We start from the raw sequence: 127,099 nt of genomic DNA, 5'->3' as shown, positions 1-127,099 counted from the left end.
ACTCCCAAGTAGCTAGGAAAACAGCCTACAACACTTCAAGTCACTCTGCCAGCCCTTTTTTGTGATGGGTTTTTTCAAGATAGGGTCTCACGAACTATTTGCCCAGGCTGGTTTTGAACTGCCATTCTACTGATCTCTTGTCTTCTGAGTAGAAGGATTACAGGCGTGAGCCACCGGCATCCAGCATTGCCTCCCTATTTTAACCATACCAAACAACCAGGAAAACAGGCCCTCACCAGACTGATTTCCCTGCACCTTGATCTTGGGCTTCCAGCCTCTGGGACTGTGAGGAATAAATTCCTGCTGTTTGTGAGCTCACAATAACTGATATTTTGTTGCAGCAACCCAAATGGGCTAAGACAAACCCAATTCCACTTTCCCTTGGCCGGGTCCCAGGGGGTCACTGCCCCTCCCAGCGCAGCCAGGGGAATGTGACTGACCAGCCAGAGTGGAAAGTTCCTCTCCAATTCCTTGTCTGTTGTTAAAATGTTACTTCTGCAAACTTGACAACAGCATGACATCGTGAAGCATGCTGGCCCTGCCCCGCCCCCTTGTGCTCACCAGCGCCTTGACAATGTCAAGTGCAAGGTTACCTGAGAAGCCACCGCCCTTCCTCTTTAAGTTTATCTAAATCCAGCTCATGCGTGGTAGTAATGCAGGAGTGACATGGTGGATATGACAACAAGTAAGATAGTCCCGTATAAAAAGATGAGTATCCAATTTTCTCTTAGCACAAAAAAAAAAAAATGCATCCTGCTTTCTCAAGAGTGGGGGAAAAATTCATTACATCTAATATCTGTTTCCTTTACTTAAAGATATCACATTGATCTGTCGGAAGTAGATGCACCCCTGTTCTCTGTCTCCTTGAAATTATACAAAATATTTGACTGAGAGCCAGTTAGTGACAGCAGCCTCGTGTCAGAAATGCAGAGGATGCCCCAGGCTGTGTTCTCAGCAAGCCACATTGGGCATTGGGGTTTTGTGACAGAAAGGCAACTGAGGGTGGGCTACGTTTGCCAGGTTGCAGCCTGGATGAACCGAGACAGTGATCATTCAGCCCGTCTGATCCCTGCTGCAAGGTCTCAGTGCTCCCACTTTCTTCCTTAGTGGGAGGTGGAAGAGGTAGGGCTGTACTTAGCAGCATTCCACTCTCTCGTTCCCTGCAGCGTGCACACCTGAACACACAACACCCCAACACAGGCACAGGGCACCATGTGCGCTACCACGCTCTGGGCTCAGCAAAAGCTTACAGAGAAGACACGACCACATGACACCTGGGCTTGATGTTGGGAGGCTCACCCAACAGTTGGAATCATTTGCTTTGTGTCTGAGAGTATTATTATTTTTTGACAGTACCAGGGTTTGAACTTAGGACCTCAGTCCTGCTAACCATGTAAGCCATGCCTCCTGCCCTTTTTGCTTTAGTTATTTTTCTAATAGGCTCCCATGTTTTTCTCCCAGGCTGGCCTGGACTATGGTCCTCCCATTTGCTCCTCCCTGTAGCTGGGATGACTAGCACATACTACCATGCCCAGCTGATTGGTTGAGATGGAGATTCACTAATTCTTTTGCCCAGGCTAAAATCTCAAAATGTGATCCTCCCAATCTCCACCTCCCAAGTAGCTAGGATTACAGGCAGGAGCCACTGCATCTGGTCATATGCCCTAGAGGTTTTTATATCTTTGTATGATGCATCAAGTAAGCTTCCAAATTACTAGGACTAGGATGCTGGTGACAGAGAAGGTAGTGAGGACAGTTCTGACCATAGCTTTTCCAGAATACCAGTGTCCAGGAAGAGGGTTGGGAAGACGAGAACCTGCAAAAGTATTTCCTCAAACTACCTTCACTTAAATATTAGTGAGCAAACCAGCAAACTGGGAAGAGGGTGGCCAGAAGAGGGATGCTTCTTGGACCTTTCCTGATTAGTTGAGGTCTGACCTCCTGGACTCCCATGGCATGAGAGAATCCCAGAGTAGCCTATTGAGCTAGTGCTTTCTGTCGCTAGGGTGCCAGCCCCAACCAACGCTCTGAGGGATGGAGTCCCCCTTCTCCATGCTGGTACTTGCTCATCTTTCTCCTCCTCCTCCTCCTCCCCCTCCTCCTCCTCCTCCTCTTCTTTTCTTTCAAGCACTGGCTTTGAGAATTCTACCAGTGAACCATCTGTGCACCAGAGCACTGGCTTTGAAATCAGGAACTCCAAACAAATGGGAGCCCAGGTTAATGAGCAAGCTTATCTCAATGTTTTTAATTCAGTAGGGCGCTTGTCAAGATAGTTATTGTTATCATTAAATTTTTTGCAGTGCTGGGGATTGACCTAGAGCCTTGCATGTGCTAAGCAAGCACTGTACCACTGACCCAGCACACCCCCCCATACTTTTGTCTCAGCTCTGAGCCAGCCAGGGAAGGCAAAATAAAGCACTGTCTTCCCCAGAACCTGCAGAACAGAATGTTACTGCTGCTGCAGTCAGAGAATTTCTAGAAAGGACACTCCTTCCACAGGCAAAGCTTCATTCCATCAAAGGTATTTTCAGGGGCAGAGGGTGTGGCTCAGTAGTAGAGTGCATTCAATCCTGACACAAAAAGGAGAAGACAAAGGCTACTTTCAGGGGAGAATTTTAAAACTGTGTTCATGATGATAGGAAGGGACAGAAAGGGAAGGAGGGAGAAAAGGAGACAGGGGAGGGAAAAAGAAGAGAGGAAGGAAAGGAAGGAAGGAATTTGGGAGGGAGGGAGGGAAGGAAGGGAGAGAAGGAAGTGGAGAAAGTCTTCTGTAAGCTGGCCCAAGCCCTGGGGATCTGAACCCTGTGGGAGATACCTGCCCAGGGATGGGGAGGAGGGAGACTGCCAGTGAGGCCAGTGCTGCTCTCCTGCTGGTCGAGCTATGCCCTGGCACTTTTTTGGTTCCTCCCTTTTCATTGTGCCACTGGGTCCTTTAAAGGATCCTGATTGTCTTGCCAGATACACAGTTGCAAACTCAGGTCATCTGCATGCAGGAGGCATCTCCCAGAACTCTGAGCTTGAAATGTGTTGAAGGTTGCTTTTTCGGCACCTCATGACATTCTTTTTCTCTTTTAAATCTTTCCATTATTTAATCTAAAATGAACAATTCTCTTCCCATGCTTTTAGCATTCTGGGGTTTCCACGTCTCCTTGCTTTTGCAGCGGATGCTGTGTCTATTATTGTAGCAGTTGTGATTGTTAGAGATTTGACAATGGAGTGAGAAATTTTATGTGGTGTTACTAGATAGTTAAAGTTTTAGATTTTTGAATTTATTGTCGGAGCTCGTGTGTCACTAGAAAAAATGCAAGAAAGGAACCGCTGGCAGTATAACCAGAGCCACCAGGTTAATGCATAATGCATGAGTCCGTGTGACGGACAGGTTTTATTCATCATGAAGTTTTCAAATGACTCACAGATGTGTGGTCTTCGCAGCTGTTCCTCCCTGGCTAATGGCATTGGGCTCTGACTCAGAGCAGTTTTGTGCCAAAGAATTCTGGCAGTGCCTCCAATTCTTGTGATACTCCCAGTGAGAGTCACTCACTGTCAGCAGGGCTGATGATGACAAACCAATAAAGGCTGGAGGAGTGGAAGCTGGGGGGATGGAGCCTGGGTGCTGCCTTAGGAAGGCTCTGGGTTGCTCTCAAGGCAACTTATCAACCACAAAATGCTTATCCTGGACTTTCTATACAGAGGGTTTCTATTTACAGTTCTCTCTCTCTCTCTCTCTCTCTGTCTCTCTGTCTCTGTCTCTCTGTCTCTCCCTTTCTCTCTCTGTCTCTGTCTCTCTCTCTCTCTCATTCTCTCTCTCTCTTCCTTCTTTCCTTCCTTCTTCCTTCCTCCCTTCCTATTTCTTTCTGTTTCAGGGCAAATCAGTGGCTTATAAACAAAAGTTTGAGACAGAACTGTGATTTGGAGAACCAGTTCTCCAGTCCTTCCCCTGCTGTGTTAGGCAGCCTTTGGTCACTGACAAAATTCCTAAGAAAACAACTTAAAGGAGGAAGGATTTATCTTGGCTCATGGTTTCCTGGTTTCAGAGGGTTCAGCTCATGGTCGCCTGGCTCCATGTTTCTGGTGAGGCAGAGCACCGTGGTGGAGAGAGCACAGTAGAGTAGAGCTGCTCACTTCATGGCAGCAGGGAAGCAGAGGAAGACAGAGGCGGATGGGACAATATATGCACCCAAGGACATGCCCTCTGTGACCTACTTCCTCCATGGGGTGGAACCTCTTCGTTTCCACCACCTCCCAATAAAACCATCAAATTATAAATCCATCAGGGGTGGGGTTAGCGGTTCCATGATTCAACCACTTCTCACTGATCCAATTTACCCACTGGGGACCAGGCTTACTACAAGTGAGGCTTTTGGGACACTTCCTGTCTAAACAGTAATATATGTGTGAGGTTCAAGGGTTAGCGCTCCCGACATCCCCTGGTCACCCCAGCCTGCAGAACAGCACAAACCAACTGAGCACAGAGCCCAGAACCACCCACAGGCACTGCTGCAATGCCAAGTCCTGATTTAGAAGGCCTGAGGTGGAAGCTTTCCAGACGCTAGCCAAGGGCTGGGGGTGTATGCAGCTCAGTGGTGGAACCCATGCTTAGCCTGTGCAAGGCCCCGGCATTCCTAGCACCCCCACCCCCAGGAAGTAAAAAATTAAGGGCAGTGATTTTATTCAGCCCACTGCAATAGGCAGAAGCCCCCGTATCAAGATCAGAGGTGTGTCTGCCCGGTGGTTTGGTGTTAGCCAGTTGCTTCGTAGACCAGTTGAGTTGTAGGAAGGGCAGTTTACAGTGTGATTCGGTTGAGATCAAAGAGGTCTTGGTCTGTCAGCTGAACAGGAAACATTGTCTCTGGGTCTCACCGGTTTCAGGAGACAAATGATTCTCTTTTTTTTTTTTTCATGGTACTGAGGTTTGAACTGAGGCTGCTGTACCGTGTGAGCCACATCTCCAGTCTGAACAAACAATTCTTTTTCTGTTTTTTTTTTTGTTTTGAGACAGGGTCTCACCCAGGTTGACCTCAAACTCCTGGGCTCAAGTGATTCTTCTGCCTCAGCCTCCCGAGCCCCTGGGACCGTAAACATGCAGTTGAGCAACTCCCTCTCACTAAACATCTGCGAGATGAAGCACGAAAAGTTGGACGGTCCGGGTGTGGCCCTGTCACAGGTGTACACGGGTGAGATATATGGGGAACAGCAGGACACAGAGGACGGGGGTTCTTCAGGTGGCTGTTTTCTAGGGGTACAGGTACATTCCATCATTGGCAGTGTATTGTGAGTGAAGTATGTCAGAAACACAGAGGGCCATGCTTGTGTCTTTCCAAGTGTCAGAACTGATTGGATAACTATAAATCCACAGCTATGTCAATTTCATTGGCTTTAATTCACCAAGTGCTACTGATCTCACTTGCTAGCCAGGGCAACACAGTTTCTTTTGACACAAGGAAAAGTCTCTGTAGGGACCAGACCAGGGGTTCTGTGAACCACAGGCACAGAGCTGTCAGATGCAGGTCCAGGTGGCAGGCCAGTTCCAGGTCAGTTTGAAGTAGGCAGTGTGTCACAGGCAGGACAAACTGCACTGGAGCTGGAGCCTGGGACAGAGGCAGAGGTCTTTTGCTTTGGCAATTCTCCTGGACGAGGGTTGTGATGGCTGACCAGGTTAGTGAACCTGCCACACTCCATCTTCGGGTGCTCCCTCCTTTACAGTCCCAGGTGAGGGGGCTATATCTGGTGGATTGATAAGCTCATGTGTCTAGATTTCTGATATGATTTGATATAGTCACAGGTATAACTGTTTATTGATACAAATAAATTATCAGTTTGTGCCTCATGGTGTGCTGGCAGATGGTGTTGTTTACTTATATGAACAGGACATAGAGTCTGTCTACCTTGGCACTTATACTCAACATGGAGTAACTCAGGTCAAACTGTTGCTTCATAAAATGGAGTAAGTTGAGGCTAAGCCCAGCCTAAGCACCGCTGCTCTGTACAACATAGCACAGCGGAGAGATACGGGATGCCTGTATCAAGTGCCTGAGGCCATTCTGGCATTTCTTGTCTGATGCTGTGTGCTGTGGAGTAAACTCAGACACTGAGGTGTGGCTCAGGTAAGGCTGGGATGCTGAGAAGTCACCCAACTCCTCTCCAGTGTTTGTTGTTACGTCACTCAGAACATTGACCTTTAAACTGTGGACCTGGGGTTGATCCATGATGGATAAAGAGCCTCATGACTGATGACACACAGGGTGCCCATTGCATATATGGCTGTCTGCCTTGTAAGGGGACTTGGCCTTTTCCTTTGATGTCTTCGGTGGTCCCAGTCCCCTTTCACTTGGAGTTGGTCTGGCTGGAACCACCTGGGACACCTCCATGACTCTTCATGTGCTCCCAAAGTGCCCTGGTCCATCTCTCCCCAGGTTCAGGCTGCTATCCGAGGGCCCTCCCATCCCTGTGCACCACTCAGAGCAAATGGGATGCAGATTGTTCATGCAAACTAGGTAAGCTGAGGACACTTTCACAAGGCACTGTTTCCAGACTGTAGCTAAGGAACATGGCAGCGTCCTTGTGGTTAACAAGATCTGGGAGCCCCTCAACTCAAGGGCAAGGGAGGAGGCTATCTCCAGAATCCATGGCAACAGGTGAATGGAGGAAGCTGGCAGTGGGTAGGGGTCCGCTGTGCCCATGGGGAGCCTGAAGGAAATCCTGCATCTCACCTTCCTTGTACCCTCTGAGTTCTGACAGGTGCCTCCACTTGGCACTCAACCAGACCCAGACCCAACCAGAAGCCAGAAAAGGAGGGAGCCAGGTTTCAGCCTGTGCCAGTGGCCCCTCAGGGCACAGAACAGGAGGCAGCAGAGGTGGACATGGGGCACAAGCATCGTGGGCAGTCTCTTAGAAAGTATGGATGAGACACCTCTGCCAGGACAGTGGTTGCCTCTGGGGACACTGAGAGCATTTTAATTTATTGACTTCTCTGTTTTTATTTATTTGCCCTGAAGGTTTGCTGGAATGAGCTGACAATAGATTAAGGAGGAGAAAATCCTGCAGATTTACCAATGTTCAAAAGAGAAAAACCACTGCACAGGGAAATTCCAGGAGTGTGTCTACCCACTAGCCTGGCATGACTCAGAAAACTACATACCCATTTTTCCATAGGAGAGGGGATATGGGGGTATGGAGGAGCAAATGATTTGGGGGGTACTCAATGGGCTTGGAGAACATACAGTGCTCTGGGACAAAGTCTACTGGGTGCACAAAACAGACAATGGTTCGTAAATGATTCACCTTGGGACCAAAAGAGAGGACAATGGTGTGTGACAAGTGTGTTCAGGTGTGTTGACAGACATCAGCCTTTCTTCCTATGATGTCAGTCAATCTTTTTGCTGCTTAACAAAAGTTCTAAAAGGCCTGCCCCTCCCCCTTTTGGTGGATCCATCAGGAAGACAGTGAACTTGGGAGAAGGTCCTTCCCTACATGGGGAGGGGAAGCAGAGGTCAAGTGACCTGGACTCTGAGGGAGTTTCAAGACCTCTCTTTCCATGTTGTTTCCCGAGTCCCAACACCTCTACAGTTAAGTTTTCAACATTGTGTATTATTCAATAATAAAATCAAATATGATTGTTTTAAAATACAAATCAATCAAAGTGGTGATAAAGGGAGAAAGGCTAGAGCTGAGGGTTCTGGAAGAGCCCCTACAGTGCTCTGAGAAGGGTGGCCTAGGACTCTGCACTGTTGCTTTGTAGTCAAGAGATGAGTGTAGTCCTCCAGACGCTGGCTGCTCCTGGGGAGGTGGCAGGACTAAGAGCCATCAGGTACCCATGGAATGTGATCACCCACCAGGAAGCTCATCTGGGCTCCATTCCTAGCCTCAATGGGCCAGAACATTGTCCACTCGATTGAACTCAACCTACAGCCCTTCTTTCCTCCTGTACAACATGGGTATTATGGTTAGAGTAGGAAAGTCCCCCACAGGCTCATGTATTGGGGGTTTGGTTGCCAGCTAGTGGACTTTTGGGAAGTGATTGAATCCTGAAGGCTGTGACCTAATCAATGTATTAATCTCTTGATGGATTCATAGTATGAGTGCCTTATTGGAAGCTGGTGAAAAGGAGGAAGTAGGGCCTGGTTGAAGGAAGTAGGGTCACTTAGGGTCTGTCTTTGGGGCTATATCTTGCCCTGGTCCTTTCCTGTATTCATTTTCTCTGCTTCCTGTCTGCCATGAGATGAGCTGTCTCTGCCACAAACTCCAAGCCTGCTCTGCTTCACCACAGACCCAGAATCAACAGAGCCAGGGCTATGGACTGAAACACCTGAAACCATGAGCCAGAGTCAATCCTTCCTCTCCTACTGTTTTCTCCAGTATTTGTTCACAACCTTAAATAGCTGAGTAACACAATGGGGTCAGAGTGACATGGCTGGATTTGTCAGCATGGTGGACCGCTTTGTGAAAGTGGGGGTCTACCATGCGTGGTCTGAGAGCCATCATTCCATCACTCAGAAAATTACAGAGAATTAGAAGCTCCTCCCAGGAACCAGGGAAAGAGACCAGTCAAGTTCTTTGTCATACAGTAGCTTCCCAGTGGCAATGGAGGACCAAAGACAGCCCTATGTGAGACTTCCCTCCTCCAGGAGAGAGCCACAGCCCTGTGGGAGACCCACATGTGGAACTGTCTGGAAATATACCCAACACTCAAAGACCTGTCAGGAGAAAACCTCAGATAGCTAAGAGGTCTCCATGGGAGATTGTGCTCACTAAAAATGGTCCTCACAGGACTATCACGTCACCTTACACAACAGCAAAAACAACAACAGTGTTCTGAGAGTCTCAGTTGACCAACAAATCACATATTATTCTTTATAACTCCTTAGGTTTGCATTTTGAATAAGTAAATGAAACTTTGGGGGTTGAAACTCCCTATCTGTTTTTTTTAAAGGGACCCTGATTTTGAGTTTCAGGAAATAAACTCTGAATTTATTTAAAAACTTATGGGCTGAAACAAATTAATCTGTGTAATTAATGTTTGAATGCTATTGCCACAACTGAAGTTTCATAGTGGGTTTATATAGGTAATTAAGTAACTAAGTTTATATACATAACTAAGTAAGGTGTCTCATGGGGTCATTTTCTTTATTAGATGAAGGGAAATTCACTTTTTGCATCTAACTTTTCCATGGACTTGATCATTTGGGATGAGAAACTTAACTTTTCCCATAAAATTATTTTCCCATAAAATTGAGTTAATAATACTTGTCTCTGCTGCAGTGAAACACTACAATGTCTAGGATTTAAGTTAAAATACTTAGGGGAATGGGGCTGGGAGGTATAGCTCAGTGTTAGATCACTTGCCTAGCATGTACATAAAAGCCTTGGGTTCAACATCCAGCACTGTAAAACAAAACAATAATATAAGGGGAAAAAGAGGTGGGATAGGAGAAATAACGCTGATGCAATGCAATTTGTGTGTGTGAGAGAGGAAGAGAGAGATGGGGATGGACCCTAGGGCCTCACACAGGTCAAGTACATGCTGTACAACTGAGCTACACCCCCAACCCCTAGTTTTACAACTGAATGCTGGGCACAGAGTTTTTCATGCATGTGAAAGTTTCTAAAATAAAGAGTAAAAAATTACAATACCTGGCTCTGCCTAACCCACTAGAACTTTAAGCGCCTTTTGTTCCTTGGAGAGGGCTGCTTTGTAAGTATGACACCAAGTTATTACTCTGTGGCCCTAAAATTATTGCATCATACAATGAGGTATTGTTGACGAGGAGACAGAAAATAGAGTAGAGCCCTTGGGAAGAATGGCTATGAAAGGCAAAGATAAAAGTTTGAAACATGCGATGCTGTGCAGAGGATTTGCTCCTAACGTGAGAAACAGCCATCCCATCTGGGCTGATTGGGTTGTAGGGAACAAATGTGCAATATATCAAAAGCATATTGTCTAGTAGATAATGATTTATTTCTGAAGTTCCATATGTGTAACAGTTCCATCTCATAAATGATAAATAATACATTTTTATTTGTAAATCACTGGTTCCCAGAGGCTCTTGAAGAAGCTGGTTAATTTCCCACCAACCCAACTCACAGAGGCATATCATGGCTGCTGAGCTCAGGGTTAGCACACCAGTGAGAGAATCTGGTAGTGTACGAAGTTTGCCTATTAAAGCACAAACTCTGCATTGTGAAAATGAAAAGAGTGATACAGGCAGGATGAGAGCACGGTGACATGGGTTTTGTAATGGTGCATTAATTACTAAGAACCAGTGACAACAACCGTGCCCCTACATGAAAGGAAGTGCATTTGAGAAGATATTAAGGTAGGCTTCTTTGAAGCCCCTAAGCTTTCTGTAACAGTGTAAAGTAAATTATCTAAAGACCAGCATGAAATCTGTTGTAAAACTCTAGGAGAGGAAAAGACTGTCTCAGCCATCCTGTAAAAGCATTCCTTGCAGACTTGCATATCTGGTGATGTGTGCACAGAGGACCCACGAGAGAGGGAAGGCAAAACCTACAGACTGGCGGGAACCATAACTGTCCAAGAGACGGAGACCATGCAGAAAAGCACTGTGCATCTTGCTGAAATTGTAAAAGACAAATAAACCCCAAGTTATTCTGTAACTCTGTGACCCAACACCACGAGTTCACCTCCCAAGTGCAAAGCCGACCAGCACAACCAGGAATTAAAGGAGTGAGAGGAATTTACCACCTGAAGCAGCTGGGAGAGCACTGCACATAATTTGCTAAGCAGTGTCTCTCCAAAGAAAGAGACCCAGTGGCCTTTACTGGGGAAACTTAGTCATATTTGTGTCGGGAAGACTCAGCATCATATGTAGAAGCCACACATTCCAGAGCGTGTTCAGGTCAAGGTCATCATTGCATGGTCAAAAAGAAAATGGCAGGCACATTCCTAAGCATAGAATTTAGTCCTCATAAGCCTCTCCAAAGAGCCTTAGCTGAAACAAAAAGAAAAACACAGTTTTAAAGGCACATTAACAGACTTTTAAAGGGATAGCAGTTTTTCTCCACAAGCATAGAGGCACCTGCCTCACCTAGCGACTAACAGCTGGAGGCCACCCCAGTTTTTTAAAAAACATAAAACACCACATCACCACAAAAAAATAAGCAAGCAAGCAACCAAATAAATGGTGCATAAACCAAACATGAGCTCAGAAGTCTTTGACAGTTCAGGATCACTGATAACAGAAAGGAGACAGGAAGAGGAACTGTTTAGTGAACCCTTTGGTTGTGAGATATAAGATGGCATGGAGACCACTCATGGGTCTGGGGATATGTAAGAAATGCTTCTTAAATGACTTTGAAAACTTTCATGTGCACTTAGCAAACACTAAGCTGATTATACCTTATTTCCATCTAGTTAAATAAGGCTTTTTGATCTCTTAGGGAAGACTGTGCTCCTATTGAAAGTAGTCAAAGAAGACGCCCATTTGTAGGGAACAGAATACATCAGCGTAAATATGCTTCATGGGCATAAGTTGATTATTTGAGAAATAGCAGACACCAGAGGAGCTCTGAAAACAAGAGTAGAGGTTAATTTTTGTAAATAAAATCTCTGTCTCTCTGTCTCCGTCTGTCTTTCTCTCTCTCTCTATTGGAATTGGGGTTTGAACTCAGGGCTTTGCAGTTGCAAAGCAGACACTCTACCGCTTGAGCCACACCTCCAGACCATTTTACTTGAGTTATTTTGGAGATGGGATCTCACAAACCATTTGCCTGAGCTGGCCTTGAACTGTGGATCCTTCTGATCTCAGCTTCCCAAATAGCTAGGATTACAGGCATGAGCCACTGGTGCCTGGCTCTGAGCCTCTTTTTCCCCTTCTGTCAGAGAAGGAAGAGTAAATCACAGAGATTTCAATCTGTATAATAACCCCTACCTTGGCTTGCCTGCTTTGCCCATATGGGTCTTTCCCTGCTCTGCTTTGGCTAAAGATGGTACTGCGTTTAAGTCCCAATTCTAAGCCATCCCTCTGTAGTTGCTCATCCCTGAGTTTCTTCCACCACACAGCAGAGATTCGTGTTACTCGACTTCTGTTTGCTTTTCTATTAGTTTGCCGTTTAGAACAGGAGTCCCAGGAAGAACCTAGAAGGCAAGAAGGAAGAGACAGAGTTTTCCTTCTTACTCACTGAGTTAAGTGTGAAGAGCACTGGCCGGAATGAGGACCAGGATTGGGAGCTGGCCTTGAACTCGTCTGGATGGTTTCCTCCCTGTGACAGGACCTGGAGAGGTTCTTTTTACACCGTTTCTTGTTAACAATTCTGTTCGTTAATCTTTCCCCTGATACTGACTGATGCTTACACACACACACAGTGCCTTTGTGTGTAGATGTGTAATATGCCACCATGGAACGACAATCATGATAGAGTGCTTCCAACAGGCAGAGAGCGAGAGAGGAAGGCGGTTCACATGGCCACCGAGGAAGAACACGGTTGGGCCCAGCTCAGTGCCCACCCTCAGCCTGCTTCTTTCTTATTATTGGAAATACGTTTCAGAAGCAAAGAGTGTTCTCTGAGGTCTCAGGACATCAGAGGATAAACATTCATTTCAACACAATTCAGAGGACAACCAAGACAGAGGGAGGGAGCAGGGAGAAAAAGATCTGTTTCTGTGCCAGGGACAGGAGGGTGGTGTGCCCAATCCTGCCTCTCCCTCCCCTCCAGGAATTCATCTTCAGCCTACCCAGATATTTCATGACAGGGCAGGCGCTGGGAAGTCAGCACTAACAGCTGGGAGAGGGGCCCCCAGCCAGGCGGCCACTGTCCCTCTCATCCTGTCCTCTCTCCTCCACCCTCCTTGCACCCCAGCTGGGCTGAGAAGGGCCAAACCTCCTCCAGGTGACAGTGTCTGACCCCTGGGGTCTGTGTGGGCAGAAGGGCAGCTTCCTGGGTCCCTACAGTGGTGGGGAGGAGGGTAGGAAGCAGGAAAACATGGATTTGAAAGCAGCTCTTCTGTGCTGGCCATCACCTGCACCTGACCTCCAGGAAGAGCCAGGGTGACTGGCTATCCAGGACCATGAGCCTTCCAGAATTGTCCCTGACTGTCCACAGTAGGGGGGAAGAAGATGGTTGTGATATGTGAGTGGAGTATATAAGGTCCAAATGGAGACAGAAAGGGACAATGTTGGACACTGCTCTCTAGAGAACCAGGACTGACAGGATGGATATGTTCATCTATCTATCTATCTATCTATCTACCTAATCTATCCTCTACCTATCTATCCATCCATCCATCATCTATATATTACATATCTGTGTATCCATCCATCCATCCCTACCTTTCCATCTATCTACCCTTCCATGTATCTATGCATCTGTCTACCCATCTACTATCTATCTATCCATCATCTAGCTATCCATCTATCATCTATTCATCTATATAGAGAGTGACTTTAAGGAACTGGCATCTGGCAAGTCTGAAGGCTACAGGTGTGGGGAAGACCAAACTTTACCTCCACAGTTTTAGAAATTGAGTGTACTGAGAAAAACTGACAGCTGACAGAGCCACAAGGGAAAAATGTACAGATTTACTATTATGCACATGTGCACGGGAGCCATATAAAATATGAAACTCAGAGACAGGCCAGATGGTAGAGGCTTAAGTACCCTCATCGCAGGGGAGGGGGAGTGTGGGGCTCAATGGTTTTTAGAGAGATGAATGGGCCTGATCTGGAACAATAGCCTGGGACAAAGCTCTCTGGCCCCTGGGGGAGATGGTGACAGATAAGGGAAGGCAAGCAGCAGAACTGTGCTGGAACAGAGGTGGTCTTGTGCAGGTAAAGTCTACCGGTGACATCCTCAGATGAGCAGAGGTGTATTTAGTGTAAACAGGCAGAGGCTTTCTCCTCCTCCAGCACCACCTCCTCCACCTGGAAGTACTAGGGTTTGAACTACCACTTGTGTCACTCTGCCAGCCTCTGCTTTGTCTTCTTTGCTGAGTTCATCTTCCCTAGCTAGTAAGATTTCAGGGAGGGAGTCTAAGCTGATTTCGCTTCTTTTGGAAGAACTTTCTCCAGTCAGGGAGGGATCTTCAGAGAAAACCATGCCTGTGCTCAGAGATGGGGGAGAAACAGGGAGAGCCCATGACTCTGGGCAGCTCCTGAGACCTCCCAAGTCCTTTAGTTCCAATTGCTCAGCATGCCAAGCCTCATGGTTAGAGAATCATTTTCCAACCTGAACACAGGGCAAGCTGGCCGGCTGGAAGTTCTAGCAAGGGTTGATGCTGCAGGTGGAGACGGAAGGCTGTCTAGAGGCAGAGTTCCTTTCTTCTTGGACCTGTCTTTTCTCTCAAGGGCCTAAGCAGATAGAATGAGGGTCACCTGCTTTATTCAAGTCTACTTATTAAAGTGCCAGCCTCATCTCAGCACGACAACATCTGTCTCCTCTTTGACTTCTCAACTGTCCACAGTCATCTAGCCACTCTGACAAACACTGAACTATCACAGAGCAAAGCTCAGGAAACATCAGACCAGTGCAGCTGGGAGCAGCGCTGCTGTGTGCCCTGGAGATATTTCACAGTTCTTGCTCCCCGAGCTTGCTCTTGCCTGTCAGAGCTTCACGTTAGCATCTTTCCTACAGATCAGAAGCACACAGGCTCAGGCGTGTCAGTCTGGAAGCCCCAGCCTCAACTCGCTGTGTCCACCCACCCTCCCTTGGTGTTGGACTCCTTGACTGCTGATGTGCTCTGCTGGACCTCATTTAGAAATTGTATCTGGGAAGAATTGACTTTTATCAGGTCATAGAGTGGAGTAGTTTGGAGAATTACTGGAGTAAACACTAACATGTTATGTGAGCAAGTGCGTGAGAAGTGAGGCTTTGGAGGAATGTGTGAGACTCGAGCCCCACTGAAAATCCAAAGCAGGTGAACTGGTACTTCATGCTTGACAGTCACCCAACCTCATTCACTCTCCATTGCAAATTCGTAAGCCAGTGAACGCTGTCTTGTGCAGGCCAGACAAGCATTCTACCACCAAGCTACACCCTCAGGCCTGCTGGATTTTTTATGGGATGCTCTTTTGACTTGAGAGAACAACTGACTGGCATGCTTTTGGTTATTCAAGACTTGGGAGTTGGGTAGAGGGTTTTTTTAAAAAATGAGCAAAAAACCTGGCTTGGTGGTGCACACCTGTAGTCCCAGCTACTCAGGAGGCTAAGTCAGGAGGATTGCTTGAACCCAGGATTTTAAGGTCAGCCTGGGCAACAAAATGGGATTGTCAAAAAAGAAAAAGAAAAAGAACAAAGCAGGCTTGTGACTTCATCTATGGACGGTATTTGTCATCAATGATAAAATCTGAACTTTCAAGCAAAAGCTAGGATTCTGGAAAACCTGTATCTGTGAATGTGAACTTGACCACTTCCCAATATGTACTGATTTTTCTGATGAGGCAGGCAGTGATATTAACAGCTATGATCTTTTTATTTTGTTTGGTGAAAAAGGCCAACGTTTGGAAGATTTGCATGTCAGTGAATTAATACTTTCCAAATGGCCATGTTACAAAATCATGTGGATGACAGATTCATTAGATGTGCCTGGCAGAGCAGTGGCTGTTACTCCCATAGAACGCCAAGTTCATTGATGAGGTAGCAGCGTCGATGGGCAATGAACCTGTAAGAAACGTCTACGTGAAGTTTGGCACAGTATCAAATTATCCACAAAGGCTACATAAATACGCCTCCACTTCCCAGCTACAAACCTCTGCAAGGCCAAATTTTCTTCCCATACGTCAGCCAAAATAATAAATCCCAACTTGCCGAATGCAGACACAGATAGAGGCAAGCTGGCTGTCTTCACTTAAGCTAGACATTACAGAGGTGTGCAAAAACACAAAATAATTCTGCTCTTCTCACTAGTTATTCTTTTTTTTTGGGGGGGAAGTAGTTATTTTCCATAAATTATGTTATTTGGGTTTTCATAGAATAACAAAGAATAGGTTTCCTATTGTAATTTTAAGTGAATTAATAAAAGCCTTTTAAAGCTATGTTTTAATTTTTTCCTTTGGTGGGACTGGGGTTTGAACTCAGGGCTTTGTGCTTGCAAAGCAGATGCTTGAGTCAGTCCACCAATTCCTAACTCCTTATATTGAGAAACAGAGCTAAAGTCAACGAAACGAAGGGAGCTAAAAGATCACTGACACCACCTGACTGACAGAGGGTCTCCAAGGGACATTTGTACACTGTGTTCGCAGGTGCTCCACTCATGATGGTAAAATGGTGGAAGCAACAACCCCAGGACCTGTGACAAAGGAATCAAGGTATACAGTGGGATTCAGCCACACAACGGAACGTTATTCAGACCCATGAAACATAGATGAGCCTTGAGGATGTTATGCTAAGTGAAATAAGCCAAGGGATTTGAGAAAAGTTTCAGATGGATCAGTCTTCATATCAAACAACCAAAAGAAGAGTACTCTGTTTATTGGTTCTGCCAGTGAGCTGGGCATAGCCTGGATGGAAACCTCAGGCAGAAGGGGGCTTTATCTACCCACCTCCTGGCCCTGACACCGGGCAGCAGAATGTAAACAGAGTCTGCTCAGACTTGCGAAGGCTTTGTGGTTACTTTTGTGATTTCAGTGAGAAAAAGGTATTATAGGGTGCTGAGCACAGTGGATCATGCCTATAATCCCAGCACTCCAGAAACTGAGGCAGGAGGATCACAAGTTCAAGGCAGCTTGGGATACATAGTGGCCTTTATCTCAAAACAAGAACGAAAACAAAAATCTTTACAAAAATGATATCCCAGGTGTCATTTACAAACCGGAAAAAAACTGAAAAAGATATCTAACATACAAACTGGTGAAAGCCGAAAAGAGCTGAAGCTATAGCTGGTAGCCCCTGCATGACTCTGGGGAGACGCACTGTGTCTAGTCCCCACCGAGCAGTGCTGTGTCACAGTCCAGCTTTAGGGACCAGCTGTCTAGGTTTTTTGGCAGTATTCAGGCTTGACCTCAGGGCCACTTGAGCCACCCCCAAGGATCTGCCCTGTAACAAAGGGTGTGACCTCAGATGAAACCAGGAAGCCACAGGAGACGTAGGGAAGCTTTGTGCCACCAGTACAGCTGTGCCAGAGCAGGGGGTGGGCAAAGGCTTTGTCACCTGGAAAGTTGTCTAAAGCCTCGTGTTGTCAGGGTAAAGCCGGAGCCACATAGCACCTGTGTTGCTGGTTGTACTTTCAAGTAAACATGCCTTGCCAGGAGTGGAGGCCTAAGACTAGGGACTCCATGACACCCTCCCAGGATGGACCCTAAGTAGACATTTTGCTGCTGAGCAGGCTTTAAGTTTCTATGTTAGTCAGCGGTTACTGTAACAAAATTCTGGAGATTACCAATTTAAGAAGAGGAGAGGTGCCAGGTGCTGGTAGCTCATGTCTATAATCCCAGATATTTGGGAGGTTGAAATCAGGAGGATCTCGGTTTGAGGACAGCCTGGGCAAATAGTTCATGAGAACCTCTATGACCAAAATCACCAGAGCAAAATGGACTGAAAGTGTGACTCAAGCAGTAGATAGAGTGCCCGAGTTCAAACCCCAGTCCAACGAAAAATAAAAGAGGAAATGCTTATTTTGGCTCGTAGTTTTGGAGGTTTCAGTCCATCATGGTCAATTGGTCCTGCTGCTTTGGGCCCGTGGTAAGACAGCACATCATGGTGGGAGCTCGTGCTACAGGAAGCTCCTCATCTCATGGTGGCCAGGAAACAAGAGAAGCAGGGCTGGGGTTTCTACACCTCTTCGAGGGCACACCCCCAGTGACCTAGCTTCCTCCCACTAGGTCCTACGTCCTAAAGGTCTCACCATCTTCCATTAGTGCCACAGGCTAGGGGCTGTGCCTTCAACACGTGGCTTTTGGGGGGACACTTACTGTCTTTCTTTTTTTTGGCAGTATTGGGATTTGAACTCAGGGCCTCATGCTTGCTAGGCAGGCACTCTACCACTTGAGCCACTCTACCACTTGAGCCCTGGGGGACACTTATATAAACCATGGCAGTGGGCATATTCTAAGTAAGCTGTGCTACTCTGGTGCCAGGGTAGATCCCACTGTCTATACAGGAAGTCTTTGAGAGGGACAGGTGTGTCCAGGTGGGAGCCAGGCATGACATGGGCCCCCGAGCCTGCTGATCAATCAATGGGGAAAGGACAAATGAGAATCCTCACCCAGCAAGGACCTGGTGACATCTGATGCTGTGGCCACAACTCAGGCCCAATGCTCCCCTGACCATTCCACCGGGACAGCTGTTTCCAGGGTTCCTGGTGGTATGGGTTGAATTGTGGATAGCAGGAAGAAGAAAACAAAGCATCCCAACCCGTGTCTTCTACCACAAATAACACTCAACGCAGAGCCCTTCTGTGACCTCGGATGTGCGGATTTCTCCCCAGGTGGACAATTTAATAATATCCCACAAGTTAAAGCCTCAGCCTCACAAGACAGCCCTCACTTTAGACACCGGCCAAAAGTCCTTGTTGGGACCTGTGCTTCTGATGGGCTCACTATAAGTTGGAGGTTCCTATGCCACCACCCCCTTCCTCCCATTCCTCTGATCAGATTGATCATTTTCTAGAATAGCTCACAAAACCTAAGAAAACACTGTACTTAGGTTTAGTCATTTATTACAAAGGATACCACACAGGACCAGTCATAGGGAAGAGATGCATAGGGCAAGGTGTGGGGAGGGGGCAGGGAGCTACTGTGTGCTCTGGGGCCCCATCTTCCACAGTTTTTACCACCTGGAAGTTCTCTGACTCCCATAGTTCAGGGATGGGTATGGAGGTTTCGCCATATTGACGGTGATTGTTACCCCCTGCCCCTCTCTCTTGCCCAGAGGAAGTGGGGGAGCAGGAAAGGAGCTGAAAGTTCCAAACCTTTAATCATGACTTGTCTTGACAAGCCCCCATTTCAGAGCCCACCAAAAGTTGCCTCATTAAGACAAAGACAAGCTGGGCACTGGTGGCTGTGAGGTACTGGTGACTCACACCTGTAATCCAGCAACCTGGGAGGCTAAGATCAGGAAGATTGAAGTTGGAGGACACCCTGGGCAAATAGTTCATGAGACCCCATCTCCAAAATAACCAAAGCAAATGGACTGGAAGCATGACTCAAGTGGTAGAGTACCTGCTTTATAAGCACAAAGCCCTGAGTTCAAACCCCAGACCCACCAAAAAAAAAAAAAAAAAAGACGAAAGTCAACCCTCCTAAGGAATTAGGAGGTCTTTGTCAGGAGTCAGGGTCACAGACCAAATATTAGAGCAAAAGATGCTCCTAGCATCCTTATTGTTCAGGAAATTAGGAAGGTTTTAAGGAACTCTGTGGCAAGAATCAGGGAAGAAAACCAAAATACGTATTATTTTTATTATAAGTCAGTGTCATAAATTTTGTGCCCCTGCATTCATATGTTGAAATCCTAGTCCCCAGTATCTCAGAATGTGACCTTCTTTGGAGACAAGGTCATTACCTAGTTAAAACGAGGTCACTAGGATGGCTGCAATCCTGTCTGACTGGTGTCCTTACAAAGAGAGGGACTTGGACACAGATACCCCAAGGGAGAAGGCCGTGGGAAAATAACAAGACTGGGGTGTGCTTTACAAGCTGTGGAACACCTACCATTGCCAGAAATCCCTGGAAGTCAGAAGTTGCCTGGAACAGGCTGCTGGGGGACCAGCCAGCTAACGCCTTGAGATTTGACTCTGACCTCCTGAACTAAGAGAGAAAAATCTCTTTTGTTTAAGGCACTCAGTTGTGGTACCTTGTTATAGCAGACCTAGCTGACGAATGTGCCTAGTGTAAGGAGACATGAATAAGCAAACAAAACAAAACAAAATCTGACAGAGCTCTACGCCTTTTTTTTTTTTTTTCGTTTTCAGTACTGGGGCTTGAACTCAGGGCCTTCACCTTGAGCCACTCTGCCAGCCCTTTTTGTGATAGGTATTTGCGAGATAGGGTCTTGGAAACTATTTGCTTGGGCTGGCTTTGAACCTCGGTCCTCCTGATCTCTGCCTCCTAAGTAGCTGGGATTACAGGTGTGAGCCACTGGCACCTGGTCAAAATTATTTTTTAATATTGGAAAGCCTCAGCTCAGGCTATAACTGTATTCTTAGCAGACTGTCTTCCTTATTGGTTTCGATGACATAAGCTGGCATGTGTGAGCTGTGATGAGGTCCACACGGCGAAAAACAAAGTGATGGTCAGCTATCACCCAGCAAGGAGCAGAGGCCCTCAGCCCATCTGCCCACATAGAACTGAAGCCTGTAGACAACGGAAACAGACCTTTCCCCATCTGACCCTTCAAATGACACCTCAGCCCCAGGCTTGTGACAGGCTGACATGGAGGACACTTTGAGCCTCACCCAGACTGCTGACCCTCAGAAACTGAGGTCATGAATGGGTGCTGTTTTAAGCCATTAAGCTTGGGATGATTTTTAATAATTAAGCAGTAGGTAGCCAACACACCATGCTTTAGAAATACTCATCCACGTATTTCCGTGCCAGGAACTGTTCCAGGTGCTTGGTACACATCAGTGAGCAAAGCAGAGCAAAATTCCTTCTCTCATGGATTGTAAATTCTAGTGTTGGGTGTGTCTGTGTGTTGGCCAATAGGCCTAAGAAAGACGTTATATAGTGATGCATTAGCCAGGGTGCTCCAGAGAACCAGCCTGAGAGGGAATTCACTAGGGAACTGGTGTCAGGATCACAGCAGCTAAGTACATGACAGGCTCTCCTCCTACTGGGGACCCTGGGATGGCTCAGTACAGTATGCAGGCCTCAGAACCCACAAAGCTGATGGTGTGGTTCTCAGCTAAAGCCCAAACACCCGGGCACTGAATATTTACATCCTGGAACCCCAAGCCCAACACGCCCGTAGTTCTGATCTCTTAGCTGTATGGGGGAGGGTATTCTGTTTCATGGAGGGTGGATCTCTCTCCATCAGACTTACATGCCAACCTCCTCTGGACCCCTCCCAGACACACCCAAAATAACACTTTACCTGGTTTCTAGCTATTCCTTTGTCTGGCCACGTCTGACACCTAAAATTAACCATGGCAGGTGTCCTGGTCTGATCAGGTCATTATACCAGAACACCACGAGCTGGATGATTTATAATCCAGACATTTCCCTCACGCAGCTCTGGAGGCTGTAAGTCTGACATCAGGATTTCAGCATGACCAGGTTCTGATTCACATATGGCTACCTTTATGCTGGGTCTTCACACAGCAGGGAGAGAGTGCTCTGGTCCCTTGTCCCCTCACAAGGGCACCAATTCCATCACGGGATGACCTCATCGAAGCTCAATCACCTCCCAAAGGCTACACCTCCAAATAGCACCACATTGAGGATCAGGGCTTCATTCATACACTGTAAGAAAGTTTGTTAGATGGGCTTACATTAATACCACAGAGAAGGCAGGAGGAGTGAGCTGGGCACTTACTATTTTAAACCTGTCCTGAGAAAGTTATATTAAGCAAGGCTTCAGAGTCATGCTGAAATCTCTGCGGAGAGTACTTCAGGCAGGGGAAATAGTCAGTGCAAAGGCCCTGAGGCTGAATCACACCTGAAGAGACTCAGCCAAGAGACCAAGACTAGAGCAGAGGGCTGAGGACAGGGCTGTAGGAGAGAAGTCCAGAGGTACAGCTAGAGGGAGACAGGCTGCTGTGAGTTCTTTGCTTTTCTTTTCTGAGAAGTGGTGTGTTCTGACTATCCCCCCGTCCTCGCTGGTCACTACCCCTTCCTGTCCACCCTTACAAACTGGAGTGCCTTATACATCAGCCAAACTGACTGCCTTAATAAGCAAAGAGACCTGCCCTGTTTTGAAGTGGATTTCTGGCTCATTTTTCTCACAAGACTTTCCAGATCCCCAACATCCTTGAAGGACATCCCAAGCCCTGCCTGCCTTCTCCCACCACCTCTAGCCTCATTCTCAAATTCTCCCCCACATAGGACAGCTGGGCAGGCTGGGTCTATCTGGCTGCTGCTGGTTCTGGGCACTGGGCTGGGAGGTCTGCCAGGAAGGTCCACATTCTACTTTCCTGAGTGCAGGTGATCGGGCCCAGGGTGGAAGCTGGTGTCTTGGCAGAGTTCTGTACTCCTGTGCTTTTCATGGAGTCCTCCTCCTCTCACCTGTCCCCTACCACCCTGCACCCCCATCCCAACACGGGCACTGTCCACCCTCCATGCCATGACATCCAATCTCTCCCCTTCTCTGTCTCACTTGCAGGACTGTGTGCCCTGCTGTCATCAACACTCGAACAATTAAAATGCCCCTTTCTACGAACAAGGATAGTCAAGGCAAAATTCAAAAAAACAAGACAATCAGTTTCAAGGAGAGCAATAATAACGGTGTTTGTGCCTACGTGAAGTCAAGGCCACTTAGGTGTTCTGTAAGTGGGAAAACCAGGTTGCAAAGTTAAATCCCAAGGTCATTCGTTAAACACTGCAAATCGAAGGAATGCTACTCATGTATTTCTCTAAGCAATGACCATGGGTGTGGCTTTATTTCATATTCCTAGACGTGATCCTTGGGGAAATAATAACCCTGATTTTTTTCTTTAAATACTGAACAATGAACCCAGGACCTTGCTCTTGCTACCAGTGGACTAGCCACCCTAGCCTCTTGGCTTTTATTTTGTTTTTGAGATAGAGTCTCATTAACTTTGCCTGGGTTGGCCGGGTACTCACAACCCTGTCTCACTTCCCGAGCAGCTGGGATTGCAGTCCTGCACCATCATGCCCTGGAATAGTAACAAACCTTTAGAAAACATGATAGAAAGAGACTAGACAGGGTGGCTGGCAATTTGAGTTAAACTCTACAAGTGTTCTTTTCTTCCCTTCAAAAGTTATCTTCTAAAGGAAGGTTCCATAGGTGTGGGGGAGCAAATGAATTCACAAGGAAGCAGACAAAACCCTGCCTCCTCTAACATCCAAATGTACCCAGTTTGAAGTTTTCTTGAAGAAGACCCTCTGACGCATGAGTCTCAGGACCCATCCTTGAGGAGACTACAGATGGTGACTTCTCCTTTTTCTGGGGATGAAGAAGGAAGAAGAGTAAGGGAGAAAAGGCACTTGCCAGGCAGAGAAGAGTCAAGCTGATAATCCCTACTTTCTGAGGCCACATGGCGGTGGGCAGGGCCTGACCTCAGTCACCTGTGGGCTCTGGGGAAGCAGCTTGTACCCCACTCTGCTCATACCCAGGTCCTCCTTGTGGAAGCCTGTCTCACCAGCTGGTGGGAACCAGCTTCAGATTGAAGCAAGAATGAGGTGAGGCCAGGGACGCTGGGGCCCCTACACGGTGGCCCAACCAGTGCTGTCAGGAAGGGCCCTGCTTAGAAGGGTCTTTACCTGTGTCACCTTCTGCTGTCTTGACATTCGTTTTTGAGCAAGGCCCTGCAAACTGTGTAGTGGTTTTTCTGTTCCCTAGAATTTTCTGTCTGAGGCGAGTCCTCGTTGGCTTCCTGCACAGGCCACTTGGCCCCTGGCTTCCTGATTTCGTGGAGCCCTGAAGACCCAGGAGGGTGGCTTCCTGAGTTGTTCTTGTTGGACCCACTTGAGGCACTCTCCAGGCATCCGCCATCCTGATCTGTGTTTCCTCCTGGAGGAGCGTGGGGTCAGTAGAGTCGCCTTCTTCAAGCTGTGTGTGGACTCGATGCACTGACCGCACAGGTGACCACTGCATAAACGAATGTCTCCGCAACAACCAATGACCAGCCAGGCAACCGAGCACCTCCCTTCGCGCTGTGCATTTTCGAGGGAAGTCACCAGCGGGGCCTGTGGGTACACTGCGACAGACGATCTGCTTAAGATGGTCTTTCCAAGCACAGCCTGAAATAGAGGCCACACTGTCCACGGCCCCTAAAGAAGGCCGACTTTGCCTGGAGCTAGGGTCTGCTTGGGTCACCTGGGCAGGTGTACTCGAGATAGACAGGGCAGACCAGAGGTCAGCCCGCAGCCAATGCGTGTGGACATCACAGTCCCGGTGCTCGAGCCCGCACACGGGGTGAGGTAGGGTGTCGACATACAGCGCCCGGGGTCACATCCCTGGGCAGAGACCTCAGGCGTTCAGCGCACCCGCGGCCAAGGGTTGGCGTGCACGTGCACACCCACTGGGCCACCCCAGCCCGCGCCCACCCGGGCCCCAGAGCCGGGACTAGCAGGTGGTGGGGCGGCCATAGGCCGGCACTCACTGGCCGCGCCGTACAGCTTGGGGGGATTCGGCTCCTCGGATGGTACAGCCCGTCCTCCCCGCCATGGCGGCGGATGGTTCCACCCGAAACCTCTACCCCGCTACTGAGGAGCAAGCAGAGGGGGGCGTGGCCTCGCGCGGGCCACGCCCCCCACCGCTGCTGCATAGTCATGAACGGGAAGCTCTGCCTCCGGGGCGGGGCAGACCGCTCCTCGCGCCCGGGGTTGGCCGGCTGGGCGGTGCCTGGCTGAGGGCGCGAGGCGGGGCGGGGCCGGCCTCCACCCCGCCCCTGGCCTCGCCCCGCCCCTGGCCTCGCCCCCACTCCTCAGCCGCCCCGCCCCGCGCCCGCCGCCGCGCAGGGCGGGGGCGGAGCCCGGGCCCGGCAGGCCCCGCCCCCGCGGTGAATATTGATGCGGCGCGCGTCGGCGTCGCCCTCCTCCCATTGAGCGAGGCTGTGTCGCGTGGCCCGGCGTCGGCGTGACGGTTGGACGCGGGCGCGGCACTGCGGGTCCCGATTGCTGCAGCCGCTTGTCAGTGTGATGAAGATTGGCACCCAGGTAAGCTGTCACTCAACCGCTCCGCCGCCGCCGCCGCCGCTCTCGCCGCCGCCGTCCCTATCAATCACACCGGCCGCGGCCGCTGCTGCCGCTGCCGCCGGCGCGGGCCGAGCGGGCGGATGAGCGGGCGGCGCCCAGGGCCGCACTTGACCCGTGCCCGGGGCGGGGGCGGGGGCTGGGGGAGGGGAGCGGCGGGGGAGGGGGCGCCGGCCACCGCGGCGCGGGGGCGCGCCCGGCTTGTTTTCCTGTGTGGGTTCAGGGACGCGGAAATTTCTGGAAGGCGCCTGGGCCGCTGCGCTGGGCCCGCTTGAGGCGCGCGCTTTAACCGCCCCTTTTGGAGCGCGGCGCGCGGCCCTGCGCGGGCGGCGGGGGCGCGCGGGCCGCGGGCGGGGGCGCGCGGGCGGGGCGGGGCGGGCCGAGGGACCGGGCGCGCGGGCGGACCGAGGGGGCGGCGCGGGGCGCGAAGATGGCGGCGGGGTCCTGGAGCCTTGGAGCGCCCACCGCCGAGCGCCCAGCGTCCGTGTGGACCGGGCCTGTTTCGGGCTTGGCGCTGGAGGGTTGGGCTCCGTTTTCCTGGGATTGGCTACAATGCGCAACTTAATAGAAGCTGACTTGAAATAGCTACCGAGGAGGTGCTTGGCACGGTGTGCCCACTCCGGGGGTTTCCCCGTTCCTTTCCAGAGGAATGGCGTGCTTTATTTCACCCCAGTGCTCCGAGGCGGTGGCCTTACTTCGGCAGTGGCCGGGAGGCCCACCCGGCGGGGTCCTGTCTTCGTGCCGGTGCCCTGGACCGCGCCGAGCCGCCGCCCCGCCGCCGGCGTGCGTTGGCCAGGTTGGATCGCAGAGTTCAGAATAGACTTGGCATAGGTAACGGGTTCTAAGCTTATAAGGACGCTTATTATAAGCTTGCTATAAAAGTAACTGATTTCTTCGGAAGGCGGAGGCACTGTCCACTAAAGGGTGCAAGAACAGACACCCCCGCTCCGGTTTTAATTAGGCCTCATTTCATGATACTGAAATTTTTCTCTAGACTTGGTGTGGAAAGGTTTGAGTGAAACCCGAGTGTGTTGCTGGTACAGTTCTTGGTGATGCACTGGCGACCGGTTTCTTTGGAATGTGGCAAACTGGATCAGTCGTTCCTCAGTTTATGTAGTGTGGAGACTGGTGTGTGGACGGTCTAGTTGCAACACCTACAAGTCGTCGTTGTGTTATGTGCCACTATCAAGATTAACAGTCTCGTGATTTAAATGTCATCAGGTGACGTGGCTAGTGACAGAATTTCTGGACTCACTTTACATTTCGTTACATTTCTGTGTCAGTGTATCCTAACTTTAGGGAAGTTAGGATTGTGAGTTGTGGAAACAAAGTTACAGAAGTAGTAACGTACTGTTTACAACTTGCACGTTTGTTGTAAATTGTTAAAAGTCTTTGAAATGGCTTAGAAGAAAAGCTGGAAAAACTGCTTAAGTGATGCAGAATGTAGGCCCAGGGGCCTCCACTTCCCAGTGCCTGGCCAGAATAAAATAGGATCAAGAAGAGAACTAATGATACTGAAATACAATCATCAACATACCAAACCAAATTGGTGATGGAGTCCCATCTGAGCCTTGTGTTAACTATGTAAGCAGGCTGGGCAGTACTCTTATTCAGTCCTTTGGGAGTATTGAGGAGGTTTCTGTGACAACTCAAATGACATACCTGACAATGGTCCTGCTGAAACTCTAGGACTTATTTGTCTGTCTTTATCATAGAAGTGCTAAATTTCAGACAGAAGTTATTTCAGATAAAGATTTTTTTCCTCATTCAGGTTCAAATACCAGGTTAAGAATGTCTGAAGTCCATGTACTCTCAGCCATCTCTTGGTAGGAAAATGGATGAGGTGTCCTTCTCTTCCTGGCATGATTTTATTGGTCGCAGAGGTGACAAGGAATTCAAGTATCACAGCACAGCAGTGTGGGATCATCAGGGGTGAGGAAAGCAGCCACAGCCCTTGACCAGCTGTGCTGACTCTGAGAGGCTGAGTTACAATTAGATCTTGTATAAGTGATTTAAGAAGACGTATAAAGTGGAAATATGTGTAAAAATTTCTGTCTGGAAATTGATGGGATGAACATCTGAGGGCTGAGAGGCACAGTCATTTGGTGGGCCTGGCCACAAAGGCTGCCTAGTGTCCTGCTAATGGGACTGGATACTAACTTGCCTGGCAGCCCCACATTTTAGTTTATCAGCCTCTGCTGGTTTAGTTGTTGTTTCTGGAAAATTCACACGAAGGGCAGTGAGATGCTACAGCCAATGTGTTGTCCAACTGGGGGTTTTAAACTCCTGCTTTTCTGAAGCTCTGTTGTTCTGAAGGCATGTCGTAAGGACTTGATAAGGGGATGGAGCAGCCCTTAGTTCTATCCTTTTTTTTTTTTGGTGGGACTGGGCTTTGAACTCAAGGCCTAGTGCTTGCAAAGCCAGCATTCTGCTTGAGCCACACCCCAAGCCTTTAACATTTTCCTGGGATAAAGGGCTACAACTTTTTCAAAGTCTCAAAAACCACTGATCTGCCAGATTAAGAGACAGAGCGTCAGTGAGTTAATAAAAGTTTTGGATTCATTGGACTAGGGTGGTAGAGCTCGTGCTTAGTATGCACACGGCCACGGATTTGTTCTCCAGCAACCCCATCCAGCTGAACTCATTTTACTGTCCTGACCTTTCTCTAAAATGATGTGCCGTCATCCCGACAGGTGAAGCCACCACCTGCCTTCCTCATCAGGGTAAGCTGCTCAGCATGGATAGTTAGTGCCACTGTCTGGTGGAGAGCATTTCTGCTCAGGGTGATCCTGTCACTTAAAGGACTGCAGAGTAAAGGCATCTCCAGGTGAGGCTACAGAGGGATGGCTGCTGGGATCACCTAGGTTATTCCTGGGTGGACAGCAGTAATCTAGAGGGATCCCTGGCGCTCCCATATTATTGGCCCTCTGGGGAAATGGCACCATGGTTTGTTCTGGCAGGATTTGGTTGCAATGTGATGCTACAGCCAATGTGTTACTGCACAAGACCCTAACAGGGTCTTGGCTTTCTCCATGAAGTTAGGCTGTTCTTTCTGTCTATCCTTTCTGCACAGTGAGTCTCCCACAGCTTAGGCCCAACCCAGCTCTGCCTCTGAGCCACTCCCAGCCCCCAGCTCTACCAGCTTCATCGTCCCTCTTGGAGAGAGACTGAGCACTTTATCCACACACCGCCTCCCATGCACTGACACATGGGCTGGAAGCTGGCCTTGGAGCTGCAGAGCTACATCATTAAACAAACTAGCCCTTTTCACCCTCTCCCCAGCATCTGGCAACACTCTACTTTCTGTCTCTATGAACTTGCCTGTTTTAGGTATCCCACATAAATGGAATCATACAGTATTTGTCTTTTCGTGACCAGCTTGTTTTACTCAAAATGTCTGTATTTCAGCATGTGTCAGAATTTCTATATTTTTAAGGCTGAGTGATATTCCATTGTATGTATGTACCACATTTTGTTTATCCCTCCATCCCTTGATGACACGAGTTCCTCCACCTTTTGGCTGTTGTGAATAATGTAGCTTTGAACACCGTTGTGCAAAGATCTTTTGAGTTCTTCTTGGTGTAGAGTCAGAATGCTACACCATGTTAGTACTATGTTTAACTTTTTGAGAAATGACCATGCTGTTTTCCACAGGGGCACCATTTTACATCCCCACCAATGGTGCACAAGGGTTCTAGCTTGCTCACATCCTTGCCAACATTATTTTCTGTGTATTTTGTGGTGCTGGGAATCTAACCCAGGGCTTCATGGATGCTAGGCAAGCTCTATCATTGAGCTGCAATCACAGCCCCTCCCCTGGCACTCAGTACCTTGCAACAGTTAGACAGGTGCTCTACCACTTGAGGCCTCAAACCTTTCTGCTTTAGGTATTTTTTAAATAGGGTCTTGCGTTTATGCCCTGAGCAGCCTGAACTGCGATCCTCTTTCTTGTGCTTGTAGCCAGGATGACAGGTGCATGCCACCATGCCCAGCTTTTGATTGAAATGGAGTCTGGTGAGCTTTCTGCCCAGCTTAAGCATGAACCTCAGTCGTCCCAAATAGCTAGGATTACAGGCAGTCTCCCATACCTCTAGCTACCCATCTGTTTATGTTTATATATATTTTTGGTGGTACTAGCATTTGAACTCTGGATCATGCTTGTTAGAGTGCTACTCTACTGCTTGAACCAAGCCTCCAGTCCTTTTTTTTTTTTTTAAATAGTAGCCTTTCTAATGGGTTTGAGATGGCATATTATTATAGCTTTGATCTGCATTTCCCTAATGATCAGTGATGTTGGGCATCTTTTCATGTGCTTATTGGTAATTTGTGTATTTTCTTTGGATAGTGTCTATTAAGTCCTTTGCCCATCTTTGAGTCTGGTGGTTTCTGTGGATGTGAATGTATTTTACATATTGATTGGTTAAGCTCTTTTGTGTTATATATTTAGTGGTGGTATTATGTATTTTGTACATATTTACCTAAATGTTTTTCATAATTTTTTTAAAATTTCACAGTTTTGTGGTTCTGTTTTTTAAAAATATTTTATAGTCATGTCATGTGTTTGACCCTTCTAAGCGTTTAGGTTTGGATATTCTGTGTGTTTTGTCATCTGAAAGCTGGCTTTCCTTGGATGCCCCTCCTCCCATCCTGGTACTAGTGAGGTTGACAGGTTCTGTGGGTAGGAAGGGCAGCAGCTGCTGGAAGGAGACCTGCTTCTACACCACTCTGTCTCTGAGCACAGGCAGTGCTCCTGGGGAAGGACTGCCTTTGGGAAAGTGGCCTTTGCCTGGAAGGCTTAGGGTTCCTTTCCCTACCTTCCTTTTCCTCCCTCCTTCCCCCCTCATCTCCTAGGACCTGGCCAGTGCTAAGCACACCCTCTACCACTGTACTTCACCCAGCCCATATTTCTCATAAAACATGTTTGTTGATCCTTACCAACAAGGACCCGATGAAAGTTTTGTGTATCGGTTTATAATGATGCCAAAGATAGTCACGGTCTTAAAGCTTTGACATGAATTTAGATTTACCAGCTGTAGTAGACCATATAGCTCAGAGTCTATTAAAGCAAATTCTAAAACCATTGAAATGCCTTTGTTATTAGGATTTTACTTTGTCTGTTTTAGAATATTTATATTAGTTGTACAGGGCGTTTCATTGTGAGATTTCTGTGTATGCTTACAGTGTACCTTGCTTAGATTCACCCCTCCATTATTCTTTAGTGGCTATGTGGGCATTCGAGTTGGAAATACTCTTTGTACAGGCTTTTTGTTTTGTTTTTGCGACCTGTCTCACTAAGTAATAGAGGCTGGCCTTGTGGGGCTCAAACTCGTGATTCTCCTGCCTTGGCCTCCCATGTGTTGGGATTACAGGTGTGTACCACCATGCCTGGCACAGGTTTTATTTAATAGGATTTAATATCTGTGATTTAATTTGGGTATCAAATTTCATGTGGCATCTTCTCAAAGCTTATTTGAAAAATAAAGTACTTCTTGGCCAATATGTCCATCCAAATGAGTTACTTATTGGCTGAGTGTCTCTGTGGGATAGGCGAATGAGGGCTGTGGTTGGAGCCAGGTGGACATCTGGCTTGTGGTTCCTGAGCCCCAGTTGCTTAAAATCTCTCACACACAAGATGAAAACTCATTGAACTGTGATGGTCCGTATAGTTAGTGCCCTAAAATGTATCTTGGAGAAGGTACCTTGCTTGAATATAGAATTTTGACCTTTTTCTTGGCTGCCTTGACAGCTTCCATAGGCTTGTTAATAAACAGGTTTCATTTGGAAAAGGATCATCAGTTAAGTGTCTTTTGGAAAAATTAGTAAACAAAAGAGAAATCTTGAGATACAGATAAAGACTCTTGTTGTCTCTGGTCCCTTTCTGGCTTCATAACCACCTCTCCCAGAGCTGCCTTTGCACACTGGAATTGAGCTTACCTTAGAATTTTCAGCCCTTCATCTAGGAAGTGCCCCTGCTGGGGAGGTTGTCCTGTGCTAAGTGTGGCAGCTGGAGAGGAACACAGGGATGCTGGGACCTATCAGGTGCCAGCATTGACTTAATACGTTATAATGCGTGAGACTTGTTGCCAGCCTGAGTTAAGGAATACAATTTTGGTGGGTTAAAAGAAGTACAGATTTGTTTTTTTTTTTTAAGTATGTCATTGCTTTTGGCCTGTTGCCTAAGATTAGGCATAAAATGCCAGCGAGGTCTATTTTTGCATGGGCTTAGAACTATGGATAGTTCATACTTGTTTTGAGACAGGGTCTCCATATGTAACCCGCGCTGGCTTTGAGCTCTCTATCCTCCCGCCTCAGCACCCAGCATCACAGGTGTGGTTCATGCATTGATAAAGAGCTGTAAAGAAAGGAAAGGGGGATGTGGTAGAGGTAATATGGGACCCAGACCTACAATACTCACTGTCTAGCCTTTCCTAGAAACAGTTTGCTGGATATGTGTGTCCTGTCCTGTGTGTCATCATTGTTGTTGTCCCAGCCTCCCCCGAAGTCTCTAAAAGGAAACAAATCAAAGTTGGTATGGATTTAAATGGAATCCAGTAGCATAACTGATAATTGTTAGGGAAATACGAATAATAAATGGGGAATAGAGAAGATATACCTTTTCAGTGGACTCTTGCCTTGATGTGATGTGTATATAATATTTGTATAAAAACTAAGGCAAATGCCAGGTGTCAGTGTTTACAGTTCGAAGACAGCCCAAGCAAATAGTTCTGTAAGACCCTATCTTGAAAAACCCTTCACAAAAGTAGGGCTGGTGGAGTGGCTCAAAATGAAGGCCCTGAGTTCAAGCCCAGGAATTGCAAAATAAATAAATAATAAAAACTAAGTCTAAGGAAGTAGCTCTTAAGTTATCACTGGAATCAGAACACATGAATAAATGCTTACTTCTAGGACAAGCTACCCTTGAGCACTGGGGGTCCTGTTTTGCTCAAGAAGTCAGCATGGGGACTGGGATGTAGCTTGGTGGTAGAATACTTGCCTGTCTCTAGCATGAGGCTTAGGGTTTGATCCCCAGCACTGCTTAAAAAAGAGGTCAGCATGGAGGGCCATTCTTTCCAGAGGTTCCACTGTGGTACCCAGAGCAGCTGGGCTGAGGCCATTGTGAAAGCAAAGAGGGCTGCTTGGTGAGCATGTGGGTGTAGGCTGGATGCCGGTCATGCCTGGTCCCCGAGGACAGGAGGGCTGCCAGGGGTCTCAACTGTTGCTCTGGCTTTCTTTCTAGAATCCCCCACTGTTTGTTTGTTGTTTGTTCTTGGCCTCCACCTTTCTTTCAGGATTTCTTCTGTAAAAGGAATAGAAAAAGGAGACTCATTTTGGTGCTTCTGTGATAAGTTTTCTTATGGACCTTTGGTTAAGATGTTTAGAATTTGCTTATTTATTTGTTTCCATTCTTACATATGCCCCTGCATATCTGGGATTACAGATATGCACCACTATATCTGTCTTATTTTGTTGAGATGGGGGTCTTCACTGATATTTTCGAATGGGTTGGCTTTGAACCATGATTCTCCCAATCTCTGCCTCCCTGGTAGCTAGGATTACTGGTGTAAGCCACTGCACCATTTTATTTTAAACTTTGCAAGTCTCTGAACTTTTTAAAACTCAGGGCTTTGAAATTGTAGAGCAGTGCTCTTCCACTTGATCCATGTCTCCAGTCCATTTTGCTCTGGTTATTTTGAAGATGGGGTCTCACAAACTATTTTGCTCAGTCCTCGTGATGTCAGCTTCTTAAGTAACTAGGATTACAGGCATGAGCCACTGGTGCCTGGCCTCCATACTTTTATGTATGTTCCTTTTCTTCTCTTGGTTTTAAAAAAAGTATCCTATTTGATCATGTTCCAAGTAGAGAATTCAGTTGTTGAGTTTGTTTTCATGGAAATAATTGTGGATTCTTTCCAGTGTCTCTGTCTTCAAAGCATAAAACCATGTCTTTCTAATGTAATTTACTCTCTGATTCCTTACCCTCCAGCTCCATCCCCTGATTTCTCTGGTTCAGTTACCTACGGGCAGCCATGATCCAAAAAATATTAAATGCACAAATTCCAGAAATAAGCCATTTGTAAGTTTTAAGTAACTTTTTCTACAGTATATTGTTATAGTTGTTCTGTTATTAGCCTTGGTAGTCACTTAACTTATGAAATAAAATTTATCATAGGTATTTAGAGTAAAAAACATACTATATGTGGGGCTTGCTACTATAGTCAGTTTCAGGCATCTCCAGCGGGTCTTGGAACATATTTTCATGCAGATAACTAAAGATTCCTATAATAATAAATTATGTTGAAAGTGGCTAGTACAAACAGAATATTTTCATGGTTTCTCTTTTTAGCCATATTTCTGATGGGTGTCATTAAAAGTATCTGATGCTCAAAAGTGTGCTGTGTGAGATGCTTTGCTAAGATTGGTGGGTCTCCATACTACTGCACTGATGAGCATGTGCAGTGCAAGTGTGTGCGTGCACAGATACATGGTGGTACATGGGTTACGACATCACCTGGGAATGATACGTTAGAACTAAGTGAACCCCACAGATACTAACATTTGACCATTAAATACTCTGTAATTCATTTTGAGGACTTAAAAACTGCTTCTGAAATGACCCAGATGTGATTCCCTTCTACGTTGTTGCATACTTACCTCAGCCCTGAGCACATAAAGACCATTCAGTCATGGTCCTTGCTACTAAAGAGCACAAATTCAAGTCTGGAAGCTTAATAAACATATTTTATTTTGTGGTTGTTGTTTTCTTTTGCCTGATATGGGGTCTTACTATGTTGCCTAGGCTAGCCTGAAATGCTTGGGTTCAAATGATCTTCATGCCTCAGCTTCCCATGTAGCTGACGCTGCAGGTGCACAGACTGTACCTGGCTTGTAAGTGTAATTTTATGTTAATGGATGATACAGAATTGTTATGGAAACCATCTGGGATAGTGGTGTTAGTGCTGACTTTAGGTAGTGTGAAAATAATCACTAGATGACTGAGGATAGGATATGTAACTCCCAGAATACCAGAGAGGAAAAATTAAACAAAGAAAGACTTGTTTTGAAAAAACAACACAGCTGGGCCCTGGTAGCTCATGCCAATAACCCTAGATACTCAGGAGGCACAGCTCCGGAGGATCCTGGTTTGAGATCAGTCTGGGCAAAAAGTGAGACCCTATCTCAAAAATACCCAACACAAAAGAAATAACTAGCAGAATCACTCAAATGGTAGAGCACCTGCCCAGCAAGTATGAGGCCTTGAGTTCAAAATCCTGAATCACCCAAACAAACCCAAGATGATGTGAATAAGCCCAGATACATCAGGAATCAATCACAATTAATGTGCAAGGATAATTAAATCTCTCAGATGAAAAACTCCAGATCTAGCAGAAAAATGGTATCTACCTAATGCTCTGCATAAGTGAGACATCTCACACAAACACGTGTGAGTGGATGGGAAATTGTTTCAGTCTAACAAGAAGAAGCTGTCCAGCACTAGATAGAGGACTCCTCCTAAATAGAAAAGCAGTGGAGGGCTACTGATATGCTACTCAAAGGTACAGTTACCATCATAAACTTAGGTGCCTCACAACATGGTTTACAGAGATTGATGGGAGCAAGAGGACTTGACAGTTCTACACCCAGAGGGTGACTCTCAGCAACCTAGGGCCTAAGTAGATCAAAGAAGAGTGAGGGTGTCTGGCAGGAGTTCTCAGCCTGGCAGGGCGTGTGTGTGTGGAATCAGATCACCATTGTGATCTCTCCCTTATCTGATAACCAAAAATGTCTCCACACATTGTCAGATGCGCCCTGGGGGCCAAAATTGTTTCCAGTTGAGAGCTACTGATACAGAGGATTTAAGCTAACATGCCTAATGTGTTGGAGCTAATGGATGTGTCCAGAAATTTTACCCAGTAAACATAAAATATTTGCTTTAGTCACATAGAACACTTAGCAAAATTGGCTGAATATTAGGCTACAAAGAAAAATCTCCAGTTTAAAAAGTAAATCCTGTCAGGGGTATTGGTTCATGACTATAATTCCAGCACTTGGGAAGCTGAGGCAGGAGGATTGGGAGTTTAAAGCTGGCCAGCTATATAGTGAGACCCTGTCTCAAAAAGTAAATCCTATAAACACAAACTAGTTAGAACTTAAAAGTGAGAAGATAGCTGAAGATACCTACCTCGAAAGTTTAAGACCCCCTTCTATATCTCTTGTGTTAAAGAAGAGATCAAAAAACTATTTGCTGACTCTGCATAAATGAAAGACAGGGTTACACATGCTAACCCATGGGATAAGAACAAACAGTTCTCAGGAGAAAGAAACCATAGTTCCTTAGGTGCATTTGCTACAGAATAAGAAAATAAGTAAATTGAGTTTTCATCTTAAGATACTGGAAAAATAAAATTAACCTAAAGAAAAGAGGTGAATCTATTTTTGCTTTTGGCAAATCTGGTTAAAAAGAAATGAGAACATAATATTTCTTAAATACATTGTAAAGGAATATAATGCAGATTGAAGACTGTACAAATAGAACAAGTTTTTTTGGGTGTGTGCATTGGAGGGGGGAGTAGAGTTCAAGAGGCATGACTCAAGCAGTGGAGCACCAATATTGCAAGCCTGAAGCCGTTTTCAAACCCCAGTACTGCCGAAACATAATAACAAGTGACATAACTCAATAGCAGGGACTTTGAGAAGCTGTGGGTAGATAGTGAAGAAGACACAAATAACCAGAGTTCACCTTTGAGGTAGAACACCTGTACAGACCAGAAACTTGAGACAATTGAGTGCTTAAAAAGGCACCCAGCAGAGATGGTTGAGTTATATTGAATTTTCATGGAACAGGTAATTCCAATGTGGCTCAAATTGTAGCACCCATTCACTAAGCAAATAATTGAGCACCTGCTACATAACGTGCTCTGGTGGTGGCTGAGAGTATGGAGGTGAACAGAAACTGATGGGGTCCTGCCGTCCTGGAAGGAAGCAAACTCATCAGTAACCCATCAAGACAAATGCTTCATCACAACTGTGCTAAGGACCAGGAAAGGAGGCAGGCTTTTCTCTGAACTGCAGGTCAGAGGTCACGACTGGCTCTCCTATACTGGATGACTACTGTGTCCCCTAGTGGAGCAGGGAGTGGAGTGATTCTAGACAGAAGTGTGAGCTGTGTGTTGAGAAGCCCAAAGGAACCTGAACAGGCCAATGTGACCACAGTTCAAGGAGGGAAAAGTGCAAGGGTCCAGTCATGCCTACAATCTTTGGCTGTGCTGGGGATTATAGTCTTCATCTGGTAGCCAATAGGAGCTCCCTGAAGGGTTTTAAACAGGTGTGTCATGGCCATAGTGAAGCTTCCAGAAGCTGTCTTTAATCATTTGGAAACATGCCTGTGCCCACAGCTGGAGACTGACGGATGGTCAGTGTGTACTGAAGAGCATTAAATAGGAATGAAGATGATTTCTACCCTGCCAGGAAGCATCATAAAAAAAAGCGAGTCTCGGAACTGTGTGGAGCATGGCCCTTTTACCTAAGAAAAGCACCAGAATGTTTATTTTTGGTAAGAAGGAAGATGAGCCTCCAAAGTAGTAAAATTGGGATTCCCTGTGGAGGAGGTAAGGAGCAGGGTTATATGCTGGTTTCTGTACATACAGCCCATGGTCTTGATCATGGAGCTGTAAGGGAGGGAAAATATGTTCCTTCCGTTCATCTTAGGTTAATTGACTGGGGCCCCTGTAACAAAGAGATTAGCAAGAGGAAGAAAAGACCCACAATTTAAAAAATTTAAGTTTTGCCTGAAATGTGAACCTTCATAAAGAAATGAAGCTTCTGGGAAGTGGTTGAACCTGAGTGTTTTTGCTAGGTGTTACAGTTTAGATCTGGAATGGTCCCCAAAGCAGCAATTCAAAGGTAGGGCTTTGGGGAAGTAATTGGATCATGAGATATCTGACCTCACTAGTGGATTAACCACTAATAGGTTGATAGCGCAATGGGCTGGTGGGGGGCGGCTCAAGTAGTAGAGGCCTTGTGTTCAAACCCCAATACTGCCACACACACACACAAAAAGAAAGCCCTGAAACAAACAAACCTTAATGGAATATTGGGAGATAATAGAATCTTTAGGAGGTGGGGCCTGGTTGGAGGAAGAAAGTCACCGGGACATGCACTTGAAAGGTATGTCTTGTCCTTGGTCCTTCCCTATCTCCCCTTGCCTCCTGTCTGCCATGACCTGAGCTGTTTGTTCTATCGTATGACCCTACCATGATGCTCTGCCTCACCACAGGCCCAGAACCAACACAGGCAAGTGATCATGGGTGAGACCTCTGAAACTATGAGCCAAAATAAACTTTCCTCCTTTAAGTTGATTTCCTCAGGTATTTTGTCACAGCAACAGTAAACTGACCGACATAGTAGATTAGATTAAGAGTGGAAAGTCATGGAGAAACATCATAGGGCCAAACTGGGGAAACTGAGCAGGACCTATTTGATCAGATTCCTCTCTTTATCTCTTCTTTGGTGATAAGGGTGTTCTCTTCTTTTCACATTAGGGTCTTATGACCTGCGTCTAGGGAAAAGGGTGTGGGACTATCACGAGACTTTTCGTTACATGCGTGCTATTTCTCAAATTCGTTTAGCTTAAAATATTCAGTATGCCATGGTGCTGTATTTGAGATAGCATGTCCTGAACCATACCAAAACCATATGACTGTTTCTGTGTAGTTTTTTAAAAAATTAAAACGAGAGCAAAGTAGTCTATAAAAATTGAGAGCAGGGCTGGAGGAGTGGCTCAAGTGGTAGCTTGCCTAGCAACTATGAGGTCCTGAGTTCAAAACCTAGTACCACCAAAAGAAAAAAAGGAAGGAAAAACTGGGAGCAGAGTGCATCAAAAGAACCTAAGTGTGTGGGGCAGGGAAGGGGTTGAGGGGAAGAGCCAATGGCAGTGATGTAACTAATGTACAATGTAAGTCTAATTGAAAATTGTCACTATGAGTTCCCCCCTGTATAACGAATATAACCTAATAAAAAATTTATATATAAAATGGAGAACCTAAGTGTGAGTTGAATTGGTGTCTTAATTGTACAGAGAAGAGCTATTTCAGGTGACTTCAAACAAATTCTGCTGTCCATCCCAGCGGTAAATCCCAGTGACAAAGAGCTACAGTGAGATCCTAGACATTTTTAGTACTTGTTATAATAATATTTACATTGTTGTTTTGAAACTGTTACATAAAGTATATGATAAAAAAAGTCATTATGTTACTGTCATTAGGAAATAAGATTTCTGCAGTAAGAGAAAAGACATGCAGATATGAAATCAAAGCAGTTAAGTAAATACCCTGTCCCCACTGAAACTCATTGTATTAGTGATGCTTTTTGTCACCATGACAGAACACCTGTCATAACCAACTTAAGGGACGAAGGATTTATTTTGGCCCTTAGTTTCAGTCCATGGCCAGCTGTCTCTATTGCTTTTAGGCCAGTGGCAAGGCCGAAACATCATGGTAGAAGGACATGGTGGTGCCCTTTTGGCAGCCAGGAAGAGGAGTGACAGAATGAATAAGGGGTCAGGGATGAGATATGCCCTTTTAAGGTGGGTGCTCCCCACTTAGTTTAAAAAACAAACACCATGGTTATAGATTGAATTGATGAAGACACCAACATTGTACAGATTATTAAACCTATTCCTCATTTCCTTGTGTGGTATACATTTTATTTTTCTACATTATTTTAGAAGCAAAAATATTTTATTTTCAGACATATGTAGAAGAAATGGCAAAGCTTCAGAGCTGGACAGACTGACTCAGAAAGTTGCTTAACCTCTTCAAGTTTCATTGACAGTGAAACTTATCTATATTCCAAAGCATCTTCTAGATGATCTGGTCACTCCTAGTATAACCCAGTAACACCTAGTGTCATAAAGCCCCCATTTTGTCATGTGTGTGGTTCTGTGAGCCTGGAGTTTGGAAAGGGCAGAGAGGAAACAACCCATCTCTCCATGATATTTGGGTCCTCACCTGGGAAGACTTGGGGGCTGGGGTGGCTTGATGACTGAGGGATGGAGGTTTTTTAACAGGCCTTTTCTCAAATCTGGCAGTTGATGACTGTCAGCTGCACTTTGAACAGACGTTGATCGGAGCACTTACTCATGGATGCCCCATGTAACCTGGTCTTCCTCACAGTCTTGAGGGGGTAGAGTCTCATGGAATCAGGGGGCCTTTCAGCCTTAAAGGGGGAGGTTTTCTCACAGCATATGGGACGTCCCCCCCTGCGGGGGGGCTTCCTTATGCTGTAGGGGCTTTGGGTAGTCAGATCTCTTCAAAGGGGCTCTGAGCTCCAGAAGTGAGTGCCCTTGCCAACAAGGCAGGTGCTGTGTCGCCTTTAATGATCTAGCCCAGGAGTCTCACTGTCTTAGTCTGTTTTCTGTCGTTGTAACTGAGTATCACAGAGTGCACAATTCTCAAAGAGTGAAAATTTATTCAGCTGATGATTCTGGAAATTCAGGTGGAGGGGTCACTTCTGGTAAGGGTCTTCTTGCTCATGGAGACTGTCCTCAGAGACCCAAGGTGGTGCAGGGCATCACATTGAGAGGCATGTGTGTGAAAGAGGCAAAGTACCAGGGATAATCTTACTTTATAATAACCTGCTCCTGTAGTACCTAATCCAGTCCTGGAGACTCAACTCCCTCCTGTGAGACCTAGCCTCCATTCCTGAGGGAGAGCCCCAAGACCTAATTATCTTAAAGTCTCACTATCTTTCATTGGGAATCCAATGAAAATTTATTGAATTTAACATGAATTTCAGTGGGGATAAATCATATTTAAAACATAGTACATACCATCACTTCAATTGCATTACTGTGGTCCCAAGTGAGTAACTAAGGTTAGCCCAGGTTCCAAAGGACAGGCAGAGAGAGACCCCACATCCCAATGGGAGGAGTACCAGAGAAAGGCAGAAGTACTGGTTTTGGCACAGAGTAGACACTCAGACACTACATCTCTCTTCATGTCTCCTCCCCTCTCCTCCCTCCCTCTCCCCTTCCCTCACTAAGCCTCATTTTCCTGTTGATGTACACCAAGATTGGACTTCCTAGGAGAACTGGTCTGTTATCCCTGCATCAGCATGGACCACCTAGACAATACTGTGATAGGGAACTTTGAGACATGTTCCTTTCAAGTCTGCTCTGACCTCCTGGATGTCTGGCCTGTGCACAGTCCAGGCCATGGCACTTTTATGTGACCATGATTAAAAGCTAGAGGAAGCAGGCCTGACCCCCACATTAGTGCTGGTACAAAGCAGCACCTGACCCATTTCACCAGAGCCTCAGTGTGTGTCAGAGCGAAAAAAAATTCCAAAGGTGCATCTGCTTTTGGCACTTTTCAAAGACCTGCCAAGTCTGCTGCCTCTTTTCTTCTGTTCCATTGGCCTGGTAATCTGTTCTATGCCATGAACCACTTTTTTATATTACTGTGGCTGTGTGATTTTTGAAATTTGGTATCACTTAACTCTTTTTTTTTTTTTTTTGTGGTGCTAAGGTTTGAACTCAGAGCTTTCACCTTGAGCCACTCCACCAACCCTATTTTTGTGAAGGGTTTTTTGAAATAGGGTCTCATGGAACTATTTACTTGGGCTGGTTTCAAACCCTAATCTTCTTGATCTCTGCCTCCTGAATAGCTAGGATTACAGGTGTGAGCCACTGGTGCCCAGCTGCTTAACTCTCTTAAGGACAACTTAGCTACTTGTGGATCTTTATTCTTCCATTTACATTCGAGAGTAGTTGGAGTTTCTCAAAAACAACAGGAATTTTTATCAGGGTTTCATGTGCATGACTTACAGATAATGACATCTATCAAGAAAAACCAATAGACCTCATAAATCATTAGAATGAAAAGAGTCTACACAGTGACAGCTTCAAGGTCAGTCTGCACAAACCGGTGGCATTTCTTCTATCAGCAGCCCACTAAAAAGTATTTCAGTTACAGTGAGGCACTTAGGACTGCTGCCAGAAGGACCATAGAGTGAGGAAGATCTTCAGTAAATAGCTGGCGTGAATTATGAAATGTGTGCAGTGAAATGCATGTAGAGCTGCTTGTCCCGCCTTCTTACTCATAGGCTACTATGTATTCTTCCACACTGCTTTTGGGTTTAGCCCTTGTGTTTACTATCACATGGGGCATGGTTATAAGGTGATTTCACCATTCCCCTATGGATAGATATTTACAGGTTCTGTTTCCATTTTTTTTTTTTTGGTGGATAAAAAACATCTTTAGCATCTAGTTTTTCTATTTTTTCCTTTTTTTTTTTTTTTTTCAGTGCTGGGGACCGAACTCAGGGCCTTACACTTGCCAGGCAAGCGCTCTTCCACTGAGCTAAATCCCCAACCCCAGCATCTAGTTTTTCTAGTTTGTTTGTTTGTTTTATGGTGCTGGGGATTGAATTTAGGGCCTCACACAGGCTAAACATGTTTTACCACTGAACTACAGCCCCAATCCCTTTCCATGAGCTTGGAAGCCCCTTTGAAATGAGGCTTTTGAGCACAGAAAAGATTGAGGTTATTTCAAAATCTGTTTATTAAGGTTATTGTTAAAGGCCTGTTTACTTATTTTGTTTGGTGCCAGGGATGGAACCCAGTCCTCATGCATGGCTCTGTCACTGAGCCACACCTGCAGCCTTTTCTGTAGTATAGTTACTGGCTCCCCACTGCACATGTGCGGGAGTGAGTGGAATAGCACGGGTGGACCTACCCACTGGATACGCACCTAAGACCCGCTTCCTTCTTTCCAGAGGTCCATGTTCGTTGTCTTCCACAGCTGAGAAAGGAAAGTGATAAGCCAGAGCATTGCTTCATTGTCTGCCTATTGTATAGATGTTTACTGAGAAAAGGAGATGGTTTTTCCCTCCCTTTCCTTTTTCTTACATAGACTGGGGACCTGCAGATCAACCCTTAAAGCAAGCCTGTTCTGAGTTCTTTGTCAGAAAGTTTGTTGAATTGGTGCTGTGAGCCAGTGGTGTCCTCAGACTGAGAGCCCAGCCTCAGAGCCTTGCTCAGCAAGCACTTAATAACCGCAATAAAAATTGAAACCTGCCATGAGGAGAGGTAGGAGGTATGGGTATCAAGGCAGACAGAGCCATTGTACATAAATCATGTTTCCAAAACTATGTTATATCCTTGACTCGTTCAGGTTAGCATCATCATTCATTCTTGTTTAGTACCTCCTGCGCATCAAGACTGTGTTGGTTGTTGGGATGCCATGAGAGGGCCCTTGGCCCTTATTAAAGGACAGATCATCTAAATAAGTAGTTGAAATGCCACAGGGCTGAATAGACGGTGCTATTCAGAGGCTCCTGTGTGAGGAGTGGGGCTCACTGGGAAGACTTTGTGGAGGATGAGCTTTTTCCCAGCTTACCATGCTCACCTGAAGGGGAGGGAGTTTGGGCAGAACCCAGGTGGGAGAGAATGTGGGTGCAGTTGAAGGGAGCCATGATGGTTGGTTTGACAGTTTATCTACCTGGAATGGAGGAGGAACAGTTGGGGTGGGCTTTTGCCTGAGGGTGGCTTTTGTAAAGGCGATTTGAAGCAGGTGAGTCACATATACATTTGCATTTTAGAAAGCATAGAGAATGGATTGGAGCAGGGCCAGACCTGAGGCTCCTACAACTGCTGGGAGCCCCAAGTGATCAAGATCTGTCAGGACACTGCTGAGCTGAAAGGGGCAGTGGAAGAGAAACTGAAGAGAAGCTCAGAGGATTTAGAGAGCCAGATTTTGGTCAAGGCAAAAACCATTAGGAGGTGCCAGGGGATATACTTGCAGATGCATGGGGCCTCCGTCTTAAAAATGGGTCCTGGTGGAGTGCAACACACAAAGCATGAAGACTTTCCCTGTATTATCATTGCACTTACTCCATTTTATGGGTGATGTTCCCCATTATACCAGGATTCTGTTGAGAGTGGCCTTTGACCTTTCCTACTACAAACGGCTGTTCAAACATGCTGTGTTGGTAGGATGGCTCCTGGCAGTGAGGTTTGGGGCTGTTATTCTTGCCCCTGACCGGCTCCCCATGGACTTTCTCCTCACCTAGTCTTCCTCATCCTTGACCCTTAGTGGGTCTTAACATGGCTGGTACACCCCCTTTGGAGTTCCCTCTTTCTTTTGTCTTCAGTGGCCCACTTGGTTCAGCTCATGTCCCACCGGCCGCTGCTTCTCAAACTTTGTTGTACCCTCTCATCTTCTGACCTCCAGGCTACCTCCTTGCACGGCGGCTTCCTGTCTCTTGCTGGTGGTCTCCTCTAGTCTCCTGGCTGTACCTGCTGTATTCATTCACTATAGGGCTGCAATGCTAAATTACTACAAACTGAGTAGGTTAAACAATAGAGAGCTTGCCTAGCATGCTTGAGGCCTGGAATTGATCCCCAGCACCTCACAAAACAAAACAAAAACAGAAATTTATTCTGTCATGATTCTGAAGGCTCAGAATCCAAGCTCAAGGTGGTGACACTACTACACTTCCCATGAAGTCTCTCAGGGAGGGGCCTTCCTTGCCTCTTTCAGCTTCTCATGGCCCCAGCAATGCCTAACCCATCTCAGCTTATATTATATCACTATAGTCTCTGCCTTTGTCCTCATGTGGTGTTCCCCTATGTGTGTCTCAAATCTTCCTCTCTTCTCTTGTATGGACACCCAGTCACTGGATCCACAGTGATCTCATCTCAAGACCCTTGATGTAGCTCCATCTGTAGGATCCTAATTGCTAAACCAGGTCCTGGGTATTGAGAATGGGACGTGTCTGGGGGTTGAGGTTCAGGTTATCTTCGCATATGCTGACTGTACCCTGCTGCACAAGCATCTGAGAAACATCTCCAACCTGAAACATCCCATCTTGTTTCCCCTCCCAGGCCACAGAAGCTGTTCTTCATCTGTCTGCTAGGCTTGGGACTGCAGCTCTGCTCTTCCAGGTGTTCAGGTGGGAAGCTCAGACCCATCCCTGCAGGTCCTTTGACTCACCTTCATTCCTGACCCTCTAGCGTCCACAGCACCTTCCAGCTCCTGTGCTTCTCAAACCATGCAGTCAGCTCTGCACACGTGGTCAGAGCATGAGTCTTATCTCTTGCTGCTCATACCTCCTTAAGGTTTCTATCCTGCTTGGGACACTGACCGTAGAGTCACCTTTCACTCATCTGCCCACTTTTTCCTACACTTAACTCAGCCATCCTGTCTCCTGGCTTCCTCCTATCCCCAGAAGTGGTGGTGGCTCACTCCTTCACTTACTCAGGTCTCTTCTCCCAGGTACCTTCATTGCCCTCCAGTCATTCTGTGTCCCAACCTGGCTCCCTCATCTTAACTGCTTTTGACATTTATCTGCAGACTTATCAGTGCTTGTCAACAGTTTGTATCTGTGTCCTCAACTGGGTCCTTGTTAACTTGTTAGTGGTACATACAACAATGCCGACACATAGCAAGTCATTTGCCCCCATGACTTTCCATGAAGTACATATCAGCCCCCTCCCCACATGCTAGCTCCAGGCCTCTGACAGACTCTGGCTTCTGAGGACGGCCCCAGAGTGACACTACTAAGGTTGTGTCCAGTTCATCTTTGGCTAGTTCCATGCCTTGGCTACATTACTCAGTTCCTCAGATGTAAAGTGAGCATCATAGGAGAACCCCCACCCTACCCCCAGGGAGTATCATGTGCTCAGGAGGTGACCCAGGACCTGCTGCTTGTTGCTTGTGGGGTGGACACCTGTTCCTTTGAACTGTCTTGATCAAGATGTACTTATTCCTTCCCTGCTGTGTGCAAACACCCGCAGACTGTGTTTGCTTCCGTTTAGTACAGTCTCTGAAGTGTTACTGCACTTCCCTGGTGACCTTTTTTTTTGTTTTGTTAGTGTCAAACAAGTTGTAAGACTGCCCTTGACCTCCACATGACCGTCTCAGTAAGCTCCAGGCTGTGTGTGACTCCCACATGGACATTGCTGATCTGTGCCAGCTGGGGTTAAACCCGTACTCCCTGCACTGTGCTGTAGCTCCCCTCTCCAGCCACATGCCAAGTGTTTTTCATGGTCCCTGACTATCATTCAGCTCATCATTATTTTGAGGTTTTATCTTGTCATTTAACAAATGGCCCTTGCTTATAAGAGTGCAGTTTTGCTTCCTTGAGCACCTTGTGTTCATTCTGCATTAATTCCCTGTCTTTGGCACATCAGTCTCCCTAATCTCAGCATGTCATCACATCTCACTTAAATGGCCCTTCCCTGAGAGGTTTGCCCTGACCACACAGCTTGGGAGCCACGTACACCCGTCTCCTTCCTTCCCTGTGCTCAGGTCTGCATGCCACTTCCAGCTCTTTCTTCTCCCGCTGTCTCTCCTCTACACCTCGTCTGCTGTAGGGAGGCAGAGGCCTCTCCAGGCTGATTTGCCCACTGCTATCTCCCAGAGCCCCACATGCCATCTTGCACGTGGGTGCATGTACCAGATACTTGTTGAATGGTTAAGGAGTGTGGCTGACCATACAGTAGCCAGTCAGGCCCAGCACATTACAGAAGTGATCACTAAGCAAATGAAGTGATGCTGAAGAGAGTTTGGCTTATCATAGTGGGTTAGGGTAGATTTTTTTCTGTGTAAAAATATGTATTTTTTTAATTGCATGGATCTGTGAAATAAAGAGACAAGAAATTGCTGAATAAATGTTAACTGATGCTCTTCTACTTCTGTTTTCCCAGACACCATTTGCTTCTGACTCAAGATGATTTGATGTCTTAAATAGAACTCTCACCAACCATGATGGCTACACAGACGTTAAGTATAGACAGCTATCAAGATGGGCAGCAAGTGAGAGCTTGAGCTTTATTCTGTATCCTAATTACTGCCAGTTGACCTGGCACTAAAACATGGACAGTGCTTTGTGTGCTTATCATCCAATTTCTGTGAGGTTGCATGTTAATTTTAAATATACTATGCATTTATTGTGTTGGTATTCAGAAAGATAAGCTACAGAATTTTTCACATTATTTCCCTAAGTGATAACAACTCTGTCTAAATCACGAGTTTCTTGCGAATTTGACATTTGTAAGGTCAGTGTTAATTGCTACTGTGGCTTTTAAAGAAAAGCTGGGCTGGGTGCCTGTGGCTCTCGCCTGTAATCCTAGCTACTCAGGAGGCACACATCAGGAGGATCTCAGTTTGAAGCCAGCCTGGGCAAATAGTTTGTGAGACCATATCTTGAAAATACCCAACATAAAAAAGGGCTGTTAGAGTGGCTCAAGTGGGAGAGTGCCTGCCTAGCAAGCATGAAGCCCTGAGTTCAAACCCTAGAACTGCCAAAAAAAATAGAATAGCTAGGCACTTTGCCTAGCATGTATGAGGCCCTGAGTTTTTTGTTGTGTTATGTTGTTTTTGTGGAGGTGGAATTGAATCCAGGGCCTCACGCATTCTAGGTAAATACTCTGCCACTGAGCTACACCCTCAGTGCTACATGAGGTTTTTTTTTTTTTTGCTTATTTGTGTTACTGTTTTTCTTTTGGTTGTTTGAGCTGGGGCCTTGCTATGTAGCCCAGGCTAGCTTCGAGCTGGTGACCCTCCTTTGTCTGCCTCCTGAGGCATATGCACTGCCATGCTTGGCTCTGGGTGCTTTCCATCACAGAGTCCCATGTTGATGATCTCTACTCCCAGCATGCTTGCTAGGCAGACACTCTACCGCTAGAGTCACTCTGCCAGCCTCTGTGTGTCAGGCTTGATCACCTCTCTAATGGGAACCCTGTGGTTTCATCTCCCCAGTTGCAAGCATGGGAGAACCCTGCCCCAGGACTCCTGCTAGCAGTTTCAGAGTAGACCTTTGTACCTTGAGCATGTTGGACAGCTGTGTCATGGCATGGGGGGGCTCCTGGACTGTCCTCCCACTCTAAGCAAGGCTGTTCCCCGTGGAGCTGCAGTGTGCTATGTAAGTGCATCTGGCTGTTGTGAGTTCTGTGACCTGCAGCAGTTAAGGAGCCGAGGCACTGGCCACTGTGTTCTGAGTCTGCTGGGGTTTGGTTCCATCTCCATCGAAGAGGTCCGAGCCTACTGTTTGCATGTTTGTTCAGCAGGGTTTATGGCACAAGCTGGAGGGGCAATGGATGCCCCTCACACTCTTCTCTTCCCTCCTGAGGATTTGAGTGAGACCCAGAGGCTTGCACAGTGGGCACTGGGAGCTGAGGCAAGCTTGGTCCCTTCCCTTGTTGACCAGTTTTGCACCATTCCTTGTTTGGTTCATGTTGCAAAGGCTTTGTGTGGCATGTTTTTCTGCTTATAGACACTCAGGGAAGGAAATCCTGGTGTGTGGTTTCAGCTTGTCTTTTTAAGCTGGAAGTCCTTGGTATTTCCTGATTGTTTTTATTTTTTGGGGGGGAATGCAAATCTAATAATATGCCCCTCCCTGAGCACTACTGTGGCTCCTCATGGATGTCAGACAATGTCCCACATGGTCCCACATGGTCTGGCCCTTGTGGGGCCCCAGGCTACTGCAGCCTCTTGTGCTGCTCACCAATGTCTGGCACACTTTGGCACCTCTCTACCTGCTGTGGAGCTCTCCTTGCCCTTCCCTCCTGTCCTTTAGGTCTTGGGTCAGACTAGCCATGTATGTCCTTATGTTAGAAGGCGGGGTAGGGGAAGGTGGCCCAAATAATGTATACATATGTAAGTAAATGCAAAAACAATTTACAAAAAAAAAAAAAAGGAAGAAGAAGCAGTTGTGGTGATGGCCTCCTGATGTGGCCTGGGCCCCATGCTTGCCTCCTACACTGATGCCTTGGTGCTGTTTCAGCGGCTGAGCACCTCTCCAGGATCTGGAGGGCATGTTGTGAGTGTTATTTTAAATAAGCATTTCAGCCTCCAGCGTAGACATATCACACCATTCCTATGAGGTCAAACACTTAAGTTCTTTTTTCACAGTCATTAAAAAGAAAACCCTGAAATGTCTTTCAGTGCATATCACATCACTGTCCAGAGTGTTTGATTATGGCTTTAGTTACTTTCATTTTTAAGAAAAAGAGAAATAATTTCCCAAGTATGTTGTACCATCTAAACCAGCAGAATGGGTGTTTTCGAGCTCCTTCTGAACTGTTGGAGAGAATAGAGCCGAGGGCCAGGGTGGGCGGGCATGCTCGGCTGACTCGTTGGCAGCATCCATGGAACTGTGTCCTGGCATTGTAAGGTTTGGCAAGCTGACTATTGGCTCATGGACAATTACAGGTTTATAGCTTTGAATTTCTTTTTAATAAACTGAATTTTTTTGGTGGAACTAGGATTTGAACTCAAGACTTCACACTTGCTAGGCAAGCACTCTACCATTTTAGCCATGCCTCTAGTCCTTTTCACTCTGGTTACTTTGGAGATAGGGTCATGCTTTTTGCCCAGGCCAGACTGTACTACAGTCCTCCCATTTTACACTTCCACCATAGCTCAGATGGCAGGCGCATCCCACCATGCCCAGGTTTTTTTTCTATTGAGATAGGGTCTCATGAACTCTTCTTGCCCAGACTGGCCTGGAACCGTTATACAATCATGTAGCTCGGGGTGACAGGTGCAGGTCACCTTGCCCAGCTGTTGTTTGAGACGGGGTCTCATGAACCGGCCTTGAACCTCAATCCTCCTGATCTCTGCCTCCAAGTAGCTGGGATTACAGGTGTGAGCCACTGTGCCTGGCTGTAAACTGAATTCTTAAAAGTACCTAAATATATCTTACCTAAGTGACAGATACTTAGCTTATTTAAAGCAATTTAAGTGCTATTTCTTTAAGGCTTTAGTAAACACAGGTGGTCTTTACTTTCTGAATATAGCGATCTTTGTTAAAAACTGTATGTGTATGTGTGTATATGCTGGAGCTCAATCTCAGGCCTTGTGCATGCTAAGCATGTGTTCTTCCACTCGGCTACACACCTAGCCCATGTTAAAAATTTTATAGCCCATATATTCCTAAGGGATAGGATGGATGTGGGAGAATTTCAACCCTGTCACAAATATGTGGCATGTTAAGTGCAAATTGTTTTTGTAAGAAGACAAGAGAGCTTAGACTTTTTTGTTTACCTCTCTCTTACTACATTATTAACTGAGGATGTGTGACAAGAAGAGGTAAAGAGTAAGATTTCGTGTATACAGTTCCCTTCAGTGATAGTAGTAATTATTTAAAATCATAAGTTTAACCCAAGTCCCACAAAAATACAAAATCAAATCATAAGCTTTTCACAGATACTGATTATCTCTGCTGTTAACACAGTTTGGAAATTAGGCCTTTATCTTCTGTACTTTTAAAGCACATTAAATTCAAAGGAGCTTGGTTGATAGGATCCTTTGTTTTGTTCTCAGTTATATAACTGGCAATTTGCCATTCTGATTGCATTACTGTTTGCAAGTAGAATACTTAGCAGAGGTTTATTTTGTGTTTGGTAACAAAAATTCTCCTCTTCCTTTACAGATGCAGGTGGTCACAGAGTTAAAAACGGAACAGGATCCAAACTGCTCCGAGCCGGATGCGGAAGGAGTGAGCCCTCCTCCCGTGGAGTCTCAAACCCCCATGGATGCAGACAAGCAGGCCATTTATAGGTAGCGCCTGGGTGTGAAGCATGTGGGTTTTCAGAGGACCACTGAGGACACCAGTGTTAAGTGGAACACCACGTTAGGCAGAGTAAGGAGGGACTGGTGTGATGCAGTAACTGAAAATTGTCTCAGATTAAAAAGAGAAAGTTTATAATATTTTAGAACATATGTCTACATTTTGGGTAATCTTGCACTCCTGGCAGTGCACACCTGTAATCCCAACACTCAGGAGGCTGATACAGGAAGCTCATGCATTTGAGGCAATTTCCAACCAACATGAGTTACAGAGCAAGACTCTGTCTTGAGGGGGATAAGAAGAAGAAAAGGAAAAGAAAAAAGGAAACTTCAGACCCAGATGGTTTTTGTTTGTTTTTGCGGTGCTGGAGATGGAACCCAGGGCCTTGTGTATGATGGTCAGTGCTCCACAACTGAGCTTTACCGCCAGCCTACACCAGATGGTTTTGTGGAGGATCTCCGAAACATGAAGAAGAAAAGAACACCACCTCTTCCAAAAACCCGAAGAGGGAGGAATGCTTCCTACCTAGTCTCCCGGTAATGCCAAACCTGATAAAGACAGTACAAGCAAGAGAGGTACAGGCCAGTATCCCTCATGAACTTAGATTAATAACAGTCTGTTGATCATTGTTAATAATCAATACTCACAAAGCAAATCCATCCATATTTTAAAAGAGTAATGCACAGTGATCAGGTGGGGCTTATCTTGGAATGTAAGACTGGCTCAGTATGCAAAAAATGAACCAGTGAGGTCCACAAGGTGCTCATGTCCATTGTTGTAGAAAAGCACTGGACACAATCCAACACTCAATTAAGTTAAAAACTGTAAGCAGAAGGTAATAGTGGGGAACTTTCTTAACTGATGAAGGACATCCACAAAAAGACGTATAGCTCACATTGTATTTAATAGTGAAAGTTTCCCTGTAAGCTAGGAATAAAAGCAAGATATCCATTCTCACTACTCCTTGGCAGCAATTCTAGTCAGTGTTATATGACAAAAACAAATAAAAGGATACAAGATCAGAGGTACATTACAGAAAGAAAAAAGCTGTATGGATACAGGGCAACACACAAATACCATTCCTATATCTATATGAGTAATGCACAATGAAACTCAAACTTGTAAATAGAAACTCATTTACAACAGCTCCAGGGAAATTTTGATGTGAAACCTTTATGCTGAAACTTAAAATGTCCATGCAGATGACTAAAAACCGAGTAAGTAGGTGCCGTTTCTGCCCATGGGTTGGAAGCCTCATGTGAAGGTGCCCGTCTTCTGAATCCAATCCCAGTCCAGGTCTTAGCAGGACAGTTGTGTACATAGAGACAAGGTAATTCTAAATTTTAGACAGAAGACAAAACTGGAATAGCTAAAACAATTTTGCAAAAGAAGAACAAATTTGGAGGAATCCACCAACATGATTTTAACCACTTAGTCTAAAGTTACAGTGACTGAGATACCCTTGGTTTTGGTAAAATATATAGGCACAGATCAGTGACATGGAGTCCAGAAATAGATGTATATAAAAATGATTCTACCTGTCTATTTGAGACAGGGTCTCCCTAGATAGCCTAGGCTGACCTCGAACTCAAAATCCCCCCTCTGCCTCCTAAGTGCTGGATTTACAGGTGTGTACCACCACGCCCAGCTTGCATTTAATCTTTGATGTAGGTGTAAAAACAATTTAGTTCACTTTTCAAAAATGGTGTTGCAACAATTACACATCTATGTGCAGAAAACCCCCTAATCTAGCTTCACATCTTATATAAAAATATATTCAAAATGTGTTATTGGTGGAATGTAAAATTTAAAGCTGTAACACTTGTGGAAAGGAGCGTGGGAGAGTCTTTGAGACCCGACTAAGTTAGGAAAAAGGTTCTTAGAATACTAAAATCAAAGTTGATAAATTGGACCTAATCAAGATTCAGAGTCTCTGCTCTGTCAAAGATGCTGTTAAGAGAATGAAAAGCCGGGCGCTAGTGATTCACACCTGTAATCCTAGCTACTGGGGAGACTGAGATCAGGAAGATCACAGTTTCAGGCCAGCCTGAACAAAAACATTTGCAAGACCCTATCTCAATGGAAGAAAACCGGGCACAGTGATAAGTGCGTGTCATCCCAGCAATGACAGGAAGCTTAAAATAGGAAGATCCTGGTTCAGGTTGGCCTGGACAAAAAGGAAGACCCTATTTCCAGAATAACCAGAGCAAAAAAGGCTGGCTGTATGGCAAAGCAGTAGAGTGCCTGCATTGCAAGCATGAAGCCCTGAGTTCAAACCCCAGTACTGTTAAAAGCAAGGAGGAGAAGGGGTAGGGAATGAAAAGACAAATACTTACAAATCACACGTTCAGCCCAGGAATTCCATCTGGAATAGAGAACTTTCAAAACTGAACATCAGGAAAGCAAAGAGCTCAGTGAAAATCCTGGCAAAAGACTTGGACAGCTTACTACCCAGAATACACAGACGGCAGAAAGCACTCGGTGTCATTAGTCACCAAGGAAGTGCAAGTTAAAGCCTCGATGAAGTGCTACTGCACACTTGCCAAAATGACTGAGGTAGAGCTGGTGGAGTGGCTCGACCAGTAAGAGTGCCTGTCTAATGAGCGTGAGGCCCTGTGTTCAAACCCCAGCACCGCTAAAACAAAATGACTGAGGTAAAAAGGGGTGACAGTGCTAACACTGACAAATGGTGCCGAGCAGCTGGACTCTGCTCCCTTGCTGGTGGGAGTGCAAGTGGCCTGTCTTGGTTTCTTATAAACATACACCTCTGTGACCCCTCAGTGCCCAATACTCCTGGGTATTTACCTAGGGTAATGAAACATTCACACAGTTCATCATAAAATATGTAACATACAGCTTACCATCTTAATGGCTTCTAAGGTGTGCCGTGATACTAAGTTCACTCACGTTGTGTGCATTCCTCTTCACTGTTTCTCCAGAACCTTTCATCATCCCAAACCCAAACTGTACCCATTAAGCACTAACTCCCAACCCCTTCTCCCAGCTCCTAGCAACCATCATTTTTCCAGATAGCTATAAATTCAACTGTTTGAAGTATCTCATATGAGTGAATGTAGCACAGTATTTATCTTTTAGTGACTGGCTTATTCTTTAGTGTATTGTCTTCTTTCACATAGTATGTTTTCAAAGTTCATCTATGTTATAGAATGTTCCAGAATTTTCTTCCTTTTTAAGACTGAGTGGTATTCCATTGTATGTGTATACCACATTTTGTTTATCTCTGTCAACGAATACTTGGGTTGGTTCCACTTTTTGATTGTTGTTAATCCTGCTGCAAATGTGGGCTGTATAAATACCTTTCAAGTACACGCTATTTACAGAGCTTTATTTACAGTTGTCTCGACCTGTAAACAACCTAAGTGCTTCTCAGCTGGGGGATGTTGAGGTAAGCGGTGGTATTTCTGTACAATGGAATGTCTCTAGGCAGTTAAAAGGGATGAATATGGATTCATGCAAGAACTGGAATGAATTCCAGCAGCGTTAAGCTGCTCAAAGGTAGCTGCTCTCAGAAGGGGCGTTGTCAGGGCTGGTGGAGTGGCTCAGGTGTTGAGAGTACCAGCCTAGCAAGCGTGAGGCCCTGAGTTCAAACCCCAGTGCTGCCAAAACAACAGAAGGCTGCATTGTGTGGCTTCACTGCACGGCATTCTTGAAGACCTGGACTTTGGTGGTGGTGACCAGGTCAGTGGTTGCCAGGGCTAGGGATTGGGGCAGGATACCAAGGGAGAATACAAGGAGGCTTTGGGGTTCTGGAGCGGCTGTATATTCTGATTGTGGCAGTGTTTAACACACCAACACATGTGTAAATGCATGGGTCTGTATACCAAGAACAATCCCTTTTACTGTTGGATAATTTTACAAATAAAAAACTTTAAATGCAGTGGTTGGGGTTTTTTAAAAAATTTGTTTCACATACCTTAGAGCTAACCCAATTAAAACAGTTCCACTCAACAAAAAATAGGAAAAAGAAAAAATGGGGAAAAACCAGGTCCATTCAGATTAGCTACAAAATTATAAAATAACCAGGAATAAACCTAACCAAGTATGCAAGAGCTACATAGAAAAAACCGTTACAATTTTAATGAAAAAGTACAAACACACACCTGATTCAGTGGAGGGCTGTTTGTGTCCCTGCATAAGTGGTCTCTGCCTCCTGTACCAATTTACAAACTAAAAGCAATTCAGTCAGAGTCCAGTAGGATCCCCCTCCCCCAAAAAAACTGATTTAAAGTTCATCTGACAAAGGAATATGCAAAAATGCCTAATCTTAAGAAATACCTAAATCTTATAAGTAAAGTCATACTAAGAAATTGTTAAAAATCTACTCAGCTTGAAGGAAGGGGTAGGTCAAGGATGCTCTCACCCCTTCAGCATTGCTGGCTCTACCCTTCCTCATGGAGATGGAAACAGTTTGTTAGTCCCACTCCTTGGATTAGCAGCTACTGGTACAGGAGTCCTGGAGTGGTTGGTGGGGCAGAATGCAGGGCTTACAGAGCTCTGTGTGTGTGGATAGCGTGAATGACAAGGGAGGGCTTTCAGATCATTAGGCAGATGACTAATTGCTAAATTAGTAGAGGAACTATTGGCTAGTTGGAAAAAAACTTAACTTTGTTGACGATCCAAATGATTATAAGATTAAAAGGAGGAAAGAAAAAGGCCAAACATGAGAAAGCATTGGACAGTGGGATATGTTGTCTGGCCAAAATAAAAACGATGAGTAATAGTGATAGCCAGCTGTAGGGGAGATGATAACACTGTTAGTGGTGACTGAAGATGCTCCTTTTTGGAAGGCACTTTGGCCCTCAGATAACTTTTCTTTTTTTGATTGATTACTTTCTCTTTTTTGTTTTGAAACTAGTTTGGGAAAAAAAGATAACAAACACATGACATAAAACTTACAATTTTGAGCAGGGGGAGATGCTGGAACCAGGACCACATATGCTAAGTATTTGGTCTACAACTGAACTACACCCTGGCTCCTACAGTTTACCATCTTAACAGTTTTTAAAGTGTAGTAAAATATATTTGCTTGTTGTGAAACTTCTCCAGAATTTTTTCGTCTTGCAAATATGAAGCACTATACCCATTACAACAAATCACTTTTTCCTCGTTTGCCTTCGACCCTGGTAAACCCTCATTCTTTTTGTTTTTATGGATTTGCCTCTTTAGATGTCTTGCATAAATGGAATCATATGATAGTTGGCTTTTTGTGACAAATGATTTCACAGCATAAATCTAGGTTTATCAACAGGTTTATCCCTGCTTAAAGTGTGACCCTAATAATTTTTGCATGGTACATACAATTCCTTTATAGACAGCACTCTTAGAAAATGATCACTCTCCTAAACAAATTAATAGGCAAATGGTGACACTGTTGGGGTTTCATACTGTGGGCTACCATGCTGCACTTAAAGAGTGACAAGGTTACCAGGCACTGACATAAACAGTCTCTTGAGCAGTACTGGCTGCATAATTTGTGGGGATCAATGCAAAAACAAAACATGAGACCCCTTGTTCTAAACATAAGAGTTTTAAATGAGCCCTAGCAGAGCAACAAACAGCATGGAGCCCTGGGCAACGGCCCAAGCTGTACATCCATTCAGTCAGTCCTGTTTGTGTGATAGATTTGAAGAACAAACCAAGTTTCAGAACTATGTGAGTATACAGTAAATATCCTCTGGAGAAAGGTACACACTAAAACTTAAACATTGGTCACCTTTGTGGAGGGGGTGGGGATGAGGTCTGGATAGGGTGGTATCCTAGAGAGTTTGCTTGATCCATGTGGTCTGAACTTTTCTTGGAGGTTTAAGTTTACTTACTGTGTAATTAAAAATAAATACCAGAAAGCTGTAAGCCAAGGCAGGTTCCAGGCCAGTCTTGGCTACATAGCAGAACCCTGTCTGAAGACACAAACCCCCAAACCCACAAGGACAGAAATACACCACCATTCTCCCATTAGGATGCCTATAATTAAAAAGAAAAGCAACAGGTGTGGTGAGAATGTGGCGAATTAGAATCCTTGTACACTGTAGGGGGGGTGTAAAGTGGTGGAGCCACTTTGGGAAACTGGCAGTTTCTCACAAAGTTAAGCATAAGAGTTATACTCGACCAGAAATTCCACTCCTGTGCCTACACCCAAGAGAAAGGGCAGCATGTCTCCTCTAAACACCGGTACGTGCGTGTTCATAGCTGTACTATCCACAGTAGCCAAGAGGGAGCAGTGACCCAGATGTCCAGCTGATGAGTAGAAAAAGGAAACGTGGACCCTCCTTACAGTGGGAACAGAGAAATGCGCGTTACAACACGCTGATGAGTCTTGAAACCGTCCAAGTAACAGAAGCCAAACACCAAAGGCTGCATGTGATTCTCTTTATAGGAAATACCTAGAGTAGGCCTCAAACAAAATAAGATACGGATTCATGGTGTGCTGGGGCTTGGGGGATAATGAAGAGCAACTGCTATTGGATACAGGGTTTCTTTTGGGGACAATGACAGTGTTCTTATATTGACTGATGATGGTTGCACAATTCTAAAATACAGTAAAAATCACTGACTTGTGCACTTTAAATGGTGAGTTGTGTGACACATGAATTAATGCTCGACAAAGCTGCTGAATAAAATAATTCATGTGGGCTGGATGTGCTAGTGTACTTCTATAATCCCAGCACTTGGAAGCTGAGGCAGGAGGATCATGAGTTTGAGGTTTTCCTGGACTACATAGTGAGACCCTGTCTCAACAAAACAAAACAAACAAAAAGGTGGGTGTCAGTGGCTCAAACCTGTAATCCTAGCTACCTGGGAGGGCAAGAGCCGGAGGATTGTGATTTCAAAGCCAGCCTAGGGAAAAAGTTCTTGAGATTCTATCTCCAAAATAACCAGAGCGAAATGGACTGGAGATGTGGCTCAAGTGGTAGAGCCTGATTGCTTTGCAAGTGAAGCCCAGAGTTCAAACCCCAGTCCCACCCCACCCTACCCCCCAAAAAAATCATGCATGCACACATGCCAACATTTTCTTGGGGAGGCATAGAGCACACTTGTTCTTTGTTCTTTTCTTCCTCAGGCATCCACTATTTCCATTACTAGCTTTGTTGTTTGAAAAATGTGAACAGTCCACACAAGGCTCAGAAGGCACGACTTCTGCTAGTTTTGATGTGGACATTGAGAACTTCGTCAGGAAACAGGAGAAGGAAGGGAAACCTTTCTTTTGTGAAGACCCAGAAACTGACAACTTAGTAAGTAAAGTCAATGCTTTATTTTTATTTTTCAAAATCTCAAGTCCATTCATGAAATTTTGAACTTCTAATTAGAACTTCAGACTACTTGTAGTTCTGCTAGAGGAAAATTATATACTTATAAAATAATTTATTTCACAATGCATGTAACTTCAATGTCTCCAAGTCTTCAGTCTCTGGTTACCTTTTCCTTTAACAAGCAAACAAAACTGTGCTTCCATCCTAATTATCCTGAGGGGTTCAGTTCTCTCCAGGATGTATATAAAGGTTCCCTGGGGCTGGGGTCCTCTTGCAGCACTCTGTACCCACCTTCTATTCTTGGTGGTTGTTGATCTGGACTCCAGGACCACTCTTTCTTGATGCTGATGCTAACTTGGGGTACCTTCATCCCAAGTCAAGGATTCCAAATCCAGGCTTCTCTGCACTCTACCAAGGGGTTAGCATCACTGATGAACTCAAAGCAAGCCATGACTTTTGGCATGTGGACAGTGACAAGCCTTTGCTGGGGTGCCCATTCTATTCATCTGCCCTCATGCCTGAACCCACCCAGTGTTTGCCTCCCTCCCAGATTCAGATGGACTCGGAGACCTAGCATTAGTGTGCCTTCACTGGATTTCCTGAGTGCCTTCTAGGACCCATGTCAAAACCTTTATCAGGCTTTAGCAGAAAAGGGTCTTTGGAAAACTTTTTTCCTGAACATATTGCCTGGGTCTTAGCTTTTTTGTTTTTAATTTCTCATTGCCTGCTTAATCTTTAACATCTAATAGTTTGTATAGGCAGATTATCTGACTGAGTCTGTCTGCTTGTCTCTGAAACGTGTGCCCCTTCAGGGTGAGGGTTAGAAGTCCTCTCTGCCCCTGAGACTCTGCCATGAGTCTGTGCCTCCATTGGCCCACACCTGGCCTGGCTCAGTGAATGGGAGCAGGTGTCTGCTCCACCCTGCCACTGTACAGGTTCTCCTGCCTAGTATTTGGAAAGGACCTGGCAGAGCTTAATGCTCAAGTAATTCTTGTTACCAACTGATTGATTCTCTGATTCCATGTAGAGTAAGAAGTACTTCATATGTAAGCTTAGAGGCAGAGGGCTGAGCTTTGGAGCTGTTGATCTGTAGGCAAGTGGCCCTAACGATAATGGTGTCATTGTTGGTATCAGTGCTCTACTGCTGTGGGAAAATTATTTCAAACTTAATGACCTCAAAAGTATGAAACTTTTTAAAAAAATCATAAAATCTTTGGGATCTAGGACTTAGCAGAGAGTGCTTAGACTTGACACCAGAGATAGGACCAGAAGAAGCAGAGTTGATAACTGAACTTCAGTTATTGGGTAGATATGAATTTGTCCCTACTTGTGGTTGTATAGATGGAGTAGAATGGGGTAAGAGACTTGCTGAGCCACAGAGCAAGCTAGTGGCCAGCAAGCCAGTGGTGGGACTGAACTGCGGCCCAGTTGTGTGCAGGCACAGGGCCACACTCCCACCATGGCTGTGCTGAGGGTGGCACTAGTCTCCAGTGTTCCTGCACACCTGATGCAGCCAAGGTCAAGTCAGTGGCATTGGAACATTTTGCCTGTCTGCATGAAATCTGATGTTATTCCTCTTCTGTTGTTAATAACTAAGAACCAGTATGTTCAGTAATGACAACTTTCTATACTACTGCCTTTTTTTCATTTTAAAGTTCCTTTTCTCTGCTTCTAGATGGTGAAAGCAATCCAGGTCTTACGTATTCATCTTCTTGAGCTGGAAAAGGTTAATGAACTCTGCAAAGACTTCTGCAGTCGGTATATTGCTTGTCTGAAGACGAAAATGAACAGTGAGACCCTGCTGAGTGGGGAGCCTGGAAGCCCCTACTCTCCTGTGCAGTCCCAGGTACCTATGTTTGGAGCCTGCCTTTCTTCACTCACTACAACCAGTTGGGCTGGTCTTGATGACTGTCCTGTTTAAAGGATGACTGGGCTTCCTGAACCTGGCATGGCTTAGGAATGAACTCAGGCCAGAGAAACTGTCTTTCCTGGGCTTTAGGCAGGGTAGGAGTCAGTACGCAATCTGCATTCTGGGCCCTGCCAGCCCTGGCCATGTTTATGGGGAGTAAAATGCCATTTGTTCCTTTATTTCTTGACAAAAACAACAAAAAAAAATTTTCAATTTTTGAAAATATATGTTACCTAGAATTTACCGTCATAACCGTTTCTCCTCATAACTACTTTTAAGCATACAGTTCAATGGTGTTACATTCACTGACATTGTACAACCATCACTCTATCTGTCTCCAGAACTTTCTCATCTTCCAAATGGAAGCTCTGTCCCCATTAACACGAAGTCCCCAAACTCCCCCACAGCTCTGCTGTCCATCCTGCTTTTGGTGTATGAATTGGGCTACTCTCGGTCCCTCATCTTACACCTGTGCTCGCTCACCTCACTTCTTATCATGCCATCTCTGTCTGTCCATGACTGTTGTATTTTAGCCATTCTCATGATGTGTGTGATTCCTCCTTGTGGTTTTACCACTTACACTTTCCTACGACTAACATGGTGACATTTCCATCTGTGTATCGTTTTCAGTAGAAGAAATGTCTGCTCAACTCTTTTGCCCATTTTCTAATTTTCTTTCTTTCTTTTTTTTTTTTTTTTTGGCAGCACTGGGTTTTGAACTCAGGGCCTCATGCTTGCTAAGCAGGCACCCTACCACTTGAGCCATTGCACCAGGACCTTGGTTTTTTTTAAACTGCTGAGTTTTGAAAAGTTCCTTGCCTACTCTAGATCCTGGACATTTGTTGAATATGTTTTCCCCAAGTCTGGAGCTCAGTATCTTCTCAACCTCTTATAGGTCTTTTGCAGAGCACACATTTCTAATTTTGGTTAAGTCTAATTTATCAACTCTGCCTTTTCTGAATTGTGCTTTTACTGTCATGTCTAAGGACTGTTGGCCTAGCCCTAGATCCCAAAGATTTTGTCTTGTGTTGTTTTTTTTTTTTTAATCCCAAAAGTTTTATAGATTTTCATTTTGCTTTTAAATCCATGGTCCATTTTGAGTTAGCTTTTGTGGAAAGTGCTAGTTTTAAGTTGAGGTTCCTTTTTTGCCTATGGATGTCCATCTGCTCCAGAACCTTTTATTGAAAACCCATCCTTCTGCCATTGAGTTGCTTGTTTGCACCTTTGTCAGAACTCACTGGAGCCTGTTGGTAGGGACTCCCTGCACTTTCTGTTCTGTTGCATTGGCCTGCATGTCTGCACCAGGTCATCTTCATTGCTGTAGCTCTATGGTAAGTCTCAAGATTGGGGAGATGGTTTCTTCCTTCTTTGTTATTTCTTTTCAAAATTGCTTTAGCTATTCTAGTTCCTTTGCCTTTCTATATAAATTTTAGAATAATCTTGTCCAGGTACACAGAAAAAAGTCTTACTGGGATTTTGATAGGAATTACATTAAACCTGTATATCAATTTGGGAGCATTGAATCTTCCAATCCATAAATGTACTAAATCCCTATACTTACTGACATCTTTTTTCTTTTCTTTTTTTTTTTTTTGTGGTGGTTATTTTTTACATCTATGATTTCTTCATCGGTATTTGGTAGTTTTCAACATAAGGGTCTATGAGCTTTTAGAGTCATACCTAAGTATTTTTTAGAGTGACTGTAAATTAATTGTATTTTTAATTTTTGTGCCTGTGTGTTCCTTGCTGGTCTATAGAAAAACAATGGATTTTTTAAAAGACATATACATTTATTTAATATGTTTTGTGTGACATTGAAGCATTTATAAGGAGTTAAAAACATGAAGAAATGGTAAACTTCTGTATTTTTTACTACTGTGTATTAATTAATAAAATAATGGGTTTCATGATGACATCTCCATTACATGCATGTTACGGACTTCTGATCATGCTCACCCTCTGTATCCTCCCTTCTGCATCCCTAATACTCCCCTTTTTAATAGATGGTTTTTGTGTGATCTTGTATGCCATGACCTCGATGAATTCATTGTTTAGTTCTCAGGTTTTTTTAAATTACTTAGGACTTTCTCCTGTTTGGTCACGTTATATACAAATAGGGACAATTCTGTTTGCCTCCTTTCTGATCTGTCTGCCTTTTGTTTCCTTTCCTGCCTCATTGAATTGGCTGGAATGTCCAGTGGTGCTAATCTTGAAAGTGTGGCGAGCAGGCTTCTTAGACTAGGTTCCCAGTCCTTAGGAGCCTTTCGGCCTTCCACCTTCATTATGCTGACACTCTGCTGCATTCTAGGTTCTCTTATCAGGTGGAGGATGCTCCCTCTGCTGTTTTCTCAGTTTCCTCTGTGTCCAGGATTGCCAGATGCTTTCCTGCATCAGCTGATATGAGCATGTGATTTTCTTCCTCGGTCTGTTAATATGCAAGAGTACATGGATTGATTTTTCAAATGTTAAACAGGCCTTGCATTCCTGGAATAAACTCCACTTGCTCATGGCACATAATTATTTTATATGTATTCCTGAATTGTGTTTTGCTAGTATTTTGTAAAGCATTTTTTTGTTTTGGTGGTACTGGGATTTGAACTGAGGGCCTCATGCTTATTAGGCAGGTACTCTATCACTTGAACCGCACCCCAGCCCTTGTCAGACATTTTTTGTGTCTTTATTCACAAGAGGTACTGGCATGTAGCTTGAGTTCTCGTGCTGTCTTTGCCTGGCTTTGGTATCAGAATAATCACAGGGTGTTGGGGAGTGTCCCTGCTCCTATACTTTTCTAGAAGAGATTACAGAACAGGTGCTGATTCTTCTTTAGTATTCAGCAGATGGAATTCTATCCCAGTGAAACTGCATGGATCTATGGAGTTGTTTTTTTAGGAGTTTTTGAATTATGAGTTCAATTTCCTTAACAGAATAGGGCTGTCCAGAAGATCTCTTCCATACTGAATGTGCTTTGGGCTGTGGTCCATTCTCCTGAGATGCTGAGCCTAGGGGTGTGGAGCTGAGCATACTTCCTCCTGGCCTCTGGGGTCTGTAGGCATCACCACTTAATCCTAAGATTGGGAATCTGACTTTTCTCTCTGTGTTTCTTTTTTTTTGTCAGTCATTTTATTATCTATCTATCTATATCTATCCTATCTGTCTTTTATTTATCTATTCTGGCGGCACTGGGGTTTGAACTCAGGGTCTTGTGCTTGCTAGGCAGGTACTCTTACCACTTGAGCCCCTCCACCAGGTCTTCTTTTTAGTCAGTTTTACTATGTGTTTGTTTTACTCTTTTCAATGAACTAGCATTTTGCTTCATTTATTTTTCTGCTTTTCTATTTTCAGTGTTTTTTTTTTTTTTTTTTTTGGTGGTCCTGGGGGTTGAACTCAGGGCCTCACACTGCTAGGCAGCATACTTGAGTATGCCACCATCCTATGTTCAGTTTCATTGGTTTCTGCTTTGATCCTCCATCTGCTTGCCTTGGGTTTGTTTTGTTCCTCTTTTTGTGGGATCTTAATGTGATAGCTTGGATTAATGATTTGGATGGTTTGACTCTACTGTCACCAAATTAATGTGTTAGAGTTTAAGCATACCTCCCCATGCTTACGTGTTCAAATCAGTGCCTGTGGATGGCACCCACTGATGCACTGTACCTGCTCAGATGCCATGTTCTGTGGGCCCCATGCCCAGTACTCCTTTATGTCAGCCACCAACCTAGCCAGCCCAGCAAATGGATGAGGCAGCCCAGTTAGAGTGAAATTCAGGTGGACACTTTCCAATGTGCTGTTTACAAATGTTTCCAAGGAGCTCACTTAGGCCAGGCACTCCGCAAATACGAACATTGAGGGTGGCAGGTGTAGGGAGCGCCTATGTGCTCTGTACTGTAGCCAAAGTGGGATCCAGGGGTAATTCTCTAGCCCTGCTTGGGATACCCTTGGGCTAGTTACCCTCCATGCCTGTGATGTCATCTTTTGCATCTGCCTGTCCTGTCCAGGAGGGTATGGTGGAGAACTACTCCATTATCTGAGTCAGATCGAAGGAGAAAGGTGTGACTAGGTAGTAGGATCTTCCCACTTACTTTCTGGGCTTTAAGGCCAGAAATGGAACGTGGAATGTGACAGTGAGAGGAAAGAGTCTTTTGGAAGCTGCATTTCACACTGACATTTCAATGATGGCTATCATATTCAATTCTGGATTGCATCTCTCGGTTGCCTGTATCTGATGCTTACTTTCTGAAAACCTGTCACCACATGCCCTGTGCCTTTTCTTCATTGATAGTATTATGTCACTTCCTTTGAGGTTTTGAACATGGGTTTTCCAGGTCCTAATGATCCCCACAACTGTGCTCTAATGTTCAGCAGGTTCAAAGTGCTATCACAGGCACTCTCAGCCCCCAGGGAATTGTGGTGCCAGCTTCCGCTCTACAGCAGGGAAACGTAACCATGGCGACAGTGGCAGGTATGACCACAGAAAATGGACACTTTTTCCATGAGCTTTCACAGAAAGCAGATTGATTATATTAGAATGAGTGTATAAATATGAGTTTTTAATATTTAAATCTTTTCTGGATTTCACAGTGTCTGATTAATGCAGTTCCTGATGCAGTTCTCTGGAATTCAGAGCTCTCCAGATGCCTTTTCTTGTTAATTCTTTATTTTGTTTTTTAATTCTTTTATTATATTATTGCTGTACTGGGGGTTCACTGTGACATTTAGAAAAGTACTTAAATTCTTCCCTCCATCATTTCTTATTAATTATTAACAAATATATTATGCAAATTATGTTCTCTTACCAAAAGTAGATTGAAAAATAAGGTTTTTTTTTTTTTTTTTTTTTAGTAGAAGTTGAAAATATAGAGCTAAGAACAAATATGAGTAACATACTTTTTCATTGAGCTTTTAGTGGTACCTAGTAAACCCTAAATTGTAACATGAATTGATGATAATCTAGTAAAAATACAGCTTAAATCTTAGTATTACTTGTCTAGCAAAGACCATTGAAGTGGGACAGATTCTGTGTGTTCCCTGGTGTGTGAAGAAAATTGCAAATACCGAACATTATGAAAAAGGAGCGTGGAACAGAGGGAGTAGTAGAAATGTACGCTAAAGACCTCATGTAATAGCTTAAAGGGAAATCTTACGGGAAAAAGAAAACTGTTGATCAAAAACCAAACACCAAAAACGTTTATTATCTGGCACCTTTAGCCAGATCCTTAATATGTGGCAATTGTAGGAAAAAGAAGAAAGCAGAGACAAGGAGAAAGAAGGGACTCGCCAAGTCCCTTGTAGCTGAGCGGCAAATGGGGATGCCAAGTGTGCTGGAAGTTACTTGTTCATTTGTAGTGACAAGAGTCAATTTGAAAAGTATTGTTGATTATTTGAAATGATAATAAGGTTATCAAAGTAGATTTTTTATTCCTTCCATAAGTATATCAGGAAGAATGGTTTTAAATCATTTAAGTCGTAAAGTAGCCTTATTTTCAAATTTTCTTCTCCTTTTTGAGGTGGCACAGTGTACCAGCCTGTCACCGTCGTCACTCCACAAGGCCAGGTGGTCACACAGGCATTGTCACCTGGGACAATTAGGATCCAGAACTCCCAGGTGGGTGTGCTGTCTTCTGAAAGGCTTGTGGTGGGGGCAGGCCATGTGTGTGGGAACAGCAGGCAGGTCTGAGCCACCCCTTCTGCTTGAAGACTGTCTGTCTTCTGGAGCAATCTCTAGTCAATCTGAATGGCAGGGCTTGTTTCTTTTCATTCTTCAGCGCCCTCATTGTTTTTGCACAATCCAGATAAATCTGGAAAGTCACTCATGATGCCCAGCAGCAGCTACTGTCACCCAGCACTAAGACTGGCTTGTGTAGGTGACTTTTTCATGTCCATCCAAGATTTGAGGTCCTGTAGGTACAGGACAGCCAGGCAAGTTTCTCAAAACCATGAGGCCAGCCTGAACTCCCAATGTGAAACTGTCAGTGTAGGCCTCAAGCTCTGGAAACTTTCCTGGCCTCTGCTGTGTCCTTGGTGTGTCTAGGTCATTTCCCTGATGAGAGACTGACAGGAGTTTCCAGCAGCAGCTCCCAACCCCTGCCTTCAAGTTCCTGTCTTCCGAACACAAGAGGTTACTGCACAGCAATAGAAACAGAGCAGAGATGCCTGTGACACACAATGGCTGGGATCATCCTGCCTTTTCCCTGCTCCTTTGTGGTAAAATGAGGAGGTTGGAGCCGCTGAGTTGCAAGACCCCTTTAAATTCTGGAATCGCATACACATTTTTTTACTTTGAGCTAGGTTTAAATCAGAAAGACAAGGTTTAAGTTATAGTTCTTATTTTGAGGTCTTTGATTGACTTTGTTAGCTCTCTCTGACCTGCCTAGACGTTTCTTCATCCTTACTGAGAACTGTGCATGTCCAGCCCTTGGGGATACTAATGTAGTGAATGCAAAAGCAAACATGAGTGTGCCTGAGCAAGTCAGTGGTGCAGGCAGTCTGGGGCTGCCACTTCGGCCTCCCAGGTTTTTTGGGACAACACTAGAGTGAAAGGATATGGGAGCCATTGAGGTGAGTGGGGGGCTTCAGGGACCGTTTGGGCTATGGTGACTGCCCACGCTTTCATAGGGGAAGAGCTAGACCTCCCCAGTGCTGCCCCTTGATTCTCCAACCATTCTTCTTCCCCTGTGGTTTTCCGTTCAAAATATCTGTGACAATAGATCCAGCCCTGGTTGTAGAGTAGTTTCCTAGTGTTGTGTCATGTGCTTTTAGAGGAAAGTGTTTTTAAATTAAATAGCCTTATAAATATAGTAGATGTTCGTTTGTCTTATTGTTTAAGGAGGAAGTTTTTAATTAACTGAATTTTCTTAGAAGCAAAGGTTACTAATTTAAACTGCAAACTACAAAGTTCAGTTCAGTACCTTCTTACCAGGCCTGTGTGGTGGTCCCCCAGCTCCCTCAGCTGGGCTCCAGTGAATGACACTCCCTTCTCACTGTGTCCACAGAGCCCCCTCATCCTGTGTGGATTCTCCTGACCCCTTCATATCTGCCATTGTTCTGGGAAAACAGACAAACACATTAGGCTTTCTAGAATGATAAGTAAGTGTGTTTGCTGAGCATGGTGCACATGCTTATAATCCCAGCACTTGGGAGGCACTTGCAGGAGAATTGCAAGTTTGAGGTCAGCCTAAGTAAATAGCAAGACCCTGTCTCAAAAAAAGGGGAGGAGGGTAGGGCTGGTGGCATGGTTCAAGTGGTAAAGCGCCTGCTTACCAAGCTGAAGGCCCTGAGTTCAAACCCCAATACTGCCAAAAAAAAAAAAAAAAAAAAAGGACTTGACTTAGTATCTTGTGGGGAGGTGTTCATTGGATAAATATGCACAGCTACTTTGGCTGCCATGGCTCTTCTTTTTTGGCCAAAGTTTGAGTTCTTGCTGCAGCTCAAATAATTTAGATGTGTAACTTACAAAGGAAGAATTCTGTGTTTGTGTCAGAAACCATCAGGGTGGTTTTGTCAAGAATATTGGCGATTGTCTGCCACAGATCTCATTCACCCCAGTGACCAGCATTATCCTAGGAGAACTCCAGTGGTGACAATCCTTTGACCCTTGCTTCCACTGGTAAACAGTGTCCACTGTCACACAGGCTTCCTGCCTGGGAACAGCGTGTTACAGACCCAGGGTGCTGATGTCCTTAGCTTGTGTGAGGTGATGGTGGTGCACTCCACTGCTGCCCAAGAGAACGCCAGCCACCATGAGAGACACGCTGCCCTCATCACACGTGGGTGTCTTCACTGAGAATCTTTGAGAAGTGAGGGTGCATGGAGTCCCTCTCCCCACCCCTCACTTTGCCTAGCAGTCTGACTTGTACAACTGTGATTTGTGTGCCAGGTTTTGCCTCTTCATCCTCTCATGGTTACTTTGAATGTGTGTGTCACAGCTCAGCTATCACAGGATGCCATAGGCAGACAGCAGATCCAAGTGGTTCCCCACCCTGTAGTCCATGAAAGTCCCTTCCAAATCTTTTACCCATTTCTTCTGCTATTTTCCTCTGTGTTTCTAAATAAAATTCTGTCTTTTAGCTCATCCCTTAAAATTCCTTGTTTTGCCTTTTGTGATGGAAAGGGCTCCACTCTCCCACATTCCCCTCCCTTGCTCCATCCACCCAATTGCTTGCATCATGGTAGCTCAAGCCAGTATTCCCTGTTAATGTTACCAACACTGACTCCTGCTGGGCAGCCAGCTGTGATTACAGTATTGCTCTGCTTCTTGGTGGTGTTTTTTGTCCCATGTGCAGTTTTTGTTGCATAAGTTATCTGCAGTGGCCTCAGAGCCATTCTCCTGAGGTCACACTGTCAGGTGGAGCACTCTGTTCCCTGGTTCCCTCCAGACCTGGCCCCACCTGCTGCACCATCCCTCTGTTGCCTCCTTCACTGTTTGCACTGGTTCCCCCTCTACCTGACTGGCCTGTCCTGCTCTAGTGGTCCTGTGTAGTGCACCTGTCCGTTCCTGCTGGCTGTTCAAGATCTCTTTTAGGGGTGCTGGTAGAATGGCTCAAGTGGTAAGAGCACCTGCCTTGCAAACATGAGGCTCTGAGCTCAAACCCCAATACCACCAAAAAAAAAAAAAAAAAAAAAAAAAAAGCAACAATAAAAATAAGCAAAACCTCTTTTAGACGTCACCTCTCTTCACTGCAGGAGACACAGGCAAGAGTGGGTGGTGGGTGAGAGGACCTGGGCCACCCTGCCTGTAGACTCTGGCTTCAGGGCTCAAGAGACCGTCTTAGGTCCATCTGCCTTACCAGACCTGGGCCTCTGCAGAGATGTCACTATTATAGAGTGATGGTTCAGAGGGGACTGTGTTCTATAGGAGAAACAAACTGTGCTTCCTTTGCTCTTATACCACACATCATAGAAGACTTTGTGATCTTAGAAGCCTTGGGGCTTCTTCCCACCAGCAAGCACACAGTCAGCCCCTGATCCCCTCATCCCCTCATCCCCTGATCCAATTCAGTTCTGATACTGTCTTCATGGGCAAAGTGTCAGGTCCTGTGGGTTAAGGGTTCTGTCTCCAAGACAGTCTCCACTTGAGATGCCAATCACAAATCCTGGGTTGTGGCCTCTGCTTCTGAAGACTGGCCCCCTCCTTGAATTCAGTTTACTATTGCAGCCAACAGATCTGCTTACTGCAAAGGACATGGCAAAGAATGTAAATAAAAGCACATTGTAAGGTAGGAAGAGAGGTTGTGGAACTCTTAGGCCCTCCTTGGGATCTCCCTGGGTCTGTTTGTAGTTTCTAAGAAGGCTTCATTACATAAGTGTGATTGATTACCTCATCAGCCATTGGTGATGACCTTAATCTTCAGTCCCTCTGCCTCTGGGACTGTTGGGGAGTGCTAACCTTCTAATCCTACCTTGGTCTTTCTGGTGACCAGACCCCATCCAGAAGCCACTGGGAACTGCCATCCAGCAGTCAACTCACAGCATATAGAAGGATGTCACTTACACTTGATGAGTTTAAGGATTTTAGTAGCTGTGTGCCAGGAAGTGGGGAGGAAGACCAAAGATTTATTTGACAATATCACATGTATCCTCAAAGAGTTAGTGTGTACAGGGCTGCAGTGTGCACAGCTTTACAGTAATTAAGCCATTTACCAATGAGATCCTTGGTGTTTTTCTCCATGTGAAGCTACTTGGATGTGTCATGAGCTCCTCTCTAACATTATTTGTTAATTGTATAAAAGCTCCAGTTACAGTTGAACCAAGATCTTAGCATCCTACATCAAGACGATGGCTCGTCCAAGAATAAGAGGGGTGTCCTGCCGAAGCACGCTACCAACGTGATGCGGTCCTGGCTGTTTCAGCACATAGGGGTAAGGGTGCCTGGCTGCACTGAGAGCGGACCGAGGTGCCCTCCTTCTGCTCGTGTGTCATGAGGAAACAAACATGCTCATGTCTAGTAAGCATGGGTCCAGGTGTCAGTGTTCTGCAAATATTCACAGTGGGTTGAGCAGGGTCCCTAGTAAATGGCTACAAAAAACTTAAAATACAGCAAGGACCCCAGTGCAGTGGGTAATTAGAAAAGCGGGCAGAGAAGATGTGGTTGGGTAAAACCTTGGAAAGTAGTAGTGTGTCACGTAGTGGATTTGAAAGGAAGATGAGATAAGGTAGAAGAGGCGTGGAGTTGCGCATACTGAGGAGGGGTCAGCACGAGGCTTGTTTAACTTGAAGTGAGTCTGGCCCAGCAGGGAGCACCACCTTACCTGCCCAGTGTCATGTGAGTGCCGTGTGGCCTCCTTGGGGTGAGCAGGAGCTCCATCTTCTTGTGTGTAGGACATCTTAGGAAGCACAATGAAGGGGACACCCCTGCCCAGCTGATGGGAAGATGCTGGTCTTCTGGGAGGTATGGTTGTGGCCAGCCTGTTGTCCCAGGAGGCATCCTGAGCTATGCCAGTGTCCAGAGTGTCCAGGCTTGGCTCTCGGAAGGGGAATCTTCACACAGTGAGGAGCAGTGGGAAGCTGGGCACACTAGAGTGCATGATGAGGGCACATGCAGTAGGACGTGTTACGCAAATGAGAGGAGGTGAGAAAGGACATATGGCTGTTACAGTGTGTGTGGAGACCCCAGTGCAGTGGTCACAATTCAACATGAAAGTGCCAGGACTGGGTATGGGGTTCCCTCTAATGTTTTATTTTGCTTCATTTCCCCTGACACTATCCTTTAATGTTTTAATAATTGCTCAAACAATAAACCCTGCTCTGAAGGATCAGTTAGAATGACACTTTCTTCATGTATCACTTTTCCTGTTCCTTCTTGTCCTCATTTCTTTGCAACCCTTGGTTTTTCTGAAAACGTTAGGGCAGCATTGATTGCTGTTTGTTTTTCTGGTGTGTGCTTCTACCCCATTCCCACACTCTCCTTCCTTCCTCCCTCCCTTCTTCCCTTACTTCTTCCCTCCCTCCTTCCCTTCCTCCTTGTCTCCCTCCCCCCACCTTTCCTTCCACCTCTCCCTCCACTTCCCTCCCTTCCTTTCTTCGTTCCCTCCCTCCTTCTCTCCCTCTGTCCCTCCACCTCTCCCTCCTCCTCCCTCCCTCCCTTTCTTTCTTCCTTTTTTTTTTTTTTTTGCTGTGCTGGGGATGAAACTCAGATCAGAATGTTGCTCATGTAAGCAAGAGCTCTACCACTGGGTTACATTTTCTGTAACAAGTTCGAGGCTGATCTTGAACTTGTGATCCTCCTGCCTCTGCCTCCTGAGTGCTGGGATCTTAGGCGTGCATCATCACACCCTGCTTCATTTCTATTTTATAAGCTTTTAAAAGGGCATGAATAGTATTTGTTTCCACAGCCTCAAACTCAGGGCTACACAGTCGTCTGTCAGCTCACATTGAACTATCCTGTTGATGGGTTTGTGGAAACAAATGTGACTGCCAAGATAAATTGGATGCTGTTCCACTCCATGGTAATACGCTGTGACTTCCAGATCACACTGAGTGTTTGTTTAAAATCAAATCAAGACAAATACCTGCCTTCTTACTTAGTTGGTGTCATTCACACCTGAGGACCCAGTAGTCCAAACTAAGGGATTTGGAGCATGCAATTTTAGAGTAAATGTCTTCTTGACTTCCACATGTAGACGAACAGTCACTGGTTTGGGGAAATGGTTTCTTACTGTAGATAGAAATCATTTTCCTTGGGTACCTCTGGGAATGCCAGTAATCTACTTCTAGTTTAATTTTGTTTTTTCTTAAGTGAAATATTTCAGTCATACATAAAACAAGGACAATATAATGGACACTCACTTCCCAGGCCCAGGGTTTGTTTCTTTACTGACAGAATAGGTGTGGAAGTTGGCTTTCCACCAGTATAACAAATATGCAAGGAGAAAAGGTTTATTTTGGGTCCTGGTTTAGAGGTTCCAGTCAATAATAGGACAGATTCGTTGCTTTGGGCTGCTGGTGGAGCGCTGGATGTCAGTGGTAGGAGTAGGTAGCAGAGCAAAATGCTTACCTCATGGCCAGGAAACAAAAGAGGAGAAGGCAGGTTCCCGTTGACCCTACAAGTGCCTAAGGACCTCAGAAGGCCCCACCTCCTAAAGGTTCCACCACCTCCCAATAACACCAGCCTGGAGGTCAAGCCTTTGACACATGGACCTTTGTGGGGTAGTCGACATCCAAACTGTAGCACCGGGTTAAGACACTAGAAATTGATCCTGAGAAAGCTGTAGATGACATCAGCACATCCCAGTGTCAATTTATTGTCATGGTACCAATGACAGACACATGTCCCCTGCCATGTGACAGCCTGCCCCTTCCAACCAGCTGAGGTAATAACATTGCTTGGCTCAGGTGCTCTGAGAAATGAGGGGGTTACTGCAGAATGTGGAAGCCATAGAGGAGTGCTGCCTGTTGGGGCAGAGGTTTCCTGGCCCAAGCTCACCCCTTTATCTACTTGAAAGGATGGAGTTTGTTATTCGTAAATTAGACCTGTGTAAAGTTGACACAGATGTGTGGATTATATCAAGTGCTCAGACAGTGCCTGGCACAGAGCACTCTCCACAGCTGCTGCTTCTGCTGCCCTATTGTCACCTGTGCACCCCAGGACAGTGGGGCTGACTACATCTTCCCTGTGCACCAACACCTGTGCTAGTGCTGCATTCTTGGGTTGTGAGCAGAAATACTTCATTCTGTTCTGGGCACTTCCAAAAAAATGATTTGTAAGATTAAAGTGAAGTTTTGACTTAAAAGCATTATTGATATTTATAGGTTTTACTCTTGCTTATTTGTAAGCATCTATTTTGCTTAGATAATCTTGATTTCCTTTTTAAAAATCAAAGCTGATGGTAATGGTACTTTGTATTTTTAGCATCCCTACCCAACAGAGGATGAGAAAAAGCAGATTGCTGCTCAGACAAATTTGACACTACTCCAAGTCAACAACTGGTAAGAGTCACTGCTTTCTGACACCATGCCCATTACCACAGTGGAGCCTGGAGATCCTGATACTAGTAAGGAGGAAAATACTGTTGAAATATGAGTGCCTCCAACTGCAGTGCTGTGGCATTGGAGTGCTGCAGTCAGGACAGGATGCTTGGGAATACATCAGCACACGATTTGCCTGTCATTTAGATATCATTTAGCTATCCATACTCACTGTGCCTGGAAAGGTTTCTCCGTGGCATCACCACAGAGCATTCCTTTAGAACTGGGATGTTTAGAGGATGACTTCCATGGGCAGGGGCAGTGAGAGCCAGGTGTGCTGACCTCGGAGGACATTCTGCTCTCCTACTTCTGAAACCTACTGCTGTCACTTTGTGCCCGCAGCTCAGGGATGCAGTCTCTCTGTCATCATACCTGCAGCCATTCTGCAGCACAGAAGGGCCTGGAGCTGTTCTTGAGAGGGAACCCGGCAACATCTGCATTTATGAATGCGATATCTCCTTCTGGTTCTAGGGTCACTTATTATTGTGGGCACTTGGATCCTAGCCATGTGTTTCCCATCATGAGAGCTGACACTCATCGCTTGGGTGTTCACACATGGGGTGCAGTCTCATTTTTGTTGTTCAACTATGGGAGGCAGTGTAAGCTTAACAGAACAGGCTTTCGTGAAAGAAAACACAACCTCTACCACTTGTACACATTGGCACCTTTTTTTTTTTTTTTTTTTTGCGGTACTGGGACTTGAACTCAGGGCCTTCATCTTGAGACACTCCACCAGCCCTATTTTTGAGATAGGGTCTTACAAACTATTTGCCCGGGCTGGCTTCAAACCTCGACCCACCTGATCTCTGCCTCCTGAGTAGCTAGGATTATGGCATGTTTTTATTTAACTATGCCAAAATGTAAAATTGTTGAAGTTCGATATAAACAATAAAATCTTCCTATTTATGCAGCCATAGATACAGAGGGCAGGCTTTTGTGTTGCATTAAATACTTTATTATCTTGCATTCAGGCCATTACTTTTTATTTGGATAGCAGTAATAAAACATATTACTTGAGTCATTTTATGTGAAATCCTTTAGCTAGAATGCTAGCAAAAATTAAAAGGGTTCAAGTATGTCATTGCTGTGACATCTGTAACACTGTGGGTCATTCTTGATTATTTTCTCTTTCTTGGAGACAGGGTCACACTATACAACCCAAGCCAGCTTTGAGCTCATGACCCTCCCGTCTTAGCCCCTGAGTGCTGGGATTAGACACATGCGCCACGCCTGCTTTTGGTCTTGGTTATTTTCCTGTAGTTTTATGTGAAAGTGTCACATTTGGTTGATTTGTAAACTGCCATCAGTGATCCACTGGGGAAGAATGTTATATCAGAGGCACATGCCACTCTGGGCTTTTATTGCTGTTCCCCAACTTGGCATGCTGTCACATTCACAGAATTATCTTACCTAAAAGGCTTAATACCGCTTTTAGGCTTTAAACTTAGTAATGTGACTTAAAAATTCTAAATTCCTAAAATCCTTTAATATTTTAGCCACCTTTGCTTTCTGTGGCTTTCTTTCCTTTCATATTTACAAAAGTTACATCATTGATGGACAGAACACATCTCAATAGTGTGAGCCTCTACCTGGTGGCAGCTTAAAGGAGAAGGAAACAGAACCAAGAAATTCCACACAGCAGGGGCCGCCCCTCCAAGGCAGGCTGTAGTGCTGGGGTGGCTCTCTTGCCTGACTCCTGCCCACCTGCTTGTCGCACAGGAACCACCCATCCCCCCAGTGAAGCATTGTAGAGGCTGTCTACTTCATTGTTGGAATTTGTCCTCAGGTCATTTTAGGTAGTCATCTTCTTAGGATCTAAAGTGAAGTAGCCTTGAGCTGCTCCCGCTTAGGTTCTGATGATTTGCAGATGAGGGCATTCAAAGAGGGTCACGGTCAAAAGCAGTGCTTTGTCCCTCATACCACTGAGCCTTATGCTCAGTCGGTCTCATGTTCGCACTGTGGCTTAGAGATACCGTGAATCTGATTGGTTCTGATTTCACTGGAGCTTCTGTGGGGCTTTGCAGTTTTCCTCCTATCGCCTGTGGCTCTGTAGCAAAGCAGCCCCTAGAACCATGTGGAGCAGTGGTTGTGGGGAGAATGCCCGCCAGAATGTATCTGCTGTCACACCCCAGCGGCTACAGGAGGAAGAACCCATGTGGAGTCCGAACTCCTTGCACCCCACCAGCTGCATTCTCATGTCCAAAGGCAACAGCTTGGAGCACTGGGCAATAGAGATTGAAGCAAGCAGTCTCTTCACAGTGTGCACTTGATGTGCAGCCATGTCCAGCCTGTCTCGCCAAACTGTACATTTGCTGCTCTCTATTTGTGGGTCACAGCTAAGGTGTGAGCTCTTAGTCTCACAGAGCATTGGAGCCCATTGAGACTTTCATCACTGCGCACACTCACATGTTGTGCTAGCTGGGTGTCTAGGACGGGTGGATGAACTAGGACCTCAATCATTTGGAATGGTCTTTGGAAAAAGTGAAGCTCTTACCCCAGGCCTCTGCTCTGTGGTGAACATGATGTCTCCTTGATGGCTCAGCATGGGGACTGTGCCAGAGGCACAGGGCACAACCCGTGGGGCAAGGTTCCTACAGCACAACCCGTGGGGCAAGGTTCCTACAGGTTCAGGCTTCTTGGTAGCCTTAGGCATTAAAAGAGCAGAGGATTGCACGAAGTCTTGCTACTTTAACGTTTTTCTTTCTTTAAGAAAATAATGTCAAATTCACATTTATGACATTATAAATATGTAATTCACAGATGGGGAGCAAATCTGAGGAGGTAAAAAATTGCTTCTCAGCCTTTGGGCTAAGTTTAAATGCAGATGAAATTAAAAAAAAAAAACAGGCTGGGTGCAGTGGCTTTACAGCTAGAATCTCAGATACTCAGGAGAAGGAGATCAGGGAGGTTGTGGCTTGAGGCCAGCCTGGGCAGAAAGTTAGCGAGAGTCCATCTCAACACTTGAATGGTGGTACACACCTGTAATCCTAGCTATGCAGGCAATGTAGTTAGGAGGATCGTAGTCTGAGGCCAGCTCAAGCAAACACACAAGACCACACCTGAAAAATAACCAAAGCCAGAAAGGGCTGGTGGTGTGGCTCAAGTGGAAGAGCAACTGCCTGGCAAGTGTGCAGCTGCACGTTCAAGTACCAATCGTACCAAAAGAACAAAAAGGTGCCATGAAAGAGTTGGTTCTTATTTAAGTGAATTGCTTTTTAAGCAGCAGGCTGTTTTTCTGATGTAGATAATTCCTGTTTCTGTCATGCCTCAAGTAGTATTGTAGTGTTCTCCACTTTTTAGCATGGTTCCTAAAGTTGTATGTTCATTAAGAGTATTGACCCAGCACCAGGGCTTCACAAAGGTCCCTTTGTCCACACACAGGTTCATCAATGCCAGAAGACGAATTCTTCAGCCAATGTTGGATTCCAGTTGTTCAGAGACCCCAAAAACAAAGAAAAAAACTGCTCAGAACAGGCCAGTCCAGAGGTTTTGGCCGGACTCTATCGCATCGGGAGTAGCACAGCCCCCGCCTAGTGAGCTCACCATGTCAGAAGGTATGCAGCGCTGTAGACCACAGGTGAAGTGTGTGGGTGGAAGGCCCAGGTCAGCTGTTGTTAGCTGTGAGCTTAGAGCCACAGCTCTAAGTGTCGTGAGCCAGGTTCATTCTTTAACTGTAAAACACGAAGACGCTTTAGTGTGGATGCATGTTGAAGGGAGCACGTTAAGGCATAGTGGATGATTTAGGACATTTGCACTATGTGAGTGAAATATCATTGATTTTACCTGAAAGACATGGTGGTCATTGAGATGTCTGTCCTATGCTTCCATTTCTGCTTTCCTTTTCTTTCCAGCTTTGGGTGAAAACAGTGGAATCAATCCCATTCTTATCTCCTGATGTCTCACCATTTCTCAGTGCGTGTGCTTGTGTCTGGCTTTTGTTTATTCTCTGACCTGTCTTCCTTTCCCTGTCACAGGCTACCATTCTACTGTGTCTCAGAGCATCTTTCTGTTTGTATGAGCCCTTTACATTTTGAATTGTTTTGTTTCATTTTGAGACCTCCCACCTCAGCCTCTGAGTAGCTGTGACTATAGGTCACACCACCTCCCCCAACAGTGGGCTTATGGTTTGAATATATCTGTACATAGTGCCGTCCTCTCATTCTGTGTCTTTCTTTTTTCCCATGGCGACATACTGTTACCAAGTTAGAAAAGCTCAGGCCATGTTTAATCTTTCAACTTTTTGCAGCGCTGGGGATGGGACTCAGGGCCTTATTCAGGTAAGCAAGTGCTCTGCCACTGACTCCAGCCCCATTTTTCATTGAAATATATTTTCTGACCCTTTAACCCACCATGCTGTCTTCAAAGACTTCAATTGCTTCTGTACTAGATGGTTAGTTTCGTGATGTCAGGAATGCTCTTTTAGTCTCTTTGTTTCATTTCTGGGTTGTTTCTGGACTTCCCTCCTGCAGTGTTTAATTTTGGGTTAATCCCATGCAGTGTGCTTTTCATTTTAGATATTATACTTCTCATATTTCCAAATGTTCTGAGTTTTTGAAAATCCCCTGAGTCTAGTGAATGGTGAACCTATGAAGCAGTAAAAGTAGCTGTTTTAATACTCTTGTTTGCTGACTCCCATCTCTGTCAGTTCTGGGTCTGTTTCAGCTGCCCCTTGTGGCTTTTCTTGCCTCTTTGAATGCCTGGTAATCTTTGACATCGTGCACTTTTCCTTGTCGGGTGCTCAGTCTAGGGCTAATCATACCCATGACTGAGACGAGACTCTTCCGAGTTCTCTACCCAGTGTGTGGAGATGACTTTTCCAGGCTGGCAGTGTGAGCACTGGATGCTGACATCCTACTGCCTTTCACATCTTCTTCCCCAGCCCAGTTGCTTCCTCACACATGCTGGTGTTTCTCTGCTGGGTGCCAAGGCAGATTTTCCATGGCAGTGCTGGTCCTGAGATTATAATGGGCTTGTTTCTTTCTGCTCAACATTTCTTGAGTTGCGTTGTTTTTCTGTTTTTTATTAGCGTGTATTAACGATACAAAGGGGTTTTGTTGTGATGTTTCCATATTGTTATATTCACGTAAAGCCAAGTTTTTCTATGTTATGCTTTGACTTTCTCATTCAGGTTTTGATATTATAGTTGTCTTGTGCTCACAATTAAAAGAGTTTTTATTTTCAGTTTTGTTTTCTCTTTTAGTCTAATAATTAGTTAGAAAAATATTTCTGTGTTAGTCAGCTTTCTATTGCCATAATAAAACACCACAACTGACTTGTAAGGAGAAAGGTTTATTTTGGTTCATGGTTCTAGAGGCTCTAGTCCAAGCTCAGGTGACCCCATTGCTTTGGGCCTCTGGTGAGTGGCACACATCATGGTGAGAGCATGTGGTTTAGCAAACCCCTTATATTACAAATGAGGAAGCAAAGAGAGAGACAGGAATGGGAAGAGCCCAAGGTCCCATAATCCCCTTTGAGGGCATGCCTCAAATGACCTGTGTACCTCCCACAAGACCCCACCTCTCAAAGCTCCCAATAGCAGCACCCTGGGGACCAGCCCCTTAGCACATAAACCTTTAGGGGTCATGCATCCAAACCATAGAGATTGTTTTTCTGTCTCTCCCTCCCTCCAGCCCCTGCCTACCTCAAAAAAGACAATATCCATCTATTAGAGAAATAATTTCAAACAGAATATCCTGTGAAAAGTAAATCCTGGTTCTAATAGGAAAGACAGCCATTCCAAATCCTGTGTGTGCTCGAGTGCATATTCTATGTGCAGACATGGATGAATGAATGCATCTCCTAAAGTCTTACCAGATGCTAGCATACCATAAGGCTGTCTCTTCTTGCTTTCCTCACTGATACATCTTGGTGGGGGGGGGGGCGGGTTGTACAGTGTATTGTGTTACTCGCAGTCTCACATTCTGCTGTGCAGTGTCTCTCGCGGGCCTTGTTCGTGGGTTTTGAGTGGCTTCCATCCTCTGCTGTTAGGCTATATGACAGAGATTTACACGTTACAGGGTTTTCTTTTTTTTCCTTTCAAATTCTTACCTTATTCTTCTTTTTGTTTTCCCATTTCTGTTCCTCTTGTATATCTTCTCCTGTGATTTTGGTTTTTTTTGCTCTCTTCACAATGTGCTTTGCCCTGGGAATCTGTTCTTCATTGTGCTGGTCTGTGCTGACCGTGGAAATAGTTCCCCAAGTCCCTGTCAGCTTTCCATAATACACAGTTCAGCACTGTAGGCCAAACAAACCAGTGGCTCCCGCCTGAGTCATGACATGTTTTTCTCTGAGTACTAATGGAAGCAGTGACCCTCTTGTGCTCTGCTGCAGGCGCTGTTGTGACCATCACCACGCCCGTGAACATGAATGTGGACAGCCTCCAGTCCCTGTCCTCGGATGGGGCCACCCTGGCCGTGCAGCAGGTTATGATGGCGGGGCAGAGTGAAGACGAGTCTGTGGACAGCACAGAGGATGACGGGGGCACGCTGGCACCCACGCATATCAGCGGGCTGGTGTTGGAGAACAGCGACTCCCTGCAGTAGGGGAGCCCGCTCGGAGCCAGCGCACCTGACTTTCTCGTTTGCACAGCAAACGTTTTACACAGTTTTATCTCTAGTATGTTTTATATGTAGATATAGGAGAGTGCACTTTTGTATTTCATAGTAAGCTTAAAGGGCGTCCTTGACACGCAGCAACTTCTTCAAATGTGCGTGTGTGTGGGTTTTTAAAGAAGTTCTTTAAAGGTTTAAAGCTAGAAACTTGATGAATGACATCCCCTTTAGTCCCCAGTCAGTTAAGGAATAGTGCTGCCATTTCCTAAAAATTATGCAGTTGTAACTTAGCTCTGTGGTTTCAGCAGGTCTCGGTGGCTGCTCGGTTTGTGTGGCCCACGGATTTGAAGACGCTGTGCACGTGAAGCTGCCGGTGTGAGTGATGACAGCCCACTGTGGGCTGTTTGGCTTCTCGGTATGCATGGCGACTGCAGCACGCCTCAGTTCTCTTCTGGTCAGAGAGCCAGTTTCATTTGCTATGTAGAAAAAGAAACTCCTATTTTTACCTTGCTGGAATTATTGGATAAAAAGCTATTTTTATAAATTCGTTATGAATTGGATTATGATTATATTGAGGATAAAATTTGTAGAGAAGGAACACTACACACTTGTCTTTGGATTTGGAACATTTTTAATTATCCAAATTTAATGGCCTGCCTGCCGCTGGCTACCATCGTAGGGTCTCCGGCTCCCCAGGGAGGTTTACCTTACCTGTGTGAAGAAATGCCTATCCAATGAAATGTTGTTTCTGTGTAATGCTCAATTGCGTTCTACAGTTGTTCTGAACAGGTAGCTAAAGGTGTGTGGTAAGTAGGACTCAGGTGAGTGAGGTACAGATAGCCGGCCTTTAGTCACAGCTCTCACATACTCCAGACTAATTTCAATTCGACTTCAGTTACATGGTTGCTTTCTGTGTTAAACTGTGTGCTGTTTTAGAATTATTTTTAGCCAAAACATGTTATGTATGTATGTTTATTATAAACTAATATAAAGTGTGCTCTACCCCACTGGCTCAGAGCTGGGGTAAACAGAGACATCTGTAAAGTCACACAGTGAGTTGAACTGTGCCGCTGTCATGACAGCAGAGCCACTCCCATTCTCCCCTGCGCCCACCCCAACCCGCAGCAGCTGTGAGGTTCTCCTGGCGCCCCATGTTTTTGTGGTACCTCATGCTGCAGAGTTCCCAGAGCACTCCCCCGACCTAATCACCTGTTTCCTGGTGACATGTAAGACAAACTGAATGATAGATTGGGTTTGGTTCCCTTTGGTTCTGAGTTTTGTGGACTTCGGAGCAGGACTCTTTCTCTAAGAGAAGTCAGGCACTGTCTGTCCCCTCAGATGGGGGCCCAAGGCCCCTCTGCTGACAAAGGACAGCTGTGAGGTTGGCAAAGTCACAGGTCTTGCAATTCAGCAACAGTGAGTGGTTATGGACCAAGGTTACATTGAGGGGCATTTCTAGCTAGTGCAGGACTTTTCTGGATCTGACCCCCCACCGCAAAAACATGTATTAATTATTTATGGGGGAGGTCAGCAAGCAGCTCAGAGAGATTTCTGTAAGATTATTCACAAGCTTCAACTGAAAGAAAAACTTGGTTAGCAGCTTTTGGGGGGAGAAAATGATATTTTTAAGCGTCCTTGCATTCCTTATTTACACTTTTTGCTATTTTAGCCAGAGCTGTGCAGCCTAAGCAGCGTTTTACTTTACTTGATGCCAGCTTTGTTGGACTTCTCAAAACTGGGTCCATGGAAGCCGCCAGCTCCTCCTCCTCCCCCCCCCTTCCCTCCCCTCTCTCCCCTCCTTCTTTGGCAGAGCAGGCACACAGCCACAGATTGTAGACGCTTGTGGAAGCCCTCCTGTCTGCCCCCACCAAAAGATGGTCCCAGCCCGCAGGTTGCACTGAGAGGAACATGAGCAGTGTCTGTGTCAGGCTGCTCCAGCTGGGGCAGCTGTGTGTGCGTCACCCACACTGAGTGACGCAGTGTGCATTCTCCAGATGAAATCCAGTTCCCCAAGCCCTGAACTCTCAGAGGCGAAATTCAGAGGAATCACATAAAGAGCAAAAGAGAAGCCGGGTGTGGTTCGAGGCCAGCCTGGGCTACATAGCCAGACTCAGTCTCAAAAAAAAGATCCTACATGAGCTGGCACTGGGTCCTGGCCTGAGTTTCCTTCAACCTGCATGAATACCTGAGGTCTCTTCAGTAACTTCCAAATGGCAAGCTGTTCTGGCCAGTTTGTATCTTAAAAACACCTGTTTTGCAGTCCTCAGTTTGTGGAAAGAATCTGAAAGCATATCCCCTTCAAGCTTCCTCTTAAATGTCAGATTTGATCCCACTGAACTTCATTCTTGCTAAATTCCTCCTTTATGTTGGAGCCTTAAACTGTGTTCTGAGACTCCATTTGGCCCCTTGTCTTTCCTGCTGTTTGGCTGCCGAGCAGAAAGCTAGACTGGCTTGCCTGCTGCAGTCCAGCTGGTGGGCTCAGATAGTCCCATAGGTAGAAGCATTTCTACAGTGTGCAGAGTGATCCTTGCACCTAGGACTTCAGGGCTCACTCTGTGACCTGCTGAGTGGCTGTTGCCACGTGTGTGAGGAAGCAGGGGGGTGCTCTCCTCTCTGGACAGCTCCAGCATGCTAGCAGGTATGTCATCCATCCTGAAGGCCATCCCTGGCAATCTGTCTCTTTTGGTTACTTTCGGTCTTTGAAACTGACAATCTTTAAAATGTGAATACTGTAACAATATGTTTCTTGGATTGTTGTCTTTAAAAAGGATTTTTTTGTGAAGCAATTGATTTATTGAAGCAAAAAAATTAAAAATAGAAACATGCCTTATGGATGTTTTATTTTATAAGGCTCATGTCACCAAAAGCTGCTTTTCCATTTTCAGTGAGCCTTTCAGAGAGTGTGGTGTGTGATGGCCCCTGCACAGGTTACAGGCTGGCACTGCACTGGACTAATAAGATGCATTTGCATTTTCAAAAATCTTTTCTCATATTTCTTACTTCAGTTAGTCATTGTTTTCCAGGAAAAATTGGAAGCAGGCTTTTTGGTGTGGTTTTCCACCAGTCTAATTATTTTAACAGTAATAAGAAGAAAATGATTCGTCAGTAAGGTAACACATAACCTTCTGTGGTCCTTTTATAAAACTTTACAGTGAGACAATTCCTGGCCATATTCAGTTGGAACAATTGCTGAGGGATTTTGTCTGTTGTTCAGGTGTTATGAATGCCAATAGCCATTTATGGAAGTAAATCAGGGGACAGAAGGATTCTTTATTAAAAAGTGCATCTATCATTGTGAATCCTGGTGATCAGAGTGAGACCAAGAGGATATTGCCCAGGAAGTGTTTGATTGGCTGTCAGGAAGTGGGGGCACTGTGTTGTGGCTGCAGCTCCTTGAGGCCAGAGGGGACAGGTGGGCACCAAGCGTATGCACATGGCCTCAGGCCAGCTCCCAGTGCACCAGGCCCCCAGTGCGCCCTTGTGAGAGGGAAGCTTTGGTTCATAGCGGTCATTGCAGCTCTGTCCATGCCCATGGATGATTACCTCTCTGGTAAGATAGAGCTGATGAAGTGAATGGCGGTCTAGTAGACCCTGAGATGAGTAATGTGTTCAGTGTTTGTGTTTTGTCATGCAAGTATCATAGAGCACTTTGTGTTTACCCACAAGTCCTTCCATGTATATTTACTCTTAAGTTACTTTTGCCCTCTTACAATGATTATCTTTTTACCTTCACTAAGACTTAGGACCCCCATTCCATTTTATAACTAAAACATGGAAATACACAGAGCTGTGGCATCTGGGAGGCACTGTCTGCCCCACGAGGAGCCTACCATAGACATGCCTGCTTTCCTCTACACACACACGCACACTCATATACACTCACGTCCACATGCACACGCACGCACCCCCACAGGCATACACACACTCACACACACACTCTCACCCACAATCACACACACTCATACACACCAACCACCCCACCCACCCACACACACCGTTCTTCTCCTGGCCTGGGTTTCCTAGGCTCTGGAGGACCAGAGTAGCTATTCCATACAAGCAGTATTTAGACTTTGTCTATACAGATGACTTTATTTTTATCTTGTTACTTAAAAGAACACGAGTGTTCAGCCATGTAAAAACCAACACTGTTTTAGTATAAGTCAGGATTCTTTTATTCCGTATGTTTGCAAATGGTACGTTTACTGATAGTGATGTCTTTAGATATTCCCCTGCCGTGGCACATCAGGAGGATTGACACAGGAAGGTGAGGTAGAGCCAGCCTGGGGAATCCCCACCAGGTAATCGGGCTGGGTAATCCCAGATCGGTAGTCAGACCTGGATAGTCTCGTCTTGGTAGTGTACTTAGGTCTGCGTAATTTGAATGGATTGTAAGTAAACCCACAGACCCATGCTGCTGGGTCTCCACACGGAATTCCACGTGGATTCCTGTCCCAGAAGCCTGGACAACACCAGGTTCCTCACAGACCTGGCCCAGCTGTTCAGCCTCACACCTCATGGATGGCTTCGGTTTTGTTTAGTTTTGTTTTGGAAGTACTTGGGCTTGAACTCAGGGCCTCGTGCTTGCTAGGCAGGCACTCTACCACTTGAGCCACTCCGCCAGCCCTTTGTGACAGGTTTTTTTTGAGTTAGGGTTTGACAAACTCTTTGACTGGAGCTGGCTTTGAACTGCCATCCTTCTTATCTCTGCCTCCTGAGTAGCTAGGATTGTAGTTGTGTGCCACCATCCTACATTTCCTCTTTGGTTTCCAGTCCATGCCTATCACTGCTGTTTAGTCGCTGTCTTGGCTCTGTGTTCTCTCCTGCCACCTCCATGTGCCCCTGTTTTCTATTGTTCCCCGCCATTACATCTGCCATTCTATTTCCTCAGAGCTTACCCCTCTAAATCAGTAATAATGTTTAGTTGAGACCATATCAATTTTATTCACTAAATTATGTACACGTATTTGTTACCATTGCACATCACAGAAATTCTTAACTTAATTCTACAATTAAAAATTTAATTCAGAGAACTTATAGCAGTCATGAGGAACTAGCCAGCAGCAAGCCTGCCTGCCTACCTGCCTAGCAGTGTTGGTCTTTGGAAGTGAATGTACCCCTGAGATGCCAGATGAAGCATGTTCGTGCACCCTGCCCAGGGAGCCTGGGGTCACTGAGTGGTCCAGGCAAAACCTCTGATTTTTGACCCCAGAGTACAACTTTTTGCCCCCTACCAGTTCCCAGCCTCCCTCCCGCTGTCCTCAGGGCCTCAGCCCCCTGAAGACTGCTGAAGAGTTTCTGCCTATGAGATCTTCAGAAGGACTTAGTTCTCATGTTCACAAAGACTTGGTGATGTTGCTTTAGTGACTCCTGCAGCCAGGAAGCCCCTCTGCTGTCAGGGGATGCACTGACCCAGACACCATGAAGCTGGCATCTTGGGATACCACCCAGACTAGGAAATTTCAAGCTAGCAGGAGCATCCTGGAGGGGGTGGTACCCACTGAGCAGCAGCCCTGCTTCTGGGGGAGTTGCCACCAGCTACAAAGCAAGACTGTACCTGTGGCTAGCTGGTTGTTCACTGCAGAGCCAGGTTCTGTCTTGTGGCTCACTGACAGGCTCCAAAGCCTGTCATGTACCTGCTCAACAAATAGATGACAGGCTCTGTGAGATGGTACACAGATGACTATCACCTGACCACGCACAGCTGTTGTTAGATTCCCTCTTGGGACAGATGCTTTCTGTTTTGACCACAGTGCTTTCTGTTTTGACTATAGTGAGAACAACTAACCTCAGCCACTTCCCTGTTGTTCCCCATGAAACCTTGGCCCTGATTTGTCCTATTGGGACCTCATGCACAGCACCCTTGGTGGGACAGCAGGAAAGCCAAGGAAGATGGACAGTGTCAAAGATGAGTGGCCCTGAGATTGCTGGAGCAGGGACACTGGTTGACATCACTTTTGAAGGCTGCTTTTTGGCATGTTGGTGTCTGGGTTTAGCAGGGCCTGAGATAGATCCAACTGTTGCACAAAGCTACAGCCTTGAATGGGTTCAGAGACTGGAGCTGAGTCACTGCATGTGCCCCTAGCACTGAGGCGAGTGAGAGCCCCTGTGAACCACGCAGACACCCCTCTCTTTCCTTCCCCACTCAGCACTGCTCCCCACGGATAGTTTCCTCATCCTCACCGGGGCTTTTCTGCCCTGTCTGGCCACCATGAGGCCTGCGCTCCACTGTGTGGCTCCTCGTGGTACTCTCTCCCCTTGTGTCCTACAACCCGCTCTTGCCTTCTCCCACTTACTGATGCATTCACTCACTCCCCACCTTTCCATTCCACTCCACCCCACCCCACCCCATGCTACTCCCACTCCAGCTTCTGGAAAACACTAAGCTGCAGTTTCCAGGCCTGTCTGCTGGGTTTCCACGTCTCTTTCCTATTATGGACCTTTGAAATTCATTCAGGTGAGAGTTACTCCTGCTGTATCTTCAACTGGCTGGCTGCTGAGAGGGAAACAGGAACTTGTCAATTGCCCCTAAGGAAAGCCTGCTCTGTAGGGTGAAAGGTTGCCAAAAAGTCAGCCCCTGCAGAAGGTGCCTGGGTGTTCCTCATTGCACCAGTTTCCTGGCCTCTCTACCCTACCGCCTGCATCCTTTTCAACTTTCTTCCACCCATGGAGTCATTTCCCCAGGATGGTGCTGTGGGCGCACCAGGAACAGCACTGCAGTGGAGGGCACCAGTGTTACGGGACTTCCTAGGCCAGCAAGGATTCATCAACCTGCACAGCAAAGCTGCTGTTAATGCCCAAAGAAGACTCTGCTCCTACCCCATACCTGGCACAATTCAAGCTGTTGATAAAATGCCCAGAGACCTGGACTGTTAGCATAAACAGGTAGGTAGACAGGAGTAGGGAGAGGAAATGCTCCTGGCTACAAGATTCCCCTTTCACAGAAGCAGAATCATAAAACCCCAGATGGCCCAACTCTGGATTACTGATGAATGAGTATATATCCTCCTTATCTTGAGCTCTTGAGCACTTCCTATATCAAGACCAAGCATGCGACCTGATGGGGGTACTGACCACTACGTGACCTTCCACTCGTGGCGCTGAACTGGGAAGGACAAAGAGGATCACATGCATAGGTGCCTGCTCTCCCCTTCTCAAAATCATGGGGATATGATTTCCCACAGCGGGGCAGCCACTGCAGAGTTGCCAAAACATTTGAAGAGGGCTTCAAGGGGTGGGCCCTAATCTCACACCACCTAGGAACCCTGCCCTATTGCATGATAAAACCCTAAACCCTGGCAACGTCAGAGCAGTCTGCCCTTATCTGAACTGTCTACCTCATGCCTTTGGGTGTACTTTTGTTTTGCTAGTAAATCACTCCTTGCTGTCTTTCTACTCTGGTTCTTTTGCTGCACCTCTGATAGCACCCGAAGAACCAAGATACATCCTATCCCCCATTAGCATTATGGTGCTGTCACTTGGATCTGTTCTTGCCTCCTCTGGTGGCTGGGGGACTGCTTTCTGATACGCCTTTCCACTTTCTTTTAAGCCTAAGCCATGTCTCCCTCCCTGCCTAACCTCCGAGGTAATTGAACAGCAGTGTTTTCCTAGCTTTCTGCAATGTCAGGACCTCACTCACCCATTTGCTGTACAGAGCACGCACTGATGCTGTACATGTTGCATTTATATGAGCCACAAAGCCACAGGCTATGACCCCTTTTGTACCTTCACCCAGGACATCACACCATCAGATTTCTCACTGTTTGTCTATCTCATTAGTCAACTCCAGCATCACAAACTGGAAACTAAGAATCTATGCAGAAACTGCATTTCAGTTCTACCTGAAGTGAATGCAAATTAGAAGACATCCAGAACTTCCTTCTAAAAAGACAGAAGGCCCCAGACGTCCAAGATTGGAGGCCTTGGCCAGCCACCAAATATTGTGGGCCATTTATTTATAGGGATGATAGGATTTAGGGAGGGGCTGGATCCTTAAGGGTGCCAGGGGTGATGGAATCACTGGGGGCTGCAAATGTACGCCTGGTTCTGTCCCTGACAGAACACCTAGGTTTGCAGGCCTGTGGAGAGGGATGCCTCCCAGCCTTGGGTCACTACAGCAGCTTCCCTGTAGGTCGGTTCACGTGGAGGTAGCCTTTGAAGGGATGCCCTCAAGCCTTCCGTGGAAGGTTATGTGGCCTCTTCCTCATGTCCAAGCATTTACGGTTTTATGTACATTTCGAGGAATAAACCATAAACCACAAAAGAAAGTTTCTACTCCAGCCATTCTCTCATCTGACTCTTCACCTCTTCCTAATATGGAAAGCCCCTCCTCCTGATGGAGACAAACTGGTTCCCTCATCCAAGAGGGAGATACATCCCCTGCCCAGTTCTTCTAATTAAACCTAGAGCTCATGTAAGCACCCCGAAGATGGGCTGAAGTGCTGACTTTCCCTCCTCCATGTGTTGCACTGTTAATAAACCCTTTCTCTGACCCTCACCACTCTGAGTCTTTACTTGACATATTGGGATAAATGTCCAGACCTGACATGTTGGAGCCCCTAGAGTTGGTCCTCTGGCCTGGAACTCGATTTCAGCTGTGGTTATCTGAGCTAGGAGACAATATGCCCTGTAGGTCTTAGCCATTTGCTGATCCCAGACAAGGAGGCAGAAATGGAGGGTCCCTGCAGCTGCCAAAGTCACACTGATTTGGGGATCCCTTCCTTTCTTTTCAGTCTGAAGTTTTTTTTTTTTAATTGTTTTTTAACATTTGGTGAGGTAGAGACAATATGTGGACTCTGCAGGCCCTGAAGACTGACCCCTGGTAAGTCATTCCTTTCCCTTGTTGTCTTGGCTCTTTTAAGCCGCTTAAATTCCCTTAAGCTATTTGAGCTTCTGCACTATTCTAACAGGGAAGTTTAGGTTCTGTAACAAGCCGAGAAGGGGTGTAAAATGCCCAAAGAAGCAAGGTGTTTGAGGAGATCTTATGATTGCATAAGAATAAAAAAAACACTAACTTGGTGTCCCCTAAAGAACACACTGCTTCATTGTTACATGCTTTGAGCTCATCTTAAGTTCACATCAGCTGATATTCTTGGCATGACTAACTTAAAACATTTTTTGCATTGTGCATGTGTGTGAATATCTCTGAGAAGACTCACACTGCAGCTACAGAGTTAGTGTAGAGGCCATTGCCTCTGTTCTCTCACTTCTGCTGCCTCTTCTGAAAAACTGGTTATTCAAAGTCTTTATGTCACCCAGGTTGGGCTAAAATACAAATATTCAAGAGTTCATTCTTGCCAGGCACTGGTGACTCATGTCTGTAAATCCTAGCTACTTTGGAGGCTGAGATCAGAAGGATCATTGTTCGAGACCCCCATCTCCAAAATAACCAGAGCCAAATAGACTGTAGGTGTGGCACAGCCGGTAGCGTGCCTGCTCTGTAAACACAAAGCTCTGAGTTCAAGCTCCAGTCCCACAAAAAAAAAAAGTCATTATGCTGAAATAAAAATGTTTTGTGTGTTTTTGAGAAGATAGTAAGGGGAACTTGATGGTGTTGATATGTTGTTGATCATAGTTACTATCCTAAAAGTCTACGTAACAGAACTAAATTGTTTTGTCATTGATAAGCTTTCTTCAGAATCCTAACCATGGCTGTTCTAAGTCTTCCGTCATCAGCAGTTTTGACCCTTCTATAAAATATCTACAATCAAACTCATGGAAAATGACTCTTGCAAGTACTTATTTTTAAATGAATCAGTTTTTCTTTTTTATTTTAAATAAAAGAATGACAAGTTAAGAGTACAATTTTTTTGAAGGTTTCAAATGTACTTTATTTAAAAATATGGAACACTTCACGAATTTGCGTATCATCCTTGCACAGGGCCATGCTAATCTTCTCTGTATCGTTCCAATTTTAGCATATGTGCTGCCGAAGTGAGCATGAGTACAATGCTTTTATTCACTGATAAAAATAAATCTATTTGTCAATGTTTCTTGTATACTTTTGTTAAAAAGCAAAGCCCTGTAAGGGGAGACCAACTAGTCCTCAGAGTCAGATCCATCTTCACCTTTACTAATCTGGAAATAGCAAGTTCACGAGTCTCCTTGTCAGATGCAACCTTCTTGGGAAGGTATTTCAAATACCTTTATAAACCGTTTTTCAGAAACAACTGTGATTTTTTTTGGAGTGTTTAATGTGAACAACATTCCCAACAGACCAGTTTTTCCATTAACTTTAACCTTCTGAAGAAATTGTTCTTGTTTTAAAACAGAAAAAAATGCAAAACTAAGGAAGAAAACCCTAGATATTCACTAAAGACGGTGCCAAAACTTCCAGAATCAAAAATTCCATCTACTGGATGAGGAAGGTCCAGACTGACCTCTTGGGGATCCTTGTCCTATGGTGCCATCTTGACAGTCGGCCGTGTAATCCAAGAGGAAATGAATTCCTTTTTCTTTACTTTCTCTTGTTGGTTTTGTATTTTCCTTGCAAAGCTTTCTAAGTGTTACCTGTCAACATTCTGGAGAGGCACAACTTCTAACAAAACCACCTGAGCAGTATTTCCAGATGCTAAGACATCACCTATAGGACTCCAGTTAAGCTTAGCCTAAGTGTCATTTCTTCTAAACTTTCTAGTTGCTTGAATGAGCCGAAAGGGTTTTATTGGCATTGACTCTGAAATGTCTGACACTCCCTTTCCCCTACTGTGGGTGAGATCAGACCAACTAAGACAAATCTCATCCCAGTGAGAGGGACAATTAAAGCCAAACCAGTAAGGTGCCGTGGCTCACACACACAATCCTAGCTAACTTGGGAGGCAGAGATCGGGAGGATCTCAGTTTAAGGCCAGCCTAGGCAAAAAGTTCATGAGACCCTATCTCAGCCAATAAAAGTTGGGTTTGGTGGCGTGCTTCTGTCAGTTCAGCTACATGGGGAGTGTAATTAGAAGGATCACGACCCAGGCCAACCTGGGCTTAAGTGGGGGACCCTAGATGAAAACTACTTAAAGTGAAAGGGGTTGTGGTCATGGCTCAAGTAGAACACTTGCTTTGTAAGCACACAAAACTCAGTTCAAACTACAGTATCACCAAAAAAAACAAAGAAAGCCAAACCTTCAGAGAATAGGGAGGGATGTTGTTGGAATCAAAATGGAGTCACACCAGGTGTGTTGGCAGCGGGGCGGAGTCTGTGATCAGAAGACTTCCAAATTCTTTGTATCCCGACACATAAATGGAGTTTATTAAAAGTTAGGAAAAGGAAATACAAAAGGGAGCACCGTGGGTGCAGGTGGAATCTGGAGGCAGAGAAGGTGTGTCTCTTCTCCAGGTGCTTTTAAAACTTACGCTGATCTATGGAAAGGGAGAACCAGGTGATTCCCAACCAATAACCACTGAGTAGGGAGGGAAGGGCGAGGACGGTCCCTGAGTCAGAACACGGTCAATCTGAAAGTTTGATCCCCAAACTTTCCCTAACTTTATCTTGCTTCATTTTCTGCCTGACAGACAAGATCCAAAAAAAATCTTTATGAGGTTGTTGAGGGACTGGAGTTCTCTTTTTTCTGAATCTGCTTCAAGCTGACAAAGGGCAGCAGACCCTACCTGCAAGGAAAAGTGTCTCTCCTATTTCTTTCCCTTGGGGCTCATTTGGACACAAGCTGTCTGAATTATTGTCCAGCACAATCAGAGTTCCTCATGGAGAGTTGTTTGTTTGTAGAGACTGATAACCTTGTTGCCTCTTGATTTGGGTCCTGAAGGCTTCTATTCTGGAAGAGAGAAATCTGGTTTAGAAGGAATGACCTGAATGTGAACAATGATAGGAGCATTAGAAGGGGCCCTCCCAGGTGTGGCAGGAAGGACAAAGAATCTAACTCTTCAATTTGAAAAGTGACAGAGAGTCTTATGGTTACTTTACCTATAGGTGTTTATATCTGTACCTATTTTTAACTCTTAGATGGCCCTCTGTTTTGGACTGCCACTATAGTGGGCAATTAAAGACTAATTGTTTGGAGTAATATCTATGTTAGAGGCCATAACCAGTCCAATTAAAGGGTAAACATCAATGAGTCAGTTCTGTACAGAAGACGACTCACAGTGTCCGTAAGTTCCCTAAGCAGAAGTTAGAGTCCACTCAAAGTTATATTGCCTTTGCTTAAACAGAAGGCCTTGGCCAAAGACATGAGTTTAAATATTAGCACACATGCGTAAGAGCGCCTTTATAAAATCTCTCAGCTTTGGTTATTTTTAGAGGTCTGGCATCATTGACTCCATCTGGATCTGGAGAAGTCGCCTCATTTGTGAAGTCCTGTTGAACTGTCTCAGGTGGCTGAATGCCATCTGCTCCTCTAAGACCTTGGGGGGATGGCTGGCCTCAAGGGGGTCACATCCTCTTAAACTATTTCTCTGAACAGTTGCCTCTGAAGATTTTGCCAATTTGGCAGTTTTGTCTTCTGGAGCCAGTAGTAGCTTCTCCTAGAAAGTCAGATTTTGTCCCATGGAGGAGGGGAAGTAACACCTCAAACAGATCAGAAGTCAGTGCCAATATGACCTTTCTGGCCAAATTAAGCAACAAAGAGATTTATTTAAAAAATGGTTCTTAGGCTGGGCTTAATTAAATCTAATTGTCCCATGGAGGATGTACTGATACCTTTAAGTTGTTGTAAAGTGTCAACAGACAACAGTTACGAAGTTTTACAAGGAAAATACAAAATGACCCCAATCCTTATCTGTCCTGGTTGACAGATAAGCACTTGTCAGAGTAATTTTCCATGGGCTTGTCTGTAAATGTCTCAGTGGGATCAGAACTGTAATGACAAAACTTAAAGTAACCATGGTTAACAGCTTAGTAATTAACAGTCTAATTACTCTTAATTGTATAGTCTTACTAAACCTTTATTTGTAACTTGAAAAACCTTTGTAAAAACCCAAATTTAGATAACTGTTTTTAATAAAACTCTTAGCAACCTTATACCTTAAAAGACTCAGGAAAAAAAGTAAATTATCTTTTTTTATAGCAATCTACAAAAACACATGGGTCAATAAGCCTAATTATAAAAGAGTTAAATATAAATTACACTCATGATAGAATGATACAGATAATTGCTCATAAATTTTTTAGTCCTAAGGCAGAAGATAGTTAGGCCTGGTTGGGATTAGAACTGTAGATAACTTTCCAAACAACAGTTTTACACATTAAATGTATAAAAGTAGTTTAAGAGTCATCCTAAAGACATCTACACACACACACAGATGTTTTGACCTAGTCATGTCAAAAAATGTCAGATACAAGCGTGAATGTATGAGCTCAAAAAAAGTAAAAATTAAGCAGCCATAATTGATAGGAGACAGATTAAGACATACACAGAAAGTACACAGTGACACATAAGACAATTGCATTAATTCAGAGTGCACTCTTCAACCATTTTTGTTACTATTTTTAGTAGGTTAGCCAGGTAGATTCTTAAATAGCTTATAACAGATCTTTAACAAAAATACCTTATTTTTCCCAATCCTTAGCAGATTCATGCGGTAAAAACAACCTGTACAGAAATTATATTAATCTAGAGAATTTTAACCACAAGTTAGTTATAATTTCCCTGGAGTAAGGCAAGATGGCGTCACCTATGACTTTCCCATCCCAAGGGAGTGGCAAGATGGTGCTGGATTTGCGGTGGCTTTATCATGGTGGCAGCATTCCCTGTGACCACATGGTCTCTCCAAAGGGTCTCTCAAATGGAACATGAAGATATGTTACATGCAATATCCAGGCTCAAAATAGCAATCTGTTAAAGACACCTCCCGCTGAGAGACAGGTGTTACTGCCCATATGGGTTAATTATCTTTTTCAGGTCAGCAGGATCAACGCACTCCAGTATTGAAGGATAGAGCCAAGTGACTCTGTTGGCTTCCCCTTTGCTGGTTGGTGGAGAGACAGACTGGGAAAGGGAAGCGGGAAATCTACCCTTTAAGAGGGAGAACTGTTCCTCTAAGGTTCAGTTAGAGCACGAGGGCTCCTGAGTGGAATTTGCTTTGCTGGCTGGGGGAGAGAGACAGTGAGGGAAAGGGAAGGAGGGCACTCGCCCTTTGAGAGAGCACAAGAGTGAGAGCTTTCCAAGATCCTCAAGGTGTCCCTCTCATATCAAGGAAGTCTCAGCTTCAGGTCCTTCTGACCTGGCTTGCCCTGAAAGCCCTCAGCAGACATCTCCACGTGAACAAGCAGTGGGGTACCCCAACTTCCTACTGTTCTCCAAAAGGCTATTCTCTTACATCCCTGCACAAGGGTTCCTAAATGGGATACTGATCCTAAATGCTAACACAACTATTATCCTAATGAAGAGACCAAATAATCAAAGCAAAGTAAGGTGGGATTTGAGCGAATTCATGGCCTCACACTTGCTAGGCAGATGTTCTACTTCTTGAGCTATTCTGCCAGTCCTTGTTAGCTTTCCTAAAGAAGGGAGACTCAGAAACGATCCTTTGAGCCTGGGAAATAATCCCATTAATCCCATCAGTGAAGGGGCATGTGTGTCTGGGACAAGGGAATGTGGTCTCCTGGTGGGCACTTGTGACCCCTGCAGGCTGTGGGTACAAGGAGAGTGCAGGGCAAACAGAGACATGGTGGGCAGACAGGCAAGGGAGCGGGATAGAGGAGAAAGATGAAGGCTGCAGACACACAGCAGCCACAGGAAAGGGCGTCTGACCTGCCCTGGGCCTTGGCTGCCAGAGCTGGCCCCTTTCGCCTCTCTGCACACTCAAAGCAGTGGCAGCAGAACGGGAGCCATAGATCCCAGGTCACGCAGGTGGCAGGTCTTAGGGTGCACACAGTGCCAGCTCCGCTTGAGGTCTGCCCTGCCCCCTCTGGCCTGCTAGGCCATGCGGCTCCCAACAATGGCGGTGGGCTCCCAGCCCCACACTGAGAGGCCTGGCTAGAGACATGGGGCCTGGGGACGTGGGCACCATTGCTGCTGCTACTGCTGCTGGCGGGGCTGGGGCTTTTGGCCGCCTTGCCCCATGCCACAAGCCTCCCAGCCTCTGAGCCCCTCCCACTGGCCCTGGGCACCACAAGCCTCCCAGCTACTGAGCTGATGCTCCCGGACTGTGCTGATAGGCAGGACCAGAGGCTCGGGGTGTAGACGCATATCCCAGGTCCCTCTGATAGGCAGCAGGTAGGCATAAGAGGTGGCCACAGAGGAAGACAGGAAGAAATCATTTTAATTCAACTTGCCAGCTCCACTAATCTCTAAGATCATGTAGCCAGAGTCCAGAGGCTGTCACAGCCACTACCCTAAGTTTAATTCACTCTTTACCCAAGAGTAATCCACCCCTGAACATCAACTCTGTCTGGAGCAGGGAGGTTTTCAAAAATGAATTTAACAAAACAAATACCCAAACCTACAAGCTAGACAGCAAGGGTTCGGAATTTCAAACAAATTCTCTATCAATTAGAGCAGGAACTAGTAGATTTCTCAATGTCTGTCTTACCAAGACAACGACCCAAATCCAGAAAACCACCCCAGCAGCCACAATGGCTCACGTGGCTGCCTGGGGCTCAGAAAGGGAGAAGGGAGAAGGGAGAAGGGAGAAGGGAGAAGGCAGAAGCGGGGAGGAGAGGGGAAAAGGCCATCACGGTTTTCGCAGCCTGCCCTGGAGGGAAACCATGGGATGTGGGAACCTCAGTGTGAGTGTTCTCCATGAATCCCAAGCCATGGGGTTGCACATGTTGGGCAGACGAACACCTTTGTGTCTCGTGGGCCACCTGTCCCCACAACACGACCTGCGGGCCTTGGAGTGAGCCCCCATGGTGGGTGGACACTGCTGGGTCCGGTGTCTCCCAGCTGCATTTCCCCAGGGCAGAGTTCAGCCCATTCCCTTGACTATGGTTCGGAGAAACAGAGGGAAGAGAAGAAAAGAGCAGAAATTGAGTCTGAGGGCTCACCATTTCTCCTGGCTGGCTTTGTCACATGTTGGTGGCAGGGTGGAGTCTGTGGTCAGAAGACTTCCCAATTCTTTGTGTCCCACGGGGAAGAATCCATCCAGGACACGTGGGTGTAAATGGAGTTTATAAAAGTTAGGGAAGGGAAATAGAAAAGGGAGCATGGTGGGGCCCAGGTGGAATCTGGAGGCCGAGAGAGCGTGCCTTCTCTTCCGCAGGTGCTTTCAAAACTTACTTTCTATCTATGGGAAGGGGAGAACCAGGAGATTCCCACCCGATAATCAGTGAGTGGGGAGAGCACGGGTGGATCCAGGCCGGGTGAGGGCCGCCCTTGAGTCAGAGCATGGTCGATCTGGAACGCAGGATTTTTCTGAGTGCTGAACTTTCCCTAATTTTATCTTGCCTCAGTGCACGACATGTTTATAACTCCAGCATTTGGGAGGCTGAAGCAGGAGGGTCATGAGCCAAGGGCACCTTGGGCTACACAGCAAGACCTGGTCTAAAACAAAAAACAAAAACCTAACAGCAAAATGGAGAAAGGGTTCTTAATTTGCTTACCTGATGCTAAAGTTCTTCTGGGCACCTCTGCACGGAAGGCAAACTCATACCTTTGGCAAGGACCTTTTGTTTAAGTAGAGATAAGAAAATGACTATTTCCACTGATTCTAAACATATTTTTAGTAGTCCATACTCATGAAGGTTTTAAAAGAAGAGGGTCCCCTACATAATTAATGTCTCCTGACTTTTACTCCCTTCCCTTCCCTTCCCTTCCCCTCCCTCCCTCCCTCCCTCCCTCCTTCTCTCTTTCTCTGCCTCTGTTTCTTTCCTTACTGAGGTTTGAACTCAGGGCCCTGCAGAAGCATCAGCTGTCCTCCTGGAGGAAAGATTGTGGCCCCCAAACAGCGTTTTCTGGTTTGTGCAACTGTAGCTTTAAATATTGTTGACAAAACTTCCTCCTTTGAGAGGCTGGTTGGAGAACACAGCAGATTTAGCTCCTGGAATCCAATGTGCAAGACACGGATGGGACTCAAATGGCTGTCAGGTAGTCAGGTGCTTGGGAGACTGAGGCAGAAGGATCTTTAGAGCCCAAGAGTTTGAGGCCAGTTTGGGCAATACAGTGAGAGTCCATCTCAGAAAACAAAACGCTAATGATTTTGTGTTCTTGTATTTGGTGCATGGATGAAGTTTAGAATGGAAGCTATGAAGTCTGCCCTGTGTGTTCGTGGGTATCTGTGTTTTCATCTATGTGTGATTTTTTTCTTCTGGGTATTACAAACGACCTACTTATAAAAGAGGTCTTGCTCATTTTCTTAATTTCCTAATTTGTACAACAAATAGTTACATAAATCAAATATCCCTAAAACTCTTAGGAAGATAGAAATTCACTCAAATGCTTTTGAGCACACACGATCTAGGATAATCTTTGGCAAGTAAAAGATTAAAAGCAAAGTTTGTTGGTTTAATTAAAACAAGCATGGCTTTAGGGAATCAGCATTAACTCTGATGCAGACGCACAACTGTTGTGTGTCTGTCTGCCTTGTCCTCACAGCCGCTGCCGCTTTACAGGGTCTGCTAACTTGCCTTCCAGGCCGTCTGTTGTTTTTATTTTAGGTTAAGGCCTTTGAGGAAAACTTCCCGGAAACCAGCCAAAATTGCTGAGTTGCTCTGACTCATTTTTTTTAGGTCACCTGGAGTAAAGTTTGCTCAGTGTAATTCTAAATTCTCCACCAGAAGTGTAGTGTCTTCCTTTTTTCTCTTTTCTTTTTGTGCTTTCTCAAATCCCAACTCAATTTTGCTCCTTACCTCTTTCTCTTAGGATTCATTTTCTCTCTTTTTTCTTTCTTTTTTTTTTTTTGTCATTTTGTGGTGGTGGGGATAGAACCCAGTGTCCACTGATCTACATCCTCAGCCCAGGTAACTTTTTTGCTGTTGTTGGTTTTGTTTTTTTTTTTTTTCAGACAGGGTTTCATTATGTCACCGAGGCTGGCCTCAAACTCGTGATCTTCCCATATCCTTGGAAGGAACTAGCCCTTGGTCTTGGACTTCTGGTCCCCTGGCTGTGAGACACTAAGTCCATATTGGTTAAGCTTGCAGCTCTCAAAACGCAACAGAAGCCCTCGCCAACTCACTGCGGCCAACCATGCATGCTGCAGGTGCAGGGCCACTCAGGAAGCCACACCTGCAGGTTTTTGGGGAGCCCCACACTCAAATTGTCAAAGGAGATGAACCCCAGGAAGTCAGTTCTTGACTTTGTGCCAGTAGACCCATGCTTGGGGTGGGGACTGGCTTTTCACAAGACCCCAGGCACCTCTCTCAGGGGCCATGGATGGTCAGTGCATGGGACATTTCCCCAAAATGACAGCAGGGGGCCATTGTGCTCAGATGCTGGCATAAGTCAGCAGGGGCAGAGCCCTCCCTGGACATGACCTTTGGTGAAGCAGAGATGAGGTGGGGACACAGCAAAGACTGTTGGTGACCCCCAAGGCAGGCAGCTCACAGGGAGAGAAGTAATGTGCTACAAAGATCTGCAGCCTCTGAGGGGTGCCATCTTCAGCGCGGCCTGTGGTGGGATGACCCGAGATGGTGGAAGCCCTGAGGCTTGTCCCCCAGCCTCCCTGTGCAGACCCCGAGGGGGCCAGGCAGGAAGGACATGGTCGAGTACCTCTATAGCCTCAAGCTGACAGCAGCGTGGCAGTCATCAGCTTCCTCATGGCATCCTGGTCCAGACCATGTAACTGTCCTGCTGCAAATGTTAAATGTCAGCTCCAGCTGAAAAGGCCATTGGCCTGGAACACAGGTCACCAGACAGCACCGTGTCCAGCCACCGTCACCCCCATCCGTCTGGCCACAGGTCATAGCAGCCTAGCAGTGAGACCTGGGCCTTGCATATTCCCACCCCCTGCTCGTGTACTGTGTTTCACCAGCTTTGTGTAAAAAGATTGTTTTCTATCAGTGTACACAAGAGGTCAGAGTTCTGACCTCCCCCACCCATTCTCACTCGAGGCAGCCGCCCTCCGCTCTTCCCACTGGCTTTCGGGTGCTGCGTCCCTATTTCCGCACTTGTCGGGTCTTGAGCAGGTGTAATGCTGAGCATCTGTCTGTGAAGGTGAAGTCCATGTCCCCCGGTGCCCCTGGACCCACCTGTGTGCAACCTGACCCTGCAGTGTGGCTTAATGAGGATGTGCGGTGCCAGTGTTTGCAGGACTGCAATGATGCCCTGCCAAGCTCAGCTGCAGTCTCTGCTGTCACTGCGATTCTGGTCTCCACATCAGTGACATCTAACCTGGTCTCTAAGTTCTGTGACATATCACAGACCCCCACCTCACGTGATTCCTTCCCTTCCTTGTGCCCTTACTCTTGGGGCTCCCATCCTGTGACCATCTTTGGCCGCTGGACCTGTGGTGTCCTGGGATGCCCTCTCCACCATCCTGGACCTTGCAGCTCGCTCACTGTGAGGAAGCAATTGCCCTCCTGGCTCTCGCTCCTCGTGCGCTGCCGCTCATTTCTGGGCAAGGTGACACAGGCACAGCCGGAAACTCCCCTGCTGAGTGTGTGCACCCAGCCTGTGGCCCTCTTCCTTCAGATGTCAGCCTTCGCCCCACGTCCCAAGCCTCCTTCCAGGCGTGCTGGACACCAAACTAGGATGTGCCCCTCCAGCTAAGCTGGCCACGTGGGCCAGGTCTCCCCACCTCCTTCCGAAGTGTCCAGGGCCTTTGTACCGAATGACCTAACTTTTCCCAAGGACGATGGCTGCGGGGTAATTCCTGTCCACTGTGCAGGGTGTAGCACGGGCCTCAGCCTGAGGTCGCCTGTCGGTCCTGGGCAGCAGCTCAGAGGTGTTTCCCAGTGTTCACCTCCCTGCCTCTCCTGTCTTCCGGGACTCTCACTGGTCGTGTTGGAATCCAGAGACTTCCAAGAACAAGAAACATGGAGACAACACACGAGGACCCATCCTATTTCCAAAACAGGCCTGCAAAGAGCAAAGCCCAGGACTCACATTGGCCCATTTCAAAACCAACCACTCACCACAGCTGCAGTGCTCAAAACAGTGCTGCCCTTAGAAATTGCTTAAAACGTGTGTGGGGTGGGGGGTAAGAAAGAGCAACAGAGGGGGAGCTTGACCAAAGTGCATCGTATGCATGCCCGGGAATGACGTCGAAGCCCTTTACACAACTAACACGCACTGATAAAACTCTGCTGCTGGCGTAAGGCTAGGCCTACAGGGCAAAGGGACAGGGCTCAGAGTTCAGAAATGAGTCCGTACACCCAGGGCCTGATTTTAGTTGTTTTGTTCAGTGCTGAGGCCAGAACCCAGGGCCTCACACGTGCTAGGCCTCTTCCACTGAGCTGCATTCCCGGTCCCCACACCCTAGGGTGAGGCCATTTGCTGGGGAGAGAATGCCTCTTCGGTGGGACTGAGACCATCGGAGCTCAAGATGGTGACTCACTCGGAATGGATCATGACCTAAATACACACAGCTCTTGGAGGAACACACGGGGCGAGTTTTTATGACCTCAGTTCTACTGACAGACACGACACGGAAAGTGAGAGCAGGGAAAGGAAGAACAGGCAAGCCTTAACTTCACCAAAACTACAAGTTGTGCGTCCAATAACATCACCAAAATGGTAGATACTCTGGGTGGTGCACACCACCTATAATCTTGGCACCTGGGAATTTAAAAAAAAAAAGGGTGGGGGGCTGGGGGGGCTGGAAGTGTGGCTCAAGCAGTAGAGCACCTGCCTTGCAAGCACAAAGCCCCGAATTCAAACCCCAGTGCCAACAACAAAAAAAAAAATCACTATAATTAACCAAAAAAAAGACAACCTAATTTAAAAGGACTTTTCCCCAAAAACATACAGAAGACCAGCAAGCACCTGAACAAAGATGCCGCCCTCATTAGTGAGGAGAGAGACACGACGCCAGGAAGGCCGCTTCACGTGCACTGGTGGCTGTGGGAAAAAGTACTCTGGTAAGGACGGGAGAAACTCGAACCAGGCACCACTGGTGAGATCGTGAAACCACAGCTGCTGGGGGCAGTTAGCTGCTTCTTCAAAAAACCAACCCCAGCAATCCCAGCCCTGGGCACACACCCCAGGAAAGTGGGAAAGGGTTCAAACAGACACGTGCATGAATGTCCACCGTGCTCTGTTCACGACCACCAAAAGGTGGCAACGCCCCTAACGCCCACAGCGGACTGGTACCACGTAAAGGAAGACGCTCAGTCACGTGCGCAGTGTGGATGAACCTGGCTAAGGGACAGACGAGACACACAGGCCACGGGTTGTACGATCCATTTATGTGAACAAGGCAATCCAGAGTGCAGGTAAATGGCTCCCAGGGCTGGAGGAGAGCGGGGGACTGCTTTGGGGGGAGGGTGAGACCTTGTCTTGCAAGTTGACATTCTGAACCTACCCAGTGCCACTGAGCCCTTTGCTTTAGGCTTGTGGGTTAGTTATGGGAGCTGCACCTCAGTTAAACCCCACACCCACAGCTGTTCCAGCCCACTGGACAGCACGACCCACGAAAACTGGCACGGAACCGGCCCCAGCCTCTCCCACCCTGGAGCCTTCTCTGGTAAAGGTATCTCCAGTCCCCTCTGCCCCATCTCCATCTGTGTCAATCCTCCCTCGGTAAAGTGCGTTAAGACAAAGTGACATTATAGAAAAGCCCGTTTAATCCAGTAAACCACAAGAGACGCACCTAGGAAGCCGAGGGTCATGGGGTGGGGACAGGGAGGCCGTGTCCACTAGCCTGGTCACCTGGTCCCTGGCTGTCCACTAGTCAGCCTGCTGCTGGCTCCCTGCCAGGGAGAAGGTGACACTCAGGCCCAGGAGAGTAAAAATCACAGTCCACTTAGTGTCCACAAAGGCAGAGGATGGACCCTAAGCAGGGAGGGAGGCAGATCCCAAACTTCCAGCTTTACTTCTGGTCCTGCTCGCGGGCTGCCACAAAGTTCAGCAGGTCAATGGCAGTGACAACCCCAAACACCATCTGCCGCTCGCTGGCCTGGCCATTGCTGTGGTCTGAGAGAGGAAAACAGGGCCGCAGGATTAAAGGCGCTTGGGCATGGAGCTGGTCTGAAGCAGATGCCCACCGCCCCAGGCCTGTGGGAGGCCAGCCGGGGCAGGGAGGGTCCCAAGCCCCTTCCATGGCCTCTGGTCTGGGCCTCTGGTCTCTGTGCATGGTCTTACTCCGTCCTGAGCCTGTGGGCAGAGTCAGAGCAGCTCCACCCACCAGCCCAGTGTACACTGCTGCCCAGGATGGACAGAGCCAACCCTGCTCCCCAGAACAGACGGCCCAGGAAGGCGTCACCTCTCAGCCAGTGCCCACAGGCCATGCCTGGCCTCACTGCGTCAGGACACGCTTTGGGTGTACCTCCACAGCCAGAGTCCTAGCATGGAACCCAGGGCCCGTCAACTGTGAGCAGCTCACAGCCCACCCTGCCTGAGTCTGTCTGCAGACCCAACCTTTCTCTTGGTGGGCTCAGGCTTCCAAGCAGTGCTGGCCTAGCCCCACCCACACCATGTGGCCAGCAGGCAAAGGGCTGCGGTGGTGGTGAATTTTGATATGTCAACTTGACTGCGTGGCCCTGACATCTGCCCACACAGAATTCGGAGTGTGTCTGAGATTACCATTTGAATCAGGAGAATAAAGGACAGCACCCCACCCCCCACTGTGGTGGGCCTCACTCAATCAGTGGAGGGCCCAAGTAAGGAGATTTTCTGTTTTTGGACTTGATCTGGCTCATGGGTTCTCCAAGTTGCTGACTCAGTCTGCAGACCTTGGGACCTGTCAGCCTCTGTCATCGTGCTCCAGTTCTGCAGAACAGATCTCTAAATCGACACATAACCTATAGGTCCTGTTCTCTGCAGAGCCCTGACTGGCAGTCCCTACAAGGCTCAGAGAAGGCAGGGCAGGGGCAACAGTGACAAACACCCAGGCTGTCTCCCACATTGCCACTGGCTCTGCCTCTCCTGGCTTTGCGGATAGACCACTCAGGGTCCAGGGAGAGGCACTGTGTTGGCCTACCTGGAGCTTCAGGAAAAGAGGGGGGGCCTGAGGGACCCAGAAGAGATCAGCTACCTGTGTTTTGGGGACACTGAGCCAAAGGGGCTGCTTGTTTGGCTCTGGGACCTCCACAGAGAAAGTGAGGCAGGATGCAGGGGTCTCCAAGTCCAATTCCAGGATCCAGTCCATCTAGGGGACAGCTCTCAGTGTAAGCCCAGGTAGCAAATGTGTTAAGTTTATGAGTGTGCAGATGACACTCAGCTCTGCCCTAGAGCACCCAGACCCAGGGACAAGCAGGCCGAGTCCTAGAAGACCCTTATGAGTCCTGAAGCTGGAATTCGGATTTTTTTTTTTGTGATGTTTAAATATAGATAAATTTGTAGTAAGTGGAGGAGCCCCCCCCAACCCAAGCTGCGGGTCCAGGACCCTAGGTGTCCTTCCTTTGCCCTCAAGTGGCTGTGACTCCGATCCTAGGACCCTTTCCCAGGGGCTGGGATGAGCGGGTCGTACATACCTGCAGGCCCCCCCACCACTCCTGACCAGGCCTGGTCCCGTGCTGTAGAGCCAAGGACGGGAGAGGGGTTAGACACAGGGCACCCCAAGCACATGCATGCACAGAGCAGTGGGCAGATCTGGGGATCGGGCTTCAGGGCCCTTCCAACTCCTCTTGTGGGCCCTGGGCCAGGACCGAAATCCGCAGCCCTCATCACGGGGGCCCAGAGAAAGCCTCTCCCTTCCTACGGAGGTCCAGGAAGTAGCTCCGTGAGCCGAATCACAAAGCGGGAGCTGGCACAGAGCGTGACCCAGCCGTGCCTGGGCTCAGTGACCTTGTCCCCAATAAGAAGCCAGTGTGCCCCACAGGCCCCACTCACACTGGATCTGCTCGTGGACCACCAGAGCAAAGTGGTCTATCTCCAGGATGTGCGAGAGTGTGCCCAGTGTGTCCGTCAGGCGGATCTGGAAGAGAAGCCGTGTCAGTGCTCACTGCCCTGGCACTGTCACCAGCCACCAGCTCCCCACACAGAGGAACATGGCGAGGTGGACAGTCAGGACAAGCGCAAGCAGGAGAAGCCCCCAGGGGGCCTTGAACATGCAGTGCACTTGGAAAAGGCCCAAAGTCATGCATGCTGCCTGACTCCAACCTCGTGACCGGTCACAGGCAAAACCAGGAGACAATCAGGGATTGTGGAGGTTGGGGAAGAGAGGGATAAATTTAGGGAGCTTGGGACTCCTAGGGCCGTGCACACAGGGTCTGTGTGACTCCAGCGGAGGTGAGTTGTCCCTTCAAGCCATGCAGGTCCTATAGTTCTGTCCCACCATCTGAAGGGGCCTTTGTCCTCCAGTACCCATCATAGCCACCAGTTCCCTGGGTCTGAACACATCCCACCCAGGACACAGGACAGTGACCTCAGTCACAGGCTTGACAAGCCCAAAGGCCATTTCCAGTCCCCGGGACACACTGGAACCCTACTAAGCATAGCCACCTCAGAGCCAGTTCAAAAATTAGAAACAGAAAACTAAAGCTCCATCCCCAGCAGACAGCCCAGTCCTGAGGAGCAGAGCTGGCAGGAGGGGCAGCCCCACAGGAGGCCAAAGAGTGAGCAAAGCACCTGACTGAGGGACACCCAGGCCAGCGAGCTACGTCTGTCCCACCTGCTGGGGCACAGATGGAGTGACTCTACACCAGAAAGCCAAAGGACAGACAGGACTCAGCCAGGGGCAGACAGGCATATACAAGGCATTGTGGGTGGCCCTCAAAATAGGGGTGCTGTGTGCAGAGGCAGAGAGTAAACGTGTGATGTGCACATGACTGTAGAGTGGAAATGACCCTGGGCGACAGCAAGCAGAGCACCCATTACCTGGGGACAGGCTCACAAAGGGACACAGGGTGTCTTTGGGGCTGACAGACATATCATGGCTGATGGCTTCATGGGTGAATATTCACATTAAAACCATCAAACTAGCCAGGTGCCAGTGGCTCACTCCTGTAATCCTAGCTACTCAGGAGATCAGAGGATCGTTGTTCGAAGCCAACAGGGGCAAATAGTTCACAAGACCCTAAAAAACCCATCACAAAAAAGGGCTGGTGGAGTGGTTCAAGGTATAGGCCAGTACTGAAAAAAACAAACAAAAATGTGTACATTCAGTAGAACTGATGGACAATGGGGTGAGCTGAAAGGTCACCCCAGCTGCAGACTGGCTGACACCATGCCCCCTTCAATAGCCGCCAGGGTCCAGCCTCTCCCAGCTGGCACTCAGGCTGTAGTCACCAAAGAACATGTGTGGCTGTGGCAGTGCTCAGGTGGGACAGGGGAGCCGAGACCCACAGCAAGGTGAGCTGGGCAGGGCTCACCACACCAGCCACAGGTGACAAAGGAGGAGCAGATGGCCAGGGCTCAGCAGGGCCCAGGCCAGGACTGGACAGGACTCTACCTGGGTTCTCCTGGCACCTCCAGAGTTAAGAGGCACCGGGGCCCTGCAGAGGGGCTGTGAGAGCCATGGGTGGCAGACATGGGAGATGTGTGAAGTAACCATGATGGCTCAGAGTACATGAGAGGGAAAAGTCAAATCCATTGCTGGATTTGAGTAGAATGCCTGCCTTTCCCTCTCATGGGGTCTGTGTGGAAATGTCAGGTGCCAGACCCGGCAGAAAGGGTGCTCACCACTCACCCCTTGGGACAACGGAGGGGACGCCCAGGACAAGCAGGTGTCTGGCTAACCTAGCTGCATTTCTCCAAATATCCTACCTCTTGTTAGACAATTCAGCAGATCAGGTACTCTTAAGTGGGAGCACAGGAAAGAGCAAGTGTGACTATTGCAGAAAGGCTACCAGGCAAGATGCCTGGTAGCTGAGGTGACCCCAGGTGTCCCCACAAAGTAGCTGAGAGGATGACCAGGGCCCCTCCACTTGCAGAAGGGCATCTTGGCTTTCTAAGTTCAGTAGAGCGTAGGTGTGGCAGGCCAGGGGTCCAGCCCCTGGCCCAGGAAGCTCTGTGACCTGCCTTTAGGCCGCCAAGCACCCACTGCCATTGGGGATCAGTTCCTACCGGTTTGAACTGCTTGTAGAGGACTTTGTGGACTTGGTCGGATGGCTGCACCTTCCCAGCCAGCAGGGACGACAGCATGTTTCCAAGAGTCACCATCCCTAGGATGGCCCTGGGGGAGCAGAGGATGGGCAAAGGGAAGGCAGGGGTCAGACAGGCCCGTGGCCTCTGGCAAAGTGGAGGAGGTCCTCTGAAGAACTCAACTGCTTGCTGAGCGCCTCCTTGTGGCAGCAGCACAGAAGGGCCCTCAGGGGATAATAAACCCACCAGTCCTGGATGTGGCACAGCCAATCACCTGGGCCTATGGATGTCCCCTAGGAGACATTCCCAGGGTGCCTCATGGGGCCAAGGCCAAGGAAAGGGTCAGGACAGGCCTGCACACTGAGAGTGAAGTGGGGGGTGGGACAGAGACAGTGGGGCCCAAAGAGTTAATGCAGCCCTCTGTCCCAGCTGCTACTCAGGGACAAGGTGTCCACTGGGCAGTGCCAAGCGTGGACATTGTGTATAAAGTGACCACACTGAACCTGTCAGCTGGAGGGTTTGGTCACCCATGCCACCCAGTGATCACAACACAGAGGGACCTGGAGCCCAGGCATCTGGTAGAGCCCAAGGAAAGCACCCTGGACTGGGGAATGGAGGTGGTTGAGACTGACCCTGACTCGTTGACCACGGGTGCCTGGTCAAATCCCTTCTCGCGGAGGATGGCGATGGTGTGTTCACAGGTGACCGTGGGCAGCACAGTCAGCGGGGCTGACAAGCTCAGCTCCTGAACACGCAGGTGCCACCACCTGAGGGAGGGGGCAGGGCTGGCATGAACCGGGAGGCAGGGCCAGGAGTGAGGCTATCATGGCAGGACCCCGCAGGGACTTCCTCACCCTGCCTGTCCCCACCAGGGCTGGGACAGCACAGGAAGCCAGGCCTCTGCTCGGCACACCCTTACCAGGGTCTGTTCACAGAGAGGTCCTCCTCTTTCATGAAGCCCTTCTGCAACATCCACTTGTCACTCAGAAACTTAGACCTGTAGGGACAGGGGCGTCACTGAGGCCTATGCAGGGACCCACACCATGTGCTCAGGGACATGGTCTGAGATGCCCTGCACCCTTTTGGGACTTCACTGCTCCAGCAGACACTGAATGTCTAACAGAGGCTCCAGGGTGGCTGACGGTGACTTGACAAGGACCTGGCCTGGGAACTGAGGGTCAGCGGGCACCAAGTCCTTCAGGACACCCTAGGTAAAGGAAGCCAGAGTCCAGAAATTGTTCCCAGAAGCCTCTGTGATCAAGTGTCCCCTGCAGGCCCTGGGTGACGCCCTCCCTGGCCCCTAGGCCTGCCCTGACAGAGGGAGCCCTTCACCCCGAAATCGAAGGCTGCCTGACTCAGCAGGCCAGGGCCGCCCAGATCTGCCCTGAGGGGGCCAAGGACCAGTGAAGTATGGGCAGGTGAGCCCTGCACCAACACGTGTGCGTACAGCACCGCCCGCTCACTCACCCACACTCACACACCAGACTCATGCACACGCAGCCAGGCTTGCACTCAGGGTGAGGGCATTCTTAAGTGCAGCTGGGAGTGGGTGGGACCTGACAATGGGCACCTGGGAACCCAGTGCCATGCCTGGCGCAGAAGGCATGAGCTGAGCTCAGTGCAGATGTGTGCTTCCCCACACTTCAGCCGGGGAGCCTAGGTGGGCGTCAGCGCCATGGGGAGGCTCATGAGGCCCTGCTGGCCCCAGTCCTCCCCAGCCTCCTGTGTGGGCAACTAAATGAGGCAGTGTCAGCAGTCAGGAGGGTGACAGACAGGAGAGGTGCAGAGCCCAGAGGACAAAGGGTGTGCCTTACATGTAATTCCTCACGGAGTCAGGCAGGATGACCACACAGCGCTGACCCTCCTGCAGCTCCTGAGCGGCCTTCACAGCCACGGCCATGGCGCTGCCGGAGCTGCCACCTGCAGAGAGAACCCGAGACTAGCCTGTGTATGTGCATGTGTATCTATGGGTGCACACATATGTAAACGTGTGCCTTGTGCACACCTGGACATACTCAACGTACATGGGAACAGGGCTTCCTCAGAGCAGGGAGCTGGCTCTGGAAGGACACACCGTTCCCGGGCAGGGCCTTACCCTCCACCCCCACTTATGGTGGACGTTTTCACATCTGCTCAGGGTTCACAACTAAACTATCACCAAGGGAACATGGAGACCCTAGAGCTAATGGCCTTCTTGCTTAGTCAGGTTGGGGACTAGTGCCAGGGAAACACCTGAGGGGGCTCTGAGTCCCCAAGCAAATACCACAACCTTGAGCTGGGTGCTGGGGATGGCCTGTGGTCTCAGTGAGCACCCATAGCTTCCCTGCAAGGCAGGCAGGTGACATCATGTCCCACTTTATAAATGAGAGCCCTAGGCTCACAGTGACACCAACAGAGCTGGTGAGCCCAAGGCCCCTACAGCTGCCTCTCCAGTTGGAGCCGATTCGGGCCTGGACCTAAAGTGGCTCAAGGCAGTCAGAACGCTCTTCCTGGCCACCAAGAGCAGCCACAGCACAGTCTCCTCTCTGAATGGCCTGTGGTCCTGTCACTAGTTTCACAAAGCCCAGGCTTGTCCCTCTGAGAGTGGGGATAGAGAGGCTCTGAGGGCCCAGACCCCAGGGAGACCCTTTTCACAACAGCATAGTTTGGAAGGCCTTTTCGATCACCAGGGGCTGGCTCCCAGTCTCCAGGATGGGTCTCAGCTGTTGGGGACCTGGTTGATTTCCTTCCCCCATGCCCCACTCTCCAAGGTGATCTGACACAGAGGGAGCACATTCCCATGACCGATTCAGGGTGCATGCTTAGTGTGCTCCCCAAGTCTCCTGAGACCTAAACCAAGCTGCTGGGCTTCTGCTGGCCTGAGTGACCAAACAGTGCTGCTCTGTCCACCTTGAACAGGGCAGGCTGAGGAGTCCCAGATAAGTCTCAGGCTCTACACAAAGGCAGGGCAGCTCAAAGCCTTTGCACCTTGGCTTCCTACTGGTGTCTGCACAAGTGGTGCCACAGGCTGCAAAAGGACAAGCAGACTGACCTAAGGAAGGAACAGACAGACAGACAGCTCCAACCAAGAAGCAGGGCTGCTGTAGTCCTGCAGCCTTGCAACAACTAGTCCTTTATGCATTTGGACTGGAAGCTGGCAGAGGGCACAGGCCCTGGGGTCTCCTACCCCGCCACCCACAGGTCCATGTGGCCACTCACCGCACAGCAGTCCTTCCTGTGAGATCAACAATCGGGCAAAGGCGAAGGATTCCTCATCGTTGCTCTTGAACCACTTGTCCACTACCTGTGGCAGGACCAGGCCATCAGCTTGGGCGGGGGTATACTGAGGACCTCTGTCCAGTAGCCCATGGCCCCCAAAAGGGCCTACCACACCCCTCCCCCAGGATCTGGAACTCACACCTGAAAACCTAGACCTCTCTGCCCTTCCTTGTTCCAAACATGTTTTGTACATAGCAACTAAAATTGTCTGCCAGCCCCTGCTGGGCAGCTGGCCGCACTCCCCACAGCACCCTGTAGACTCTGCTCTCACTCTGGGGCCACCCTTTGCCCATTCACCCACTCAGACCACCCACCCTCAGTTGCCTCCCCTCTGGGTGTCTTGGCCTGTGCATGGAGGGGGCAGGCGTGGACTTGAACGTGGGCTGCCTGTTGCCCTTGAGACCGTCTAACTGCTGGTGCCACTGCTCATTCTTCTGTCCCCTTAGTGGGAAGCTAGTGGCTGGGACACCTGGGATCAGCTGGGCGGCTCGATGTAAAAGTGAGTTAGGGGACAGACAGCAGCCTGTGGGGACGGTGCTCTGGCTGACCTACCTTCCTGTCCAGCACCGTGGGAATGAAGTCATAGCCAATTCCCTCCACCTCGTAGGCCGTCTGCTCTGTCTGGTTCAGCTCCTCCGGCTCTGCGAGGATGGACCCTTCAGGATCCACCCCAATGATCTGCAGAGCAGGTGGCGTTAGGACTGGGGGAGGCCTAATCTGGACAGATGCGGCTATTACCACTTCCTGGTCCCTGTCAATGTCCTACCACAGGTGCTGTGCCCAGGGTCAGTCAGCGGTGGAAGAAACCCCCACCCTAGGATCCCAGGCTGGAGAATTAGGGCCATAGCAACCTATCCAGACCAGTGATCAGCACAGAATCCTCAGAAGTGACCTCCTAGGGCTGCTCTAGGAAGTGCCCCCAGGAGTGGGACAGCTGGAGTTTTGGGGACAAAGGTTGCCTTTGGGCATGGATCTCTTCTGGAGGGCAAGCACACCATCCAGGAAGAAAGTACACCAGCCACTTCTCCAAGATGCTCCTCAGATCTGCCCTGAACCCAAATCCAAGACCCCTCCATGACTCCCAAACCCCAGGCGAGCACCTATCCCAGGTGTGATAGACTCAGGACAAGTCAGCTTCTGGGATGATCCATGGGGCCACCCAAAAGGAGCCCTCACCCTACTCAGGACAGGAAGCCCCTGGGATATTGAGCAGCAGGCCCAGCTCATGTGGGTCACAGAGCTGTGAGTTGCTGGCTTCCTGCCAGCCGGCACTGCTTCCCAGCTCCTCCCGGGCAGGACACACACCACACAGGACAGCCATGCTACCAAGGTAGAAACTTGGGCAGAGCTCATCTGTAATGCAGAGAGCCCACCCCCCGCCGTGAGCTGGACACCAAGTGCTCACTGCCCTCCAAGTGCAGCTCAGGCCACAGCTGAGAATGCCAGCAGGTCGAGGCTCAGCTCTTCCGGCCCTGCCTATGCCAGCGCTGCCCCCCTGTGCCACCCACCTTGCACCCAGGACACTTCTCCTTCAGCTTCCTGGCGATGCCCGTGATGGTACCACCTGTGCCAGCCGAAGCCACCAGCATGTCCAGCTTCCCTGGTTGAGGGAGGGTGTTATCAGACCACTGCCCAGCCAGCCCACCACTCTTAGAAACGCTCAGCCAAGTCTAGTGCTGGCGGCTCATGCCTGTAATCCCAGCTACTCAGGAGGCAGAGATCAGGAGGGTTGCAGTTCGAAGCCAGCCTATGCAAATAAGTTCACAAGACCCTATCTTGAAAATACCCATTACACAAAAAAAAAAAAAAAAAAGAAAAAAGGGCTGGCAGAGCGGTTCAAGGTGAAGAAGGCCCTGAGTTCAAGACCTAGTACCATTAAAAAAAAAAAAAAAAAAAAAAAGCTCAGCCAAGTCAAAGCAGTCAAAACATTCAAAGGGAAAAGCATTGCTAAAATTCAAATAGCCACTCATCACAATCCTATCTGTCAAAAGCAGAGATGGGGAACCAGCAGGCTTTGTGGCTGGTGAGCATTGGCCTTTAATTCCCCATGTAACTGAGGGTGAGGATGACACCTGCTAGGGGGTCTAGGCAGAGGCAGGCTCTAGACTTCGTGCCTTCCTAGGTTGTTGGATTAAGAGTGGGAATGAGCAAAGTGGCTTTTTTAAAAGTAGGATTAAAGTACTCAGGCTTTGGCTGTGAATCCGAACCCGCCTGGGCTCTCACACTGGCAAGTCTGAGCCTGGCAAGCTCAGGGAAGTTGAGCAGCCAAAGCAGGACTGGTTTTGCCAAATGAGAGAATTCTCACCCATAAAACTGGGTGAGCAAATGCCTGGACTTTACTGCTAGCCCCTGGGCATGGAACAAGGCTGCTTTGAGGCCAGTGCCAGTTTCTGATCAGGAAGCCGAGGGTGCAGGCTCCCAGAACCTCTCCCACAGCCATCTCTTAGGAAACATCACCACCGGCCCCGGAGGCCCTGGCACTCAGCGTGTACACGGGTGCCAAGAAGCCTCATGCCTGAACAGAGAGTAAGCTAACTGCAACCGTCACCAACCCTGCTTTGGAGAAGAGAAAAACTGAACGTCAAATTCAATGCCCAAGTTGGAGCTTGACCCGACTGCTATTAAAGACAGTGAAGTCAGCACCAGGCTTTGCCCTGGCACACTCGTTCCCCACACTCTGCAGCTCCAGCCACCTGCAGGAGACTGGGGGCGTAGGCCTACAGCCTGAATCACGTGTTTGGTGTTGCAAGAGAGGCAGATGGAGGCCAAGAGGGTTTTCAGGAGGGAAGAACTGCTCTAAAAACCATTTCACAGAGGGATATTTGAGCTGGGCTTTGAAGAGTGAAGAGGAGTTTACCAAGGAGAGGGCAAGTGACTTGCACACTCCCGGGGAGCCAGGGATAAATGCAATGAAGCTGGGGAGCACACACCATCACACTGCTGCAGGATCTCCTCGGCGGTGGTGTCATAGTGAGCGAGAGGATTGCTGGCGTTGCGGTACTACATGGAAAGAACACAGGACCAGTGAGCCTGGTGAGAGGGCATGGAGCAGATGGCTCCCTGCCACCCAAAGATCCCAGTGGTGGGGCAATGGGGGGTCTGGCACCTCCGCAGGCAGGAAGGAAGCGTCAAAGCCAACTCCCCAGAACGTGACATTTCTGGATTAACCCAGAAGTGAAAGGCTTAGAGAGGAGAGCTTCAGTGGAAAGCCATGCGTGCTCCAGGCTGGGCCACTCTGAAGCTAGAGCACAGCCTGCAGAGACCAAAGGCTCAGGGTCCCAGGGAGGAACTCCCTGCATCAAAGGACGAATCCCCCCAAATCCCAACAGAGCCCCAAAGAAAACGCCCTACTCGGGCATAAATATCCCTCTTCAGACTCACTTCCCAGGCCCGCAGGCGCCTCACCTGGTCTAATATGTGAGAATTGGGGATTTCATTCTTCAGTCGCCATGCCACCCCCACGTGGGACTCGGGGGAGTCAAACCTGGCATTGGTGGGCGTCCTCACGATCTCCGCGCCCAAAGCCCGCAGGACGTCCACCTGGGCGTGGAAAGGCCTGGCCTTCAGCATCTAGCGCCTGGGCACCTGCCTGGCCCCGCCCACAACACTGGCTCCGCCCCCCGGCTCTGTCCCACCCATCCCGCTGGCTCCACCCACTGCTGGCCCCGCCCACCGGTTGCACCCCCTGCTCTTTTCCTGCCCGCCCAGTTGGCTCCACCTTCAGCTGGCCCCGCCCACCCCGCCCCACTGGTTCTGCCCCGCCCACCTGCTAACCCTGGCACTGCTCTGCCCCACCCATCCCACTGGCTCCACCTCCTGTTCTTTTCCTGCCTGCCCAATTGGCTCCGCCCCCTGCTATCCCCGCCCACCCCCTTGACCCCACCCCACCGGCCCACCTTCTCCATGCTCATCTTCTCAGGCATGACGATGATGCAGCGATAGCCCTTCACAGCTGCGGCCAGGGCCAGCCCGATCCCTGAGGACAGCACGAAGAGGGTGAGAGGGGTCCAGTGTCCCCAAGCCTGCCTGCTCTGCCCGGGACACCAGGATCAGCAGGGACAAGTCCCGCATGCCAGTTCCTTTTCCTGGAAGGCCCAGGGGATAGAGTACTGACAGATCGCAGCCCCCCAGTGTGGCACCCCAATGCCTTCCCAAGAGAGAATGTGGAGGCGGAAATGCAAAGGCGGCGTGCGCAGGAGGAAGAGCAGAGCCCGGACAGGAAGCGCATCCTCCAGCCAGGCTTGTCCACACCCGAGGGAAGACGCAGCTAGCCAGCCAGAGGATCGGCTCTGGCCAGAGACAGCCAGCCCTGGCCACCCTCCCACTGGTCCCCATGCCCACCTGTGTTCCCAGAGGTCGGCTCGATGATGGTGTCCCCAGGTTTCAGGATCCCATCTCGCTCGGCATCCTCCACCATCCGCAGGCTGATACGGTCCTTCACGCTCCCACCCGCATTGAAGAACTCACACTTGGCCACTGAGAATGACAGATGAATCACGAGAGAAGACCCCCCGACCCCAGCGGATTCCTGCCATCTCCCCATCACCTGACACATCCCAGGGTGAGGGGCAGGGGTGGTGTTTGCAGATTGTGGAAGTCATCACCTTTTCATTCCCACTGGACACACCTGCACCTGGCACTCAGAATCAGAGCTGACCCCATACCCACCCTGCAGACCCCAGGGAAATTGAGTGAATGGGGAAAAAGGTACCAAGGAGTCCCACCAGGTGGATGGGTCAGAAAACCTGTCTCCCAGGCCAAACAAGGTGGCTCGTGCCTGTAATCCCAGCTATTTGGGAGGCAAAGATCAGGAGGATCATGGTTTGAGGCTGGCCCTGGACAAAAACACAAGACCCTATCCAAAATATAACTAAAGCCGAAAGGGCTGGAGGTGTGACTCAAATGCAAGATGAGATCGAGCTCCTGCCTAGCAAGTGTGAGGCCCTGGGTTCAAACTCCTGTACCACAAAAACAAAGCACCAAAAGTGAGAAAGACACAGGTCCCTTTTACAGCAGGCAGTCCCAGCGGGCAAATAAATTTGAGCCCCACACACCCCTACTGCAGGACAGTCAGCTGGGCCCCAGCCAGACCAACTCCATGTCCTGAAGCCACAGCCAAGGGGCCCCAAGCCCTCCCTACTGCCTCACGTGTTCTGGCCAGTGACCACTCTTGGTCTTCCCCATGCAACGGCCACTGTCCTTTCCCTGTAGAGGCCCTCACCTTGCTCCCCTGCCCTTATGGAAGACCCTTCCTCCCCATCTCAAAAAACATTTAGGGTCCCCCCTCTCCCCCACAGTACTGGGGATTGAATCCAGGACCTCATTCATGCTAGGCCAGCGCTCTACCACTGAGCCACACCAAATATAATTTGGAAGACCCAGGATTGGCTTACTAAACCCTCAAAACCTCCAAAATATCTCCTTCCTAGCTTTTGTCCTTGTTCCTGAAAATCACCACCAAGAGGCCAGGAGAGGGGGTCCCCAATGCCTGGATCCCAGGACCCTCTGAATTATCCTATGAGACCACTCTACCTAGCCTGAGGGGAGACCAGACCTGCGGCAGGGATCAGAGCTGACCTTAGGCCAGCCATAAAGCCACCAGAGCCTGGGTTGGCCAGACAAGTGGGTGCAGAGGACTCATAGCCCTCACCTGTCGGGGCTACTTAGTGCTCTCTGTGGCCTGACAGAGGAGCCCCGGGCGGGCCCTGCTGGGCGTGGGGCTCTGGGAAGAGGTGGTTCCCATGCATACTACCAGCCCTGCTGGATGTCATAGGAGGTGGTCTTTGAGAATTCCTCCCACCAACAAAGGGGCAGAGGAGGGCAAGGCTCCCATTTAGCCCCTAGGTGAATCGGCCATCCACGTCCTGCTTGTCTCTCCTTCTGCCCCATTCTGCATCGCCCCATGGCCTGGCCCCCAGGGCCCTCTGCAGAAGGTGCAGCCTCCCTGGGTCCTGGGCTCTGGCAGAGAGGAGGGTCACCAGCACCCCACCACCACTTCCTGCTCCAGAACAGCGATCTGCAAGGACCCCCTTCTCCTAGTAGCTGAGATAAGACCTGGGGTGACTTTGTGCTCACCTGGAACTGGGCCAGCCACACACCTCCAGGGAACTAGCAGGACAGAGACAGTGGATTCTTGTTCTGTCAATGGCCGAGACCCAGCTCAGGATGTCATCCCACACACTCACCTAGGACTTGTCCAGGTCCCCCTCCCTAAAAAAGCACTAGGGAAAACCACCCTACTCAACCTCCTTATTGCTCCTGTTTTGCCTTTGACCCTGGTCCCCCAGAGGGCAGAGGGAACCCCTGCAGGCCGGCCACTCACAGAGCTCACACTTCAGGCCGGCATTCCTCCCGATCTTGTTGATTCTGACCATGGGGGTGTTCCCGATTTTCCTCAGAATATCTGGCAAGACTTTTGGCAATTTCGTCCTAAAACAGAGAGGAATCCACAATTACTCAGAAAACAAATTTTAGAACAAATTAAGAAACATTAAAAAAAAAAAAAAACAAATCAAGAATCAAAGAACTGGCTTTAAGGAGGGCTCTGGGTGCAGTAGGAGGGGTGTCACACAAATCCATACACAGGATAGTGACACAATGACCCATGCACACCTAAACACACACACCGAAACACCTACAAAACCAATGCGGTAACACCTGCAGCTTACACTACATAGAGTCCGTTCCCTGGGTTCAGACTCACAATTCTGTCTCACAGGATGCTACTGATGGCTAGCTGGGTGAGGGACACAAAGGACCACCCTATCATTTTTGCAAGTTCTTATGAGTGTTTAATTACTTCCCAGTAAAAAAGTGAAACAGGCTGGGCATGCTAATCCCAGCACTCAGGAGGCTGAGAAAGGAGGATCAGGAATTTGAGGCCATCCTGGGCTACACAATAAGACCCTGCCTCTAAAAGAAAAAAGGGGAAGGTGGCTAGAGGCATGGCTCAAGCAGTAGAGCACCTGGCTAGCAAGAGTGAGGCCCTGAGTTCAAACCCCAGTACTGCCAAAAAACAGTACTGTAAAAGCAATAAAGTTAAAATCAACAAAGCTTAACTTTGAAGACAAGAGATCCAGGTCTCTATCTAGAGGAATTCCCCACCCTCCAGCCCCCAATATCTGATTGCTGAGACACCTTTACTTTCTTATTCTCCGGACAGAAAGGTGAAGTGCTGGGCCCCAGGGGAGCCTCAGACCCCAGCCACCTGCTAGTGACAGGACTGCACAGAGAGCCTGAGGCCTGGCGTCACAGGAATCCAGTGCCAAGCTCCAGCCAGAAGACAGCTGGGGCAGCCCAGGCTGGTGAGTGGCCAGCAGTTCTTCCAAATGACAACATGGTGGCCACGACAGTGTGGTGGCTAGGCAGGCCAGTGGTGCTCTGAGCATTTTCTATATATGCAATGTGTACCCCAAGCAGGTTCCCAAACAGCCCCCATCTGGCTCTTCTGCTGGCCCTGGCATGGTGCCTGTCAACCCTCGGTCTCTCCCAGTCTGTGTGGAGGATGTACTTACAACATTCCTCTGGGAATCTGCACACGGCACTGGGGTACACGAATGCCAGTGCTCAGCCCCAGCCATGCTTCTCCCACCTGAGTGAGCCCTGCTAGCAACCAAATCTATGGAACAGGTGCCTTGGTGACCCTGGACCTGGGGCTCTGGAGGAAGAATGCTACATTCCAGTAGGAGGGGCAGCTACCTGAGGCCTAGGCAGGCCACGACAGGCTGGTCTCCACTGCAGCCTTCTGAGGCCAGTTCTGCCCTGCCCTTGGGGTGCAGGGGAGCTGAGACAGGCACCCAATCAGGTGGGGATGGGCAGCCTCCCCTCCCAGGAAGTCCTTGGGGGTAGAAACAGGCTCAGGAGAGACAGAGCCTGGGTGTGAGCCAAGAGTTCTTGATCCCAGCCTTAGGGGAGATCAGGCAGGAGTGGAGCCATGGGTGGGGGGGCTGGGGATCAGTGCGTTCACTTAGATGGAAGAGGGCAGAGGCAGCCAGTGCAGGACCTAGGGACATGGGTGCACTCACTCGGCAGGGGGTCATGGATAGCAGGAGAGTCACAAGATTGCAAAGCAATGGAATCTGGACGTTTTGCATGAAAAGAATCAAATTCACAATCTTATTGCAATTACTTGTACTCTGACAGTCCAGGGGCCTCTGTGAGGGCCACCCCACCTCCCTTACAGAGACCCCAAACTCCTCAGCAGGACGGATTACCTGCCCAGCCCCACAGTGCCCTCTTTCTAAGTCCACCCCACCTCTTCTCCAGATACCCACTGGCTTCGTCTCTTGCCCCACTTACCTGTCCATCTGTCTCTCACCACCAGGAACCCCCAGTGACATGTCTCCCTCCAGGGGACCGTGGTATAGTGCCAGACAGTACCCTCTCAACACTGAGCCTCCATGACTCCCTCCCTGAAGTGCACAGGACGTTTGACAATGCCTGGGGCTGTGTGTTCCTAGATAAGCCTGCCCTTGGCCAGAGTGTGAGGCACAGGCAGGTCAGTACTGCTGACCACTGGGATGGCACCGTTTCTACCTGCACCCTAGAGGGGGCAGCTCACAAAGCCCTCAGGAATCTCGTTCTCTTCCCTGTCCCCTGCCCAGCAGCTACGCCTGACTCTCACCCATTGCTCTGCTCTGTCCTGGAGCAAGGACTTGTCTGTCAGGCCAGCCATCCCCTTGGCCTCCTGATCCCCCAGCTCTGCCACCTATTCAGTGTGCAGAGCATTCAGGTGTGTGAATTTTCCCCTTTCTATTGTTCCAGCCCTGAGAACACACCCTCAAAATTGCTCTGCTTTTGGAGTCAATAACCACGAACATCAATGGCTGTGCACAGGGAATAAGAATTCAACAAATCAAATGCATACTTTGATCCCATTTCTACTTCAAGAAGATTCTGCTGAAGAAATAAGCAGTCCTAATGTACAGCAAGCCCAATCTAAGTTTCATGACAGGGTGGGAATTTAATTTTTTTTTTTTTTTTTTACCTTCTGTACTTAGAACAGGGCATGGAGATGTCTTGTAAAGATTTGTTGACTGAATTTGTAAAAATCTATGCCCAGGGAAGTTCATAAGCTAGAGTTAAGCAGAAAGGTGCAGGTGTGCCCAGCTGACGACCACCTCTTTGTCATAACACTTGGGCACATTTGGTACTGAGCATCCGTGTTGAGCACTCACTCACCTTGGCACAGGGTTGCAGTGTGAACAAGCTGTGGCCTGGGTGAGCCCTGCCTGAGTTGTCCCTAGGGTGTTCCCTGCCCTCAGCACACAAGTGATCACAAGACAGGGCCACAGCCAAGTCCAGTGGCTTCCAGGAAATGCACTCCTCCCCTCCAGGTAATGGATCGATCATCTTGTGACCAGACAGGAACTTACAGGGTGGTGTGGTGATGTGGAGAGTCGGCAATAGGCCTGCCCAGCTGCCAGGTGCACCTGCTTGGGACATCAGGCCGGATCCACAGGCGCTCCTTGTCTACTGAAGGCCCCCTCTCCAGGCTTCCTTTCCCTGAGTGCACCCCTACGATGTGGGGACACCCTGCAGAGTCTCCTTCTGCTTGGGGTGTCTCTGAAGGCATGCTGGAATCTGCGAAGGGAAGGCAGAGGCGTTGGTTCAGGTTCTGAGGCCAGCGCACTCAGCAAATGTGGTGTACTCCTTTGAGCACGGGGCTCTGCTCAAAGAAGTCCACTAAGAACAAACAGAAAGCCAGGCACTGGTGGCTCAAACCTGTAATCCTAGCTGTTCAGGAAACAGAGATCAGGAGGATCACAGTTCAATGCCAGCCCCCAGCAAACAGTTCACAAGACCTGATCTCGAAAAAACCCATCACTAAAAAGGAATGGCAGAGCGACTCAGGGGTAAAGAGCGCCTGCCTAGCAAGTGTGAGGTCCTGAGCCTCAAGCCCTAGTACCACCGAAAAACAAGACAAAACAATAACAAAAAACGGCAGAAAAGCACCGGCTCCAGCCGCTTGGCCCTTCCTCAGAAGGTGAAACAGAACGTCCTATCAGCCGGCAATATGACTCCTAGGCATTGATTCAAACAATGGAAACGGACATTTGTATGCCCATGTTCACAGCACTGTCACCAACAAATGTCAAGAGATGGATGTTCCCCCCACCCCCCGTTTTCATTGCTGGATGGACAGATAAACACAAACGTGCTCCATCCATGCGATGGAATGTTATTCAGTCATAAATTTAAGTGAAAGAAGCCAGTCACAAAGCAGGCAAATACTGTGTGGTTCTACTTATATGAGGTACCGATGAGGCAGGCCAGAAGTAGGAAAAGTTTGGAGCTCATGTGGGTTGCCTGGGGATGGCCCAGACCACCCTCACCTGGCGGGGAACTGCCCATGCCAACCCCCCCAACTCATTCATTATCGGGTGGGAACCTCCTGGGCCTGCCCTCCCTTGGGGTAGTGTAGGTTTTAAAAACACCTAAAAAGGAAAAGCACGATCTCCAACCTGCGCCAACCTGCACCCACTGCGCCCGCTGCCTTTTCTTCCCTTTCCTCACCTGGCAGAACAGGTGACTCCCCTTCTCTCAATAAAGCCATCCTGCCTCACCCGATCCACATGCTCTGCTTGGATTTTTCCATTTGGAGCACAAAAACCAGATCTTCTGATCACAGACTGCACCAGCGCTGTTAACACCTGGAGTTGTCAAATGTCCTTCTGTGGTCTGGTGTATATGAGGTACTCAGAACAAAGTCAGAGACAGAAAGCCATCAGGGTGGGTGGGGGAAGGGAGAGTAATTGTTTAATAGCACTGAGGTTTTGCTGGGAATGAAGAAAAAACAGGTATAAGGATATCGGTTGCACAACGTTGAGAAGTATTTAACGTCGCTGAATTGGATACTTAGGAAGAGATGAAATGATAAAAAGTCAGCCCTCCACATCTATCAGTTCTGCATGTTGAATTAAATTAACCACAGATAAAATGATACAGGGGCTGAGGTGCAGCTCAGTGGTTGAGCGCTTGCCTAGGCATGTGCCAGGCCCTGCATTTCGTCCCCAGCATGGGAGAAACTGGGAAAAAAATGCCTACTAAACAAGTACAGACTCTTGTCATTATTCCCTAAAGAATACAGTCTAACAACTATTGACTTAAGGTGTACATTATATAAGTAATGTGTGGAGGTTATATCCAGGAATAACCATTTTATATAAATGAGCCCCAGAACTACTCCCCCACTGATACGGGAAAAGAACAAGGGGCATCCTCTCTTGGGGTCCCCCCAACTCTGGGGCCTCTACTCTCCCACTTTACATCTCAACACTCACTTTACACTTAAAAAAAAAACTTCCTGTAAAATACAACAAAAACTGACCCGCCCCTTCTCCCAGGTCCTTAGCACCCCCGGACATGTGCTGGCCCCCAGACTGGCCACAGAGCCATGTAGACCGGCCCCGATTGGCCCTGTGTCTTTTTGGAGCTTTGTCTGACCCTGGCACAAACTCTAGCAAACACTAAAAACAGATGACCCCACCACCACCACACTGAAATTGGCACAACTGCAATCCCAGCAATGAGGAGGCGGAGGCAAGAGTGCAGTTGGATTACGTAGGCTTTGTTGGGGGGGGAGGGGAGGCGTGGGGAGGGAAGGGGAGGGAGGGAGAATTGGACCTGGACTCGCTCCAGGCAAAGCCACGTGTGCCCCATCCCATCCGGCTCACCCCTTCTGGGGTCAACGTACCCATGTCAGAAACGGCGCCCATTTTCAGAGCTCCCCGTCCCTCCTGAAGCCACCCAAAGCTGCCCCGCGTCCTTCTTCCTGCACCTTGGAAAGGGCACTGTAAGCGGGGCAGGCTTCCCTGCGGGTGACCCGGGTGGCTGGTGGGCAGGTGATTCTCCCGCCTGGCCCACGGCCCGTGTCCGGACCGCCCTCCCGCACAGAGGCTGCGCCTGGCAGAGCCGGCGGCCCGCAAGGCCAGGCGCTGCGGGAACGCGGTGGATGGACGGTGGGTCGAGTCTCCGCGGAACCTACGGGCGCTGGGCGGGAAAGTCGCCAAGCGAACCGAGCCCGAGTCTGCCACGTCCAACGCGAAGGGCCAGGCTCGTGCCCCAGGGGCATCGGCCCGGGGTCTCCCGCGCGCCGAGGGGGACGTGAGGAACAGGTGCGTGGACCGCAGTAATGTCCTTCATTGGCGTGGGAATTTTCCCAGTGGGGCAGGGAGACCCCCCCTCCCCAGAAGCCGCAGCCCCTCGGCCCGTGGGAGAGGCACTGTGGGACGAAGTCTGGGGACAGTAAGGCGGGAGATCCTGGGGGGCTGAAGTTCCGCGTGGTATCCCGAGCTCGGCCACTCGCGGGCCCGGGGCTGGGGACCGCAGGACACCGCCGCTCCCCGCGCGCCATATTCCGTCCACCCACCAAGGGCGGAAAAGAGCAGTTTGCGACACAGCCATTTCCCATCCAAAATAAACACACTGAGCCATCAGGGACCGGCCGCGGCGCAGCGCGGCTCCCCGGAGCCTCCACCCGGCTCCCGGCTCCACGCGCCGGGGGCCCCGCCACGTGGACGCTCCGCCTCGGCTTGGGCGAGGTCCGCACGTGCGGGAGGGAGCCGTGGGCGCGGGCCCCGCGCGTCCAGGTGCGGCTGATGCAACTCCGCGCGAGGGGGGTGGGGGTGCCGGGCGACCTCGGACCACGGTGAGGACCTCGGTCCAGGAGCCGCGCGGGTCTCGGCGGGGCCGGAGCTCACCTGGACGGCAGATGCGGGGAAGGGGGACGGACCGGACGGCGGGAGCTGCAGCCCCGACGATGGCACGGCCAGGACGGCAACCCCGGGGCTCGCGGGCCTCGAGCCGACCTGGCGGCGGGCTGGGGGCTGCGGCGATTGGTCCAGAGGCGGGGGCGGAGGGCCGGCGCCAGCCAATCCTCGGCCTCAGAGCCGGGCACACCCCCCCCTCCGCTCGGCCCCGCCCCTCCTGAATGCCTGCGGATCCCCGTTCGCCCTCCCCCGGCCCCCGCGACTGGACCTGCCCCTCCTCGCTCTCGCCCCTGGATCCGCCATTCCCCCCCGACGCAGACCCCGGCCGGAGCGCGGACCCCTCCTCTCGTCCGACCCCGGGACGCCCTCAGCATCCACCCCCCGCCCCGCGGGGAATCCAAGAACTTTTTGCCTGCGGCCTTGAGGGGACCTGCCCTCCGTGGGGATGGAGCCTCGGCAGACCCTGGTCCCCGACCCCCCGCCCGCGCCAACCATCGGCTGCCTCGCTCCGGGTCCGCGGGGCTCTGTGACAGCTCCACTGGACCCGGGCAACCTGACTCTCCAAGGAAGCTTGGCCAAAAGTCTCAAAGTGGTAGGGAACAGAAGTGTTCCCCATCTCTCTCCCCCATAAACAGGACTCCAGAGGCGAACCGGCCAGAGGGCACCAGGTCAACAGCGCCCTAATAGCGGTGTTCGAACTCTGTGCTCTTGATTGATAAAGAGGCTTAACTGGGTGTAGTGGTGCACGCCTGTAATCCCAGCACTCGGGAGGCTGAGGCAGGAAGAACAGGAGATGCAAGCCAGCCTGGGCTCCGTGGTAAGACTTTTTCAGACCCTTGAATTAATCCCAGGACCTAAAATGAGCGGCAGGTCCAGAGAGGCGCCCAGCAGGGGTGGTCGGAGATGCCGGCTTGACCAACCATCTTCATTCAGCACTCGTTTCTCCAGCCTGGGCAGTGTGCCTGGTCTTTGCACAAGCTCTGAAACCACAGGGTAGTTCAGGCTGGCGGTGGGGGACATTATTCTCTGGAAATTTTCGCTAATCACAGCTGATGTGAAGAACAATACAGCCGGGTACTTAGGGGCTAGCAGCAGACCAGTGATCAGGGAAAGTTTGTCTGGATAGCGCCTTTTTTGTTTTCTTTTGTTTCATCTTGTTTTTGAGACAGGAACACGTGATCCTGCTGTGCAGCCCAGGTTGGCCTGGAACATGTGGGTCCTCCTGCCTCAGGCTTCTGAGAGCTGGGATTATGGCATATCCCAACCAACAGGTGACATCTGAGTGAAGACCAGAAGAGTCACATCTTGTTCTAGGGAGGAACATTCTGGGCTGAGACCCGACATTGCAAGTGCCTGAGGCAGGAAGGAGTTTAGGCCCCAGGAGCAGGATGGGAGGCGAGCAGTGTTGTGGGGACAGAGCCTGGGGCGGGTAGACCAAGGTCAGCATCTGGATTTTAGCGTAAGTGCCCTGGGGGCTCTGGAAGGGTTCCAGCTGGGAGGTTTTGAATATGCTCTAAATTATCATTGTGTGGGTTTTTTTTTTTTTAATCTTTGCATAATTCCTTTTGTCATATAACTGGCAACAATAGTACCAGGAATTCCTAGGCATCTTTCTCCCAGTTTTCTAAGCGTTAGACTTTCACTTGCCCTTGAACGTGGCTGTATTTGGAAACTGTGTCTTTAAGAATGTACTCAAGGTAAGACCAGTCAACCTGGATAAGGTGTGGGGGAGGAGGGCTTTAATCCGCTGTGACAAGTGTCTTTGTAAGAAGACAGAAATTTGGACAGAGACGCACAGAGGTGAAGGTCCCGTGAAGATAGATGCAGGCAGACATCAGAGGTCTGGTGGACAAGACAAGGGCACCTAAGGACTGCACAGCCATCACTGGAAGGGAGGAGGAGTGGACACAGGAAGGAGCTTCCCCTGGGGCCTGGCCCTGCCCACACCTCAAGTTTGCACTTCCCAGTGAAAGTGGGAACACAACAAAGTTGTGTTTTAAATTTTAAGCCAAGTTTCTGGTAATTTGTATGGCAGCCCAATTTTTAAGGCATTAAAAAATTTTAAATTAATTCCAGACTGTCAGACAAGTGGCAAGAACAATACAGAGCCACTAATGCCCTTTCATCCCAAATGTTAAATTTTCCCAGTGTTAAATTTTTACTGCATTTGTTCTCGCCCTCTCTGTCCCTCTCTCCCATTCTTCATACTTTTCTCTCTGTCTGTTGGTTTCTCTGAGCTGTGTGTTCAGACAAGCTGTAGATGGGAGGTCCCTTTGCCCTGAATTCTTCAGTGTCAAAGTCAAGAAATTAACCCTGATGTGAAACTGTGCCTCTCTTTCCAGTCCTGGCTCAACTTCCTGAGGGGCCCAGAAGGGTCCTGTACAAGTCCCTGGTCTTGTGCTGTGGTCAGTGGTCCCATTTGCCACCTCTTTTAGGGGGGAAGGGAGTACTGGGGTTTGAACTCAGGGCTTCACACTTACAAAACAGAAGTTCTACCACTTGAGCCACACCTCCAGTCCATTTTACTCTGGTTATTTTGGAGATGGGGGTAGGAGGAGTCTCACAAACTATTTGCCTAGGCTGGCCTCGAACCGGTATCCTCTAGATCTTGCCTACGAGTAGCTAGGGTTATAGGCATGAGTCACAGGTACCCGGTTGTCACCTCTTTTTATTCAGAACAGTTCCTTAGGCACTCTGTATTTCAAGACCTCAGCATTTTTGAAGTGTATGGGATGACACTTTGCAAATGCAAACAGACAGTGATTTGTGTGATGTTCCCTTGTGACACCCTCAGAAGGCACAGAAGGGATGCTGAGTCTGTCTGAGCTCACGTGGAGCTCCTGAGGACTGACTCGCTGCAGGGAGGTTAATTTTGATCATGTGTTAAAGTGATGTTTGCCAGCTTTCTCATTGTGCAGTTAGTATTGTACTCTTTGTAACTGCTGAGTATCTCCCGGGGAGATACTTTATAACTATGTAGACAACCTGTGACTACAGTCTCACTTTCACTAACGCTTACTGATGGTTTTGTCTAAATTTTTCTTCATTTTTGGTGGACTCGGTTTGAACTCAGGACTTTGTGCTTGCAAAGCAGGCTTTCTACTGCCTGAGCCACACCTCCAGTTCATTTGGCTCTGGTTATTTTTGAGATGGGGTCTCGCAAACTATTTGTCTGAATTGGCTTTGAATCTTGAACCTCCTGATCTCAGCCTCCCAAGTAGCTAAGATGACAGGTGTGAGCCACAAGTACCCAGCTTCTGAATCAATTTTATTCCTGGGTTTTCTTGCTGATTTTCTAAGCCTATCATTTCTTCCGTGTTTATCTTTGAGCTTTGCACTCTGAGACTTTTCCTTCTCCTCCACTTATTTTTTGTCTCTCTATTTCACTGTGGATTTCATAGATTCTTTTTTTTTAAAGCACACATTTTATCATTGAAAGTGCACAATGGATTTTATTTTGTTTTATTTAATTTTAATATGTATTTTTTTGGACAGGATCTCAGACTGGCCTCCTGGTGCAGTCCACTGAGTGTTGGGATTACAGACTTGTGCCACCCTGCCTGGTTCACAATGGATGTTAGAATAAATATAATAGTATTCAGTATTCTCAGAGTTGTGAGACTGTCATCACAATTTTGACATTTTTTGTCACTCTACCCAATAGCAGTCACTCCCAATCTTCCAGCTGGTAGGGAATTTACTACCCTTTTTTTTTTTTTTTTTTTAATTTCCATGCGTGACAGGTAGGGACCACCACCTCAAGGGGAGAGAAGGCAAATAAACCCTGGGTCCTTAACCTGTTACCTGTTAAAAGCATGACATGTTTTCTTCTGCCCCCATCCTCATATTCTCTCAACAGTTTTGTCATAAAAACATCAGATTAGGTCACAAAGCCAGAAGGGTTACAGGCTAGGAGCCCCTTGTCACACACCAGCTAAAACTGGAGTGAGGGTGTTTCAAAATGGATACAAAAATAACAAACACAGACAAGAAGGAATTGTTACTAAGGGCAAACCTCATCCCATAAAATGCCCACAAGTCCCAGAATCAACTCAGATGTTAGACAATCTGTCGGAGCCGAACCACAGCGTTGGCTTTAGCGGGCTTAAAACTCACTAACGGCCTGGTGGAGTGGCTGAAGTGGTAGAGGGCCTGCCTTGCGAGAGTGAGGCCCTGAGTTCTGAACTGGCCTTGAGTCTCAGCCCTCCTGATCTCAGCCTCCCAAGTAGCTAAGATGACAGGCCTGAGCCACCAGCACCCACCTGGTGGTACCTCAGTACCACACACACACACACACACACAAATCACTACTTTGGCCATCACAGCTGAGCAGTACACGACCGACTTCCCTTCAGCTTTGGGTTATGATGACAGTTGCTTTCATTTCTTTGCAGAATTGGAGCCACTTTTGCTGAAAACACCGAATCTTCCTTCACTGGAGCCCGCAGCTGTCTGATGGATGACTGAAGCGGGGTGAAACTTTCCCTTGGCTGCCTCAACCTTTGAATCAGACTCCTCTCAGCTCTGCATGTGGACGTGCTGGTCATTGCAAATGCCCTAACAAAATAGTTTCTGCCGGGTATCTATCGAGGGGGTCGGGGGGAGAGGGAGGGGGTGGAGTGGGTGGTAAGGGAGGGGGTGGGGGCAGGGGGGAGAAATGACCCAAGCCTTGTATGCACATATGAATAATAAAACAAAAAAAAGAAAAAAAGAAAATGCCCTAAGACTGCACAGCACAGTTAACTGGGCCCATTGCTGCTGGAGAACACGCGCTTCCTCCCTGGGCTTCCGCACAGCACAGCTCCTACCCGGTGAGCCTTGTCAGCCCAGACCAAACCTGAGGCCTGAACGTTTATGCAAGGCCATGACACCAGCAATGGGAGGAACCCAGCAATTCCTGGGTTAAGTACCATAGCTACCTGCCACCTACAAGGTCAGGACATTTGTACACAAGAACATATGTTGAACCTGTGCCCAGGGTCAGTGTACAATTACCAAACTTTAGTCCCCCGCCCCCAGAAAAATCAATAAGAGCCTGTTGCTCCCTGCGCTGGTCACCTGACCTGTGCTGCTCCCTCTGGCGGCAGTCCCAGCAGGGAAGGCTTGCCTGCCTTGCTAGTAATGCAGCTGGGCCTGGTCCTGCCATATGATCCCACCCTCTGGTGTCACATGTAAGTGTATCATTTTTATAATAATTAAAAAGGAAATTCTTCCCAAAGCTGCCTAAAGCCTGAAACCATGTGCTCTCAACTCTCAGTTAAATTCTGTTGTACACGGAGACGATTCTGTAAACAGCCACACGCTCTCCAAGCTTTGGACTTTCAACTTAATCAGTAGTTCTGCTGCCAGCCAGACATGGCGCTGCACTCTTGTAGTCCCAGAAACTTGGAAGGCTGAGGCAGGAGGATTGTGTGTTTGAGGCCAGCCTGGTGAGATACTGTCTCAGAACAAAACAAAATTCTGCTGACATGAAAGTCCATTGGTGACTGGCATAGTGACTCAAATGGCGAGGCCCTGAGTTCAAACCCCAGTGCCACCAAAAAAAAAAAAAAAGAGAAAAGTCCATTGGTTTGCAAAAGATTCTTGTTTTTTCATGATCATATTTTCTAGTGTTCTGTTTATTAGACTTTTCTCTCTCACAGTTCTTCAGGTGGAAGTGCCAGATCAAGGTGTTTTGTCTGCAGCCAGAGCTCATCTCTGCTTCCAAGACGGTGCCTTTTCTCTGTGTCTGCATAGGGCCCAAACCGTCCTCCATGGAGGAAGGAAAGCAAGGGCAAACAGGCCCTTACACATTTACTTATTTCAGGTGGACTTGAGGATTCTTCTTTTATTAAATAGCTTACAGTCTGTGCTATCATTATTTTGGTGTTAAAGTGGCCCCAGTTCAGGAAGCAAACTAGATCCTAGGTCTGTTTGTTATTTCTGCCATTCTGGGGTCGTGGCTTGATATTCTCACAGTCCTGAAGTCAGACATTTCTGCAATGGGTTGAACTGTATCCAACCAAATTCGTATGTTGAAGTGTCACCCCCCAGTAACTCAGAATGTGGCTGTATTATTTGGAGACAGGGTCTTTAAAGAGGTGATTAAGTTAAAATGAGCTTGTTAGGGTGGGGACCTGATCCAATCTGACTAGTGTCCTTATTAGAAGAGGAAATCCGGACACACGCACACACACATGGAGGAATGACCACATGAGGACACAGGAGGAGATGCCATCTGCAAGCCAAGGAGAGAGGACTCAGGGGGAACAGACCATGCTAGTGCCTTTGTCTTGAATTCTGGCCTCCAGGAAGAGAAGTGGTTCCTGTTGGTCAAGTCCCTGGTCTGTGTATTTTGTTGTGGCCACCCTAAAGCAGTCCTGTGTCCTGTCAGTTGATAACTGTGGTTGAAAACCAGATCTGGACTCCAGCTGGACTCACTGCTTAGGGGCATCTTTGTTTCTAGATGAACAGATGATATAGACAAGCACACAGGCATGCACACCACACAAGGACACGTGAATGGACACAAGCTTACACACCTGTACCCTTTTTTATATGGAGCCTTCTAGGAAGAAACAGTCAAACCCATGAACTCACAATTCCTTCAATCCCAAATCAAACAGAGCTTATTCTATCCCGGAACAAATAAGCAGAGCTTATTCTATCCCGGAACTGAGGGAAAATCTAAATAAACCCTTCAGCATCACACGTTTTGGTTGCTTTCAGAATCACTAATTCTGATCTGCACATAGAGGTGCACACCTGTAATCCCAGAAACCTCAGGAGGTTGTACCTAACTTCAGAGGGGACTCAGTGAGGGCAGTCCCTAGGAGCCTGCAGAAGGGGACATCTGTGGACACCCTAATGGGCCACAGGGCCAGCCTGATGGACGGGAGTGAGTGGTGTTTTCCAGAGTGAGGGTCAGGAGTCGACCGGAGCTCATGCTGTGGAATAGGAAGCCGATGGAGGGAGGGCTTGGAGAGGGCTGGGACCTGGGGTGCACTTGAGGTTTCCAAGCACCTGCCATGAGTCAGCTGGCCCAGGAGGGGCAGCATTAGGTTGGCCGAGGCTGGTGAGCCTGACAGGTGCATAACCCAGGTGCTGTGGCTTCCTGGTGAGCTTTGCTGCTA

General features: G+C 47.8%; 3 protein-coding genes and 1 non-coding gene across 17 annotated transcripts; 2 read left to right on the top strand and 2 right to left on the bottom strand.

Annotated features, from left to right (window-relative positions):
* Positions 1-24,595: 24,595 nt before the first annotated feature.
* On the top strand, positions 24,596-87,875 carry Pknox1 (PBX/knotted 1 homeobox 1). Of its 8 annotated transcripts, none has more exons than XM_074072571.1 (12): positions 24,643-24,725; positions 36,155-36,367; positions 45,469-45,577; positions 49,197-49,324; positions 56,413-56,584; positions 58,278-58,448; positions 62,868-62,967; positions 64,013-64,110; positions 68,234-68,362; positions 71,353-71,429; positions 74,850-75,022; positions 77,799-87,875. In XM_074072571.1, the coding sequence occupies exons 3-12, from the start codon at positions 45,527-45,529 to the stop codon at positions 78,008-78,010; spliced, it is 1,311 nt and encodes a 436-aa protein (XP_073928672.1). In that variant the 5' UTR covers positions 24,643-24,725; positions 36,155-36,367; positions 45,469-45,526; the 3' UTR covers positions 78,011-87,875. The 8 variants fall into 8 exon arrangements, with proteins under 8 accessions (XP_073928675.1, XP_073928670.1, XP_073928677.1 ...); XM_074072570.1 differs by lacking the exon at positions 36,155-36,367 and adding an exon at positions 43,645-43,712 and having other exon boundaries at positions 24,685-24,725; XM_074072574.1 differs by lacking the exon at positions 36,155-36,367 and having other exon boundaries at positions 24,596-24,725; positions 62,871-62,967.
* On the bottom strand, positions 87,852-87,957 carry LOC141423562 (U6 spliceosomal RNA). Its single transcript, XR_012448407.1, has one exon. It is a non-coding gene; the product is annotated as a U6 spliceosomal RNA (small nuclear RNA).
* Positions 87,958-99,225: 11,268 nt separating this feature from the next.
* Positions 99,226-120,109, bottom strand: Cbs (cystathionine beta-synthase). 7 transcript variants are annotated; one of them, XM_074072560.1, is made up of 19 exons: positions 119,979-120,103; positions 117,793-117,929; positions 116,652-116,859; positions 113,600-113,706; positions 111,619-111,753; positions 111,174-111,253; positions 110,683-110,817; positions 110,208-110,277; positions 108,786-108,877; positions 107,830-107,955; positions 107,218-107,302; positions 105,834-105,939; positions 104,939-105,016; positions 104,652-104,786; positions 104,002-104,110; positions 101,827-101,911; positions 101,469-101,510; positions 101,030-101,143; positions 99,226-99,969 (listed from the first exon to the last, which is right to left on the bottom strand). In XM_074072560.1, the coding sequence occupies exons 2-19, from the start codon at positions 117,830-117,832 to the stop codon at positions 99,866-99,868; spliced, it is 1,851 nt and encodes a 616-aa protein (XP_073928661.1). In that variant the 5' UTR covers positions 117,833-117,929; positions 119,979-120,103; the 3' UTR covers positions 99,226-99,865. The 7 variants fall into 7 exon arrangements, with proteins under 7 accessions (XP_073928661.1, XP_073928660.1, XP_073928662.1 ...); XM_074072559.1 differs by having other exon boundaries at positions 117,793-118,055; positions 119,979-120,100; XM_074072561.1 differs by having other exon boundaries at positions 117,793-117,957; positions 119,979-120,087.
* On the top strand, positions 118,642-126,677 carry LOC141423161 (uncharacterized). The gene is made up of 6 exons (XM_074072434.1): positions 118,642-118,692; positions 119,173-119,382; positions 119,469-119,827; positions 119,945-120,579; positions 124,382-124,566; positions 125,630-126,677. Exons 1-5 carry the CDS (start codon positions 118,642-118,644, stop codon positions 124,441-124,443), a joined length of 1,317 nt encoding a protein of 438 aa, XP_073928535.1. The 3' UTR covers positions 124,444-124,566; positions 125,630-126,677.
* Positions 126,678-127,099: the final 422 nt, after the last annotated feature.

Source organism: Castor canadensis, chromosome 5 (genome assembly GCF_047511655.1).
Source record: "Castor canadensis chromosome 5, mCasCan1.hap1v2, whole genome shotgun sequence".
Taxonomy (NCBI): Eukaryota; Metazoa; Chordata; class Mammalia; order Rodentia; family Castoridae; genus Castor; species Castor canadensis.
Note: the sequence above shows the minus strand (reverse complement) of the source record. Positions and strands in the feature narration are given on the sequence as shown.

Coding starts and splice junctions, on each gene's coding strand:
- Pknox1 (XM_074072569.1), top strand. CDS start 45,527: ATGATGGCTACACAGACGTTAAGTATAGACAGCTATCAAGATGGGCAG. Junction 49,325..56,412: donor GACAAGCAGGCCATTTATAG/GTAGCGCCTGGG, acceptor TTTCTTCCTCAG/GCATCCACTATTTCCATTAC. Junction 64,111..68,233: donor TTAGGATCCAGAACTCCCAG/GTGGGTGTGCTG, acceptor ATTGTATAAAAG/CTCCAGTTACAGTTGAACCA.
- Cbs (XM_074072560.1), bottom strand. CDS start 117,832: ATGGCTTTATTGAGAGAAGGGGAGTCACCTGTTCTGCCAG. Junction 116,860..117,792: donor GGAGTCACCTGTTCTGCCAG/GTGAGGAAAGGG, acceptor TTCCCTTCGCAG/ATTCCAGCATGCCTTCAGAG. Junction 104,787..104,938: donor CTCTCTGTGAACAGACCCTG/GTAAGGGTGTGC, acceptor CCCCTCCCTCAG/GTGGTGGCACCTGCGTGTTC.
- LOC141423161 (XM_074072434.1), top strand. CDS start 118,642: ATGTGCTGGCCCCCAGACTGGCCACAGAGCCATGTAGACCGGCCCCGA. Junction 118,693..119,172: donor ATGTAGACCGGCCCCGATTG/GCCCTGTGTCTT, acceptor CCTCCCGCACAG/AGGCTGCGCCTGGCAGAGCC. Junction 119,828..119,944: donor GGCTTGGGCGAGGTCCGCAC/GTGCGGGAGGGA, acceptor ACCTCGGTCCAG/GAGCCGCGCGGGTCTCGGCG.